This window comes from Euleptes europaea, chromosome 11, assembly GCF_029931775.1.
Source record: "Euleptes europaea isolate rEulEur1 chromosome 11, rEulEur1.hap1, whole genome shotgun sequence".
In the NCBI taxonomy this organism is placed as follows: domain Eukaryota; kingdom Metazoa; phylum Chordata; class Lepidosauria; order Squamata; family Sphaerodactylidae; genus Euleptes; species Euleptes europaea.
Genome location: NC_079322.1, coordinates 8,131,689 through 8,275,867, shown reverse-complemented (window position 1 = coordinate 8,275,867; position 144,179 = coordinate 8,131,689). Strand labels below are relative to the sequence as shown.

Sequence of the window (144,179 nt, the reverse complement as noted above, 5' to 3'; positions counted from 1 at the left end):
TTTACAAACAGCCCTTCCAGCCCTTGGAAATAATAGAGCTGAATAATATCAGAATCCCCCCCCCAAAAAAAAACCTGATCCAAATACCAAACTAGTATTTGGATCCTGGGAAACCAAGAATAACAATATTTTTTAGCTTTCTGATATCCAGATCAAAAAAATGATGATTATCCCGACAGCAGACCGCTTGTCTTGGGGGCCCCCAAACCTTCCACAAGTCATAACAGCACTACTTGGTCAGCTTAAGAGACACATTTTAAATAGCAGTAGAAGAAGTGGATAACCAGAGCACAGGCCAGAAATGATAAAATGCTAAATTTATGAAACTGAGATGAAAGCTCAGATTTGGCAGCCTTGAAAACAACTGTAGATTTTTTTCTCGCATGATTTACATCTGTTCTATCTAAACATCTGGTGAACTTATTTAAAACTTTGTTTCTCTCTATTTTCAATAGCTTCTTTTTGAAAGGAATGGGAAGCCTGAGGTAAAAACCTAAATAAGGGGGTATTTTAGATGTAAATGCTGTATAAAATAGAGGTCTCCAACCTTGGTCAGCCTGTGGACACTTTTTGGAATTTTGGAAAAATCGAGTAGGCACCATCACCATCCCCGCAATGGGGGCTGGGTCCAGTCGCCAAATACTGGGAGGTTCCAGGCCAAATGTCCTCCTGTTATTAAAACTGCTGTTTCTATATAGGTCCTTCCTGCAGACAGAACGGTTGATGCCTCCAGGTCTCTTCTGAAGCATCAGCTCCTCCAAAGAGATGGGAGAAATACAGGATTAACTCTGTTTTGGGGGAAATATGCTTTGGGCAAGGAAGTAGGCATTAGAAAAATACATCAGCAGGCACTAGAAATCATAGGAATTGGTGAAGGAAAGATAAGAGAATGGGAGTGTAGTGAGTGACACCCCTAGAGATGGTTTGTCTTAGACTCCACACAAGATAAGAATCATGATTATACTAGTGATTCCCTATGTGGTAGGCATGGGCACCAATCACTGGTATAATCATGATTCTTATCTTGTGTGGAGTCTAAGACAAACCATCTCTAGGGGTGTCTCTGTAATACTCACTCACTACACTCACATTCTTTTATTTTTCCTTCGCCAATTCCTGTGATTCATCTGGCTGCTGGTTATCCTCCAGGTCAGTGGTTGCCAACCTTTTTTAAAAAATCTTGTGTACCCCAAAAGTCTGATATAAGAACATTTAAAAGGCAATTTCTGCACGTGCACACTTAAAGCAGGAGAGAACTTCAGAATACTTGTAGGTGGCATATGGGAAATTAGTCTCCATCTGCTTATATAAGGAATTAATGGTTACACGAGATCTCCATATGAAAACATGGTGAAGAAGATTTACCCACAAAATTCAAATAATCCTTCTCCATTACAGCTTTTCTGTGATACAGGGGGCCAGTCACGGCACCAGCAGTCACTGACCCTGAGAGATTGAATAGATGTGACCATGAGAGATCATGACAAGGATTTCCTGTTGCTTTTAAAAGTGCAAATAGCATCTGCTTAGAACCTCCATTTAGATCAGAGTCCTGTAGGGATGCCAACTCTGGGTTGGGAAATACCTGGAGATTTTAAAGGTGGAGGAAGGGGTTTGGAGAGGGGCAGGACTTCAGTGGGATATGATGCCATAGAGTCTACCCTCCAAAGCAGCCATTTTCTCCAGGGGAAATGACCTCTGTCACCTGGCGATGGGTTCTAATGCTGGGAGATCTCCAGGCCCAATCTGGAGGCTGGCAACCCTAGAGTCCTGATATGGGTTCCCCCCCACCAGCGTGATTTTCAAAATGCTTCCCTGCAAGGCTAATATCTGCCCTGTGGGAAAATTTTTACAGACACCATATGGAAACTGCTCCCACCCATGGGGCAAAGAGCCCAGAGGAAGGGGGGCATTAAAATCATGAAAAGACACAAGGAAGGGAAGGGTTGACACATAAGGCCCTGATCTGGATTACACACCACCATTGCCCCCCCCCCACCCCCACTTGCCGTTTAAGAAACAGCAGGGGACCCATTCATGGATTTCTCCTCTAGTTGAGTGTCTCAATTATGGAATGCCTTCCAGTGACAGCTCATTGTTCTTTGTTTCCTAACTGTGCGATGCTGAATAATTTACAATTACTATTTTCAGTCTTTCTAGAATGTTACTTGTTTCTCTACCATCTCAACTACAGTGAGTTGCTGGAGATGTTGTGTTTGTACTTTTTGGCTGCTGTCTGTTTCTGGATTTCACTGTTCTTTTAGCGTTTTTTTCTTATGGTTTAACCAAGGTTCTCCTATCTACATGTTCATTTCCCCCATCTTGATACTTTTGTTATCTGTCTGTGAAAGGGACAGAGATGATCTGTTGGGAAAGTATGTTAACATCTCAGACAAAAAACCCCAAACGATACAAAATCAAGAGACACAGCCTGCTGCTCAAAGGTGTGTATAGAGGAAAGCTAGGATTCCCAGCCTCCAGGTAGTAGATCATTATAACTGATCTCCAGCCGATAGAGATCAAGTCACCTGGAGAAAACGGGCGCTTTGGCAATTGGACAATCCCCTTCCCAAACCCTGCCTTCCTCAGGGTCTGCCACAAAAACTTCCAGCCGGTGGTGAAGAGGGACCTGGCAACCCTAGGGAAAGCAAGAGATGCTGTTGAGGATAATGCAGAAGTGATCTGTGGAATACTCATTTATTAGATGTACAAATCAAATCAAGCTAATTGTTGGAAATGTTCAGAGACGGAAGGAACCTTTTTCCACCAATGGTGGACTTGTAAGAAAACTCAAAAGTGTTGGAAGTTAATTCATAAAAGGTACAAGAGATGAAACAAAGGAATTTTGAACGAGAAGCCATGTTTTTTTTGCTGGGAATAATTCCAACTCAAATCCAATCGAAACACAAGGAGTTATATCAGTATGCGATGATGGTGGCGAGAACTGTATTTGCAATGAAATGGAAGGACAGGAAGATACCTGAATTAACAATGTGGATTACAAAAATGCAGGAATACGCATCTATGTCAAGACTTTCCGCTTTGATCCAGTATAAGATGTCTGATGAACACAAACCAAGGTGGCAACCCTTCTATGATAGATATTTGTGATTTAATGTTTTTTCATTGCTCTAGGTAATAGTGTCAGCTATAGTGTCAGATATATAATGAAAGAAAAGTGCTGAAATGTATAAGATAAATCAAACAGTGTACAGTTTGTTTGGTACTAGTAGAAATAGAATTACAAGTTAAAAGGCTCAATTACAGCATTTATAACTTTTAACAGTAGCAAATGTAAAACGAAACACAACTAAATATAAGCAGTGGCATTAATGAAATAAGAGATGGTTGTCTCACTTAAGAAAAGAACTTGGGCTGCAATTAAGAAAGCGATGAGGGTTGCGGTTGTGCTAGAGGTAGACAAGAAGTGATATATATTTTTCTTTTCCCCTTTCCCTTATTTTCCCTTTCTGTATCCTGAAAAATCCAATAAAATATTCGGGGGGAAAGAATACTTGTTTATTTTTTTACCTCCAAAGGACTGCTTTGCTCATCGGATCAAGCTGTAAAGCACTAACCCTTTTCTTAAACAAGTAATGATAACATTAAAATAGTTCTAAATTGTTCCAGATTGTTGTAGTGGATTCCCTCACAAACAATTCTGTGATGAGGATCTTGTCCAGGGGTCCCCAACCTTTTTCATCATATGGGTACCTTTGGAAATTCTGACAGTTTAGTGGACGTAACTGTTGGGGGTGGGGGCAGAAAGGAAATTAATCCAATCCCTTCTTGTGGGGTAATATCCCAGCACTGACTGGATGCAGGATATTCCACCTCTTTAACAGCAGCGTCCTTAATCAGCCGATGCTATTAATGTGGAGGAATTTTGAATAGCACACATACCAAATGTTTAAGAAAAAATTGTTTTAATAAATGTTCATAAAGTCTTTCAAACAAACATTTTCTTTAAGAGGTTTCTGTAGCTTTCTGAGAGAGTGCGAGGCAGACAGAGACAGGCAGTTGTCAGTGGCAGTTAGCAGCATCAGTTAGTTACAGAGACTGTCAACAGAAGGGAGGGGCTGATTCCGGAGGAGGAAAGAGCCCTCTGTCACTCAAATTAGACTCCAGAGCTTTTTCCAATGGTAACCACAAAATGGCTGCCACGGGAGGCTCAGCTACTTACACAAACGCACACAGAGGAAGTCAGAGTGCAATGGAGATATAATTTTTAAAATATACTGGAAAAGAGGATAAGAGAGAAAATAAAACCAATATATTGGTGGTAGTTACTGTCAAAATGTTGTTTTAATCTGCCAATCAGAAGCCCTGCTGGAAAGAGCCCACCTGCCCCCACCCACTTCCTAAAAACACTTGGTGAGTGCCAGTAAAGGTTTTAGCGGGCACCATGTTGGGGACCCCTGATTTTGGCAATGGAAGGGTCTTCCCAATCCCATCTTTTTGGAGGATAAAACTGGCACATTCAGAATAATCTGTATCTTTGATCCAGGCACAATTCCTTGAGGGTCACTGATCTGCAGGATTAGGGTTGCCAAGTCCCTCTTCACCATCAGTGTGAGGTTTTTGGGGTGGAGCCTGAGGAGGGTGGGACTTGGAGAGGGAAGGGACTTCAATGCCATAGAGTCCAGTTGCCAAAGCAGCCATTTTCTCCAGGTGAACTGATCTGTATCGGCTGGAGATCTGTTGTACTAGCAGGAGATCTCCAGCCAGTACCCGGAGGCTGGCAACCCTATGCAGGAGGCCTGTTGGATCCATGTGCATTTATCAGTCAACTAGAATGGAACTGAAATTAAATGAATGGTCATTGCTCAGGCATATGCATAGCCAGATTATGAGACCACATGGTGCACCGGTTCATCAAAAGTGCCAGGGGTAGTTGGTAACTGGGCATTCCAAAGGTTCTGTATAATCAGGAGCCAATGGGGGTCCCATTTACATTAGATCTGGGTAAGAATGATCAAGGTCACAAGAGCCTTAACTGCAGCTTTGTTCGTTATGTTGTGATTAGTTAATGTACAGATTAGGTAGAGAGTCAGTGTGGTCTAGTGGTGTAGCAGTTTGGAGCGGTGGACTCTAATCTGGAGAACCGGGTTCAATTCCCCACTGCTCCACATGAAGCCAGCTTGGTGACCTTGGGCCAGTCACAGTTCTCTCTGAGCTCTCTCAGCTCCACCTACCTCACAAGGTGTCTGTTGTGGGGAGAGAAAGGGAAGGCGATTGTAAGCCGGTTTGAGACTCCTTAAAGGTAGATAAAATCATGGTATAAAAACCAACTCTTCTTCTTCTAGTGGTTAAAGTGTTGGACTAGGATCCAGAAGATCCAGGTTCAAATCCCCACTGTGCCATAGAAGCTTGCTGGGTGACCTTGGGCCAGTCACACACTCTCAGCCTAACCTACTTCATAGGGTTGTTGTGAGGACAGAGGAGAGGAGAATCATGTAAGCTGTATTGGGTCCCCATTGGGGAGAAAGGGCAGAATATTAAACAAACAAACAAATAAATTGCATTAATGGTCCTTTTTATTTGTGATCATTAACTTTGTAAAAGGGGCAGGTACTGGAGGTTGTGAACTTCCACTTTGCTATTTCCAAGCAGTTTTTAGTTCCTTTAGCTAGATTATTGAACGTTTGTGGATGTTAAAGAGTGTAGATAGACAAAGTTAGCTTATAAAGTATTTTCATATAAAGAAACATCCACAAGGAATTACTTCACACTACATTTGCTGAACAGTTTACTCTGGAAACGTGGTCACTGGATTCAGGAGACAAAAGGGATGTGTTTTTAAACAAGAGTTGACAAAGAGTTGAGGCATGAATAAGCAATTGGACATGAGAAAAGCAAAAGAAAATGTGCCCTCCGTTCCTAAGCTGTGGGAGGCTTCCCACTAAATTACTGAGATAAACAGGCCATCGAATGGGAATTTGAAATGCATTGGGGGCACTTGAAACAGAAGCATTCTTGAGCTTCTACAACACAATGGGTTTTTAAAATTTTATTTCTTTCCATGTGGCTTCTTTGGACAGGAGATTAGATTTGGTGTTTTTGCTCATGTGAGTTCAGAAAAGGGAAATTCTCAAAAAGCAGTATTTTGAGGCGTGCCAACATTGCTCTGTATATTGGCAGATCAGAATGGGTAATCTTCGTGCATCCTTATGCTGACCTTACTCTGTATTACTTTGTTCTTGGTCCAACAAGTATTGGCAGAAGGACCGGTAGAGAAGGAAGGAACATGCTGTACCAAATCCATCGCACTCCATGTACTCAAAATTCTGTTGGTGCCAAAATGAGTTCCGTATCTGCGACGCTGTAATAAACGTCTCTGTAAGGATGCTTCAGTGGTGGTCAGTGTTCCAGGATCAAATGAACTAATTCAATACATCTGGTCTCTGAAAGATACACACATTCAGGATTGAGTCTATACATCAGATGGTAGAAGTGGTACCACACAGAGAAAAGAAGTACAAACAGGACATTCCACTGCCAGACTATAGAGTCAACTACCCCCCCCCCCAGGTAGTTCTCGTTCGTTCTCTCTCTCTCTCTCTCTCTCTCTCTGTGTGTGTGTGTGTGTGTGTGTGTGTGTGTGAAGTGCCATCAAGTCACTTCTGACTCATGGCGACCCTATGAATCAATGTCTTCCAAAAGTCCTCTTGTTGACAGCCTTGCTCAGGTCTTGCAAACTGAGGGTTGTGGCTTCCTTGATTGAGTCAATCCTTCTCATGTTGGGTCTTCCTCTTTTCCTGCTGCCTTCAGCTTTTTCAGTGTCTTTTCCACTATCGTCTTCTCATATTGTGACCAAAGTACGATAGCTTCAGTGTAGTCATTTTAGCTTCTAGGGACAGTTCAGGTTTGATTTGATCTAGAACCTACTTATTTGTCTTTTTGGCAGTCCATGGTATCCATAAAACTCTCCTCCAACACCACGTTTCAAATGAATCAACTTTCTTCTTTATAGGCATCCTAGATTCCCAAGGATGCACATACAGTGAGACCAAAGTGTAGCAGAATCGCTTAAAGAAACAAACTACTGGTACATATTAAAGGATGAAGCTCTGTCAGTCCCTTTTTTGTTGCAAAATGCCTTGGGAGGGGGATTTACATCACAGAAGGGATGGAGATGCTTACTGATTCCTTTGCTGGTTGCTTTCCCCCTGTAAACCCCTCCCCTTTCCAGTGGAGATAAAAGGGGAGGGGTTTACAGAGGAAAAGCAACCAGCAAAGGAATCAGTAAGCATCTCCATCCCTTCTGTGATGTAAATCCCCCTTCCAATTCCAGTGGAATTACAGACCTATTTATCATGCACGCTTGGCTCTGAACTGTTGAACTTGTACTAATTAGCATTGTAAAAATCGGAGGCATCTTTTAATTTAAACCAAAGACATTTTAAATAACCTAACTGATACAATGACTAAATGGTGAATCCTTATTTTTGAGCGATCCCCTTTAAGACTGCACTCACTAATCCCAGTTTGCAATGGCAAAATCAGGGTGTGAGAGGCTGCATTGGGGGTAGACTTTCCCTGTTTGTCTTTTTAGCCATGAAAGGGAGTGGGTAGGGCAAATACATTGGGGGGAAAGCATTTAAAAATAAGTTTTTGGAAGCTACGGTGTTGTTGAGAAGGGAGGATTGTGACTGATAGTTTCCCCTCTCTTTCAAAAAGGCTCAGGATTCTATGAAAAAGAGTTGGTTTTTATACCCCAATTCTCTCTACCTTTAAGGAGTCTCAAACAGGCTTACAATTGCCCTCCCTTCCTCTTCCCACAAAGACACCTTATGGGGTAGGTAAGGCTGGGAGAGTTCTGAGAGAACTGTGACTAGCCCAAAGTCACCCAACAGGCTTCATGTGTAGGAGAGGGGAAACCAACCTGGTTCTCCAGATTAGTCCACCTTTTTGAGACTGGGGACACACTTTTGGAATTCTGACATGGCACAGTAGGTGCAGCAACAAAATGGCTGCTATAAAATGGTTGCGGCAGGAGGCGCAGCCAGCCATAAAATGATTGCCAGAGGTTACCTTCAGTCACACAGTGAAGATTCTTGTGTTGTGGTGGCAGCTGCGAAAGCAACATTTTTTAAAATCTGCACAGTCAATCAAATATCCAATAATCAGAAGCCTTGCTGGGCAAAAGCGCTACCTGGCCCCACCTACTTCCTAAAAGCACTTGGCAGGCTCCAGAAAGGTGTCAGTGGGTGCCGTGGCGCCCTCGGGGTCACCACGTTGGGAGCCACTGATGTACAAAGCATCTGGCTGTGTAGAGATGGGTCTCCCTTTAGTTGGGAACAATAATCAAACACTTGTCTCCTCCAGCCTGCTCCCTCCCCTCTGCGATGCAGGGACAACATCAGCCCACCTTATGGGGCTATTAGAACTCAGACAACACATGTAAAAAAATTGGATGGTAGAAAAATTCAAAATGTAATATGTTAAAAGATATTCCCACGACTGCCCACCTGTAACTTCCTGCCAAGCTCTCTTGCAATCTTTCCCCGTTGTTCCCCTTGAATTGCTCAGTTCTGACAGCCCCGCAAGCATCTCAAGAAATCATTTTAACTGGAGATGACTTGTTTACTCATGAATATTAAGATGTAAATTGGTTAACAGGACATCTCTTACCGGACAAACGTCTGTTGATTCAGGGCTATGCAGACTTTGGAACTATATAGAAATCTTCATTTTGACTCATGAAGTCTTAACTTTTTTTTTTTTTTGTACCGTACTAACAGATGCTATTTCCTATTCTAGGGAATCAATAACAATCTATTTTGCATTACAAAGAGAGCATCTGTCAGATAGCATCTGAAAATTGAAATCTAGCTTGCTAGGATGTGGCAACTATTTTCTTCCATGAGGTAACTCTTACATACGTATGTTCCCAAATTTTCAGGGTAGCTTCAAAGGACTCTCCTTGCATGAACCCTGAAGATTGGTGAAGATTGGGTCAGGGGGTCCAATTTTATGGGGTCCCAAAGGGGTTGCCCCCCTCCTCCATAGAGAAGCATTGTAAACTTTACAATGCTTCTCTATGGAGGAGGGTGTTGACCCCTTCGGGGGCCTTTTGGGCACCATGTTGGGGACTCCTAGTCTAGCCAGACATGATATTCCCCACTTGACCAGTCACAGGTAATGTCTATATCACAGGTGGCTGATATCATCAGGTGGTGGATGTTTCCATAATATAATAATATATAATAAGATATAATAAATTTCTATTAGTATTAAATAATATTAACTGAAACCATTTCACAAAACAAGCACAGAACTTTAACTGAAGTCATTTTCACAAAACAAGTATATATCTGGGAACTTTTCTGTCATGAACACTACTTGTGGAATGTACCTGTGGAATGTACAACCTGTACTTGTTGGAAAACTATATTTTGAATATTAATTTGTTTGCCTTATCTACAGTTGGAATTTGTTGAATTCTCTTTAAGTGCTTGTTTATTCTGGAACTTTACCTGGTGAATTGACAACCTGTATTTTGCAGCGCTCCATGCTGGGCTGGGCTGAGGGAGGATAACCGGAGGTGGAGGGCAATCCAACAACCAGCAGGACGGCTCCAGCTAAGGGAGAAGGCAGGGCAAACGCAAGTCCGCTTCTGCCCTAAGGCTGCCTCGAGGTATACAATGAGAAGTCAGTAAAGGGATGGAGACGAAGGAAGAAGAAGAGCTGGTTTTTATATGCCAACTTCCTCTACCACTTAAGTGAAAATCAACTTACAGTCACCTTCCCTTCCCCTCAACAGACACCTTGTAAGGTAGGTGGGGCTGAGAGAGTTCAGAGAGAGCTGTGACTAGCCCAAGGTCACCCAGGTGGCTTCATGTGGACGAGTGGGGAATCAAACCCAGTCCACCAGATTAGCGTCCGCCGCTCATGGGAAGGAGTGGGGAATCAAACCCGGTTCTCCAGATCAGACTCCACCGCTCCAAACCACCACTCTTAACCACTACTACACCACACTGGAAGGATGTTGGTTAGGGAGGTGCACAGAAAAGGTGGAAGTGCTTCACCCTCTGGGCTCCTTGGGGGCTAACTGGATTGTCTGTTAAGACAGGAGGGCCTGTTCAGAGACCAGTCTGGTTAATGGCCAGTCTGGTTAAGGCCTTCGGTTGGATTCCCGGTAAGTTCCCGGGCCTGCCTGCCCCGGCTGCCAACCGGTCAGCTTTACCAAGATTGGATCTGCAGGCAGAGCAAGGGTCCGGTTAAGCAGGGAAGAGCCCAAAGTGAGCTTGGACAGCTTGGGGCCTGGGCCTGGCAGGTAGACGGGGCAGTTCTGCCTGGCCCTGCCCTCTCTGTTAGAGGCATCAAGAGAAAACGGAACAACAGGAAGAATCCCTGCTCCCGAGGCCAGCAAGAGGACCTCAGGGCTAGCAGCTCCCTTGTTGAGCTGGCCGTTCCCCACGGAACGGCAAGGCCCACATGGGGAAGGCGCGCAAAGCGCACCCCGTCTGGAACTTGGGGGACTCCCTGCCCCAGGATGGGGTGACGGCTGCCAACTTGGAAGGCTTTAAGAGGGGAGTCAAAATGAAGACGAGTCCTAGCTACACAGGGTTACTAGTCGAAATGAATACAAGGCATGATGCATACCTATCCTCCACAGTACCAAGGAGCACCCGAATAGATGAGGTGCTGTGGAGCCCAGGCAGGATGCTGCTGCTGCTGCTGCTGCAGTCCCCTTGTTTGGGGCTTCCTAGAGGCCCCTGTGTGGACGGACTGCCTGCCTTGAGGGGCCCTGGCCGGAGCCAGCAGGGCCTCCCTGAGGGTCTGATGACCCTCCCTCCAGCCACGTCGAGGAAGGCACGCCGAACTGCGCGGCGCGCTCGCCCTTCTCCGGCGGGGCGGGGCGGGGAGGGGCGACCCGGGTCTTCGCCGGGCGGCTTTCTTGCCCCCACTGACCCACGCACCCACCCACTCACTCGCCCCTTTGGCTCCCGCCCGTCCCCTCCGCGCCGGCAGCGGCGCAAAGAGCCCGTCGGGGCTGCTGGCGCCTTTGCAGAGCGCGCACGCCGGAGCCGCCCGACGCCTCGCCTCGCCCGCCCGGCCCAGGTAATCTTTACTCAGCAGCCGACTCAGGCGGGGACGGGTCGCCTCCCCTCCCCTCCTCCCCCCTCCCCTCCCCTCCTTGGCGCGCGGGCTGCAGGTGGGTGGCCCCTCCCGCCCGGGGGGTCCGCAGAGCCCGCGCGGTCCGCGGGTGCGGTGGGCAGCAGAGCCGGGGCCGCCGCGCTCCGGCCGGGCGAAAGCGACCTTCGAGGCGCGCAGGAGGAGGAGGAGGAGGGGGGGGCTTTCCTGGGGGGGCAGCCCGGGCTCCCCGCAGCGCCCAGGGGCGGGCGGGCCGGCCAGGGGGTCCGGTGGCCCCCGGTACACGGGGGGGGGGCCCCCTGAAACATTAGACAAGACGCTAAAAATGTTCAGGACCTTTGAGCAGCTTGAAGAGGTCATCGGCTGGTTTAAAATTATTTTAAAATTTAAAAAGCCAATTATAGCAATCTGCATTTGCATTTCGTCTCTGCCGTACACTGCCAGTAATCTGTTCAGTATGCGTACACTGTCATGATTAAAAATATACATTTGTTTCTCAGACATTTTAATTGTCCTTTCCCCCCACGGATGTCTTTTTGGAGACTGTCCTTTCCTCCTTGTAAACTAAGCGTGGGACGGGGCCGGGGCCCCCTCGGTCTCCTGGCCCCCCGCGTGTTGAGCCCCAGCGCGCCACTGGCGAGGGGGCGAAACGCGCCGGCCTTTTGTCTCCTCGGGCGGCCCGAGGGCCCATCGGCCGGGCCTCGGGGACGGGTGTCCGAGCCCCTGGCCGCCCTCGCGTGGCGCTCGCCAGAAGCAAATGCACCTGTCGCTTGGGAGCTTAGCCTGGTCCCCCTGGGAACCCGAAGTGGCGGCTGGTGGGAGCGCCCAAGAGGGGGTGGGCAGGGGGCTTCCGCAGAGTGCTTCCGGCAGCCGCTCAAAATTATACCCCACCCCCACTTTATGTCCCACGGGACGGTTGCCAGATCCAGGTTGGGAAATTCCTGGAGATTTTGGAGTCAGGGTTTGGGGACGGGCTACAATGCCATACAGCCCACCCTCCAAAGCAGCCGCTTTTCTCCGGGGGGACAGATCTCTGTCGTCTGGAGACCAGTTGTAATTCCAGGAGGTCTCCAGGTCCCACCTGGAGGTTCGCCAACCCTCCCTGGAGGGTACGAGTCTCCCGCGTTTCCTTGTCATTGTGGCTGCTCGGGTGGCATGCTCCTTGCTCCCCTTCCCCCTCCTCTCATGCCTGGGCAAATGCTGATGTGCTACTTTCTCATTAGCGAATTGCGTCTGCAGGACTACATCAAAGATCCCCCCCTTCTCCCAGGGCACAAGGGGTTGGGTTTGTGTTCCTGCAAACAATTGCCCCATTCTTCCCCCTCCTTGATTAAGCCTCATGTTTCCTTGCCTTCAGTGGGTGGTGAGGAACAGCTGACGTGGGGGGGCTGGTTGGCTGGTTGGTACAGGCTGAAGAATCAGAGGTCTGCTTGGTGCAATGGAAGGGCCCCCCTTGCGCACCAGAGCGTTTTTCTCTTTACCGGCCCAAAGGTTCATTTAACAACTTTTGACACTGTGGCAGAGTTGCAGGGTGCATCTGGAGCAGCCTCAAGAGTGTCAGGCTGGTTGTCCTCTGTTTCACACCACTTGATGAAAGTCGTAGTTGAGTTTTAAACCACGTGAGCTCGTTTGGATGGATTTATGCTTGGATGATTGAATGGTTATGGCTGCATCCTGCTGCACCCTTGGTTTAGGGGACCTGAGATGGAAGAAATGGGTTGCCATATTTTGTGTGAAGCATCGAACAGCTCTTTTGCTTCGTTTTAGATATATTAAAATAGTTAAAGGCGCAAAATGGACATTCAGAGCAATACTTGCTAATGGTTTGGGAGATGACGAAATTAAGAAAGATGAAGAGTAAAGCTTTGGTTTCCCCCCCTTTTTTAGAATTGGTCTTTAGTCATTCAAACTAGAATGAAAAATATAGGGGAACCTGTACTGTATGGCCTAGTATGCTATTATCTTCAATATAATTAAATTATCCAAACTAAAGCTGTTATAATTTGCTCATATTCTGCATTGTAAAGTTGACTGCTTTTAATTTATATTGATCTTTAAAAAAACATTGTTGAAACAAAATTTCAGGATCACAATGTTTATCTCAATGGAGTAAGGGGGAAATTACTGCATGTATTAAAGTAAATTCAAGCTGGTGTAAATGCTTCCCCCCCCCTCAGCTTTTTGGCCTGGATTTTTGTTGGGGTGGTAAACTTGTACCTTGTCCACTGCAGCAGCAAGTGGGGGGGGGGTTACATGGCTGAGTCCCTCCCACACGGAGAAGAAGTCCCTCCGGCCCGATGTTCTGGTAGGTAAGCTGTAGTTCTGGAGACTAGACTTTAAGATAGTTAGGTGGATAGGGAACTGGGTGGAGAACTGCACCCAAAGAGTAGTTGTCAGTGGGATTTCAACTGAACGGAGGGAGGTGTCCGGTGGGGTGCCACAGGGCTCGGTTCTGGGCCCACTACTTTTCAATATTATTGTAAATGATCTGGATGAGGGGGTGGAGGGACTACTCATTACATCTACAGATGACACCAAATTGGGAGGAGTAACAAATACCTCGGAAGGTAAAGGTAGAATTCAACGAGATCTGTATGCACTGGGAAAGTGGGCAGATGTGAACAAGATGAAATTCAACAAGGACAAGTGCAGAGTTCTACATCTGGGTAACAAAAATGAGAAGCACGCATTCTGGATGGGGGGTGCACTTCTGGGTAACACTGGGGCCTTTTATGCATTCTCAGTTTCCTCACATCTAACTTCCTGTTCCTTCGGGTTCCAGTTATTTTGCTCCCTCTGATGGTCGATTCGACATCACACAGCTTTAAATGAAGTGTTTCTCCCTGTAGTTTAAATCAGCAACTTTTTGTGCTTTATAAAAACTGGTCCTATATCAAGTTGACCAGAGGGAGCCAAACACGTGCATAACTGACCCCCCCCCCAAGAAACAGGAAGTCATACACAAGGAAACGGAGAATACATAAAAAGCCTGTATGTAAATAAGGTCTAGGGGTATGGGTGGAGTGAAAGCTGAATATGAGCACTCAGTGTGATGCAGTGGCAAAAACGGCTAATGTGGTCTTAGGGTGTATCAACAGGGCATAACATCCAAATCACAAGATGCCATTGTCCCGCTGTACACTGCATTGGTCAGGTTGCACCTGGGGTACTGTGTGCCATTCTGGAGGCCTCACTTCATAAAGGGTGTGGACAGAATGGAGCGGGTGCAGAGGAGAGCGGCAAGGAGGATCAGGGGCCTGGAGACCGAGCCCTAAGAGGAAAGGATGAGGGACTTGGGAATATTAAGTCTGGAGAAGAGGAGATTGGTGGCGGGGGACGGGGACGGACATGATTGCTCTCTTTAAGTATTTGAAGGGCTGTCACTTAGAGGAGAGCAGGGAGATGTTCGTGTTGGCAGCAGAGGATAGGGCTTGCAATAATGGGTTTAAATTGCGGGTAGAAAGGTACTGGCTTGACATTAGGGGGGGAAATTCCTGCAGGGAAAGGAGTCTTGGGCCTAATTCTATGTGTTATCTGCTGGATAACTTTCTGAAAGGCATACATGCAATTCTAGAAACTAGTGACTTTCTGAAAGTGTCTGTAATTAGCTTACTATTAAAATGTGGGTAACAGGAATCATAGGAGGGAATGCGGTACTTGGATGGGAGACCCGCAAGGAAGACTCTGCAGAGGAAAGCAATGGAAAATCACCTTGCTATGGAAGGCAATGGAAAATCACTTAAAAAACACTATGTGGTCACCATAAGTCAGTTGCTTTTTCACGGCACATATGTACTTAACAGGAGTCTTATTGTTGGCATCCTTTCTTTATGTGTCTGATACTGGCTGTGCCATTGGACAGAAGGGTGCTTACTAAAAAAATTCCTAAGCATTGTACTAACATGACAAAAAAAATCAGAGGATTTAAGGTGCACCTGTATGTTTTCCGAACAGATACAGTGAGATAGCAAATAAAAGGTTTATTTTCTTTATTGTTTCTTAGTGAAAGGGAGGGACCATGTATTACTCAGGGCTTAGACTAGTGCTAGCAGTTTGTGTATGGTTAAGAATATGTAGTCTGTCAACTCTTTTGAACTCCAGAAGCGAAGGATCTACCTTCTTACAACACATGGATTACTGCTTTGATAAAATATATTAGAACAAATTTTAAGTAACTAGAAACCATTAACTGCTATGTTTCTGTCTTATATATATGACACAAGTGATCGTTATGGTGAGAACTAATTAGTGTGTGAATATCAATAGGATGCCAAAAGAGAGTGTTAGATTGTTTCTAAAAAGGCCTAACGTCACCTTTTGCACACAACGGTTGGTTAACAGGGTTAACCATTACTGCCTTTTAGTTAAAGTTTGAACTCGTATGTATTAGTGGTAGACACTGGAAAAAATCCCCAACCCTACGTTTCCAAAAAAGTGGAAACTTCAGAAGAATATGAAAAATGCTCTAAATGCATGACCTGATGTTTCTTAATTTCTTTTGCAAAACTGTGATACGTTTTCTGTTTAATGATCACTCATCTTACCCTTCTTCCAAAGAAATCAGGGCATGCCATGCGTGAGGCCGTTCCATTTTATCCTGACAGCTTTGTGAGGTAGGTTAGGCTGAGAGATGGTGAATGAGACCTAAGTGTCACATCTTCACAGACGAGGGGCCAAAACAGACGATACGCTGGGAGTTCCAGGATTCGAGAATCCAGCTTTTGAAAAAGGCAGAATTATCAGGCATTCAGGAGCCTCATTCTGACTGGAGTCAAAGCTTTCCTCCCCTCCCCTTCTCCCTGGCTGTTTGTCCCCAACCTGAAACAGACCCAGGGAGCCACTGTTAGGGAGACTTACGTGTACAGATATGTACACCCACATGTTTGCCCCAGTGAGGAAAATAGCAGCTATTCGGGATCCTTCAAGATCAGAAAAGTTGAGTGGGAGAGAGTGCTTACATCTTCCCTTCCGTGCACACCCTAGTATGGGTACGGGTGGACCATAAGTTAAATATGAGCAGCCAGTGTGATGCAGCAACAAAAAAAAAGTTAATGTGATCTTGGGGTGCATCAACAGAGGCATAACATCCAAATCGCAAGATGTCATAGTTCCACTGCACACGGCATTGGTCAGGCCATATCTGGAGTATTGTGTGCAGTTCTGGAGGCCTCACTTCATAAAGGATGTGGACAGAATCGAGAAGGTTCAGAGGAGAGTGATGAGGATGATCAGGGGCCTGGAGACCAAGCCCTACGAGGAAAGGCTGAGGGAATTGGGAATGTTCACCCTGGAGAAGAGGAGGTTGAGGGGGGACATGTTTGCTCTCTTGAAGGGCTGTCACTTAGAGGAGGGCAGGGAGCTGTTCCTGTTGGCAGCAGAGGATAGGACTCACAATAATGGGTTTAAATTGTGGGCAGAAAGGTACTGGCGGGATATTAAGAAAAAATTTTTACAGTAAGAGTTGTTCGGCAGTGGAATCAGCTACCCTGGGAAGTCGTGAGCTCTCCCTCACTGGCAGTCTTTAAGCAGAGGCTGGACAAGCACTTGTCAGGGATGCTCTAGTCTGATCTTGCATTAAGCAGGGGGTTGGACTAGAAGGCCCATATGGCCCCTTCCAACTCTATGATTCTATGACCTCCACAATCCCTGATAATTGCATTTGTTTAAAAAGCTGAGAGATCTGATTGCAGAATTCTCAGTGTTTGATTTGATCCTGAGAGGGGCTTTGAGCCCAGGTCTCCCTAGTACAAGCCCAGCTCTCTTTCTACTACCTCGTACTGACAGTTAGTCATAGGAGGGGGCTGGTGACTGAATGGTGCCATTTCACCTGAACATTTTGGTACCTTCCAACTCTGATGGCCAGTGTATATTACAGAAGCCTTTTGACATTCTGTTACGTTCCGTTAACAGGAACCCTGCATATCGGGAGCATGCAGGGACCCTGCAACGATGCACCTGATCTGCTCATTCATTGTCCTGTGTGAATTGGGCAACAGGTGGATTTTCCATGCACGAGCCGTTTCTCTTTCAGGTTTGGAGAGGGGCTGTGGCTTAGTGGTAGAGCATCTTCTTGGCATGCAGAAGGTCCCAGGTTTAATCTCTGGCATCTCCAGCTAAAAGGATCGGGAGGTAGGTCATGTAGAAGACCTCAGCCTGAGACCCTAGAGAGCTGCTACCAGTCTGAGTGGACAGTACTGCCCTTGATGGACAGTATTCCGTAGAAAGCAGCTCCATGTGTTCAAAACAGAACCCTGGTTGTTGTTTTTTCAGGGTACTGGTTCGTGTGAATGGAAAATCCCTACATTGTCCAATTCACACAAGATGGTGACCACACAGATCAGGTTCATTGCGCTCCCAATATGCATGGCTGGCAGGCTCCTGGTTCACAGGAATGGCAAGGAAACATCTGCCCTACTCTAAAGTTAAATCAGTTTTGTTTTATTTTCTCAAAGTATCATAGAACCATCCCTAACCTGGATGGCCCAGGCTAGCTTGATCTCATCATATCTTGGAAATTAAGCAGGGTTGGCCATGGTTAGTACTTGAATGGGAGACCACCAAGGAAGTCCAGGGCTGCTACATGGAGGAAGGCAAGGGCAAACCACCTCTGAATGTCTCTTGCTTTGAAAAACCTACAGGCTCACCATAATTTGGCTGCAACTTGATGGCATTTTACACACACACATATCCTGTAACTTGTAGTTTGGCAAGGGAACTGAGAATTTTCTCTTAGCAATTGTCTGATCCTCACAGAACTGCAGCTCCCTGGATTATCTGAATTTTTCCCTTTCAAGAAGATCAGGGCAAGTCCCAACACGTAGTACTTTCCCCATCATAGCGATGTCAGTTTGACAAAGAGCTTAATGAGGATCTGTCTGCCTAGTGAAGATCCACTCATTGCATTTGAACTACTTGGTTCCTGACCATGCAAGCATATATTGAGCTAACAAATTTTTAGCCTTTAAGGTGCTGCAAGATTCCGGTTTTTGCTGCAATAGCCTAACACAGCTACACCTCTGGAATTATTGACAAAGGGCAGAAACCAATGTATATGTCTACTGAAGGGTGTGGAGGAAAAAACACTGTTAATTGTCACAGCATAACACCAAATGTATCACTTATTACATGATTACCTCCCCCGCTGCCCATTCTCCAAAGTCTTGATAGCAGCATTTGAACTTTACAACTGCCCTGCGTGGTAGGCTAGCCACGACAGCCCCATTAGTTCACAGCTGAGCAATGATTTAAAGTTGGCTTTCCGTCACACAAGCAAAGTGCTGTTACCGCTGCGCCACACTGGCTCTCAGAAATCTGCTTTTACACTTTGTGGGATAACATTTTTTTCCATGTGAGTTCTTCCTTGGATATTGTGCATGAACTTCTAATTCGTAGACAGAAATTTCACAGGAAAATGCAAAAGACTTAAAATGTGGTTTATTGGGCTTTCCCACTAGTTTGTATAGTTCTGTTTCTTTTACTGTTCACAGCATGAATCTGAAGTTTTGCTTTTGGCTTCTAATGGATCTAGTTGGCCATCTGATGGCTGGCACAGGGAGTTTTTTTGAGTATCAGATCCTCACCCTATGTGGACCATAGTGGAGATACCCTGTCTCAGGGGTCCCCAACATGGTGCCCTTGGGCACCATGGCACTCGCCAACCCCTGGTGCCCCCCAAGTGTTTTGAGAAAGCAGATGGGGCTCTTTCCAGCAGGGCTTCTGATTGGCCACTGGAGATCTGATTGGCTGTGTAGATTAAAATAACATTTAGGCGGCAGCTGCCACCATCTGTTGGTTTTATTTCCCCTCTTCTTTCCTTGTGTATTTTTTTAAAAAATAAACCTCGTTTGCACTTTGGCTTCCTCTGTGTGTGTGGGGGGGATCCGCCTTCTCTGGGGGTCATTTTGTGGCTGGCTCTGCTTCTCGTGGCAGCCATGTTTAGGTTGCACCCACCACCCTTCACCAGAGTGCCAAAGGTGCAAAAAAATAAAAGGTGCAAAACATGCTGCAGGGGGGGGCCTCTCCTGTCTCATATGACTGCCTTCAGTGATCAGTGGGAGCTGCTGGAATTTATTCAAGGACAGAGCATGTTTCTCTTAAGTGAGGTGAGGGATGAGGTTGCTGTTGGATCTCTCTTGAGAGTCCCCATCTTGTATTCCTCCAAACGTCTTTGGTTTCTTATTCACATCAGTGTTCCAGGGGGGTATTTGAGACTGGTATTTCAATGTTTCTGTTTGTATCATGTGAAATGACCTTGGTTCCCATGGCTGTACAGATTATTCCTGCCACTTCAAGATGGTTTTCAAAAACACTTCGCTGCCTTTAGATTATTTTATTTGGGTAAATCCCATTTTGTCAATAAGACATTTTTGGCTCCAGCAAAACTTGTGAGAAGTTGATAATTTTTGCTCACTGTATTTCATTATTGGCTTGGTGAATTTTTTCCTACAATGTTGTCTTTCTGTGAGCAGTGAGCAACAATAATGTTCTTGAAAGTTTGGTTTCTTTTTAAAAAATAGGTTATTTAAATATTTACACATGCTCCGTTGAATTTAGATTCCGGTCTGAGCTGATAAGGCTGAGCTACAGGGTACAATAGTACTGAAGGGGTCTTTTGTGGTTCAGCAGCTGTGGATATGTTTGCCCAGGTGTTAAGGAATTCTTTAGAAGTTGGGTTTGCTCAGGGGAGCTGTGAGAGGGTATGTGTCTGTATGTGAAGTCAAGGATGAAAAGAACGCTCATACTTAATGGAGACAGTCAACTAAATACTGGCATGTTCTATCCGTTCCCCAGTCTTAATGGGCTGCCAACTTTATAGAGATGCAGGCACTGTGAAACTGTTAAGAGCATGTGGAATCTATTAATTCAAAAACTTTCCTTTCTATAGAAAAAGTAGTTTTACATTGAGACACTAGAAAACAAAGTATACTTGCTCATGAAAATCCATTTTAAAAAGTTGGGTCATCAAATTAGAAATTTGATAGAAATCAGGAAGCCAAAACAAACACATGTTAGCATTTCATTCAGCAAAAGGTTATTGTTCAGGTGCAAATCAGCCTGTTTTGGTGCATTGCCAAATGTATCATGTTTATCATAAAAGGACATATCATAAGTAAGCAATTTTTAAAGGAGTATTTTTATTGTTAAATAGCCAGACAGTTATACACAAGCATGTTGGAGACAGAATTGGAAGTGTGTGGTTTTTCTGTCCTACCTTTATCCTCTGACTCAGGGCTTCTTGCAAAGGAAAGGGGAGTGAAGAAAAAAAGGAAATGGAGCTTTCCTCTAATTCCATGAACAGTCTTCAGCATCACCCCAGTGAACACTTGATGTTCTGATGAATAGGATGCAAACTCTGGGCATGTGTCAGTCCTGTGGCTAATGATGTGCTCATGCCATCTGGTAAGTTTCATGCTGGGAGGGGTCAGAAACTCCTGGCAGCCATGGGTCCAAAAGCACCAGTAGGTGGGGCCAGGTAGCCTGCACCTTGAGATGTGAGTTGCCATTACTAATAAAGTAAAGATGACTACTTTGGAATTAGGAAGCAATTTTCCTCCAGGCCAGATTGGCCAGGGATCCTGGAGGATTTATTTTTTTGGCCATCTTCTTTTTGTCACTGGGGTGTGAGGGTGGGGAGGTAGTTGAGAATCTCCTGCATTGTGCAGGGACTAGATGACCCTGGTGGTCCCTTCCAACTATATTATTCTATGATTCTAAAGTGTCCCCTCCCTTTCTGCCTCTTTGTATTTTATCATTTCCATCATGTGTCCACTTCTGTGTCCTCAGTGTGGTGGCTGCTGCCACTCCCATCCAAATCATAAGTAATAATAAAGGGAAGTCTAAATATTACCAAGGAGTCTCTCTCTCTAAACATTTAAGTGAACAAATGTGTGTGATTATCCTGAAATTAGGTCATGTTTCACATTTCTCATCGCAACGCTCCAGTGTCAGCTGAGGACCCCAAGAGCATTGCGTGGCTCTGAAAGTAGGAGCTGTGGGAGGGGCTGTGGCTCAGTGGAAGAGTCTCTGCTTGGCATGCAGAAGGTCCCAGGTTCAATCCCCGGCATCTCCAGGTAAAAGGATCAGGTAGCAGGTGACATGAAAGACCTCTGCCTGAGACCCTGGAGAGCCGCTGCCAGTCTTAGGCAGTAGTGACTTTAATGGACCAAGGGTCTGATTCAGTGTAAGGCAGCTTTACATGTACATGTTTAATGCTGTTTGGGAGGGGTCATAAACCAGTGGTAGAGCATCTGCTTGGTATGCAGAAGGTCCCAGGTTCAATCTCTGACATCTCCAGTTAAAGGACCAGGTAGTAGGGTGTATGAAAGACCTGCCCGAGACTCTAGCCTAGAGAGCCGCTGCTAGTCTGAATAGACAGTACAGACCTTGATGGAACAATGGTTTGATTCAGTATAAGGTATCTTCATATGGCTGTTGATCAGTGTTGCAGAAGGTCAATATTGCAGTGTTATCGTCAACCAGAATGGCCACTTGGTACATAAACTACAAAGGAATAATTCAGAGAACATTCATGGTGCATGGCCAGCTCCACATTCTCTTTGTACCCAAGTTCCAAAGCCATATCATGGCAGAGCGCCACTTTTTCCTTTTGTTGCCATGGGGATTTGCTGTGCTGTTTTGTCATGGGATCACACACCTAAGAACCCACTTAAGGGAACAGAAGGACTTATGTGTTGCATAACAAGGCAGAGAAATGACATTAAAGGGGGAAGTTTAATCATGCTGCCACTGCGTGTTTGGGCGGGGGGGACTCATGTTTATTTCACATGCATGCCTAATGATATTTGAAACAGACCTGTTGACAATACGGATACATAATGCCCTGGCCAGCCTGTCCTTCTCCCTGCTTTGTATTTGTGACACTTTATGCATGCATTTTTAATGCTGCCTCGAGCAAATCTTGGAAAGTGTATGTTATAAATGAATATTATTCTCATAATTTTATATAAAATGTTTTATGTTTTATATAAAAGGACAATGCTTTGATTTGGGCTGGGGTGTTCTGAGGTTAATATAGTGTAACTCTGTTCTTACTCTTCTCCCATTTCAGTGCCCTGGGGCTAGCAGTGTTTTTAAAATTCATAAGAAATCAATGATAAAGCATGTCTTAGTTGGGTGAGATTTTTCAGTATATACATAATGGTTAAGCTTGTGATAACAGCAAAGAGAGGACCAGTACATATTGCCATAGCTGAAGGCTGACTAGCAGATATTTTTTCCTGCTGTGTTATAAACCAAACACACCTGCCCATGGGACTATATTGCTAGAACACCTACATCCCATTCCTGAGCTGAGGCGTACGGGGACGGCGGGGAAGAGGCGCAGCGACGCCTCTTCCTAAGCCGCTCCCAGGATGCCGTTAAACAAACAAAAAAAGAAGCCGTGTACGCCTTTCGCCCCATAAAAAGCAGGTGCAGCACCACCATTCCCTGCGCCAGCGCAAGTGGCCAAAAGGGGATAGGGAGCCGCCTAGCCAGTGGCTCCTCCCCCTGGAATGTCCCCAGAATGCCCCCCTGCGCCGGCACGGCCTCTCCATGCTGTTGCCGATGCCACGGAGAGGCCGCCCCAGCGGAGGGGGGAGGTGCGGTCCTGCGGTGCTTGGCCTTCGCCGGGACTGGCCTTGCCGCCGGCATGAATGCATGTAAATGCATGATTACAAGCATTTACGCCGGCGGCGAGGTCACGCCGCCTCCTAACAACTTTTGGCCCCATTCTCAGGAATGGGCTGCTAGTGTGTTTTTGGTGCTGGTGTTTATTAAGTTGTAAAAATAACAGCCCTTTGCAAAGTTCTAATTCGTGGTGGTGCTGAGTTATTGCAAGCAACTGTCGTTTGTTCTTGGCTCTTATTTTTGTTATCATACTTGTCAATTATATTGTTCAGTTAGACCATATGGAGTACATTAAATTACTATGGCAAGAACAGCAGTTGCAACACCACCACCCCCGGGTTTGGTAGTACATAAAGCTCAAAAGAGAAAGGGATGTAGTAGTTCATTTTAGTTTTGATTCACCTCTAAGGCAGAGTTGGCTATTCTTTTTTTTTTTCTCCCTACTTGTTCATTTTAGTTTTGATTCACCTCTAAGGCAGAGTTGGCTATTCTTTTTTTTCCTTTTCCTCCCTGCTTGTTCGGTATCATAATCACTTTGTGTGCAATCTATCATTCATTACAAAATGAGATCTGACAAGATCGGGCTATACCGTGCTTCCTTCCCTCCCAAGGCAGTCCTATGCCTAGTTTAAAATGTTGATGGTTTTTATGTTGGCTTTAGCAGAATTGGGGACTGGTCATTTGGAAAAATTGGAAATCCAAATACCTACTGATATTTATTTTAGGTATCTTTAAATGATGTGTTAGAGGAGTTTGGCTCATTAAACTAATCAAATCAAAGAGCCAGCATGGTGTAGTGGTTAGGAGCGGTGGCCTCTAATCTGGTGAACCAGGTTTGATTCCCGATTCCTCTACATGAAGCCTGCTAGGTGACCTTGGGCTAGTCACAGTTCTCTCAGAACTCTCTCAGCCCCACCTACCTCACAAGGTGTCTGTTGTGGGAAGAGGAAGGGAAGGAGATTATGAGCCAGTTTGAGACTCCTTTCAATAGAGAAAATTGGGGTATAAAAACCAATTCTTCTGTCAGGCCCTTAGCCTGACACTACTGCTCCCAGGCTCCTGACCCAAGCAGGCCAGAGTTTGGCTCAGAGTCAGGGCCCTGGTCATGTGCTCCTGGTTCCCATGCCTGTGTGCAGTATCTGCGTGTTATGCCTATCCTGTTTACCACATTCACCCCAGCTGCATAGATGTGTTATGTCTATACCTATCCTGAGAAAGCTTATCATGTGTTGTAGCTGCCTGTGTACTTTGCCCTATCCATCTCCAAAGTCTGAACTGTATTTTAACCCTGTATTTTTGCCTTGCTTCCTCATTAGTAGCCTTCTATGCCCGAAGGCAGCCAGCTTCTGACTTTGTCCAATTTTGCTCCTAATAAAGTCTAAACTGCTTCAGAGCCTTGCCTGATGAGTTTTGCTAGCGGGAGGCTAAAGACAAATACCTGAGACTGATATCTTCTTCTTCAAATATTTTATTGCTTGAAAAATCACTTATATGCATTCTCTGACTCACAAGTACATAGATTATTTGTAATAATGAGATCCACAATTAACTATTTTGATTAAAATTTGGGTTTAATCCACACCTGTAAATGATGATCAAATACTAATGCTAATTCTCTTAACTTTCAGAGTTTCTGCTGAGGTTTAAACTGAATCACAGAAAACCATAAGCTTGAATTATTACTTTGCACAGAAACTCAATGAGCAATATTTTGCAAATGGATTAATTTTCAGAAATGCCCTTGGACCGTGCTGGGTGCGGGAGGGATGTCGGAACAAGTAGTGACCTGCTGCTGTTATTGAATAACTGGGGGTGGTATTCATCTGCCATCCTTTTCTTCTGCCCAAACTGCTTTGTAGTTGGCAAAGTTGTGTAATTTGATGCGAGAGACCCTGTCGGTCTAATTGTTGGTGCTTTGTACCAGTGATGCTGATTGAACCACATAGGTAAATGTCCATTAATAAAATCATGCCTCACTGGAGGCTGAACATTTGACAAGCGCCTTTAAAATGGATGTGTTTGGTAAATAATGCTAAAACAGTAGCCTGCCAGCAGTTCAATTTAAAAGAACAAGGCTATGCCTTGCGGCAGGATCAAGCAGGAGATCAGAGGGATCCGAGAGAGAGCCAGAATTAGCTCTTTCCTGGCTGGTAACAGATATTGTGAGGTGAGATAAGAGGAAGTGGAGCAGGGCTGGTTCCAGGTTTCGGGGAGCCCTCGGTAGAGAGAGAGAGCGCAGGGCTTCCCAAATGCCCCCCACTAGCCCCCACCTGCTTTTGTGCAACCTTCCTCTGCACCCCTGCAAGCTCTCCCAATGCCAGCAGCCACAGCTGCCCGTACTGCCCGATCGGCCTTTTCCCAATGGTGCTGGGTGGTGGACGCAGCTAGAAGCTGAAGGAGAGAAAGATTTATTTCTCTGGTCTGGGATCTTTTTAGAAAAAATCAATATTTGTTTGAATATGTGATAGAAGTTGTGAAAGTTTTATTTTCTTTACAGAATCCCAGGCAGAGTTAAACAGCGAAATTTTAGTTTAGAGACAATGGTTACTGAATCTGTTAGGATCAGTAGACTTGTGGAGAAATAAACTCAGTTCCCCACAGAACTGTTGATTAAAACTCAGATTTACTTTCATACGGTTAAGTTGAACTGACATAAAACATAGTTACAGTCTTACGGCCATATGTAACAGTGTAACAACTGACTTAAATACACATCCATGGTATAGTAAGATAGAGAGCTGGCAGACAGTCTGAGAGATAGTTTAACAAGCAGACATAGCGGCAAAACAGCAGCATCCTAATGGTCAACGACACCCTCCCAGAGGCTGCAGCATCCCAGCAAGAAGAGCCGCTGCTGCAGCCACCAGGAACGCTGACCCTTTGTGCACCACCCACTTCACCCGCTCTCTTAAAAAAAGGGATATTGCAGAGCTTGAGAAGGTGCGGACAAGAGCAACCAAAATGATCAGGGGGTTAGAGCAACTATGAGGAGCGGTTGAAACGCATAGGGCTGTTTAGCTTAGAGAGAAGGCGGTTAAGGGGAGGTCTACGCATGGTATGGAGAGAGTGGACAGGGAGAAGCATTTCTCCTTCTCTCATAATACCAGAACGCAGGGTTATCGGCCGAAGTTGGAGGGTCAGAGATTCAAAACAGATGAAAGGAAGTATTTCTTCACACAACACATAGTTAAATTGTGGAACTCCCTGCCCCAGGGTGTAGTGATGGCTTCCAATTTGGAAGGTTTTAAGAGAGGAGTGGACATATTTATGGAGGAGTGGACATATTCATGGCTACTAGTAACAATGGATACTAGTCATGATGCATCCCTATTCTCTCCAGGATCAGAGGAGCATGCCTGTTATATTTTTCATTAAAGCCGCAGAAATGGGAAAGTTATTTGACCCTGGTTGGCCACCAGGCATATTGGTGGATGCTGGGGGCAGGCCTGTCTCTCAGATGTGTCCTCAAAGTAATTAGCAAGACAACACTTTGCAATCTTAACAAAAACCCTTCAGTCAAATGCAATAAAACTTAAAAACAAAATACATACCAGTAGTAGGCCTGCGGTCAGAAGCAAAACAAAGCAGAATCTGATGCAAACATTAATAGCCCAACAAAATCCAAATCTAACTACCCAGTAGCTAAGCCTCCAGTTACCCCAAATGTTTGGTGAAAAGGAAACTATTTACTGTTCCCATAAAGGCCCAAAGGGAAGATGCCAGCACCTTACATGTTTCAGCTTCCACGGAAAAGGGCTATGTTGTAGATGCTACCTGATGGCCTTTCTGTTTGGGTAGGCTCATGAGGAGAAGGTGGTCATCTGACAAACATTTGTTGCAGAGGTTAGATCCAGATGTGGGGCCGTCCTTATTTGTAGCTCAGTCTCTTAACCTCTGTATTATATCATTCCTCAGTGGTGTGTACAATCTAATAGTACTAGATGTAGGCTTTCTCTCCAGCCGGCATGGTTGTAGTGGTTAGCATGTCAGACTAGGATCTGGGAGACCCAGGTTCAAATCCCCATTCATGCCATGGAAGCTTGCTTGGGCCAGTCACGCACTCTCAGCCTCACCTTCCTCAAAGGGTGGCGGTGAGAATCAAATGGAGAGAACAGAATAAGACAATCTGGGTCCCCATTGAGGAGAAGGGTGGGAATGTAAAAGAAGTAAATAAGTAAATTTTACACGGTTGGAGGAAACTGCTAACCTACCCAAATAATTGCACGCCTTTTCCGCTCCTTCCAAAGAAGCTGATGTGGGCTGTGAGAAAAATGTTTACACTTTTGGTTCAACCCACTTAAGCAATCAATCCAAAACACTGTCCTTGAAGCTGCAAGAGTTAAAGGCACAGATTTTAATTCTTCTAATATTATGGCCCACTGTAGCCTCTGAGTTGCAGTTAGCTATGGAACAAAGAACGGTTGTGAGGGGGCTTTTGTTACTAATATTCAGCTGCTTGCTGGAGTTGTCAAAGTTTTCTTTTGGTAATGAATGACCCTGAATCACTTGCTGTAATTAAATCTGTATGTAGCCTAGTGGGGGAAGTGGACTGAAATGCTCATTTGTTCCACAGGCCTTTCACATAGGGTTTTTTTTTTTTTTATGTTCCCAGAAAGAGGTACTTAAGAGAAATTATTAAAAAAATACCTTTGATTTGTAAATAACTGGTGCGGTTTTTATGGATTTTTAAAAAAAGAACCAAGACTGGATATTAATTGTAAGAAACCAGCCCAGTCCGCTAACCAATAGCCTGACCAGATGCAAAAGAGCAAGTAGGACTTGGGCAGAATTTTTGCATGGCAAGCCTGACCTTATTTATCTGTACCTTGTTAGAATTTGCCCTGACCTGGATAGCCCAGGCCAGACTGATGTCATAGGATCTCAGAAGCTAAGCAGGCTCAGTCCTAGTTAGTACTTGGACGGGAGACCACCAAGGAGTCGCTACGTGGAGACAGGCAGTGGCAAACCACCTCTGTCCGTCTCTTGTCTTGAAAACTCCACGAGGGGTCACCATAAGGCGGCTTCAACTTGTCAGCACTTTTTACCACCAGCAGCCAGAATTTAAGCCCTGGGTTCATGGAACTTGCGCCCCCCACTCCCTGGGATTTGCAGCCTTGATGTCTTACGTCAACAGGGCCAGTTAATATTTTCCCACCCATCATTTCCTGAGCCTGTGCCAGCAGCTGCTGGGTCTAAGCCTGTCTCCTACAGCGACGGTGGAGGGGCTCGGCTTGGAACCGGCTGGTGTCGCTGTGGGCCCAGGAGGTGCTCACCATTATCTCCTGCACTGCTTGTGACTCTGGGCATGAGCTGAGTGCTGACAGGACATCGGTTGCCCCTCACCTTGGGCTGCCCCAAGCAGTGATTTGGGAGATTGGCTGGAAAGCCACCCAGTATACCTATACTAGCATTAAAAGCATGCTCCAATTATTTATTGCTAGTATTATTATTATTATTACTACTGTTACTATTACTGCTATTACTATTATGGGGAGAGGCTGTGGCTCCGTGGTCAAACCTCTGCTTGTCGTGCAGCAGGTCCCAGGATCAGTCCCCGGCATCTCCAGATAAAAGGGTCAGGTAGTAGGTGATGTGAAAGACCTCCACCTGAGAGGCTGGAGAGCCATTGCCAGTCTGAGTAGACAATACTAATCTTGATGGACCGATGGTCTGATTCATTATAAGGCAGCTTCTTGAATTTCATCCACACATGCAATGCTTTTCTGTGTCCAAGACAAAAAAAAGTCTACAGTTCAAAGTCTACCCCCCCCAAAGGGCCGTGATAGTGGCAGAACTTGGTCTGTTGCCAAATTGCTATAGAACGAGGTAAGGATAGGAAGGAGGGTGAGGCCCTTCCTCTGTTCCTTCAAACAGGCAAGCATAGTTGTTTTTCTCCCAGTGAGGGATGCTTCCAGTCTCAAAGACTCGTGGAAACCTACTTTTAAAAGAGGGTTTCAGGAAGACAGAGTGGGTGAGGGAAGTGTTGCGAAAAGAAGTTGATTTTTTTATATGCCGACTTTCTCTACCTTTTAAGGAGTCTCAAAGCTGCTTACAATCGCCTTCCCTTCCTTTCCCCACAACAGACACCTTGTGAGGTAGGTGGGGCTAAGAGAGTTCGGAGAGAACTGTGACTAGCCCAAGGCCACCCAGCAGTCTTCATGTGGAGGAGTGGGGAAACAAACCTGGTTCTCCAAATTAGAGCCCACTGCTCTTAACCACCACACCACGCTGAAAGATCCCTTCCAGAGAAATTGCAATCTGTTGGATATTCTCCTAGGAGTTTAAAAGCCTTGGGTTATTCCAAAACTAAATCTGAAATCAGGCAAAGGATTTTGGACATTGAACTTCAACACTGTTTAACTTCTGCTTTAAAGACTTTAAAGACATTGAGCGACAAGCAGATTTAGCAAGGGTGCCTCTGTTCATTGCACCCCTCCATACTAAATTCATCCTTGCACCAGCAACCTATCTCCGCTATTTAGAGATAAATAATTATAGAAGGCCCTTTACCCTGGCCAGGTGTGCAGCCTTACCCTCTGCTATGCTAGAGGGTAAATTTAAGAAGATACCCTGGGAGGAGAGATTCTGCCCCTGTAAATCAGGGGACTTAGAAACTATTGAGCATGCCCTCCTGAATTGTAATTTTTACTCATTACCCCGTTCTAAGTTTATTGAGCCCCTCTTATTGAGAATGGGACCTGACAGGGCAGGAGAAAAGATTGAGATGCTCCTACAAGGGGATAATACCACATCCTATGCAGAATTCACTTTGTTATCTGTGGAGCAGCCTTGAGTAGCTGTTAAGAATTTCCCTAAGAAAATGTTAGTAGTGTTAATCGACTGTTTATATTGGTGTCCAGTAGCTCCATAGAGACGAACAAGATTTTCAGGGTATCAGCTAAGGGAGCTTTGACTTGTCAAAGCTTATAACCTGAAAATCCTGTTGGTCTCTCATGTGCTACTGGACTCAAATCTCGTTGATCTACTGCAGACCGACACAGCTACCCTATGAAACTGAACTGAATATTGTTATAAATCTTAAAGAAGCATTCCTTCTATGCCCACATGTTAAGTGTTTTAAAGTCTGAATTGTGAAAATTTTCTAGAAGTAAAAAAATCTTCCCTAGTGATCATGGAAACAAGGAACCTGTACAGCTCTCATTCCAAACTCATAAAGGGTATTAAAGTCATGGGCGGGAATCTCTGCTTCTCCATATTTAACAACTATCACCTTCCCCAAGGATTGATGGGCCTTTTCTAGAGCCCGATTTAATGCTTTCCCTTTGGCCTTGCTCAGTGGAAGATTTCAACGCTGGCCCATGGAGGCACGGTTATGCCCCTGCAATGCTAATGAGATGAGTCAATTGCACATATATGATTGAACTGTGAGTTTTATAGGGATATTATGAATTGTCTAATTCTGCCTTTGCAGGACAGATTTCATTACTCTAGTTCTTTTAGATATGCCAGCACTTAAATGGCAAATTTTCTACTCGAAGATAAGAATATCACTGTCTCATACACAGTGGCGAAGTTATGTTACATTGCCATCAGAATATGGAGATCGCTGTTGGCACGATAGATAGCCCAATAAATGTTAGGTTAATTGTATTGTATTTTTGCAAGTTATGCTGGTCATTGCCTGTATTCAATAAATGATGATGATGACGATAGTGTGGTATCTGCTTCCCTAATGCTAAAAGCCAACGTATGCAGTAAGTTCAAAACAATGTGTAACTTTAACCCAATTTTTCTTCTCTTCTCCAAAGTATCCTTGGGCGGGGCAATTTGCATCACGGAAGCATCAGTGGAGAATGGGTGTTGGATAAAGTAAACATTTTGGGGACAAGGGGGAAGGGAGATAGGGTAGATTTCAGCACCCCCTTCGACTAGGGATGCCAGCCTCCAGGTGGGATCTGGGGATCCCCTGGAATTATGTCACTTCCGGGTTTACCCCAGAAGTGCCGCATCGTGACAGGACACTTTAGCACTCAAACCCAGGGGGTTGAGTGCTAAAGCGTCCTGTTACGATGCGGCACTTCGGGGTAAACCCGGAAGTGAAGTAATCATGTCGCACACGGGCTTGCGTGCGATCCCCACTCCAAGCTAGCCAGTGGATTGGCAGGTATCTGCAACCTGGCAACCCTAACCTTCAACCCACTGCAAATTGCTCCGTCTTGGGGCTGTTTTGGAACCATGGCTGGGAACTAATCACTGAACAAGTGCCTAACTTTTTCTGCAAAATCCCCTTTTTCAGATCTCTAAGCTTTGAAACAGATGGATGTTTTTGTTCAAGTCTGAATATATTGTAGTCCAGGCGGACTCGCCTTTCAATAGATTGAAGATGTGATTTAGTCAGGTGAAGGGGAAAAACAACACAGGTGGCTTTTTATGGGCAGGAAGTAACAGGAGGGATTAGTCTGTGGAAGTGTTTTCTGTGTTTACCAGGTGAGCAAAAACCATTTTGTTATAGAGGAAGGTCAAGGCTTAATTTCTGACATCACCTAGCACTCCCTGTTAACTTGTAAGAGAAGTCTGAGACCTGTGGTTGATAAAATTTAGGCCGTAAAGGAAATAAAAAGACGTGCTGGTACTTTAAACAAGAAAGCAGACCTCTGTTTCTTCTGCAGCCTTTGATAATTCCCTCCAGATTTGTAGACACGCAGCAGGCTTCTTCAAATGATCAGGATTCTTCTGCAATACATAGAAAACGTTGCTGGCTTATTTATTGGGCTCCTGTCCTGCATCTGCTTTTGCTGGCTGACGACCGAATTCTCTTCTTACTGCTCTGTGGTGTTAAAAAACAACAACCTCACAAATCCATCCCAGGACATATGAGCATTTGCTGGATGTGAGTTATGTGGGTTGTTGAAGTTTTGAACCTCAGTGGGATTTGACATACTGCAGACTGTTGGTCGGTGCTCCCGATTGCTTCCTCTGGTTGGCCACAAATCCCCCCCCCCAGCCAAATTCTTCCATGTGCTGCCCGCCTGTGGCAAAATGAGACTAATTCAGGATGTAGCTTTCTTTTTTCTAAGAATCATTTTAAGGTACGGAAGAGAGAATGATGTTATTGCAGGGACTAGGGTTTCTCAGTTGACCTTGTTGCATGAATGAAACACATTTACTAGCAGGGCCCTTGAGATGTGCACGATGTGTTGTGCATTGTTCATATTTATTTTGACTGATTCAAAGTTGCTGGGGGATATGTTCGGTTGTAGTAGCCAAGAAGTACTGAACATGTGCATGGATTTTCCTATGTCCTTCATGATTTCCCACCTTATTTGTAGCAGCCGGTGGAATCTTTCCTATGTTTTTGTGCTCAGTTTTTCCTTTGCTACTAATTCTATGACTGCCTTATGGAAGATGCTAAAGATGCTTTTGTATCATGTTGAATGCACTCAGTAGCCCAAGTGTGCCCGTGCTGATCACATTGAAATAGGATGTAGATGCGTGGTACCTTTCCAGGAATGCGCACCACTTGTACGGTAGCAGCTGGCACTGGCAAGGAATTGCTGCAAGGGCCACAGGGCCAAATTCAGCACTTCCAGAGGGCCCCTGCCACCTAAGACTTGTTTTTCAGTTTTATCAAGGGAGGGGCAGATGAAGGTTTCCTACTGCAAAGCAAAGGGGAAGCTGAGGAACGAAGCATATCCCTGCTTGTTAGGCTGGAAAGAACTTCTGTGTATACACACAGTTTGATGGTTCTGGTAGAATGATGTCCTAGAGGAAGAAAGATCTGAAAGTGATAACTCCCGTATGAACCGACCCGTTCACTCCTATCATTTTCTGAGGTCCTGCTTCAGTTGTCGCTGCCATCTGAGGCTAGATGGGTGGTGACCTGAGAATGGGCCTTCTTAGTTATGGCACCAGAACTTTGGAACTTCCTCCCTGGGGAGATTCATCAGTCTCCCTCTATTGGTGTCTTCTGGAAGCCAGGTGAAAACTTTTTTTTTACTTGGCATATCCCCCAAAACTGTTATTGGCCCTCCTCCCTGGTTTTGCTGTTGTGTGTTTATATGATTTTATTGCATTTTCATGTATTGTTTCAAATGCTGTTTTAATGTTCAAATGTTTTATTTTCATTGCCTTGGGGACTCTGATCAGGTGGAAAGGTGGCATAAAAATGTTTTAAATAAATAAAATGAGAGGGAATGTTTAATCTGATGACCTAAATATGCACAGCAGCTTTTATTCCCTTTCCTTGCATGAAGCTGCCTTATACTGAATCAGACCCTTGGGTCAGTCAAAGTCAGTATTGTCTGCTCAGACTGGTAGCAGCTCTCCAGACTCTGAAGGCAGAGGGTCTTTCACATCACCTACTGCCTGAGCCTTTTTAACTGGAGATGCCACTGGGGATTGAACCTGGGACCTTCTGCATGCCAAGCAGATGCTCTTCCACTGAGCCACGGCCCCTTCCCCTGTCACCATGTTCCTTGTTGGCGGCAGCAGTGAAGAAGAAGAGAGCAATGCATTGTTGCTGTTTCCTGAAGTTGTTGACCTAAGCATACAAACAGCCTCTCGAAAATACGTTCTCCTAATCCCAATTTTTTATCAGCTCTGGGAAGGCAATTTCTCATGTTTCGAAATGAATGCGCTGAGTCAGATCATTCCCGTGTGGTGGTGGTGGAGGTGGTGATCATGATGATGATGATGTGGTAGAGGAGGAGGAGGAGGAGGTCAAGGTCCAAAAGGTCACCCAGCAGGCTTCATGTGGAGGAGCTGGGAATTGAACCCGGTACTCCAGATTAGAGTCCATCGCTCCTAACCACTCCACCACGCTAGTTATTATTGATTTATAAATTAGACTTATATACATAAAAATGCTAAATTAATGAATGGAAAGGGTGTAGCTTCAGTGGTAGTTGATACATTGGTGAATATGTCTTAATTTGCAATGACATAACCTGTAGTGTGAGATGCTGACCTGGGGTAGCTGAGTCACTATATAGCAGTGGTGGCGAACCTATGGCACGCGTGCCAGAGGGGGCACTCAGAGCCCTCTCTGTGGGCCCACGAGCCATCGCCCCAGCACAGAGTTCGCCTGAGTTCGTTACTAAAAAGCCAGAGGGACGCGGGGCCGGGCTGCTCCCCTCCCCCTCTCTACGCACGCCTGAGAGCATTTCTCACATCACCCGCCCCTCTGCCCAGCAGCCCAATGGGAGCACTTCCTCCCTCCCCTGTGACATGGGGCAGGGCAGCTCACATGCAGCGTGAGGGTGCGGCATGAACGGCAGCCTGTTGAGTCAGTGGCGAAGGTGATTCCCGTGGTGGGGTTGGAGAGGAACTAGGTTGGAGGGGAGCATAGCTCACAGCGTGGCATAGCTGGAGGGGAGCAGAGCGCTCAGGCCACAGTGCGGGATTTGGGGCACCTCTCACCTTTCAGTGAAATCCCCTACTAAAAGAGGAACACCCACTTACCCAGCATGTAATTAACCTGTGGAACTCCTTGCCACAGGATGTGGTGATGGCATCTAGCCTAGATGCCTTTCAGAGGGGATTGGACAAATTTCTTTTAAGACAAAAGATGTTAACGTATGAGTTGTTTTTTCTAAACTAAAACCTCAGTATTCAGGTTAAATTGCCATGTTGGCACTTTAAGTGGGTTTTGGGTTGCACTTTGGGCACTCAGTCTCTAAAAGGTTCGCCATCACTGCTATATAGGGATTGGTGTAATGAGCTGACGGGCAAAGAAACAAGCCACTGTAATATCCGGAAGGGTATTGTGGGTCAAAGAGAGTCCATGCTTTATGGAGGCTTCTTTACTGTATCCAGCTCTTGCATATTCAGGGTTCAGGAGACCACCGGCAATCTTAAAAGACTATAGAAGTTACATCCTTGATCAGTACAGGCCCCCAGAGCTGTGTGCAAAAGAAGACCCAAGGGCTGGCAATGGAAAAGGGGGATGAACAAGGTTTGGGATTCAAACGTGGGCCTCGGAACAGGGAATTGGAGGGCAGGCATGGTTCCTGATGGCAGTATGTTTCATTTTCCCTCCCTTAGATCCAAGTAAAGCTTGAGCAAGCGTGCTTATCAAAGCCAGGGCTGGTACTCCAGCCAAGTAACTGCATGTAGAGGAGGGCACCACACTGATACGTTGCAGGGGCTCAGCTCACTCCTGTCCAATGGCGCCTCAGGAGGCAACACGGGCATCCCCTGCAGGTGGGGTTGCCAACCTCCAGGTACTAGCCGGAAATCTCCTGCTATTACAACTGATCTCCAGCTGATAGAGATCAGTTCACCTGGAGAAAATGGCTGCTTTGGCAACTGGAACTCTATGGCATTGAAGTCCCCCCCCCCAATTCCGCCTCCTCAGGCTCTGCCCAAAAAACCTCCCACCAGTGGCGAAGAGGGACCTGGCAACCCTACCTGCAGGGCACATCCAGTGGCAGTGCCAGCCGAGGAAGAGATGAATGGGACAAAATACCTTGAAACAGCCTGGGTCAAGGTACAGGGCCAACAACAGAGAAACCCGATCATGGTTATTTGAACTGTTGTTTGGAGCAGGTGGCTGACTGGGCCTAGTTTTTTTTTTTAAATCAGACTTCTTTTCTCTTATCTGGAAGAAGCAAGCTTGAGGGGCTGACTCACAGGACTATCTTTGTTGTTCCCTGCTGTGAGCTGTCATCTGAAGAGGCCTGGTTGATGTTTTGCACTGCCAGACCGATAATGTTGAGGACAGAGGCAAATAATAACTGAATCATCCTGCAGAAATAAAGCCTCCCTGAGCTATAGATCGGGCATGTCCTGCCATTATTTTTGAATACCGCAGTAGTGCTAACAACTTATTTATTTATTTAAAACATTTCTGTGCCGCCTTTCCACCCAAATAGGATCCCCCAGACAGTGAACATGAAAACATTTGAACATTAAAGCAGCATTTGAAACAATATACAAAAATGCAATAAAAACAAGAACACATGATGTCATGCTCTAATCCTATTCCAATCCCTGTTCTTAGTGCACTATTTCCCAAACTTGTGTTGCTACAATCATTATGGGAAGAGGTGAAGTTCCAGAAGCCCTGGATGGGCAAATGTGGGCTTTCAAAAAGTCCTGCCTACATTGGCTCTGTTTTGTTTCGGACAGCTGCTCACAGCCAGTATTTTCCTCACCAGGGCGTTGGAGGACTCTTAAAGAAATCCATAATGGTTATATGCTACTTAGTGGTAGTGGCAGTGGTGGAAAGTGCCGTCAAGTTGCTGCCAACTTTTGGCAACCCTGGAGGTCTTTCAAGGCAAGAGATGAACAGAGGTGGTTTGCTATTTCCTGCCTCTGAGTAGCAGCTAGGGCTGTCAATTCGGTTTGTCCCAAACCGAAAAACAGCTGAATTTCCCCCGATTCGGCGGTTTTTAGTTCAGATGGAACCGAACTCAAAAAAGGCAGGAAAACGGTGAGCCGAATTCGGCGATTTCGGGGTGTTCAGCGAATAAATTCAGCAAATTCAGGGTTCGGCGCAGCAGCATAACCGTCAGTTAGTAAGCAGCATTCTCCCGCGGCCAATCGGTGGCCAAGCAGGGTCTTCTTCTGGCCAATCAGTCGCGATTGAGCACATGAGCCCAGCTGCTTCGCGGCCCGGGGAGAGAAAGAGAGAGTATCTGTTTGTGTGAGAGAGAAATCCCAGGGGGGGGTGCGTGTGCACATTCGCTCCTTTCCGTGGCTGCAGGGGGCGCATTTTTGGGGTTAGAGGTCTCAAACATTCAGGGTAGCTTGAGGGGACGCTTCTTGCAAGAACCCTCACGTTTTGTAAAGATTGGGTCAGGGGGTCCAGAGATATGGGCTCTGAAAGGGGTCCCCCCTTAATGTGCATTTTTATTCCATTTACAGCACACATTCGAGCCATTCCGTGGCTGCGGGGGGTGCATTTTTTGGGGTACAGCCCCTAAACTTTCAGCGTAGCTTCAGAGGAGCTTTCTTGCAAGAACCCCCAAGTTTCGTAAAGATGGGATCGGGGGGCGAAATATGGGGTCCCCCCCTTTTCCCTATTGGGATGAATGGGATCAGCCGATCCTGTGTGCATCTCAAGAGTGGCAAATCCAAGGCAAAACCTCCCGTGCTTAAATGGAATCGTATTGGATTACCCACTCCTCCCAGTCCCTCCTGATGGAACAGAAGACATCCACAGTAAGACCCCTTTTGGGGCTTTAATCTATAATTTTTCCCGTATGTATGTGGGGGGGGGGGAAGCAGAGTCTGGGGGGGCAGTTTCTGTGGGGGGGAGCCAAAGGAGGCTTTTGCCCGTTCTGCCGAGGGGTGTGTGACCGCTCACCTCTGTGGGAGTGTGTGTACTGCTTTTAAAGTTTTAAAGTTTAAAGTTGAGTCTGTGCGGTGGCACTACTCTCCTCTCTCTCTCTGCTCGGCACCCAGGCCCCACCTCCTCCTTGGTGTTTTTCCCTGTTTTTGCCCCTAACCTGGGGTTGAGTGCAACGGGGCGGCTTGCGTGAGATCCCCTGTGTCTTGGATTTTTTCCCCGTTTGGGGGGTGGAACGCGGCGCCGTATTGGTTGGAGAGGTGGGGGTAGTGCTGGTGAGACTTGCTTGAGTTTGGTGGGGTCGTTTGCATAAGGGGGGAGAGTTCCTCCACCATGAGAAGACGGAGCAGGGCAGAAAATACAAACTCGGGTTTTTTTTTTGCACGGTCTGTTTTGCTGCTCGCTCAAAAACGTTTTTGCAAAATCTGACTCTCACAATTCATTTGCTCGCGTGTTGCTTTGCATTGCAATGGTTAGTATGGGAGGTTTTGCCTTGGATTTGCCGCTCTCTAGATGCATAGGATTGCCTGATCCCATTCATCCCAATAGGGAAAAGGGGGGGACCCCATATTTTGCCCCCCCGATCCCATCTTTACAAAATTTGGGGGTTCTTACAAGAAGACTCCTCTGAAGCTACGCTGAAAGTTTGGGGGCTGTACCCCCCAAAATGCGCCCCCTGCAGCCACGGAATGGCTCGAATGTGTGCTGTAAATGGAATAAAAATGCACATTAAGGGGGGACCCCTTTCGGGGCCCATATCTCTGGGCCCCCTGACCCAATCTTTACAAAACTTGAGGGTTCTTGCAAGAAGCGTCCCCTCAAGCTACCCTGAAAGTTTGAGACCTCTAACCCCAAAAATGCCCCCCCGGAGCCACAGAAAAGCACCAATGTGCTTTAAGTGGCTTAATTCCTGTGGGCGATTTTTTGGGGGGCGACCCCTTCTGGGCCCCATATCTCGGGACCCCCTGACCAAATCTTTACAAAACTTGGGGGCTCTTGCAAGAAGCGTCCCCTCAATATATACCACCTACTGATTTTTTTTAAAGCCCTCTGGTGGCATGGTGGTGAAACATTCAGGGGAATGGCAGCTGATGAGGGTGGGAAGTGTGCAGAAAACTCCCACGGGGAAGATCTATTTGTCAGTGCAAATGCCTCTGCATTCACAGCAGTGATAAATGCAAAATGGTTTCTTTGCCATGTGGGTGCAGCCACGGTGCCGTATGAACTGAGAGGGAAATTGAGAATATGCATGACTTTATCCTGTGGCTGCTTATTACAGTGGAAGATCAATAGGGGTAGTCAGACTTGCCTTGTAAGGAAACTTGATCATCCTCCAAAAAATCCCAGCTTCCCCGGAGCACAACTTGAAAACCACTGCAGGGTGGGTTTATGCTGAAATAAGTTTGCTGCCTGTGAACAATGCCTTGATCTGGATGGTGAGGATATCTTGATCTCATCTGATCTCAGAAGCTAAGCCTGGTTCACACTTGTATGGGAGACCACCAAGGAAGTCCAGGGCTGCTACACAGAGGCAGGCAATGGCAAACCACCTCCCAATGTCTCTTGCCTTGAAAACCCTACGGCCTTTTATGCATGGCTGTTTCCTTTGCTGTCACCCCTCCAACTACTTCTGATCTTTGTTTTGATTATGTATTCCGTTTCCAACTGTTAGAGGTGGCCTCGCTATCCCCGTGTGTTTTCCTACGTTTTGCCCGCGTTTTCAGGGACCTGTTTTATCTCGAATTTGAAAATATGGGCAAAATGCAGGGAAAGGCAGGGGGAGAGCGAGGCGACCTCTGAGGTCGGAAACGGCATGCACAATCAAAACAAAGACCCGAAGTCATCAGAGGGGTGACTCTGAGGGAAACAGCCATGCATAAAAGGCCTATGTGATTGCCATAAGTCAGCTGCGACCTGATTATACTTTCCATCCATCCATCTATGAATAATGCACATTTGCACATTTTCAAACATCACATGCGTTGAGTATTTATACCCCTTTCCTCTCTCCAAGCAGAGCAGCACATATTATTTTCTTGTAAGTACCTAGTAAAATTTCGGTGAGAGAGGGAATTGCCCAAGGATACTCAGTTGCTTCATGGCTTAGTAGTGACAAATTAAACCCAATACACTGCTGAATACACTACACTGTCTGAGGGAGGAGGGTATCATTGACGGGACCAACCTCTCAGTTGTACCATCATGTGCTCGTGATAGGTGTGGGTTTTGGTGTGGCTGCGTCTGGGTAAGGCATAGCTGGAATAAGTTGTTTTGTATATTTTGGGTGCGCACACAAAAGTTTGAGATTTGTCAGAGTTTACTCTTTGAGTTCAGCTTTACTCCACTAATTATTTTAAGGGGATTGCTGAAACCTAGAACAGACCCCCCCACCCCCAAAAGCAGATCTCAAAATATTTAGTCAAACAATTATAATGTTGAAGTTATAAAATCAACCAACACAGCTAGAGTGGCTATTAAGAATGTGTGTGTGTGTGTGGTACAAAACACATATACATGCATTCTATACCACACACACACACATTGTTAATAGCCACCAGAAAAATTGTTAACAGCTCTCAGTTTACATGGGTCTGAAATATATGTATATTTCTGGAAGTTGGTTCCCTTCCTGCTGTAGCTCTGTTGGTTGGTTTTAAAACTCCAACATTATAATTGTTTGGCTAAATATTTTAAATATCTGCTTTGGGGAGGTGTCTGTTCTAGGTTTCTGCAATCCCATTAAAATAATTAGTAGAGTAAAGCCGATCTCAAACTCTGACAAATCCCAAACTTTTTTTTGTGTGTGTGTGTCTGTCCCTTCAGTTTTTCTAAATGGTTTAGTGAAAGATCATAATAGGATAAAAGATCAAAGCAAGCTTAATCAAGCCCTTTATCACACTGCCAAATGGCCTTTAATGGGAGAACAATCCAGTGTGTCTCTTGGGACAGTGCAGCGGACATTTCTTTATACTGTGAACACATTGTTTGTAGATTCCGCTTCAGGTTTCTGTTGTCTTGGGATTCCCTGGAAACTGTAAGTTTTCTAGAACTGCTTTGCTGAGAATTCCCATTTTTATGCAGTTCAAATGCATCCTTCTTCATAGCAGTGTTAAAAGACTGAGGAAACATATTTTGGCTATTAAAACAGGTGTTGGATGCACTTTATTTTTAACGTGAATACAGGCAATGAAAGTGTCACGAGGATGCAGATGGCTGCTTTTTTAACACTCAGAGGAGGGACTTGTTCCTGGGGCCATGTCATAGTGAGGTCTCCAAGTCAACAAGGACCTCCCCAGCTGTAACTGAAAGAGACAGGTGAGCGTCTTGTACTGGCTTTGTTTGCTTGCGGCTAGGCTGATCAAAGGTAAACGAACTGTGCAGGATCTCTGCAAGCCTGTGGCAAGCTTTTAAGTCTCACAGGAGGACAACAAAAGGCCTAGGAAATGAGTGATTCTCCTATTGGTGCCTGCTGTCGAATTCCAAATCCAGGATTTGGGAGAGGCACAGAAACTCAAGGGGGCAGTGCAACAGATATCAAACAATTCTTGTTGAAGTGTACCAAGCATAAACTAAAAATAGAACACAAGGAATATTTAGATGCCCCAATCCATGAGGAGGAAATTAAAACCATAATAAAAACTAAAATGTAATAAAACTCCTGGAAGAGATGGGTTTACAGCTGAATTTTACTAAAAAATTCAAGATCAGTTAGCTAAACCTTTAGCAACTACATTCAATGAGATCATGCAAAACGGTATAATCCCACAGACATGGAAAGAAGCAAGAATAATTGTTCTGCCAAAAGAAGGCAGAGATGCAACTTTAGCATTTTCCTACCGTCCAATCTCCCTTCTAAATCAAGAGGCAAAAATATTCACTGCACTCTTAGCAGCCAGACTTAACAAATTTATTCACTGTTATATCAAGGAAGACCAAACTGGTTTCATTCCTAAACACCAAATAGCCAATAATGTACATAGAACTCTAAATATTATCAACCACTGCCAAATAGGTGACAGAGGCAATTCTTCTCTCTTTAGATGCAGAAAAAGTATTTGATCGGTTAGAGGGAGTCTTCTTACATTCTTATTTATCTCATATGGGTTTTGGGGAGGGCTTCCTCCGAGCAGTCTCTGCTATGTACAATTCACCAACAGCTCAAGTTAAAGTGAATAATTTTAGATCTAGAGAAATAGAAACACAGAGAGGAACTTGGCAAGGCTATCCTCTATCTCCTGCTATTTGCTTTATCAATAGAACCACTTGCAGAAGCCATACGTTCTAATGCAGACATTACTGGCATAAAAATCAATGGATTACACCACAAAATTAGCCTATTTGCAGATGATATAATCCTTTACATATCCCATTGTACATCTACTATCCCAATTATAATGAACATTTTACAAACATACGGGGAATTAACAGGCTTCCAAATAAATTATGCCAAATCAGAACTAATACCACTGAAGGTAGAACAGCAAATAGAAGATTATATTAAAGCAAAATACCGATTTAAATGGAATCCCAATCCTGGAAATATCTAGGGGTTAATATTTCCCCAAATTTACAATGTCTCAACCAGATAAACTATGATACTCTCATTAAAAAACTCAAACAAACAATGACTGAATGAACAAAACTTAATCTAACATGGATGATGCGAATTCATCTAATTAAAATGATAATATTTCCTAAACGCTTATTTCTATTTCAAACACTCCCTACGTTTATTTCTAGAAAACAGTTGAGCATGTGGCAACAGTTGTTATGTAGGTTTATTTGAAATAATAAGAAAGCTAGAATCCCTTCTCATACTCTCATGCTGCCAGCAAACAAAGGAGGGCTAAATGTACCTATTCTTAATCTTTATTACGAGGTAGCCCAAATACATAATATGCTGCATTATTTAGGACCTAGTGATAGTTCACCATGGCTTCAGATAGAACAGACCCCCTAGAAGATGGTATGGCAAAAAGACTCAGCAAGACCAAAAGGTCTAGCTACTAGCGGCGTCAAAAGAGGTGACATGTGCACTCTTGCCTGATGCGCCCACAGCTTGCATCTGAAAGGGGCGGGGGAAGGGGAGCTCCAGCAGCCCTGGCAGTGCCACTAGGGAAGAACTCAAGCCCTGAGAAGATATTTCAGGCAGGCCCTGCAGGCATCTCAGTTGGCCTGTTCAATCTAACTTAGAAGAGGCAGAGTTCACAGACTGAGCATCTTGGGTCACCTCTGACCTCCTTGGGTACTGTGTGCACAATGGCGGTGGTGGGCCCTAGGCAAATGGCCCGTTGTTCTCACCCAGTCAGATGAAAACATGAAGTTTCCTTATACTGAACAAGACCCCTGGTCCATCAGAGTCAGTATTGTCCCCTCAGACAGGCAGTGTTTCTGCAGGATCTCGGGCAGAGATCTTTCATGACACCTGCTGCCTGGTCCTTTAAACTGGAGTTGCTGGGAATTGAACCTGGGACCTTCTGCATGCCAAGTAGAGGCTCTACCACTGAGCCATGGCTGCTCCCCAACACTAACTGTCAAAGCACTTACTTAATGGGGCTCTATACTAAGCAGGTCTACTTGGAATCCTGCTTGGGTCTGTTCACTGAGACTTACTTCCAGGGAAGTGTTCCTAGGATTGCACTGAAGAATTGCATTGTATCTGAAGAAGTGAGCTGTGGCTCACAAAAGCTCATACCCTACCAGAAAATATTTAAGGTGCTACTGGACTCTTGCCCTTTTCTACTACTGCAGACTACTGCAGACAGACTAACATGGCTACCCACTGTGAATTAGGATTGCACTGTTAGTCTGGTGTCTGTTGACTGGAAGAGGCAATATGTTTGTTAAACTCCCGGCAATTAAAGTGGATTAGTTGTTTTACTGGAATTCCCATATTGTTACATTGGTACTCAATTTTATTGGGGGGGATTCCCCCCTGGGATTCCCTAGCACTTTGCTGTTCCTTAGCATGTCCACAGGTGCAGTTTTTGAGTGACCCTGATGGATTAATTTATATCTTTTTCTGATAGTGAGTTTTCCCCATAACATTAAAAGTGCTCGGTGTGATATTTTTAAATGCTGCATAGAACTTTCCAGCTTCACTTTCTCATTTTTTTGCCTGTTCTCTGTTGACAAAATTCATAGTTCTTTTAGGTACCATTAATTGTTAGATATTGTGAATACTCTGGATCTGGCAGAGAATAGCTTGACCAATATGCATGTTAATGGAAAGCTTCCTATATCAGTTTTTATTAATTAATTATGCCTGAATATTTAAAAAATAAAATTAAAAAAAAACTTATCCAGTTTGAATCAGCGTTTTTAAAAAATAACATTCCTTTGTAATGGCAGAGTAATAGTAGTAAAAAAGAGTAGAGAATACAAAATGTAAGCTTTTTCATTCAAACTGTGCTGTTCTTTGTAAAAGAAATGACCGGGAGGCCGAGTTTCCTGCAGCCAGGGCCCATTCTAAGCCCATGCATGCCAGGTGACCTGTGAACTGAAGGTTAGCTCAGGGTTGTCTGCAGTTAATACCAGACAAGGTTCATTCACAGCATAAAATCTTAGTGAGGGGGATTAGTGGGACCTCGGCCTTTTGATGTAGCCCCTTGCATTGTCAGTGAAAAATACATGGGAACAAAGTCAGTTGTGCTAATAAGTGTTCTTCCAACTATGAAGATACATGAAAACATTTCCCCAGTATCATTACAGTTATTTAGAAGCCTTTGGTAATGCTGCACAAAATTGGAAAGTTCACTACATATTTCCAAGACTTGTATTTGTGACTCTCTGTATACAGTTTATTTGCTTCATGCCCACCTTTCTTGCTGAAACTCAAGATGGATTACAGAATAGAGAACAGACAGCAGAGAACTCCAATTAACAGCACAGGTCTAGGATGACAGAATTGGCCAACAGAACCAAAACCAAAAAAAAAAAAACGTTTAAGGTATGATGTACCATAATACAGAAAGTGGATAACAAAGGTATAAGAAAAGGTGGTAAATTCACTAAAAACAAGGTGATACATATAAACAAAAATTGTGATACACGGCAAACTCATTCCTTAATTTTCTGGAATTTAATTTAACTTAAGCTATTTCTGTGATAACAGTAACAGTGATCTCTTTAAAGAAGTACGTTTTAAAACCCCACAAGGTATTTCTGTTTCTGTCTTTGCTAAATTAGTTTGTGATTTCTCCATAAAAAGTTCTTTTCAGCAGACTGTATGCTGAAGAATGCATTAAATTAATAGCAGCCAGTAGGTGATGCCTTGGCTTATTCGTAGAAGTGTTTTGTTCAGAAAAATATAAGATCATAACCCTAGTTCAGTGATGGCGAACCTTTTAGAGACCGAGTGCCCAAACTGCAACCAAAAATCCACTTATTTATCGCCAAGTGCCAATGCGGCAATTTAACCTGAATACCACCCCCAGAGGGGGCCCAGAGGGAGAGGCTAGGGTTGCCAAGTTCCTCTTCGCCATGAGTGGGAGGTTTTTGGGGTGGCGCCTGAGGAGGGCGGGGTTTGGGGAAGGACTTCAGTGCCATAGAGTCCAATTTCCAAAGTGGCAATTTTTTCCAGGGGAACTGATCTCTATTGGTTGGAGATCACCTGTAATAGCAGATCTCCAGCTAGTACCTGGAGATTGGCAACTAGTTCCTTAGTGTTTTCTCTCTACATATCAAGACAAATGGAAAGGTGTTTGGAGGATAGCTTGTGGGCACTTCAAAGGTGGAATAGGACTGCACGCCCCTCCACCCGCACAGACTCAGAGGGTGCCGGAGAAGCCGCTGGAGGGAAAGAAGGAGGGAAGGAAGGAAAGAAGGGAAGGGAGGGGGAAAGGGAAGGAAGGGAGGGAGAGAAAGAAAGAAAAAGAGAGAGAAAGGGAGAAAGAAATGGAGCAAGGGAGAGAAAGAAAAGGACAGAGGGAGACAGAAAAAGAAAGAGGCCATTTATGCATGGGAGGTTTTGCCTTGGATTTGCCACTCGGGGCGCGGCAGCAGGCTTGTGAGAGGCGAGCAGGGTGGGGCAGAGGGCGCCTCCTTCACACCCACCGACCAGCCATGCCCCTCCGCCCGCACAGGCCCAGAGGGCGCCGGAGAAGCCGCCGGCCATGCCGAGTGTGAGCGCTCGGCTTCTGTTCCCCGCTCTCCCACCCGCCTGGCTGGCCGTGCACGCTCCAGCGGCGGCAATGGCGGCAGCTTCTGTGGGAGAGTCCGGGGGCCACCGCCAATCATGTCGGAGGTTCCCCACCCCTGGGCTACAGCCTCCCCCATCCGGGGTGGGGCAGAGCCAAAAAGACCAGTGGCTTGGAGGAACCGTGCGTGCCGGCAGAAAGGGCTACGCGTGCCGGAAGTGGCACCCGTGCCATAGGTTCGCCAACATGGCCCTAGTTAAAAGATCAACAGTACAGACCACTTAGTTATTGCCTGTTTACATGTTTATTTATTTAAAACATTTATGACCTCCCTACCCTTTGTACAAGTACGAATCATCTGCATGAAACTGTTACCAGAGGTTATCCGAAGATTTCTAGTGAGTGAGGGGTCCCCAGCCTTACTGAGCCTGCAGGCACCTTTGGGATTCTGACACAGTGTGGTGGTCCCCATTGCTGTCTCCGAAAAGTTGGCATGCCTGCGGCCATGTTTTGCTGCTACCAAGCTCCCAATACTGTTCTTGTGCCACTTCACAACGGATTTGTTTCTTTCCTTGCAGTGTGTGTTGGTATAGCTACAAGTCATATTACTAGACAGATGTGGCTTTGTGGTTCACACAGATATGCGGCACGAAGAAATGGTTGCAATGGGAAGAGAGTAGGAGGCAAACAACGGGTGTTTCTTAGGTACCTTCCCAGTCCTTAAGCAGTGGCACTGGTGTGAACATCAGTAGCTAATGCATTGTAAGAACAGGATTGCAGCCGTTGGGGTAGCACAGCAAGATCGACTTGTCCCATGTCTTTATTTATTGTTCAGATGCCCTGACTTAGAGCGTAGTCCTGAAGGGGGGGCTGACTTGGCATAGGAGCTGGCATGACCCGTGCCAACGTAGGTGCCCATTCTCACTCTGGGAGAGGAGGCCATCTTAAGTGTGTGTGTTTCCTCTTCCTCTTGTTCCGGGAGGCAGGACATAAAATTTTAACTGCCTATCTCTGGAGGGAACGCCCCCGCCCTTTTCAGTCTTGTTCCTGCCTCGTCCGGGAAGAGCAGTGTAATCACAGCTCTCTTCCTCGAGCTATAGAACAACTTATTCTATTCTATTCTATTCTATTCTATTCTATTCTATTCTGTCAAAATCTATTTAAAAAAAACAACCTTTATCCCTTCTTTACTCCATCTCCTATCGGTCTTCTGAGGCAGGGCAGAGAAGTAAATTTCTCCCGCCAAAACAAAATGGCAACCGAGCGCTCCGATAATTATATCTCTGAGGGAGATTTGGATCCGGGTTTATTACAGGCTATGCCTACCACCCAGGATCAGCCTTCGGACAATAACTCCGGTGATTTGAAAGGCAAAGATTTGAAGGGCAAATCTAAGAAGGTGGAGCGCAAACGCAAGAGAGGCGCCTCATCCCGTCACGGCGCTAAGCGCATTCTCTCGGCCACTCGTGCTCGCGCTTCAGCTGCGGCTGCGGCAAAACTCCCTGGGGACAAGGATCAAGCCTCCGGAACCGGGAACGGCCGGGGAAAAACAACGGTTTCGGCTGTTAATCCCCCTACAAGCGGGCAAGCCGCTGATCAGGCTGTAGGCATCTCGCCTCCCAAAAACCCCAACCGGAGTGCGTCTGAAGCAGGTAATGTACCTTCCCCCCCCCCCATTCCCTTGCAACCGGCTGCTTCCAAAATTGCTCTTTTAAGAGCGGAGCTCGCGTCGCTTATCAAGGACTCGCTCTCAGAGGGGTTAAGAGCCGCACAGCTCTCTTCCCCAACTCCTTCTGTTAGCGGCATAGTCGCGGTCTTCGGGGACAAGGTCAAGCGGGTGGCAGGGAAAAGACCGGCCCTCATACATCACAGGAGGGCGGCGGTTGGCCCACAAAAGCGGCTCTAAAAGCAACTTCATCCTCCCAATCCCAACTAGCTGGGCAAGACCCCTCACCCTTCTCTTCTGATAATAACGATTCAGACAGAGATGAGGGTGAGTTCTCCAGTGAGGGAGAAGATCCTTTACCACAACCAACCAAGCAGACCAGGCTCTTTGAGGTTGAAGATTTTCAACCTTTTCTAGTAAAAGCCCTGGCGGCACTGGATCTTGCTGATGACTCAGTCCCTTCTCAAGAGAAAAAGAAAGGGGCAAAAGAGTTCTTTCATTCTTATAATGTAACTGATAAAGTGGTACCTGTACCTGATTATTTTTTGTCTCTGCTAAAAGGGGAATGGGATAAGCCCATGGGGGGGGGACAGTTCCCTCAGACTACTAGAAAACTGTATAACATAGCCAGTAGTGCTGCTGATTTGTTAAAGATCCCCCTAGTGGAAAGTCCCATTACTGCACTGCATACCTCTGACACAGTCACAGAGGAAGGTTTGGTTTCTATAAAAGATCCTGGTGACAGAAAGACTGAATTGGCCTGTAAGAAAGCCCATGAAGCCTCAGCATTAGCCATTAGCTCCTCAATTACATCTGCCTTAGTGTCCAGGGCAGCTATAGTCTGGACTAGGAAGTTAGCCAAGCTGATCCCAGAGGAGGATAGAAGCGCTATGGAAGGAGTATCTAGAATCCTTAAGGCAGTCTCTTTTCTAGCTGACTCTACACTGGATACCATGTGTTTCTCAGCACGGGCCCTAGCCACCGCAACAGCTGCTAGGCGAGCTTTATGGCTGCGTCCATGGCAAACCGAACACAGGTCTAAAGCAGTATTAATGGGCTATCCTTATGAAGGAAAAGTTGTTTGGAGAAAAATTAGAGGAGATATTAGTTGAATCAAAGAATAAAAAGAAATATCTACCCAGAAGCCTTCGTAAGGAATCAAAGGGATTCTCCAACCCTACTTCCTTTCGTCCCTACCACCCATATTCACGATACAGACCAGACCAGAGGAGAGGTCAATGGAGCTATGGCAGGGGTTCCTTTCATAGGGGAGGATGTTTCTCTAGAAATTCCCCCAGAACCCAGAATTTTCAAAGTGACAGAGGCGACAAGTCCTTTCGTCAACCAAGGCAGTGACGCCAGACAACAACCAGTGGGGGGGCAGACTCAGCCTCATTCACAACCAATGGTCCACTTCACATCCAGACCATTGGGTATTACAGATTGTCACTCACGGCTATCAAATACAGTTTTACAAAAGACCAAGAGATCGTATAGTGGTGTCCCCTGTGTCTCACCAACCAGATAAAAGACTCAGAACCTTAGTGGCCATCCAACATCTGTTGGAGATCAAGGCCATAGAATATGTGGTCCCCTCGGAACAATCGTCGGGCATATATTCCGTGTTCTTTACTGTGCCATAAAGAGACGGAGGATGGCGGGCCATCCTCGATCTGAAATACCTGAACAAGCATGTAACATACCGACACTTCAGGATGGAGACTCTACACTCCATAGCAGAGGCCATAAGACCAGGAGACTTCTTAACCTCCGTGGACCTGACCGAGGCCTATCTGCACATATCCATTCACCCAGAGCACCGACGCTTCCTCAGGTTTCTACACAACGGACACCACTTTCAGTTCAAGGCCCTCCCCTTCAGACTAGGGTCAGCCCCACGAGCCTTTACCAAGGTCCTGGTGACCTTGATAGCCCTAGCACGTCAGGAAGGTGTAAGGATCCACCCTTACCTCGACGACATTCTAATCTGCTCTTCGTCAAGAGCGCAAAGCATCCAACACACAAACATCATGCTCCAGTTATTGGACAGCCACGGCTTTCTAGTCAACCAAAAGAAAAGCCACCTCATCCCCACTCAACATCTGCGCCATCTAGGGGTGTACATCGACACCGTCGCCAACTCTCTTGTCTTTCCACGCGACAAAATCCAAAAGATCTGCACTCTCAAGAGGACAACTATGCAAGCAACCACAGTTCGCCTCATGACCCTGGCAAAATTACAGGGTCTAATGATTTCCTGTATTCTGGCGGTGCAGTGGGCTCGACTACACTCCAGGCCCCTTCAGTGGTTTTTGAAGACTTACCAGAAGGATATCCTGATAAAGAGAAACAAGTCTCTACTTCTTTCAGCCACGACAAGACACAGCCTCAAGTGGTAGACAGTTCCAGAAAATCTCCAGAAAGGGGTCCACTACATACGACAAACACCGGTGCAGTTATTCACTGATGCATCCCTTACAGGCTGGGGAGCCACCCTGCAAGGTCATCCGGCACAGGGCACATGGTCAACTCAAGAGAAACAAATGAACATCAACGCTCTGGAGATTCGTGCAATTTATTATGCCCTCCTGCATTTCAAACACCATTTGTCCGGGACAGACCTGCTGGTGAGAACGGACAATGTGGCAGCCAAAGCTCACCTGAACAAACAGGGGGGCTCCCGGTCCTCTGCTCTACACAAAGAGGCACTAAAGATCCTATCCTGGGCGGAGACAAACCTATACTCCATCACAGCAGAGCACATTCAGGGAGTTCTCAACGTCGACGCAGATTGGCTCAGCAGACAGAACCTCAGCGAGGCGAAGTGGGCTCTGAATCAGGACATTTTCCATCTCCTGACAACTCATTGCGGAATGCCCCTAGTAGATCTCTTCGCGTCCAACAAAAACCATCAACTCCCAAGGTATTACACCAGATACATCCAAGCGGGAGCAGAACAGACAGATGCACTCACGGCACCATGGCCATCTATATGCCTTCCCTCCGTTCCCGCTTCTTCCCAGGGTCCTCAGGCGAATCAATCTTCTTCAAGCCAGTCATTCTTGTGGCTCCTTACTGGCCGCGTCGCCTGTGGTTCCCCACTCTAATAGAGATGTCCATCACGAAACCGTGGGCACTTCCACTTCGACCAGATCTCCTGCTCCAGGGACCAATTTGTCACCCAGATCCAGGCTGGTACAGGCTGACCGCCTGGGTATTGAGAGGAGTCGCCTGCTGAAGCTAGGTTATGACACAGAGATAGCAGAAACCATTCTTGCTGTCCGAAGACCTTCTACAAAGCAGATATACAACACCACATGGAAGGCCTTTGTGAGATGGTGTCAAAGAAAACAACTTCATCCCATCAAACCTACTACCTCCAACATCCTGTCCTTTTTACAGGATGGACGGCGACAGAATTTATCTCCAGCAACCCTACGTCGACAGTTAGCGGCGATTGCTACTATTGTCCCAAAAGTGTCAGGCTATCCACTAACTAAACATCCCCATGAAGCGGGTCGTGCTGTTCGAATGACAGGCTCTTAGAATGTTCCACTTACTGAGAAGGTATCTTATTCAGCCAGTCACTGAATAAGCAGGACTCAACAACTTTACTTACTTTTAAAAAGCAAGTCTTTTTATTGATATACTTCTAGTAAAATATGTAAATTCAGATTATCAAGTCTTTAACACTTCTATAAAAACTCTTGAAAAATACAATGTATGCAGTTACAATGTATGCAGTAAAAGCAAGCAAGTCTTACATACTATTCAGTTTCAAAATCCAACTTCTAAAATATAACAGTCAAATTATTCTGATTCAGTTCAAAGTATCCAATTCACAAAGTCTAGAGTAAAGTATTTAATCCATACATACCATTCAGCTTTTTCTGAGAGCCTTTTAGAAGGTTCTAAATCTCTGGGCTAACTGTAGCTGTATTTATACTGTTTCTAGACTCATTAAGAGTGAAGAGAGATCTTTTATCCCCTCTTTCTTATCTATTAAGAGGGATACTTTTTATTCCCTCTTATCAGATATCAGGAGCAGTGCAGAAATGGCTGAATAGCAGCTGCTCATGTCTTATGTCCATATATGGATTTCCTTTCCTTTCAGCCCACTTAGCTTAAAGTATAAACACTCATTTCTGAGTTACATGATCACTTTATATATTTAATTTTTATACCATCCTCTTCAATAGCACAATACGCATTAAATGAGACTACTTAGAAATCTGTAGCACAATATTTAACTATAAAACTCATAAAACACAATTATAGCTTACATTGTCACTTGCAAAGTGTCTTTGTTTACAGTAGTCAGTAGCATAGCCTTTAGCGAGATTACAGAAGAGCAAGAAAGCATGTTACTCATATCTTTGAGAGAACTTTAATGCCTTTAAGCTATAATAAGCACAGTTTCAGCTATTAATGCATTCTTAGTACATTAAGATATCTGGAGACCTTGAGAAGGACAAAAGTGTTCTGCTTTTGAGATTCTGACATCTGGCAGCTGAGTCAGAAAGGTGAGTTTAGTAAAATCTTGATAGATAAGGAAAGGTGCTCTGCTCTGCCCCTTCAAGGACAAAGCCAGAGTAACTTTATTAGTTAGCTCTTGATAGAGCTGACCTTGAGAGAATTCTGTCAGCATTTTGTAAGCTGACAGGCTTTTCATTACACTTTACACAAACCTCTGCAGTGGCTCAGTTTGCATGATGTGTTTAAGCTCTACATGTGGAATTACATGGAATTAATTCTGCACATGTTCACAGAATACCATGATTATGTCAGAGACTGTGACACCATATTAAAGCTTTTCTAAGGGGACTTAACTTAATCTCACCTCTTTTCAAACACAGGTTCCCTACCTGGAGCCTGCATACGGTTCTAACAGCCCTTACTCAACGTCCATTCGAGCCTTTAAGGAACACCTCATTGAGTCTGTTGAGAATGAAGACTCTATTTTTAACAGCTATGACATCGGCTAGGAGAGTCTCTGAGCTAGGAGCCCTCTCCATTAGGCCAGGTCTTTGCACTTTTCACAAGGACAAGGTAGTCCTTGCTCCCGACCCTTCCTTTATCCCCAAAGTTAACTCCCATTTTCATAGGGATCAGGACATCATCCTACCCTCATTCTGTCCAAACCCTAAAACCCCAAAGGAGAAAATCTGGCATACCTTAGATCTCAGAAGGGCCCTTCATACGTACATTGACCTTACCAAACACTTAAGAGTCTCAGACGCCCTCTTTATCAATCTGACAGCTCCAAACAAGGGCAAACCCATGTCCTGTGCTTCCATCAGCTGCACAATTACCAATTGCATCACTCAGGCTTACAAAGCAGCCAAAATTGCGGTTCCTTTGGGATTGACAGCACACTCTGTCAGGAGTGCGGCCACGTCAGTAGCCTTTAACCGCAGAGCTCCCATAGAGGAGATTTGCAAGGCTGTGACGTGGTCCTCAATTTCCACAATTGTGAGGCATTATAAACTTAATCTTTTCGCCTCAGCTGACGCCTCCTTTGGCAGGAGGTTCTCCAGAGCATTCTCCACGACGTCTGATCTCACCTGGGCAGGGACAGCTCCTTTAAGTCCCACACTTAAGATGGCCTCCTCTCTCAGAGCAAGAAAGAGCCTTGGTTACTCACCGTGAAGGCTTCTTCTGCTCTGGGATACGGAGGCCATCTTGCCCGCCCAGACGTCCAAGTAATTCAGGAGGATGCAGTTCAATGGTTTCCTTACAATAAAGTTTCACAACACAAGGTTTCAGGTTGGGGTTAAATGTAGTTCTTTATTGATGTTGTTATAGTTAAATTACAGGTTAAAACTTACCTCAAGCATGTCTGCCAGATTTTTTCTGCTATGCTTTACTTTCTGTCTCTCTGTTTAATGGTAACACTCCTTGCTTGGAAAATCTTTGACTGAAAAGAGCGGGGGCGATCCCTCCAGAGATAGGCAGTTAAAATTTTAGGTCCTGTCTCCCGGAACAAGAGGAAGAGGAAACACCCACACTTAAAATTGCCTCCGTATCCCAGAGCAGAAGAAGCCTTCACGGTGAGTAACGAAGGCTCTTTTATCCTGGGATAAAGGGCACTTATGCTGGCACAGGGGACATTCATGCTGGTGCTGGTAGCCACGCCGGGAGAGAAATCCTGGAAGTGGGATCCTGCGCCAGCATGTGTGTGTGTGTGTGTGTGGGGTGTGTGTTCAGGGCTGCCTTTAGGCAGCATCCTAACCCCTTTCGCCCTGGGAATGCCCCTCAAGTTGCAGCGTTGCTATGCCACCTTTTTTGGAGGTGCCGTGGTTAGCTGCTCCCGACCACTGCGCGTCTACCACCACCACTTGGGTGGATGAGAGGGAGAGTGAAGAAAGGGGGAGGCAGAACAGTAAGGAGTCTAGGGCAGCTGAGGGCCATGCGGCAGGCTCAGTTGGAACTCTGTGGTCAGACATACTTTAACCTTTAATGCAGCCATATATGAGCTACTTGGTGCGCTTCCTGACTCATGTACACATGGCAAATCTCTCATAAATATTTAGAATCATAGAGTTGGAAGGGGCCATGCAGGCCATCTAGTCCAACCCCCTGCTTAATGCAGGATCAGCTTAGAGCATCCCTGACAAGTGCTTGTCCAGCCTCTGCTTAAAGACTGCCAGTGAGTGGGGAGCTCACCACCTCCCTTAGGTAGCTGATTCCACTGTCAAACAACTCTTACAGTAAAAAAAAAAATTCCTAATATCCAGCCGGTACCTTTTCACCCTCAATTTGAACCTGTTATTGTGAGTCCTCTCCTCTGCTACCAACAGGAACAGCTTCCTGCCCTCCTCTAACTGACAGTCCTTCAGATACTTAAAGGGAGCAATCGTGTTCCCCCTCAACCTCCTCTACTCCAGACTAAATATTCCCAAGTCCCTCAGCCTTTCCTCATAGGGTTTGGTCTCCAGGCCCCTGATCCTCCTCGTTGCTCTCCTCTGCACCCGCTTGATTCTCTCCACATCCTTTTTGAAGTGACATGTGAAGAGAGGCATATTTTACCCACCAAGAGATTATCTCCCGGTAGTGCCTGTGTATGTGTGGGGATCGCAGTAGAAACAGCCCTCAGGTGTGTGACTGAGATGTCTGTCTGTTTAGTTTAAACAAATTCAGCAGACTAGCATGGATACTCTCTTTGGAGCATTAAAAAAATTGCTTTTGCAATTTATCCCATTCCTTACTGAGAATCTGCAGAGTTCATTTTACAGTGGGGTTTGCTAAAGTCTTGTACTTTTGTCCATGAAACGGGAAGTGTGGTGATCCGTCGACTCCCTGCAGGGCACTCAGAAAAGCTTTGTTGTTTTGTGTGAGATGGGCTCCCTCTCTCTCTTTCTCTCTCGGGTGGAGGAAGTTACATCAGTATGCATAATGAAGCAATGGGAGAGCAGTCCGGGCTGTTTGGAGGTGGACTCTTTAGTCTGTTCTCACGGTCTGATAGTGCTCAACTGGCAGCTCAGAAAACGTCCTGAGAACATTTGAGTGTGTAAAATCCACATGCAAAAGAGGGTGAAGGGAATCTGGCAGAGACGTCAAGTGAAATTATTAGAAGGGCATGGAGTTGAGTTACAGTCTGCATTGTCTTGACAAGGCTGATTTTATGGGCTACTTTTCTTTGTATTGAATTCAGAGGACGTGTCATTATGCATCACCAAGCCGCAGCTCCAAAGGCAAGAGGTGATAATTATCTGAGCATAAAGGTATGTTGCATGCCGACACAATAATAATACAAGCTTGCAGAGTTACAGAAGTCCTTTTGAAGTTGCTTTTTTATGAATTAATTCCAATAACTTTTTAAAATTACTTGTTTGCAAAAGTAGCCAAGTTGTTTCATAGAACATTTATATTTTTCTTGTTATGGACAAATAGATCAGACCAGCCATCGTGTATCAATTTAGAGTGTTCATTTTGGCAGTGAGTTAATACCATCGCTGAACTGGGGGGACTTGTTGAAACTGCTGGGGTCAGCTCCCCCTTTCTTGTCTGCTAACTTGGTGTTGATTGATTGATAGGCGCATGTAGTTGGGCAAGATGAATTGCTGTAGTATATTACTCTTTGTGGGAGACATGGAATTCGTTGTCATCAGAACATAGGCAGTGGCTTTTATGAAAGAATGTCTGTTGGCTTGCATTAGGATTATTTGGAAAAAATAGTCCTTTGTGCAGCAAAAGAAAATTACAGAACTGCCTTTGTAATTTGGTTCTTGTACGTTATCTGTGCTGTGTGACCGTGGTCTTGGTATTTTCTTTCCTGATGTTTCGCCAGCAGCTGTGGCAGGCATCTTCAGAAGAGTAACACTGAAGGACAGTTGTAATCTTGTAATCTTTGTAATCTTGAGCAAATTGTTAAAATGGTTCTGGGCTTGTCTTGAAAGAACTGAAACTTCTACTTTTATTGAGAGAACTGAAACTTGAATTTTGTTCTTTGTTTTTTTAAAAAATTGTTATTTCCTGCAATGTTTCTACATCCCAACTGATGACAGCTTTTTGGATGCTTACGTTGGAATGAAAGTGCATTAAGAAATCTGGACGAAGAGATAAGAAAACTTTGCACGTGCATTTGCTGTTACTGAATCAGTAGCTTTTGAGGAGGCCAAGCTGTGGTCTTTTATGCACAGGTTGTTTCTGTGGCAACCCCCATCGACTACTTCGGGGCTTTGCTTTCATGATGCACCTCTAAAGAAGTCATAATGCACCTCTAAAGAAGTCACTTCACTCTCTCCCCGCCTTTTCTGGATGCCGCCAGAAATAGCATCCAGAAAATGTGGGGAAAACACAGGGAATTGACTTCTAAATTGACTTCTAAAGGTTGGAAAAGACGTGCATAATGAAAACGAAGCCCCGAAGTAGTCAGTGGGTGATCGCAGTGGAAACAGCCCATGCATAAAGAGGCCTGTAAGAAGGAAGAGTTTTTTGCTTCTGAAAAGCAAACCTTGTTGTGTGAATAAAAGTATGTAAAGGTACCAGAACAAGTTTGTGTGATAGTGATGCTGGGCTCCTCAAACTATTTAGTGCTGTAACATTGTCTCAGAGTCCAACTAATGTGTAATATTGTACATGTTACATGCCGTCAAGTTGCTTCTGACTTATGGCGACCCTATGAATTAATGCCCCCCCAAATGTCCTATCCTAAACAACTTTGCTCAGGCAGGTCTTTCAAACTGAAGGGCGTGTATATGATGTTAGGCTGTGTGTAATACTAGCTCAGTGCATATTTCTTGCATTGTACATTCCCTTCAGGTCCAGTTCAGCGTATTTTGTTGCCCCAGGGCTTGCTTGGACCTTGCTAGCAGTGAGGTGGTTCCAGAAAGGAATGCTGGCCAAATCCCTATACTGCGGCAGGCTATGAGACAGCCAAGCCCCCTGCGGAGGGTCATCTCCTGCCTCATTGTGGCTCCCAAAGCTCTGTTGTTGACTGGCGTAACGAATGCCAGCCAGCCAGTGGCTGGCTCCTGGCAGGAGGCTGGGGGGCAGAGACACGGGGGAAGGGAGCACCATCACAACATCATTTCCAGGGCAAGCCCGAAAGCGACGTCACACCACTCTAGGCTTCAGTGGAAGCTTTGGCAAAGTATCTGCTGAAGATGTTTTGCCTTCTGCACGGAGATTTCAGCTGGGCTGAGGGAAGAGTCGGGTTAACAGAGGAATGGGAAGACCTGAACATTGCGAGGTCTGGCAGCGAGGTCATTTCTAATTGTCAGAAAACTCATGAAGAACTCCAAGGAACAACCGAGTCAGACAGGGGGCGAACATGAGTCCAAGTACTAAGTGGCAGAAGGGGGGGTTGGAGGGGGCCGCTGGCGGGGGAGGCCTCCTGCGATAGCAGCCCCCAGCTGGTGGCCTCCTGTGAGTCTTCACAGTGTGTCTTTCTCCTTCATGCTGAGAAAAACCTGAAGATTTAAAACTTGAAGATTATGAGGGTTGTTTTTTTCAGGTTAAGCAGCCAGTTAAACCAGCACAAATATTTGGAATCAAACGGTTTGTAGGTATAGTTGTTTGTTTCCAAAACAAACCTCACTGCCGTTGTAGCATGTTTAAGGTCACCCAGCAGGCGTCATGTGTAGGAGTGGGGAAACCAATCCAGTTCCCCAGATTAGCATCCACCACTCATGTGGAGGAGTAGGGAATCAAACCTGGTTCTCCAGATTAGAGTCCACCGCTCCTAACCACTACACCACACTAGCTATCTGTCCACAAATACCATATGGTATTCATTTTTTTTGACCCATCCATGACCTAAAAAGTGTTTCCCCCTATTTACAACGACTTCCCATATCTTGGAAAGAACACATGAATTTTCTTTGTACAGAATTCATCCATCTAGGTCAATATTGTCTACTCAGTGGTAGCAGCTCTCCAGGATCTCAGGCAGAGGTATTTCACAACATCACCTATTGTTTAACTGGAGATGCCAGAGATTGAACCTGGGACCTTCTGCATGCCAAGCAGATGCTCTACCATTGAGCTGTAGCCCCTTCCGAAGGAATTATCTCATCAGAGCTGGCCAAAGGCTGGCCAACAACAGTCCTGGAATAAATGCACATGACATTCTTCTTCCATTCCGGCCATGTTATATATAATTCCAGCTGAGGGTATGTACACCTTCATCAACCCCAAACTGGGGGAAGGTGGTGGCGGCCATAATTCTCCATGAACTTCTCTCCTTTTCCAGCAACTAAAAAAACTGGCAAATTTACTGGTGTTTGCCTTGTCACGTACATCCTATATTAGTTGCAGGATCACTAGTAATTCAACAGGAGCAGTTTTCCCCATGTTGAACCCATTCTAGAGAAGCATAAACATATACGGTAATTGGTGTTCTTGACAAAAATGAACAAATTCTTTCAGGCCAGCACAGTTTGTGACCTGCCAAGCTGAAAGCACCTCACTAGCCATGTGTGGAAGTCCACGAGGGAAATCACTGAACCATGTGTCAGGGAGCTGTTGAGTGCATGGCAGGCCACAGGGCAGCGGGCTGTGTTTGGTGTGGCTGGAATTATGTTGCTAATGTGGCATTCAAACCTATTTGGTGCTTGCCTCTGACATATGGTATACCTCTAATTTGGCCATCATTGCTGAATAAGTTTCCCTTTGCATTTTAAGATGAGATTTGTGTCTCTCTTCTCCCTGGAAAGCTTTGGGAGCATGTGCACATTATGTTCAAACATTCCTGAATGCCATTTTTGTTTGAAAATTTCTCTTGTGGAGTAATTTAGGGCCTGGAAATAATAGACCAGGAGAGGATTGTGCGTCCCTTTCTCTTCTCTCAGTTAGTTCCCCAGACCTTCTTTTCTAAAACAAACCTAGCACTGGGCCTCTGATGTGTGTGGGTCATTTGTAATGTGTAGTAGTTAGCCCCATTGTTGCAGCTTCCATGGAAATCCCAATGGATACCTATCCAGGTGCTGAGGTCCACACCTACATAGCATCAATGTTGCTGCAGCATTGGGTCATCTGACAGCGTCCAGTGTACAGTGTGGTACAGAAGTGGCAAATATTATCCAGATGACTTCAGCATGTTCCAATAATACCAACCTTCCTTGTTACTGAAACGGTTAAGTTCTGCTTTGAGAATTTGACTGGAACACTCAACAGGGAAAGGGTTTTAGCATTCGCCTTGTGGAGATTCCTGGTATCCCTGCAGGAGTTTATCCTCTACAGCTGGCTGCTTAGTCTTTATTTTGTTTATGGAAGGATCTTCTTTTAAAGCAAAAGCCGTCAATCAGGAGTGGCAGCTTGGCAAGGGGAGGGGGAGTCTGGGGTGCAAAGAAATGAGTTAAAATCCACAAAGCCTCCAGCTTAGCCTTCAGGGCTAGAAATGAAGCTTTTTCGGGGGGGGGGAGGTGTTTTTGTGGCAGTGCAGAGATAAAGAGCGGGGAGAGGTGTACATTTTTGTCTTTCCGCAGCACCTGCCAGCTGGCCTCAAACCTACATGCTCTGACAGGTTGAACTGTAAAGCTGGTGTTAGTGTGCCCCTTTAATCCATTTTGCTCCCACCCCCAATTCTTTTACATGGTTGACCGTCATTCTACACCCACTTCCCCTGAAGCTACAGATGAATTTGAAGTGTTCGGTGTTCTATACGCTGCACCAGTTCCTTCTCAATTATTATTGCTGAGCTTCATTAATTCAAAGAACTGGAATTTCATTTTGGGCATCGTTCCTGTATTCATTTCTCTGTGAGATTTCCAGAGGATTTCAAGTGTGCTGTATAATGTTCCTCATAGAAAAAGTTTGTCATAGGAAGTTCAGTGAAGAGTAGCAGCCAGAATAGTCAAGAATGCCAAAAGTATTGTCTGGTGAAAAGGAACTGAAAAGATTAGAACAGCTGGATTCGAGTCCAGTAGCACCGTAGACACCAACAAGATTTTCAGGGCTTACGTGTTTGGTAGGAGCTCTGACTCTCAAAAGCTCCTACCCCCGAAAATCTTGTTGGTCTCTAAGGTGCTGCTGGGCTCGAATCCAGCTGTTCTACTGCAGACCAACACAGCGGACCCTCTGAAAAGATGAGGGATGTTCCTATGTGGAAAAAGGCTAAAAAAAGGAGTTATGATGAAGCGATGAGGAGATGGAGCCCCTCTATTCTCTGCCAGCTAAAGAAAGAATAGGAGAACATTAAGCTGATTTCACACCCGTTGGATAATGCACTTTTAATACACTTCAGCAATCATTTGCGACTGGATTTTCCTGCTTGCAAACAATTGCTGAAGTGGATTGAAAGTGCATTACCCAACCTAGTGTGGAAGTGGAGGGAGGGGCTCAAGTGCAAAAGTGATTTTCAGTAGGAGGGAGTTTTCTTCGCAGGACATTAGATCAGGCTGTGGTAATACAGCTAAACCACAGGCCCTGAGGCATGGCATCTCTGAGGACATAAATACACGATACACCCAATATGGGTTGGGTCACAGATGAGCAACTGGACTCACAGTCAGATGAACATCCAGGCAACTCATCTTAGCGCTCGTTCATTCACTACTGTGAGGGGGCGCGGTGAGGGAACAGAAGGAGCTTCTGGTTTCTCTCCCACCCAGTTTTTGGTGGTAGAAAAGATGGAGGGGGTTTCCGCCCCTTTTTGCTGACTTCACTTGTTCTTTCTTGGGCATGTGGAGCCAGAGAAAAGGGGAGAAGAGCCCCCTGCCACCCTTTCCACTGGCAAAAACTGGGCGAGACGGAAACGGGACGCTCCTTCTCCTCCTTGCAGCGCTGAACAAATTAGTGCTTTTTAAGGTGAGTTTTCCCAGTGTACGTCTGACTGCAAGTCCAATGGTGCACATGGCGTGTATTCGGTAGTTACTCCCTAAGAATGAAATAGCCACTGTTGCTGATACCAGCCAGAACTGGAATACCTAACCTGGAGGCCCACCAACACCTTTCCTGGTGCCCACAAAGTGTTTTTTTAGAAGGTGGGCGGGGCCGGGTGGGGCTCCTGCCCAGTAGGGCTTCTGATTGGCCAGTGAAGATCTGACTGGCTATGCAGATTGTGGTGGCAGCTGCCACCACGGTGTTGGTTGTATTCGCTCTCTCTCACACTCTTTCCTCGTGTATTTTTAAAGTTACTCCTTCTGTCTCTTGCATTTGGGCTTCCTGTGTGTGTGTGTGTGTGTGCGCGCGCGTGCGCGTGTGACTCCGCCTTCCATGGCAGCCATTTTGTGGCTGCGCCCACCCCCCTGTGCCAGAATTCCAGTGATGCCTGCGGGCTCAGAAAGGTTTGGGGACCCCTGACTTAACCAATAGAGATAGGGAAGGGTTTGTCATTGCTGATATTGCTTTTAATCCTGTTGTCAAGTTTAAAATGACTTCTTATGTTTTATGACATGGGGGGGTGAGCAAGCAATTCTGGTGGGAAGCCGTGGTTACATTGTTGGTAAATTGTCATGGATGGAAACTGGCAAAGGGAGAAGAGGATTTGTCTGAAGCCGCTCTCTCTTGAGTCTTTGGTAACCATGAACTGCAGTTGGCAGGATGGGACCACAATGCCAGGGCTGGTTCAGTGCCCAAGCAGCTGCTCAGGGTCCAGATGGGCAGGGGGGTCATGTGGGAGGAGGGGTACATGTTGTTTCCTAGAAGACTGTTGCCGGATGCCTCTGCAGGAGCCAACCAGGGCAGCAAGGAAGGAAGGAGGGCCCTTGGGGCAGCAAACTATGCTGAGCAGGCTCACTACAATTCAAAGAGATGTCTTCCACCCTGCCCTTTCTGAGGAGCCCTGAATATTTTAGTGCTTAAGAGGTTTTCTCCTCTCCACTACTCTACCAACTGTAATGACTCGGGAAGTCCCTGATAACGATGGTGAGATAAATATAGTGCTTTCCTCATTTTTTCTCCCCCCCCCCAATATTACTTCTAAGCTTGTGTTTGTTCATGACGCCAGCTAAAGCAAAGTCCAGCCTGTCCAGGTGTTTCCTTGAAACGCAGAGACCGGCTTTGGTGACTCGTCTTTTGGCACTGCTCTCGCCACTTATTTCAGAACAGGATGACACGTCCATAGTAATCTCTGTTTAGCGCGGCCTCTGTTTGGTTTGTTTGCTTGTCTGCGGGTTGTGTGTCAATGTCTCCCTTATGGCTGAGGCAGATCCCACAAAAACCAAAACCTGAAATGAAGAAGGTTTCTGCCAGAGCACCTCCTTATTTAGTTGGGCATCCTTGATGCAGCATCCTTTTCTTCACCTTATTTTTATCGCTCTTTATTTTGCCCCCAGCTTCCTTTGTGAGATTTGCTAAGCAAACTTGGACGACTTTATATTGGTCAGGATCTCCCCCTACCTCAAAGATGTTCCCGTTTCCTTAATCCTAAAGGATCTTTTAAAGTGGGAGAGGAATAGGGTTGCCATCTCTGAGTTGGGAAATACCTGGAGGTTTTGGTGGCAGAGCCTGAGGAGGGCGGGGTTTGGGGAGGGGAGAGACTTCAATGCCATAGAGTCCAATGGCCAAAGCAGCCATTTTATCTAGGGGAACTGATCTCTATTGGCTGGAGATCAGTTGTAATAGCAGGAGATCTCCAGCCACCACCTGGAGGTTGGCAAGCCTAGTGACGAAGCAGCCCCATTTCCTCAGGAATTCTGACATTGTTCCTCCTTATCTGCAGAACTTCCTCTCCCTCTGTGCTCCACCACAACAGCTTCGCTCATCTGAGCAGGGCCTTGCAGATGCCACCCTGCAGATGGGCACAATCTACCACTGTCCATAACACGTGCCCTCTCTGTTGTAACCCCCACCTTATGCCATGGTCAGCTTGGTGAGATCAGGATGGCTCCCGCTCTCCTGGCTTTCCACAAATTATGAAAAACTGAATTATTCAAGAGGGCTTTTCCCACATGAAATAATGCTGCACTGTAACAATGTGGGTCAGAAAGATGTGTGCGGTTAGGGACTGTAGCCTATACCATTGCATATCATTGGTATTATCGTTGTAAGTAAGTTCCTACTATGTAATTTTTGCTTTCATTTAACATGTCATGCTAATACTTATCCTTTGTTTCACCTCTGGTTGCATCCAGATTTCTACAAGTCAGATCCTATTGCATTGTCTATTGGATGTCTCACTCTGTTGATCGTATTGATTAATTTATCCACCTTGAGTCCCAGTGAGAAAGGTGGACTATAAATAATGTAAATAAATAACTTTTTCCATAGTAGAGTATCGGTCATAGTCAACTTGGCCTTCAGGTGGTTGGAGCCCTGCTAGAGTTTGTTGTTCTTCCTTACAATAGTGTAGAATCTTGCTGGGTATTTTTTTTTTAAACAAGTTTTATTAATTTTACATATAAACGGTGATATAAAGAAAAGAAAAAGACCAAAAAAAAGGAAAAGGGGAAGGGGTACCCCCACTTTTTCTAACATCCTAATTGAGTTACAGATATATTCCCTTTTTCTGGTCATAGTCAATCTAAATACATTTATGCATACATATTTGCTTGAGTTTAAGGTTAACCTCCATCAAACATTGGTTTAATTAACATTTATTCCCTATTAAACCAGTTCTGTGTTGTTCAAGAACTTTCTTTTTTCTTTCTTTCTGCCCTATAGTTAATTATGAGTTATTCTTACTTTTTTTTATTCCCTTGTTCTCCCTTATCCTCTCTGGTTTCTGTGTAATTTTATACATCAAGGGTTTATCGTTTCATCGTTCACAACCTTTCAGAAATATATAAAAGGGTTCCCAATGTTTTTGATGGTATTCGTATGTTCTGTCTTTTAGAAGATCGGTGAGCCTCGCCATGTTGGCATATTTGCTCGATTTTTCCAGCCAGGTTGTAGTGTCTGGGATACAATCAGATTTCCTCGTTGTAGCTATTACTATTCTTGCCGCTGTTACTAGATATTTAATCATAATGTGATGGTCTTATTTGATATTCCTTAGCATCATGTCAAGTAGAAACATTTTAGGATCAAAATCAATATGCTGTTTAAGTATTTTTTTTTGATATTTTTATGTATTTTTCCCAAAATATCTGTACTCTACAACATGTCCACCAACAATGATAAAACGTGCCCGTATTACTGTGACATTTCCAGCACATTCCTGATGTTGATTTGTCTATATTTTGAATATCATTAGGGGTGCTGTACCAGCGGTAAAACATTTTAAACCAGTTCTCTATGATGTTTTGACTAACAGTGAATTTCATCCCTTTCTTCCATAAATTTTCCCAATTTTCCAGTGGGATACTTTCTTTAAAATTTTCCATCCACTTGATTACACAAGTTTTTATCTGTTCTGCTTCCATGGCGTATTTTAGAAGTAGTTTGTATATTTTACCCAACAGGGGTTTTATTATTATTTTATTATTATTTATTTTTATTATTATTTTATTTATTATTCGGATTTTATTATTATTTTCTCAAATTCTGTTTCTTCTTTCCACTTCCCTGCTATCATGCAATCACTTTTAAATCTTGATATCAGTTGGTAATGAGCAAACCAGCTAAGTTTAGGATTCAGTATTGCTACCTCTTGCCATGTTTTTATCTTTCCGTTATTGTGCAATAAATCTTGGTACCTGATATGTCCAAATTCTTTTCTTTCATTGTTATTTCCATAAGCATTGTAAGGAGCCGTTAATAAAGAAGGAGTGGGACTGAGTCTGTGTTTGTTCTTATTCCATATCCGAATTAAGCTTTCACCAATAGGATGTGGAAGATATTGTTTCATTTCCTTTGTTACATTTTTAATCCATAATAACCGATGGAGCCCACAATTAAGCTCAGCTTGTTACACTTTCAGATTCCTAGTATCTGGGGTTACAATCCAATCCCTGATCCAGACTAACCCTGCTGCATAATAGTAAAGTTTTAAATTTGGGACTGCCAGTCCTCCTCTGTTTTTTTCATCCTGCATGCATTTAAATTTTATTCTTGGTTTTTTTCCTGCCCGTATGTATTTGTGGATTTTTTGCTGCCATGTTCCTATTGTCTTATCACTAATAGTAATAGGTATAGTTTGGAAAAGAAAGTTTATTCTGGGGAGCATGTTCATTTTAACTGTCGCTATCCTCCCCATCCAAGATATTTGTAGTTTGGACCATCTTTGTAAATCTTTAGAAATATTTAGCCAGACTTTCCCGTAATTTAAATTGAATAGGTTCTCATTTTTTCTAGGGATATATACTCCAAGGTATCTAATTGGGTCTTTGGTTATTTTACATCTTGATTTCTTTTCTACTTCTACCTCCTCCTCAGGAGTAGGAGATTCCAGAGATATCTTCGTTTTTGTTTTATTGATTCTATATCCTGACATTGATCCATAGTTCAATATCTCTTCCATTAGATATCCTAATCGTTTATGTGGCTCTAAGATTGTGAACAGTACATCATCCGCGTAACTTCGTATTTTGAACTCTTCTTCTCCTATGATCAAACCTTTAATTTTAGGGTTTTGCCATATTTTATTAGCTAAGATTTCAAGAGCTAGATTAAAAAGTAGAGGAGAAAGAGGACACCCCTGCCTTGTACCTTTCTCGATTTTTATGTTTTCTGTTATTCTTCCATTTATTAATAATTTTGCTGTCTGGCTACTATAGGTGCTAGACACCCATTTGGTAAAGTTCCCGTTTCCAATAAAACTTTGGAGGACCTGAGTCATGAATTCCCATGAGATATTGTCGAACACCTTTTTGGCATCAACAAAGATGAATGCAAATTTCTCAGCCCGGCGCCAGACCACCTCTCTTGCATTAAGTATGAATCTTATGTTCTCTCTCATGTGTCTTTTTGGCATGAAGCCGGTTTGGTCTTCATTAATCAAATTAGCTGCACAGTATTTTAGTCTATTGGTAAGGATTGAGGTGAATATTTTATGGTCTGTGTTGAGGAGTGAAATCGGCCTGTAGGAAGATGGCAAGGTCAGATCATTACCTTCCTTCAGGATAAGTGTAATAAATGCTTCTTGCCAGGAAGTGGTTAGTATTTCATTCATTATTGTTTGTAATGGTGATGTAACCTGTTCTATAAAACATTTGTAATATTTACCGGTAGCTGTGATACCGTCGGGACCTGGTGCCTTCCCCGGTTTTAAATTCTTTATCGCCTGGATCACTTCTTGCGTAATCTCTTGATTTAGAACATTTTCTTCACCTTCTGAGAGTTGCTGGGTATTGTTGATCGATTTAAATGGTCTCCAAGAAGAGGGAACAGTTAAATCACGGGGAGATTCCTTATAAGTTGCTGTGAGGGTGACCAGCACAACAAAAATATTAGAAGCGATATATGCTATTGTGTTTGGTGAGCCAGATGAGTATTTATGGAAACTTTAAAAACTCTCCTTGGAGAGGAAAAAAATGCTTTAACTTGTATGGGGATTTCCAGAGAGGATGTGGGCTTTATCTCTAGAGAACAAGATGGGTTTGTAGATGCCAAAAGCTTCTGTTTGTTTATACTGATCCAGACTATAAAGACCTTGTAGATAATAAAGGAAGTAGTCTTAATCAAAGCCAAAGCACTTCTTGGATACTTCGGAGGGATGTTTTCTGGAAATCAAAAACTAACCTGCGAAAAGTTAAATCTGCTGTCTTCTGTGAGCGGAGGGAGCATTTTTTCTTGGATTTTTAAAAATGTGAAACAATCAATAAAACTATTTTTGACTTATTGTTTTAAAGTTTCTTCTTTGCCATCTCTGAATCATGAATGCGATGCTTCCATGACCTGTGGTGTGGAATAGGTGGAATCTTTGTCAGCTGGTCTGACCAGTAGGCGCCTGAGCCTTCAAAAGACTTTGTTGCCTTGCGCAATAATAGCCAACAATGCTTAGAGCAGCGGTCCCCAATTTTTTTGAACACCTTTGGAATTCTGCCACAAGGTGGTGGGTGCAATCACAAAATGGCTGCCGTGGGAGGTGGAGCCACACACAAAGGAAGCCCAAGTTCAGGGGACGAGAGGTGTAATTTTAAGAAATACACTGGGAAAGAGCAATGAGAGAGGGAGAATAAAACCAACACTGTGGTGGTGGCTGCCACCGAAGCAACGTTATTTTAATTTGCACAGCCAATCAGAAGCCCTGCTGCGCAGGAGCCCCACCAGGCCCCACCCACTATCTAAAAGCACTTGGTGGGTTGTAGGAAAGGTGTTGGTAGGTGCCATTGTGCTCACATACACCACGTTGGGGACCCCTGCATTAATGCAACAGACTCTCTTTCTGCACACAAACACACACACTCTACATGCTAGCCATATGGAGCTCTGCCCCTTGGCAAGTGGCATGTGAAGGTGGCTGGTTGGTTCTATATTGGAGGGTGAAGTTGGCAAGACCATTGCCATTGCTGAGTGTGCCGCATGTAGAACCTGCAACCTGAACCTTCTTACCTCAGTTGAAGAGCAGGGAATTAGGACATGTCCAGATAGTCTCCAGATCCACGAGAGAATGTTCCTTGCACAAAGGAAAAGCCCTTTGTATATGAGTGGGGCACTTTACACATACTTTTTAATTTTTTGTTCTTTTGGAAGAAAAGTTATATGAAAAATGGTGCTGAGGTCTTTCACATAACCTACTACATGATCCTTTTAAATGAAGATGCTGGGAATTGAACCCCGGACCTTCTGCATGCGAATTATATGCTCTACCAGTTTGAATAATAGGAGTCAACAGCCAGTCCCACCTGGTCTCCCTCCCTGCTGTATGCACACTCAGTGCCTTAGATTTAGCCTAATTTCTCTGAGCACAGGTTGTGACGGTCATTTACAGGAATAAACTTGCCCCTTGCTTTGAAAACATTTCTCAATAGCCGTTGGTTTCTCCACTAATTTCAGTGTCATTGGGATGTGGGCAGATGAGTGGATTTTTCTGCAGGTAGGGGGGAGTGAGTGATCCTTATCTTTCTACCACCAGTATCCCTCCACTGATGGACTGTAGTTTATAGGGGACGTAAGTAATCTGAAGATCTTTAAACTTTCTTGAACTCCTAGGCAGGCTAAAATGAGGAGCTGTTGATGTCCCTCACTAACAGTTGTCAGAAATCAGAAGATGTAGAAAGTATGTCCCCTTCTTAGAAAGGGTATCCTGGTACCCGCACTGCAGTGACATAACTGTACCAGGAAGAGCTTTATGGAATTAGAAACCGGTGGAAGAAACACCCTTATGTGAAGCCCCGAGCATACAGAAGGTTTCAGCCAAGTCATTATTTATGAATCTGACTCATGCAGCGCTCCAGTTGTTTTCCTGTCTTATCTGCGACTGGATCAAAATTAGAGTGCAAGGTAACCTTTTCACCTCCTGGTTTTGAAATGTGGCTGGAAACCCAAGCGTACAACAGGACCTTTTTGTGTGAGATAGTTGAAAGCCGTTCGCAAGTCTGGACTGGACAGTGTAATTGTAGGTTTCGTGAGTCAACGGGAGAACCTTTTTCCTGTGGGGAGAGCCGGGTCTCAGCAAGAATCCTTGTGGTCTTTCATTCTGTAGATCTGAAAACCTTCAAAATTGTTCGCTGGGAAATTGCCGTGTGTTGCATGGACCAATTGGAATAAGTCCCGAGAAGAAAAGAAAAGACACGTTAAGAAAAGACACCTCATCTCCCTTGTGCAAACTCACAAGCTTTTTCTGTAGCAGACTCTTACTGTTCCTTTCCTTTGAGTGAATGTGAACGAATCTAACCTCATATTTGGTGTGGGGGGTTAAAGTGTGGTTTTAATTAGGTATGTTTACATTGGGTAGCTGCCTAGGTGACCCTTGTGAGGGCAGAAAGGCAGGATATAATTTTTGTAAAATAAAAATAAAATATATGTGTACTTGATCTGAGGATGGGGGTGTGAACGGAGGATACATGGAGAGCAATGAAAGTGTTTTGTTCGGCTGCTTACCGTAATCCTGCCCCATAGGACCCAACAGCTTTTGGCATTTGGGGGCTGGTTCTCTTAAATTGCATTTTCCTCTGTGGGAGGATCAGAAGAAATAGATGTCGACAGATATGGTTCTGCAAGGGGGAAAGTATTTATTATCAGCTATAGCAGGAGAGGATGTATAATGAAGAGCCAGCTTGGTGTAATGGTTAAAGTGTCAGACTAGGATCTGGGAAACTGAGATCGGAATCCCCCACTCTGCCATCCTCTCTGAGGATGAAATGGAGAAGAGGAGAACAGTGTAAGCCGCTTTGGGTCCCCGTTGGGGAGAAAGGCGGAACATAAATAAAGTAAATAAATAAATTCTATTTAGCAGAATTCTTCCTGGGAGGGGCTGTGGCTCAGTGGTATGCAGAAGGTCCCAGGTTCAATCCCCAGCATCTCCAGTTAAAGGCACTAGGCAAGAAGGTGATGTGAAAGACATCTACCTGAGACTCCGGAGAGCCGCTGCCAGTCTGAGTAGACAATACTGACTTTGATAGACCAAGGGTCTGATTCAGTATAAGGCAGCTTCATGTGTGTTCCCACTGATACAGCTGACATTCTGGCATTTCATTCTTCATTCTCTGTCCTCCCCCCACCCTGAGGTAACAAGAAACATAGGTGTGAGGTGGGGAAGGCATTTGCTATATCAGTTTTGCCCTCCAGATGCTTGGGATGCATTGAGGAATACCATGACATTGCTGCCCTTACATAAGTGGGAAGGATACATGATGCCCTCCCTTACAGCCTATTTGTACAGTAAACTCGTACATTCATATAAATAAAGGGAATGGGCATTCGGTACGCCTGCTTGGGGAGAACGACTCATGCAAGAAAAACCCAACCATCTAAACACTTTGCAGAGTATGCTCTGTCTTATGGGATCTCAGAATGCCAGCTTGGGGTATCCTTTCGCACCACACCTCAATGCATTTATTCTGTAGGGCAGTGTGTCAGTGAAATCAGATGCAGTGACAAGATGCAGAGAGGTAACATTTGGTGCTTTATCCAGATAAAATATTAGGTCATAACCCTGCAGGGTTTGCAAGGCGAGAGACATTCAGGGGTGGTTTGCCAGTGACTGCTTAGCTTCCACAATCTGACATGATTGGGTTAGCCTGGGCCATCCAGGTCAAGGCAATGTACCATATGCAGGACACTTACCATATTCCATATGCAATCACATCAATGCTGCCTCCCCACACAAAATCGGCAAGTGAAAGCCATTCTGTTGTTCTGTAATTCTTAAACCAAATATTTTTAGGTGATTTGGTCCCCCTCCCCACTTCTGCCTACTACAGCTTGAGAGCAATATGTAGTCAGATGAGTCAGTAGAAAGCAGGATAAAGAGGAGCAAAACACCCCTAAATCTGATTTGAAAATGATCTGAGGGAAAATAGATTAATTAGCTATTAGGAATCCTAATATGTATCTGGTTTCTCATGGAGCAGTTTCAAATTGCTCTGTCCCCTGTCCTTTGCTTGTCCATTCATATCTTCAGGAAGGGAAGCTCTTCCACCGAGCCACAGCCCCTCCCCACTTCTGCTTACTGTCAGCAATGCTACAACATTGGGGGCTCCAAAAGCATTTACTGAGCCCACCGATTGCCTTCCAGCAGGCCCTCCTAACGCTTACGCAGGGTCACATTAATACAACTGTCACTACTTCCATAGAGGCACAGAGGAAAATTCCATTTTCCCAGCAACAGAATGTTGCTGTTTTGAAGGGTTAGGAAAATGCATCTTTTCGTATCCCCTGCAAATAACTGAAACATTTCACACACTATACAATGAAATGGTAGTTTGGAAACGCCCTTTTAGCCATGTACCTGGCTGTTGTGAATCGTGGGCTTTTTGTTTTCCTGCTGCCTAAAGTTTCATTAAAAAAAAAAATCCTTTTTAAAAAGTGGAACATCCATTGTAGATCTTGCAAGCAATGGAATTCACAATCACATAACCCCAAAAACGTTTTACTTGTGCCAAGATTCTTTAAAATGAAGGTGGCTTTCTCCAGTGAAGTGTATCAGGGATCAAAGACGAAGTTGCCTTAGAGGAATCTAGGGGATTTCCAGGATTCCCAAGCTGGCATCCTTTGACATACACTCCCCAAAGCCTGTTGTCTACAGACTGCCTGAGGATGCAGTCTTGAAAGTGTTTCTTTTTAGAAAAGCCGCGATAGAAGATGAAGAGACTTACATCTAAGCCCACACACAGGGCTTTTGAATAATTCTGTATAATTAACGGGCAGAATTCACTCCCACGGGCGATGGTCATTAGCTTAAATTAGCTTGGAAAACGATTGGACAGATTCATAGGTGATAGCTGTAAACACTATGTTGAACTTCCATGTTCAGAGGCAGTGCATGTGAGCACCAGATTCTGGGGTCAAGGGAGGGTGGGGTGCACTATTCCCTTGGTTGTATCCAACTGCTCTGTTGTTTGTGAGCCTCCCCCAAGATATCTAGCTGGCTGCTGCTGAAAACTGAATGCTGGAGGAGAGAGATCGTCATCTTTCCATCTGAGAACCATAAGAAACTGGGTTGAATATCCCTTGGTCCAAAACATGTTGGAGAGTTGATGCTTTCCATATATCCTGCAACCACTTACTGGCACTCTCTTTTTGATGCAGTTTGATTAAAAAATGGGCTTTTTTTGTCTGATCTGGCAAGGCAGCCCTGTTCGAAAAACCTTGTAAGCTGTTTCCCACCCACCCCTTTGGGCAGGTTCACTTGACACTTCTACCTCTGCCTAGCACAGGCTGCTGTGGGGAGGCTGCTGGCAAGGGCTTAGCTAAGCAGAAATAAATCATTGGGAGTCTGGCCAGCAGTGAGCTCTCTGCTGCTGGAATGCTTTGGTACCATGAAGATTCTGTTGCAGAAGCTGCGGGGAGGGGGAGGAAGAGGCAAAAGGGCAGAAACCAATCTAGCCACAGTACGAAAACCTGGACTCCTCTTCTTTTATGTTTGAAGCAGAAAAATCAAACCTGGCCCAGGGCCCAGTTTTTGAATGTGCTGAGTTTCACTGATGATTTCGGGTGGGGGGGGGTATTGTGTGTGTGTGTGTGTGTGTGTGTGTGTTCCCAGGAATCTGGGAAGCTTCTGTTAGGAGAAACCAGAAGTCTTTGAGGGGACGTATTAATACAGTACATGAGTTGGATCATTTGATCACTCAGCCAGACCTACCTCACAGGGTCCTTGTTGTGAGAAAATGGAGGAGGGGGAGAACAGTGTTCTAACCCACTTTGGGTCCTACCTGGGGAGAAAAGCAGGATATCAATACATAAATGCGAATGCATTCACAATGAAGATGCCATGTGCCAGTTCACACATTCTTGTACTCCGCTTGGTTAAGAGCCAAACTACACCAATATAACTTCATATTAACCTGCAGTTATGGCACTTCAGTGATATAAAAGTAGCTTATAGTCAGTGTGTAAGACTATGCTTGTTTGAGATACACCTTGGTTCCTAAGGAGAATTCAGATCCAGTGATACAGGAAGAAGGTCTTTAGGGTTGTGTATGCTGGACATATTTGTTATTGCACTGTCTGTAGGCAAAACGAGTATGAGATTATTATTTGTTTAAATTATGTTGCATAAATTATATAAAAGCTGGAACATGTCCAGAGGAGGGCAACAAAGATGGTGAGGGGTCTGGAGACCAAATCCTATGAGGAAAGTTTAAAGGAGCTGGGTATGTTTAGCCTGAAGAGGAGAAGACTGAGAGGGGACATGATAACCATCTTCAAGTATTTGTAGGGCTGTCATATGGAGGATGGTGCCAAGTTGTTTTCTGTTGCCCCAGAAGGTCGGACCAGAACCAACGGGTTGAAATTAAATCCAAAGAATTTCCATCTTGACAGGAAGATTTTCTAACAGAGTGGTTACTCAGTGAAACAGGCTTCCTCGAGAGGTGGTAAGTGCTCCTTCCCTGGAGGTTTTTAAGCAGAGGCTAGATGGCCATCTGTCAGCAATGCTGATTCTGACCTTGGGCAGTTCATGAGAGGGAGGGCATCTTGGCCATCTTCTGGGCATGGAGTAGGGGTCACTGGGTGTGTGTGGGGGAGGTAGTTGTGAATTTCCTGTATTGTGCAGAGGGTTGAACAAGATGACCCTGGTAGTCCCTTCCAACTCTATGATTCTATTATTCTATTCTATATTTCTGTGTTTGGAAGTTTAATGCGCAGAGCCAGACTGTCTAATAGGCAGCATTCAAATGACTTAAGTAACTGACGTTAAGTAAAAATGGCCACAAATCTGGCTAGGGATGGGACTTGTAGCCCAATATTAGGTCTTGGAAGCTAAGCAGGGTCAGCCCTGGATGAGAGACCACCAAAGAAGTCCAGGGCTGCTACATAGAGGCAGGGAATGCCAAACCACCTCTGAACATCTCTTGCCTTGAAACCACCATGGGGTCACCATAAGTTGGCTGTGACATGACGGCACTTTCCACCACCAGAACTGAGATGCCCTGACCTGGGTGGTTCAAGCTAGCCCAATCTCATCAGACCTCAAAGAATCATAGAGTTGTAAGGGACCACCAGGGTCATCAAGTGCCTCTCCACTCTCTCTCAGAGAAACCCGATCTTAACCGATACAGCAACCTTAGTGTCAAAAACAAAACTTCCCTGCTTATTCCTCCTGGAAACCTGTGGAGTCAGAAAGACTATCACACAGGTTTGCCTTGCTGGTCAAAAGCCCCACCTGGCTCTGCACACTTTTTACAAACACCTGGTGGCCACCAGGAAAGGTGTTGGTGGGTGCCATGGCAACCATGGGCACCATGTTGGAGACCCCTGCATTAGGGAGTCCATTGCCTATTGCTGGCCAGAGTAGGCCCCTCTATACTGAAAGAGAAAGCAGAGGGCGGAGGGAAGAGAAACGATGGAGAAGAGTATAGAGCAGGTGCTATAAGAAGGACATAAGAATAAAACCTACTCTGCCAACTCTGGGTTGGAAATTCCTGGAGATTTGGGGGGAAGGGCATGGTTTGGGGAGGAGAGGGACCTCAGCAGGGTATGAGGCCATAGCGCCCACCCTCCAAAGGAGCCATTTTCTCCAGGGGAACTGATTTCTGCTGTCTGGAGATCAGCTGTCATTGGAGGAAGTATACTGACCCCACCTGGAGACTAGCAACCCTGATAAAACCTGATGTTCACAATCCTACCTTCTGTTGTTTCATCTGCATTAAGCTACAAAGAATCCTGTCCCATAAATCTAGTTGAGATATAATCCATGTATTCAGGTTTCCCAGGCTTTCAGATGTGGCTGTATGTGCAAAATATTTTGGTTTGCAGTTCTTGTGAAGACACCATTCTTCATTGCAACAACCCTCCCTGGGAGATGACATTTATTTAGTTTACATACAATTGGACAATGCATCATTTTTCCAGTTTTTTCAGCCCTGTAATTCTGTAGTTCAGCTTGCATGTTACATTCCCAACCTGGTAGGGAGTGCTCCTGCCCAAGCCCCTCTACAGTAAATGGGGGGGGGGGATACCAAAGCATCATGTCTCCCACTTGCTTCAGTTGTGCTTGCACAGGAGAACTTCCCTCCAGATTGGGCTCGTAACTCATTGTTGCTATTCTAAGTGGTAATCAGATGACCCCAGTCAGAATACCTTGTCTCAGGCATTGTGCACACACAGGGTGAGCAAAATCCTTGGCATGAAAACCTTCCCATTGAGAGGGAGCTTTGAACTTGTGTTTGCACAGTAGTGTGAGAAACTTTGCGAGGATTTTTGGTTCCCATCAGTTTTTTGAACATGAATTGAAGAAATAATTTGTGGACGTAAATCCAGAGAGAGAGAGAGGTTCTTTCTTTCTTTCTTTCTTTCTTTCTTTCTTTCTTTCTTTCTTTCTTTCTTTCTTTCTTTCTTTCTTTCTTTCTTTCTTTCTTCCTTCCTTCCTTCCTTCCTTCCTTCCTTCCTTCCTTCCTTCCTTCCTTCCTTCCTTCCTTCCTTCCTTCCTTCCTTCCTTCCTTCCTTCCTTCCTTCCTTGCAGTCTGTTCCACTGACGTGTGGTCCTTTCCACACTATCATTGGGACTTTGCTGTTGCGGGCAAGTCCATATTTACTCACATGCCCAAGTCTTTAGCCTCCGCACCCAAAGTTACTGCTATGGAGATGGTATCTGTTTTCCTCCTGTATCTTAATATGGGCAGGGAAGAGACAATTCTAGAAAATATTCCAAGGCAAAGACATGAAGGTTTCTTTTATTCATCATGGTTTTAGAGGGTAGCCGTGTTGGTCTGCAGTAGAACAGCTAGATTCGAGTCTGGTAGCAACTTAGAGACCAACAAGTTTTTTTGGAGTATAAATTTTCAAGAGTCAAGGCTCCCTTCATCAGATACAGTCAGAATGGAGATCTCTGAGTCCTTATATCCCAGTCAGAAGGTGGGAGCGGTGTTGCAAAGAAGGAACTCAGGGATGTTGCAAAGAAGGAGCTTACTTCGTGTACATGCACAGTAATGGTATCCAGAAGTAATAAAATCAAGGGATGCTTTCCCCTGACTTCCAAGTCATTCTGCTTTAAACTCTTAGGATTTCTGTGGAGCCCTCTTAGAGTCCCATTAATATTCCTATAATGCAAGGTTAAGGGTTTCTGTTTGTGATACAGAAAGGAAGGAACGTGCTTTAGTATGGGGGAGGGACATTCACAGCATCTAAGAGGGAACTATATATTATGAGGCAAAGGAGAGGGCGGATTCCTGGGCAGAGAGGAGAATCAGTCCGCATGAGAAGGGTCAAGCACTCCTGTAAAGGGCCAAACACCTGCCTTTATGTAATCCTAGCAAACATGGTTTTGGCTACACGTTCGCCAAGGAAACTTGTAGTTCTGCCCAAAGTGAGACTGATTCCAAAACACATCACGCTTTGTTATAATTTAGATTTTTAAATTTTATTATAACAATAAACAGGAGCTTCGTGGCACCTTGAAGATGATGTTTTTATCGTAAGATAACCTTTCATGAACTAGAGCTCACTTTGTCAGATGCCATGCAGTGGGGGTCCTCATTAGGTGGTCATACGTGCACAAGGTTATGGAGGCAAACAGTTTTAAGCAGCATGGTCACAAAGGGCCATGAAGTGGAGGAATATGAGAAGTGGTTATGTAAAATGCAAATGTAATCGGGTCATTCCTAACAACAGTTGTTATTGGTAACACATTCTCTGTAGTTTTGCTAAGGTAATTAACAACCTGTAATGGTTGAGGAATTGGAAGTGCTTGTTTAAATCCTAGGGAGATGATGTCAAATGTCTTGCAGAACTATGCTGGATCTAGGCTGGACTTTCCCTCTGAAGGTTTTCTTTCTTTCTGGAGAATGGTAGCTTTTAGATCACCTAGAGATTAGAAGGTTGAAATGTTCTTCCACTGGTTTCTGAGTATTATCATTTTGATGTCAGATTGATTTACTTCATTTATACCTCACCTTTCTCCCCGATGGGGATCAAGATTGACTTGCTTCGTTCTCCTCCGTTCTAGCTTCACCACAACCCTATGAAGTAGATTAGGTGGAGAGTGTGTGACTGGCCCAAAGTCACCCAGAAAACTTCCATAGCAGGGTGGGGCTTCAAACCTGGGTCTCTCAGATCCTCATCTTACCCTCCAACCGCTGCACCAAATTAGTGTGCTTCCATTTATTCTTTTGCACAGGGACTGACCAGTTTAACCTATGTAAAGATCAAATGGGAGGGTTCACACATGATGGCATATTTCACAATGGAGGATGAACAAGAGGCTGAGCCCAAGATAGTGTGGTTGGCTGTGTCTTGTAATTGTGTTACCAATAGTGTTGCTTGAGTAGATGCAAGGCCAGAGTTGGCATCAATGCTTGTTGATGGGCCTAGTCCCTGGAATTGAGACTTAATTAGGTGGCCTGATCTATTTTGGAAAGAAACTATTTTAGGTTGGCCAGCTAACTATAGCCAAAGAAAGATCGACCCCCAGGGACTATGAGAGAAGCATCATTGCCTAGGCAGGGTTTAAATAATCTGGGATGGCGAGGCATGGCCTGGCCCGACCAAGTGGCATTTATGTCACATCTGGCCCTCATAACAAATGAGTTCGACACCCGTGCTCTGTAAGGTCATCATGATTTGGCTGCGACTTGACAACATTTTCCACCACCATCATGGTATCCAAAAATTGACCTATTGTAAGGTCAGGTTCATGCTCAGGTTCACAGTAGAGTGAAAGATTGAAGTCCCAGTGGAACCCCTTGAGGGTTTTCTTACCATGGGTCAGGATGATGAAAAGGTGATAGATAAGGTCACACCACAGACAGCCAACAATTACATGAAATGTATGCTCCAAAGCAATGTTTTTTAAACTTTTTTTTTTTTGCCATCAAGTCCTAGCTGATTTATGGTGACCCCATGGAGTTTTCAAGGCAAGAGACATTCATAGGTGGTTTGCCATTGCCTGCCTCTATGTCACGACCCTGGACTTCTTTGGTGGTCTCCCTTCCAAATACTGACTAGGGTCGACCCTGTTTAGCTTCCAGGATCTACTGAGATCGGGCCAGCCTGGGCCATCCAGGTCAGGGCTCAAGCATTCTACCTCCAGGGAAACCATTTGCTTTGACTTACCTGATGAGGAACCAAAGAGTGTTACACCCTTGAACAAACTCAATCTCCCCTGCACTTTGGAGTGGTAAGGCAAGTTGTCTTTCAGGGATCTTTGTCCAGTGTGGCTGTTAAAGAACCCCTTGAAGGCTTCTGGAGAATCCCAGGGTACTCAAGAACTCTGTTTGAAAACTAATCCATTAAACATTTGTTGTTGTTTACCTTGAACCATTTCCTTCCCTATAAGTTAATGTTCTGTGGCTTTTTATTGCAGGATTCGGAATCCCTTGATAGCTATATCCAGAATACGCTTTCTTCTCTCTACCCTCCTTTTGAGGCTACTGCTGCTACTGTTCTCTGGCAGCTTTTCAGCATTGTTGAAAAGTTCTACCGTGGCGATGGTCTCAGATGTCTAATTGATTTCCTTGTCCCTGCCAAGAGACTCTTACAGTGCATCCAGCGGGAAACCTGTGTAAGTATATTTCTACCTTCTCTGCTGGAACAGAAACTTCCTTTGTTCATGGTTTTAAGATTTTTTTCAAAGAAAGATGTGGCATTTAATCTTTTAACTACTAAGCTTTCTGAATCTAGCTAATGAAACCACTAGATAACCATGGGAAACTGTGCTTTCTAGTATGAAAGAGAAGCATTGGTGAGAGAGGAAAAAATGTACAACTTCCTTTACATTCTGCTGGGAATATGATCTGAGCCGTCTTAACCCTAAACTAGAACACAACTACAAGTCATGGAATCCGGTCATGGTACATTTTGGAAATAATGCAGAAAAATTATTTTGGTTTTTCCCATTCTTAAAAAAAAAAATTCCTGCCAGGCAGAAAAGTGATAGAGAGTCAACAAGAGTGGTTCTTAATGACAGGATAAAATTTTCTTTGTACAACTGTTAGAATTGTATTTGGATTAGGTACTGAAAATTGTAATCCAATAATGCCATTACCAGCGAATCACCTTTTTGTGTGCTTCTTCAGATGTTAAAACTAAGACAGGAAGCCAGAAGTAATCAAAGTAACTTGTTTGAAATTGATCTTCCACTACTTTTATTTTTAAAGGGACTCATGGTATATAGCAGGGGTGTTGAACTCAATTTGTTATGAGGGCCAGATATGACATAAATGTCACTTGGTTGGGGTGGGCCATGCCTTGCCAGCCCAGATCGAGAGTGGCGGCGGGGGAGGGGGTGGCGGCTGCCTCAGCTGGTTCATGGGACAGATAAGAGCTCTCAAGGGGCTGGATCTGGCCCACGGCCTTGTAGGAAAGCAAGGGATCACACCAAATGCTGCTGATCTTTTTAGCTGAGGAAAAGCAGCTATCCCTTGTTGAGGCTATTTAAAGGAATATGAGAAGAATTAAATATTCACTCACAGGCTTCTTTTTCTATTTTTTTAATGTCAGCGTTACATCCATTCACTCTTTTCCTTAAACATAACCCCCAGCATAGATTACTGATGGATATTCTAGCGAGCCAGCATGGTATAGTGGTTGAAGTGTTGGACTAGGATCTGGGAAACCCAGGTTCGAATCCCCACTCTGCCATGGAAACGTGCTCGGTGACTTTGGGCCAGTCTCACACTCTCAGCCTTGACCCTTGCTAGTATTTGGATAGGAGATCTCTAAGGAATACCAGGGTCATGACGCGCAGGCAGGCCATGGCAAACCACCCCTGAAGATCTCTTGACTTGAAAACCCTTTGGAGTCGCCATGTCAGCTGTGACTTGACTGGGGGGAAAGGAACATTTATTGAAATGCAGGTGCTCGGAGCCTTGGTCGAAGTAAATGCTTTATTAGGTGTGATGGTTGTATAGCAAGTTGAAAGGGCACAACAGGAACAAATATATTGCACAGCCTTGCATCTCAGTTGTCATTCCCTGACTATTCAGGTTGCCCTATCTCCAACTATGGCTGCAGACTCCCCAGCATGGCCCCGTCACCTGAAATGCCAGTGGGGGGGAAATGGTGGGAAGCTGGCCATGCTGATGTCACTTCCTGCAAAACACAGAAGTGATGTTATGACATCACTGGGCGCTCTTGGGTTTACCAAAGAGTTTTTGCAAATCCTACAGCCCCTTCCTAACGGCACAATGTTATTTCCGTTTTTTGCTGGAACTGGAAGTGATGTCAATGCACTGGGATGAAGCCAGCTTGCCTGTCCCCTCCCCCCCACCAATGTTCCCACGGGTTGCAGACTGTGACCTAGCAACCCTACTGACTGTCCATAAAACAAGATGACTATAAAAATACACTTTTGGCTTACCCCTACAGCAGCTCTTTCGCAACAGTACACATGTGTGTCTTACACTGTCCTGCTCTTTATAGAGCTTATTGGCACATTGCGCTGTACTGGAGCATACCTTTTGTTTTGGAAATGATTGGGCTCACTGGTCTCTATTGGGGAGGGGCTGTGGCTCAGTTGTAGAGCATCTGCTTGGCATGCAGAAGGTCCCACGTTCAATCCCCAGCATCTCCAGTTAAAAGGACTAGGCAAGTAGGTGATGTGAAAGACCCCTGCCTGACACCCTGGAGAGCCGCTGCCAGTCTGAGTAGACAGTACTGACTTTGATGGACCAAGGGTCTGATTCAGTATGAGGCAGCCACATGTGTTCATGTGTTCAAGGTGTAAGTATAAACAAGATACATGGAGGGTACTGCAGTCCCCCCACAACACCTCCACTCTCCTTCCCACGCACACTGCTCTGCATACCGGAGGGTGTCATTCCTGACCTCCTTAGCAACATTCCCACATGTGGGAAGGTGGACTTGCCCAGAGAGTAGAGTGTAGACTCCACCACACACTTGCACACATACCTTCCCAAGTGCTAGAACATTTCTTTTTGAATAAACACTGAGATTCTCAGAAACCCAAATTCTGCCCTCAGTACTGGTTGCCCTGCTTGTTCTGCCCCCTCCCCAGGACTGTGAAGCGCCTGCAGCCCTGAGTAAGTGAGAACCACACTTGATAGTTAACACTGCAGTTCTCTTGGAATGGAGTCAGCTACAAAATACTTAGCTTCACTGGCAAATAAACAAATCTGGCTAAGCGTTTCAGTGTGCAGGTTCCACTTGCCTCCAGACTTCGAGAATTAATGTGAGCCTCTGAGTAACTTGGAGTGTGGGCCTTATCGAAGACAAGCTAATACATAATTCAGCAAGTGTAGTTCAGGAGCAGATTGGCAGCTTCTCCTATTGCAAAAATCAAGAGAGGCTAGAAGACAGGAGGTTATTCAAGCAATTATAGGTTTGTACACATTTTAGTGTCAAAATGTTACTGCATCACCTGAATTTCCTTCTCTGTGGATAGGAACACACTGCCTTATTATCAGGGCTTTGAGTGGGTTTCCTTTGCCTTGAGGACAGTCGATGCCTCAGCCGGCTCCAGTGTGAGCAGGAGCACTTTCTTCATGGGGGAGTGAAGCGGAAGGAAAGTGGGGTTGCCCACACATACCTTGTGAACGGCAAGTTTCTCAGGAATGCAGCTATTCAGGAAATCACTTGAAGATTTACAGCCCCCAGACCGCAGCTCACTAGGGAGGCAAAAGGATTTATAACCCAATGTTTGTGCAAAGCACAGAGCCTCAATAGGAGTCTGAATAAGGGATTTAGTGACTGTTTAATTGTAGTCACATAAAGGACAGTTCTGTTTCCACTGTGTGCCAGCGGCAGTTATTCATTGCCCTGATGACGGATGTTTGAGCCCTCAAGTACCATTCTTCTTTCCCTTGGCCTCAGCAAGTAGTTTTCTTCCCTCCCCTGCCCTTCCCTTTACTGTCAACTTTCAGTTTCTTTACTGAGAAACCAGAGCTAGTTTGGCCTTTGCTAGCAAACAGCATCTTCTAGCTGTTAATTGAAGGGAGAAGGGGCATGTTCTGGAAGCATAATGGAACTGCAAGAGTTGCATATGTGTTTCTTTTATCACCCCTATAAATGATGCTACCCTGAGATGTTATTTTTTATATCTATTGGCCAAAAACTGTCTTGAAAGGAGGCACAATTAGGTATTGTCAGAAGCAGGAGGCGTGGTTGACTGCTGCTTTGGAGGCTGTGTTGAGCCTTTTGGAGTCCAGCCTGTGCATCGGTTTGGGACGAAAAAACTGATGCATAAAGCAGACAAAACTGCTGATTGGGAGTAGGTCTGCTCCAGGGATACGTGTGGACAGGGTTGTATTCCCCATTAAAATGCAGCCTGAGTGTACTCCTGGCTCTGATGCTTCTTCTAGATGCCCAGCTGGCTGTGGGAGCCAAGAGCGCATTCTACCATCTTAGGGTGGTTCACCAGCTATGCATTTTCCTAGAAAGGAGCAATCTAGCTACAATCATTCATGCCTCGTGCACTCCCAGTCTAGACTACTGGAATGAATTGTTTGTGACTCTTTTTGAACACTGTTTAGAAATTGCAACTGGCACAGAATGTGGTAGCCCAACTGTTAATTGGGGAGACCCAGTCGGAACATGTCACACCAGTTGTATGACAACTTCAGAGATGACCTGAGTTTGCTCTGAGTCCAGTTTTAATGTGGTAGTCTTGACCTCTAAAACCCTACACCAGGGGTCCCCAATGTGGTGCCCATGGGCCCCATGGGTAGCTGCCAACACCTTTCCTAGCACCCACCAAGTGGTGTTAGAAAGTGGGTTGGGCCAGGTGGGGCTTTTGCCAGGAGAATCTTCTGATTGGCCACTGGAGATTAGATCGACTGTAGCAGTTAAGAGTGGGGGAGTGGGTTTGATTCCCCACTCCTCCACATGAAGCCGGCTGGGTGACCTTGGGCCAGTCACAGTTCTCCCTGGACTCTCTCAGCCCATGCAGAGGCAGGCAATGGCAAACCACCTCCGAATGTCTCTTGCCTTGAAAACCCTACTGGGTCAGCTGTGACTTGACAGCACACACACTCATAGATTTTTTAAAATGTTGCTTTGGCAGCAGCTGCCACACATCACAAGGATCTTCATTGTGTGACCGGAAGTAAGCTGCAACAGCCATTGTATAGCTGGCTCCTGCCTTCATTTTGTGGCTGCACCTACCACAATGTGTCAGAATTCCATAGGTGCCTACAGGCCCAAAATGCTTTAATCTGCCTGGACCAAGGGTACTTGAAAGACCACTTTACAACTGATCTCCAAACAATGGAGATTTGTTCACCTGGAGAAAATGGCTACTTTGGAGGGTGGACTCTATAGCATTATACCCTGCAGAGGTCCCTCCCCTAGCCAAACACCATCCTCCCCAGGCTCCACCCCCAAAATCTCCAGGTGTTTTCCCAACCAGGAGTTGGCCACCCTAAGTATACATCTGGCAACCTTAACTGATAGCACAGCCAGCAGTTTCATGTTGAGCCTTTGTTGCTTGAGCAAAATGGAGTAAGTGGAAAACACAAAGGCCCAGCTTTTTAAGCCTTTTTTTTGTGGACACTTCCAATGTGTGTGATCAACGTGGTACAAAAGGAATGTGCTTAGGAGAGATCATCTAGATGTACTTGTGTGATTATTGTCTGAATTTTGTATAGCTTGAGGCATTGCATTTCAACTTACAAATTTGCATCCTCCTCAGAGAGTATGTTGTCTAAACATCACCGCATTTCCTGCCTGTTTTCATTCCTGTTTGGTTCCTATTTTTCTGTGTTAAAACCAAAGTTGGGAACTTCCCCCCCCCAATTTCAGATTGATTTGTTTCTAAACAAAAGTTTACTTTTCTACCATTGTCCATTTAAAACTTATGCAAACTATAATCAAATAATTCTTTGTACAGAGTTCTCTGAAGAAGCTTTTCATTGTTGACATTGCAAAGGTGGAGTTTCTGTTAGTAAAAACACCTGGAAAACACCTGTAAAAGCCAGTCATGCTCCTGAGTAATTATATAGTTTAGTCGTTACATCAGTAAGCACCCTATAAATCAACACAACTAATATTTAGATGAAATCACATGGTGGCATTTTGGTTAACAAAGTTAAAAAAAAGTCCCAGTGTGAAAAATAATTAGTAGCTTATAGATGCAAAGCACTTGTCTAGACCTGAAAAGAGGAAGAGAGATCTCACCTGCTCTTTATTGCATTAAATGTATTGATTTAGGAATAAGCCAGTTGGTTCATCTAACTAGCTGTCAGAAAGCTACAAAGGCTGCTTGTTGCTCTAGGGAGCAATTCCGGCTGTGCACCAGAAATGTTCAGAGCTGAAACTTAGCATTACATCAGCACTTACAAAATATCTTAACGTTCTGCTGTAGAAGCAGTGTTTGAATTAAACCAAACACAGAAGCTTCCCTTTGCACAGGGACATAATTATAGGGCAATTCCTTATAGTATATATATTTTTCTGGAAATGAATCGGAGATGTAGGATGGTTTGCCTGCCACAAGGCTTGAGAAGTCTGGGGAAGCACACACATTTCCAGAACTACTGCTTGGCTGCCAAACACCTCTTAACAAATAAATCTTGAACTACCGGTACTTAGTATTTCCTTTATTTCTGTTATTTATGCTCGCGGACCAACCTACTTAGTACCAAGGTTCTGTGCAGATGTTGTGCCAGCTTCCAGCAAACCATGTTTTGCAAACCAAAAACCAGACTCAGGGAACAATCCCAAGCAGATCTACTGAGAAGTAAGCCCAATGTTATTCAGTGGGGCTTACCCACAGGAAAGTGTCCTTAGGATTGCACTGCAAGAATACACAATCCCTCCCCTCTGTCCTTTGGGATGAATTCATACCCCTCTTCTTAACCTTGGTTTAGCATTATATGTATTGGTGATAAACACAGGGTTGGATCCAACAAGTGGTTCTTGTGGAAAAGCCACTTAAGTTAGAGAAATACTTCAAACTTAGCAAAAATGAAAGGCAGGTATAAATATTTTAACAAACAAATGAATAAACTTTGTTCAGTGAAGGGGTAGGATCCACCCCATAGCTTTAAAAATATTTTCAATCAGCCTTCTGCTATTACAGTGAATATTCTTTTAGTTTCTTTAATGAATGTCTGAGGTTACTAGTCAGTTTTTCTCAGAATTTTATCCTTTAGAATATCCACAACTGGGTACCCACAGGACTTACGATGGGGGTTCCCATCTCCCTCCCCTTTCCTGCTGGCCAACCATTTCCTGGGCAGCCGATGCTCACTGGCAACACTTCAGCTGCTGCTCCCCCTTTCCCTTGGCACCTGCCCAGCTCACCCACATTACCAAGCATGTTGTTTGAAGGTGTTCAAGTGTAAAAGTTCTCTCTAAGTTCAGAATACCCTGACCTGGATAGCCCAGGATAGCCTGACCTTGTCAGATCTCAGAATCTAAGCAGGGTTGGCCCTGGTTAGTACTTGGATGGGAGACCACCCAGGAAGTCCAGGGTTGCTACGCAGAGGCAGGCAATGGCAAACCACCTCTGAACAACTCTTGCTTTTAAAAGGCTACAGGATCACCATAAGTCAGCTGCCACTTGATGGCACTTTCCACCACCATCAAGTTCAGAATACATACAGTAGCAGTTGTAAACTAAGCTAAAGAGAGCTAATTGCATATTCTCCCCTCCCCCCGTTCTCCAAGGATTGTTCAGAACCTGGAAGAAACTTCTGAATTAGTTTTAATGGAATCAAAGCTCTTACGGCCATCTCTTACATACAAGCTGCTATTTCTGAGTAATCACTAATTTTTCCAATCTGTATAAGGAAGCAAATTAGAATGTGTTTTGTTTTCCAGGGCCTCACACTGAGCATTTATCGAACATATTAAGGAGGAAGTGTACAGGATGAAGTCACTATGGCTAATAATCCTGCCCCAACTTTGAATACTGTCCTGTAACTTTCCACCGTTCTTAGGGTGATGTGTCAGTGGTTCGGTGCTTTTCCAGATTAACCATATCACACAGCCACAAGCTTCAAACAGGCTTTAAAAAAACTGCAGCAGTTTACAAATTGTTCTAAAGAAGTCTCACAGAAATTGTAGCAAAGTAACTCCACTTTCATTCTGGAATAAGGCAGGGTGGTAGTATAGAACTTCCTTACAAGTGCCCTGGATGATGTGACCTTTGACTCTCCAAAGACCATCCCCCCCCAAGTCTTGATGGTCTCTAAGGTGGTACTGGACTCAAACTTAACTATTTGAATCCAGGATACACTGATGGTTTTGAAACAATTGTTGGTTCTCAAATATATTGTTCCTTGCTTGGTTTCATTAAAAGTCAGTGCTGTAATTTACCACTCTTTACTGCTGTACTGCAGAGTCAATAGTGGACTATGTCTTCCTTTGAAAGTAATAACATGAGAGGAATTAATTCCAGTAAAGTATTTTGTTTTTTCTCTTACTTACAGGGCAATTATACTGGCCTTATTTTCTATCATGAAGGATGGCCATTGTGCATCCATGAGAAAGTCGTAGTACAGTTGGCCTCTCTCCACAAAGTCCGTTTAAAACCAGGGGATTTTTACTTCCAAATCGTGCCAGGGGGAAAGCAGTCAGCCAGCCTAGTATTAAAATGCCTCTCCAGACATGGGCAAGGAATGGAAGAAATCATTGTACCTGAAACCATGTATGGCTATATTTTCACAGCAGAATTTTTGGAAAATGTAAATTGTGAACGGGGCGGCTGTCCTTTGCAGAGCTGCCTGCTGACCACGGGTCCGGCCACCTATAGGACTCCTTGGAAGAATATCGTGAATCCTATCTTTATTCCAACAGCTGAACCACTCCTGCAAAACTATTCTGGTAATTCTCTGCTTGACAAGTTAATCCTCCACAATCCTGATGCGAAAGCCATGGCTCAGACCATGGAAAGCAGCAGCTCTCGCGAGAGCTCCGCATCTAATGACACAGGCTCTACCACAATAGAGGTGCCACTGGTAGACAATCACAGCAAGCAAAGCAACGGCAATTCTGTTGGCCCTGAAGGCCAGGCTGCAGTGGAAAGCTCAGAAACGTCAGCCGAGGATGGGAAAGGTGATGAACCAAGTCCAAGAACGCTTTCTGGAGGATACCCACCTACGGATCCCATTTCAGGCCAAGCCACCAGGGAACCTGAAAAGATGGTTGAGTTGACACAAGATTTTTTGAAAGACAATGCATCAAATCATCCGCTAGCGAAAAGGAATGGTGCTAGAAGCATAACGTTTGGTACCGATTTGAGCAGCCCGCGTCAAAGAGGTCGGGATTCTGTGTATTTTGAAACAAAACGTTTGTTTAGAAAGTCGTACATAGAAGCATTGCAAAACCCAATGAACCTGGGTTCTAGCTCTGAAGAATCGATTGCAGAAGAACTTTCAGGGCACGTAATGGATTCAGGAGAGACAGGGAATGATTCCAGGGTCACTGGGAGCAAAATATGTGGGAATTGTGTCGAGCAGGAGAGCTTCTCAAGCAAAGTACGGGCAGGAGGGGATGAACCAAAAGAGGGCGTTAGGTTTGGGGATCATTCCCAAACTTCAGAAAAACTGTTTGTACCTCAGGAAACTTCTTCCATGGCAGGCTGCAGGGCAGATTCAAGAAGATCTCGGTCTTTAGATAGGACACTTAAGAGTTCACAAAGTAAAGATTACAACCCCAGGGCTTCCTCAGATGGAATGTTTGGTGTAAATCCCAAAAAGCTCTTAAACGGACATCCTGTACGGCTGGAGGAACTGGATTCACACTTCCATGAACTTACCTCGTCGGAAAACCAAAAATCCAGCCAAGAGGATGCAGGTAAAATAATTTTACAATGGATATCTCTTTGCACATTGCCTAGTTAAGCTTGTTCCAACCATTCTGAACCATATAGTTAGCACAAGAATGCTGCAGAGATATTTGCTGGTTTTTGTGTTTCTATCCTTTTATTTTCCTTTATTATCATGCTGCATCTCAAGATGTCATAGAAGCAAATGGTAGTTCTGGATGAAGTAAATACGTTTATGGCACTCCTAAGCAGGAAGCAGTTGGATAAATGGGCCCTAAATTGTGCACCAATCTTGAGGCCAATTGGCACATGAGTTTATAGTTGTATGGGCATGGTGGGGGGCGGGGCGGAATTAATAGGATTCCATTTGAATTTAAAGGAGTCATTTTTACAAGAAAAAGGCTGATTAAGGATCAGCAAATGAAGGGGGAGTGATAGACTAGTGTTCTGTCTTCCTTGTGGTCCTTTGAGAAGGACCAGAAACAAGACCCACTGCATCATTAACCATCTTTGAGGAGGGTTAATAACTTTCCTTCTCAGGTCCGAGTGGCCCACGTTCAGCTGCTGTTCCTCTTTACTTTTCTGTTTAATTCTTCATCCCACCCTTCCTCCAAAGATCTCAGGGTGGTTTATATGGTTCTCCCTCCTCCATTTTATTCTCACAACAATCCTGTGAGGTAGGTTGGGCTGAAAGAGAGTGACTGGCTCAAGGATGAGTGTGGACTTGAACCCAGACATCTCCAGTCCTGGACAGTTGCCACATGGCTTATCTGGCTCAGGTTCAACGCCTCTAGGAATGGGGTGGTGTTCTGCTTCCCCACAGTGTCATGGTGTACTTGTGCAGCTTTTGAGGTTTCCTTGGTTTTTCTCTGATCTTTCTTAAACCTGGCATGCTCTGAAGATGGGGGAGGGATCGCAGGAAAGCTTGGATGGCTGCTAAGTGGGTGGGGTAATTCAGATTTCCTCACTCACATAGCCATTTCCCCCAACCTTGTCCCCATTTCCTCCTTCTGCGTCCAGGAACTTTTAATTTTTTTTAAAAAAAGGCACTAGAATATCATTATATCAATGTAACATTATACCAGTATGTGTACCATGTTCTCTGAATCCCCAACTTTTATTTTTTGTAAATTAACTCTCTATTGCCTTCCTTTGCAGGAATATAAGTGGAAAGGCATATCTCTGCAATGGAAGGATACTTTTTTTTTAAGGAAAGCTGGGAGTTCAGAGAACTTGGTACATGTATTTGTATAATGTTATATCTATACAATGATAGTCTAAAAAGGTAAAGCCCTGACCTGGATGGCCCAGGCTAGCCTGATCTGGTCAGATCTCAGAAGCTAAGCAGCGTCAGCCCTGGTTAGTATTTGGATGGGAGACCACCAAGGAATACCAGGGTTGCTGTTTAGAGGAAGGCACTGGCAAACCACCTCTTAGTCTCTTGCCATGAAAACCCCAAAAGGGGTCGCCATAAGTCGGCTGCGACTTGAAGGCACTTTACACACACAAAAAGGTAAAGGTCCCCTGTGCAAGCACCAGGTCATTCCGGAGAGGGAGGGCATCTTGGGCATCTTCTGGTCACTAGGGGTGTGGAGGGGGGAGGTAGTTGTGAATTTCCTGCATTGTGCATGGGGTTGGACTTGATGGCCCTGGTGGTCCCTTCCAACTCTATGATTCTATGATTCTATGACCCATGGGGTGACGTCACATCCCGACGTTTCCTAGGCAGACTTTGTTTGTGGGGTGGTTTGCCAGTGCCTTCCCCAGTCATCTTCCCTTTACCCCCAGCAAGCTGGGTACTCATTTTACCGACCTCGGAAGGATGGAAGGCTGAGTCAACCTTGAGCCGGCTACCTGAAACTGACTCCCGTCGGGATCGAACTCAGGTCATGAGCAGAGCTTGGACTGCAGTACTGCAGCTTACCACTCTGCGCCACGGGGCTCTTAAATGATAGTCTAGTGCCTCCTTTTTTGTTAATTGCAGAAGCCCTGGTGGCTCAGGGAAAGTGTAGCCATTGCTGGGGGACTGGGGCAAGGAAACCTGCCACGTGGAAGCCCTGTCACTGCTGTGCTTTATCAGCAGCCGTACCAGTAACAGGAAAACCAGCCAAGACCGTCCCCATGTGGAAACCACCCTAGCCCAGCTCTTTTGCTGCTCTGCTGTGCTGTTAGAGGTTCCCTCTGGCCTCCTGCAAACATCACTGGAATCCTGACACAGCATGGTGGGCACATCCACAAACTGGCTGCCACAGCTTTCGTTCATCCACACAGTGAAGATCCCTGTGATGTGGTAGCAACTCCTGCCAAAACAACATTTTAAAATATCTGCACAGCCAATCAAGTCTCCGGTGGCCAATCAGAAGTCTTGCTGGGCAAAAGCCCCACTTGGCAGACTCAAGGAAAGGTGGTGGGTGCCATGGTGCCCACAGACACCACATTGGGGACCCCTACTGTATTGGCTCTTTTCCATCTTCCCAGCGTGGTGTAGTGGTTAGAAGCAGTGGACTCTAATCTAGAGAACCGGGTTTGATTCCCTGCTCCTCCACATGAGCGGCGAACTCTAATCTGGTGAACCGGGTTGGTTTCCCCAGTCCTACACATGAATCCAGCTGGGTGACCTTGGGCTAGTCACAGTTCTCTCCGAACTCTCTCAGCCCCACCTATCTCTCAAGATGTCTGTTGTGGGAATAGGAAAGGAAGGAGATTGTAAACTGGTTTTATTCTCCTTAAAAGGTAGAGAAAATTGGGGTAAAAAATCAACTCTTCTTCTCCACTATTACTTCGTTGGTCACCCCACATGTTCATTATTTCGTATAGGTATTAAGTTACATTGTCTGCCCTGAGGAAGACCATACAGCTTAGAGGTGTCTCTTTGCTCCAGTGCCAGAGAGGGCAACAAAGCGTATTGCAGAGTTTGTGCTGGAAGGAGCAACCTTGCTTCAATGGAGAATTGTTGACCAGAAATGACATAAATATATTTACCTAAAAGATAAAAGTCTTCTCCTATGTGCTGCATTAAGCCACTTCTGTATTTGTGTTATTTCCCCACTGTATAACAGTCCTACATGTGCCAATTATTGTCTGTTCACATGCTGGGAAGCAGCCCTTTATACCATGTAGGATTGTTGAACCTTAACGGTATCCATTTGGAAATTATGGTCTTTCTTCTGTGGGGAGTAGGAAAGTAACTTGCATGTCAGAAGCTGGTAAAATGAAAAGCAGTCCTGAGAATCTCTTTCTTGGTTGTACGACCGGAAGAGACTAGAAACCCAGGCCTCACTTTCAGCCGTATCTGTTTCTTTGGCTCAGGGCACTGATGTTTATGGCATTCTTTTTAGAATATGATCTTTTCTTTGTAGATGGTTCAGCAATGCCAGAGATGCAGTCCCCTTAGCTTCTTAGTTGCTCAGAATTGTGATTAAGTGCAAAGCCATCTAATCCTGAGGCCCGGGCTCTTGCGAGTTGGTGGGGTTTTGCTCTCCTTTACGGGGATTTGGTGCTTCAGCTCCAGTTTAAGTTGGACTCCACTCCAAAAACCATCAGTTTGCTTCCAGAGCCAAGAACTTTATCTCAGAATTGATGCAATGATGCTCAATAAAAAATCATTACCATATACTACTGTTTTATCTGGGATAATTTTGTAATCTACACGTTTTTAAGTGACTGTCAAGTTTTGTGGGTTCTGTATAGCTTTCAAACTCCCGCTCTGCAACAGATGTGAAAAATAACAGAGCAATTAAAATAGCAATAATGTTAATAAAATTAGTATTTTAGTCTGTCCATTCACTTGGTCTTGTCCTGCCTACAAACTAGTTAAATGAAGGGACTGGGATTTTTAGAAGATTAAGGCTGCAATAGCACACTTATGTCAAACTCTGCATGACTGTGCTGTTAGTCCTAGTGACTTCAGTAGGACGAAACAGATTCAGACAACTACTTTTCTCTCTTAGCAAAGTTGTTGAATTTTCCTGAGTTTTTCCACGTGGGATTTTCCTGTTGGTTCTGGCCCCATACTGCTTTGCTTTGGTTTATCCCCCAATTTTCACATGCATTTTTGTGCCATTCGTTTTTGCTTCAGGTTTTTGTTGTTGTTGTTCCCTGGGGGGGTTTCTGGTTCTTACGAAACCATTTTTACCCCTATCTTTTTCTGGAAGCCAATTTTGAGTTGCCATTTTCCTCGTTCACAATGTTTCACAATGTTTTCTTTGTCCCACCCACTCCCACCCACTTCCAGCCCACTTTTCAGTGATGGGCAGTCATCATTGTCAAATCACTCCTCCCTCCCCACTCTAAAGGCGAGTGGTTTGTGTTTCTATTTTTTAAATGGCTCTAAAATATCAGTATATATCAATATAGTTTTGTAATGATAGTTTTAATGGGTTCTCTGAATTCCCAGCTTGCTTTCTTTTCTTTTTTTTTAAGTAAGTGGAGATATAAGGGAAAAGACATATCTCCACAAGGGCAGGGACTGAAGATTTACTTTTTAAATGAAAGCTAGGAATTCAGAAACCTGCTTAAACTATCATTACAACACTATCTCGCTATATTGATACTTTAGGGATGTTTTTAAAAAAATAAAGGGGGGGCTGAGACGCCATCGATGACAACACCGCTGACAACAGCCCCCTCCCTTGAAAATCCTCATTATTGAAGGCATGTGGAAGAAAATAAACTGACTCCACAATTGTGGAAATGCACATGGAGGGCAGATGTGCAGAAGAACTGTGCCCAAACCGACTCCCATGCTTATGCATCGACTGCCAAGAAAATCAAGAGTAAGTCGAGCGTGAAGAAAAGGTCTCTGTCACCCTGTGGGTGAAACGCAGATGAAACTGGATGGTCCAAAAGAATCTCTAGCAGAGAATCTTCAGCTCACTTTAATTCCCAGGCATTTGGGATCGAATGCAAAACAATTACATTTGTGACACAGTTATTCCCAGAGTTTTGTGTTAGAGGGTGCATATCTGAAAAGTTGACTATAAACTATTGAATATATCGTTTACCTCCCATCCTATGCTTCTCTTTGGGGTTTTTTTCCCTTCTGTTGTTCACTTAGTGGAGTAATTAGTTCATCTGTAGTCTGAGTTTTCACATCCTCTTGATATTTGCCATTCTTCTTCACTCCTAAAAAAAGTGAACATAATTATCTTCTCCCTGCCCATACAGAGTTTCAGACAAGATGAGACGGAGGAGGATTTCATCACCATGTGCTTAAAACAAAATCAACTGTAACTTGAATAAACAAGAGCTACTGAAGTGTACTTAATGTGTTACAGTCTTCCTAATATCAGAGGCTTCTGTTTTTTACCTAATCCAACCTCTAATACTTCTTCCCTATTTAATGCTTTCCCAGAACATTAGCAAATAATCCGAAGTAACTTCAAATAACCAGAAAGATACTTAAGCTGTCTGCTTTCATTTGACTAGCGTTCTCTCCAGACCCAGCAAGAGACTCCAGAATCGGTTTCCAGAGTTGTGAGTCTAATGTAAACGTGACACCTTTACTGCTTCGACGTGAGAATGAACTCTCAGCAAATAGTGGGGATCCTGACTGTATGTTTCCCAACCAGTTGCTTGAAGTGAATCAAGAATTATTGCAGTCCGGAATAATAACTTTATGTGGTATGTAATAAATAGATAACAGTGTGCATTTGACAAAATACTGTACAAGTATATGCATAGAGATTTCTTGCGGAGTGTCCGAAGAGGAGCTTCTGTCACTCCTAATCCAGTGCTAAAAAGTTAATTGGGAAGTATGAAAAAAAGCCCAAACCATCATCTTGGATTGGGGGTCCCCAACATGGTTGACACTTTTCCTGGCGCCTGCCAAGTGTTTTTCGAAAACAGGTGGGCCCAGGTGGGGCTTCTGCCAACAAGGCTTCTGAGGGGCCATTAGAGATTGTATTGGCCCTACAGATTTTTAAAAACATTGTCTTGGCAGCAGCTGCTGCCACAGCACAAGGATCTTCACAAGGCAAGCTGCGGCAGCATTTTGTGGCTGGCTCTGCCTCCTGTGGCAGCCATTTTGTAGTTGTGCCCACCATGGCGTCTAGAATTCCAGAGGTGCCCAGAGGTTCATAAATGTTGGGGACCCCACCCTATATTATGCTTTTGTATGCATGGGGGAGGAAAGGCCTATCCACCAGCCCTTCCCACCTGGGCTACCAGCCTAGGGTATCCAACCTCCAGGTAGTAGCTGGAGATCTCCTGCTATTACAACTGATCTCCAGCCGATAGAGATCAGTTCACCTGGAGAAAATGGCCGCTTTGGCAATTGGACTCTATAGCACTGAAGTCCCTCCCCAAACCCCACCCTCCTTAGGCTCTACCCCAAAAACCTCCTGCCGGTGGTGAAGAGGGACCTGGCAACCCTAAACCAGCCTCATCTTTGACCACCTGCGTGGCGACTTCACACTCTATTCGAACAGTGTGTGCATTCACCTAACAGTTTATTTTCTACTAAAAAACCCAGCCATTGACCAAGTGATGGTGTGCGCATCATTTCTGATTAGGCTGCCACATGGTTATTCGGAGGTGAGCTTGGTGCCTCATTATTCCCCGGTGTACCCAAGGAGAGCAACTAGCAAAAATATTATCCAGTCTGACCTGTGTGATGAATTGTGCCGACTTGCCAGGCCCACAGTCTTCTGAAGTGTCCAGAAGTGAGAAGTCAGCATGAACTGAAGATTAGGGTGGGCATTGCGTGTGTGCATTTGGGGATGTGAGCACATCTGTCCAAGGTCGTTGAATGCACATCTAAGACTCCTCCACTTGGGAGGGGGGAAACGACTGCAGATTCCCTTTTAATGTTCAGTTCTTTTAAAAAAATAAGTTGATTTGTGCAGAAAATATATTTTCTAATAAAATTTGGGCCTAATGTCTTCATTATAGCTTCACTGAATCAACCTTGGTTATTTCTTACCAATGAAAGGATCTGTCTTGGTTATCTAAGTGGACAGCAGTGTAGGAAACTTTGAGTATGACTGTCTTAGATAAACCTTGTACCACCAGATGTTGCTTTCACACACCTTTCTGCCAGTTGTTGACAGCATGTGTGCCACCTACCTGAACCCAAATACCACCACCCCCATGTTTGCAAGCTTCTGCTTTTCCCCACACTAGAACTGTGGACAGAATCACACACTGAGTGACTAGCATTAGTATGGAGGGTTTACCATATGCCCACTGGCGCTCCAGTGGCTAGTGGGAGAATTTAAAAAAACACACATCAGTGATGGCATGATGTCATTTGCGGGAAAACCCAGAAGCAGTGTTGGTCATCTCTAGGAATCGCTGAAATTCCCATTTTGGATGGGAAGGTGGGATAGAAATGTTTTAAAGGAATTACTATATATTTAACCCAAAGATCCAGAAATCCAGGGATCTTGGGGTGGTAGTGGATAGCTCAATGAAGATGTCAACCCAGTGTGCGGCTGCTGTAAAAAAGGCAAATTCCATGCTGGCTATAATTAGATGAGGAATAGAGAATAAAACTGTTGATATCATACTGTCCTTGTACAAATCTATGGTGAGACCACACTTGGAATACTGTGTACAGTTCTGGTCACCACACCTAAAAAAGGATATTACAGAGCTTGAGAAGGTGCAGAAAAGAGCAACCAAAATGATTAGGGGGCTAGAGCAACTGTCCTATGGGGAGCGGTTAAGACGCTTAGGGCTGTTTAGCTTGGAAAGAAGGCGGCTGAGGGGAGACATGATAGAGGTCTATAAAATTATGCATGGTTTGGAGAAAGTGGACAGGAAGAAGTTTTTCTCCCTCTCCCATAATACTAGAACACGGGTCATCTGCTAAAGCTGGAGGGTGAGAGATTCAAAACAGATAAAAGGAAGTATTTTTTCACACAACGCATAGTTAAATTGTGGAACTCCCTGCCCCAGGATGTGGTGATGGCTGCCAGCTTGGAGGGCTGTAAGGGGAGTGGACATGTTCATGGAGGAAAGGGGTATTCATGGCTATTAGTTGGAATGGATGCTGGTCATGCTGCATACCTATTCTCTCTAGTATCAGAGGAGCATGCCTATTATTTTGGGCGCGGTGGAACACAGGCAGGATGGTGCTGCTGCAGTCGTCTTGTTTGTGGCTTCCTGGGGGCACCTGGTTGGCCGCTGTGTGAACAGACTGCTGGACTTGATGGGCCTTGGTCTGATCCAGCAGGGCCTTTCTTATGTTCTTAGAAATGTCTGAAACATGGATAATTAAGACTGCATGTTAAATTATTAGTGGAACATGAAAACAAATGATAGAATCAGCTTTTTTATGTTTAGTCCTGTTTTTTGTGCCTGGGTTTCACTCTTGCAAGCAGTTGCCTAATTGCTGTCATGCAGCTAGATTCGAATCCAGTAGCACCTTATAGACCATCAAGATTTTTTGGGGAGGGTATGAGCTTTTGAGAGTCAAAGCTCTCTTCTGATGTGTCTGACGATGTGTGTCTGCGCCACGGGGAGACTGCGCCGGCGGAGGAGTGCCACACAGCTCCACGGCACTCAGCCGCCAACCGAACTGCCCTCGCCGCCAGCATAAGTGCATCTTGTGCCGTGATTAGACCTACTTACGCTGGCGGCGAGGTGACGCCGGCTCCTAAGAGGAATCGGCCCCCAACCTCAGGAATGCACGGAATGGTGCTACTGGACTCGAATTTAGCCACTAGCAAGATGCCTCCCCAGTGGTGGGAATGTGTGTCACATTAAGTTTTCATTTGCCCCTCTTTGTTTCCCTCTGCCCACAGCATCCTTTTTGGTCTCTTTTTCAGACCCCTACCACCTTCTACCCTTCCGCTGCCCATTCAGTTGGAGGACATTCCCATTGCCATGTTCAGAGAGGCTGGTCGTGGTTGCTGTGGTTGCTAAGCAAGCGAACAGCGGAGAGGTGGGGGGAGAGGGAGCATTGCTTTTGTGACATCAGCAGCCACTGCATCAATCCCATGCCCATCACACATTTCTTTATGTCTGAGCTGAACATAAGGGATTGGGGTAACAGCTCACCGGTGTCACAAAGCCACTTATGATGTCATCCTGTGCTTTTTCAAGATGTAACGACTCGTCTGTGGTGGCAAAGTGGTTTGTGGGCAGAATTAGGAGGCAAGCAAACTGAGAGGCATGGGAAACTGTTACACAGGGATTCTTTATTCATTTATAATTTCTGGTTAGGAAACAGGGACCGTGGTGGAAGAGCGGTGGTGCACGTCTGCATTAAGAATGGTGTGTGGTTAAGTGAGCATTCCAGAGTCCAGGAGCTCACTCGACTTCTGATATATCTCTACAGCATCCCCAGGTATGCAAACAGAGGAGCAGCTGGGTCAATTTCTAAATTGTATTTATCCATGTTATTTATAGTCCACCTTTCTCGCTGAGCCTGAAGGCGGATTACGCGGCAAGGTTAACCCTTGCACTGTGGAGGTGGAAAGACCTCCATCACAATCAGGGTCCCAACTACTGCAGTTTGTTATGTGCAGGTAGAATCCCATTACATAACCAAGGCTTCCATCGGACAGTACTGATGTTGAATCTTCAATCTTTTAAACTTGAAAAAATTGGAATTTATGTGGGGAGCAGGACATTCTGGCAGCGCCATCTTGTAGACTGGTGAGGATAGCTGCTGCCCATGATAGGTCATTTCCTGTTTCAGCCACTATTTTGCAGAGTGGCCTTCATAAACCACCCTGACTTGGATGGTCCTGGCTAGCCTGGTCTCATCAGATCTTGGAAGCTGAACAGGGTCGACACTGGTTAATACTTGGATGGGAGACGACCCAGTTCTTTTGTTTTTGGGAGACCTTGCAAGATCAAATTCTTTAGATGGGCTTTTTTTGTAAACAAACAGGGTTTTTTTTTTTTTGGCCATGCTGGCCCGAAATCCAGAAACAAAGCACCATCCACATAATACCTTTTACTAAGACCAATCAAAATTATGCAAATAGACCCCCCCAAAAAAAGAGAGAGATTGCTTTCTTTAATAGCAGGTATAGCAGGTAGTTTTGCTTGAACCTTGAAAGTTACGGTTGGTTTGGGTGACTGCATGTATTGGAGGAAGGAAATGTCTATCTTTTTAATAGTTGTTTAGGAGACAAAGGTCCAGTTTTTCATGCAGGGGTGAGGAAAGTAGCTGGAATTCCCTCTTCTACTGAAGTCTTAAAGGCATACATAGCTTGCCGTCCTTTGCATGTGTTCAACCTCCTGTGAAAAGTCATTCACCAGCACTGAGCTCCTTAGATCATTCCATCCAGATTCACATGCTAAAGAAACCCCTGTGACCTCAGTCTTTCATTTATTTGCTCAGTTCTGTGGGGGTTTGCAGCAGAAGCCAGCTGTGCACAGTGCTGCTTGGCTAGTGATTGTGCCATCACGATGATGCCTCCCCCAGTCCCACAGCAGTTTCACAAACTTTTAAATACTGTATTGTGTTTTTGGTGGTGATGGTAAGTGCCATCAAGTCACAGCTGCCTTGTAGCAATCCCATAGGGTTCTCAAGGCAAGAGGTGATCAGAGATGATTTGCAATTGCCTGCCTCTGTGGAACAGCCCTGGACTTCCATGGTGGTCGTCCCATCCAAGAACTAACCAGAGCAGACTTTGCTTAGCTTCCAAGATCTGACGAGATTGAGCTAGTCTGGGCCATCCATGTCAGGACATGAGACAAACAGAGGCGGTTTGCCATTGCCTGCCTCTTCATAGCAACCCCGGGTTTCCATGGTGGTCCCCCATCCAAGTACAAAGCATGGCTGACCCTGCTTAGCTTCCAAGACATGGCAAGATTTGGTTAGCCTGAACCATCTAGGTCAGGGGCAAACCAAATGAATAAATGTAGAATCATCTCTTTAAAAAATAAAATAACATGTGGACAGTTTGCCTGGAGTTGAGGGGAGGATTAAGAGCAAAAGTGAGCTGGATTGGATATAGATTTAGGTAAAAGACAGTGAAGTGTGTGGGAGCGGGGAGAGACCAGGCTCACCCCGCTTTGTGACTAGACACGGTGCCTGTTCTTTTGATGCATGTTTATACACAACCTGGGAGGTCCCGTTTTTATTTATTTATTTTATGTAAAACATTTATTAGCCGCCTTTCTACCTTATGGAACTTAGGGCAGCTCACAACAAGGGAAACAGCACAGGAAATGGTTTCCCCCTCTCCACTGTCAGTGAAGTGTAGCTTCACATCCAGGTTTCAGGAGGTTTCCATCCAGGTTTCCGCTTTTTAATGTTTCTCACTGCACAGTAGGATATAGCATGTCACTTTTATTCTGCCACTTCAGTGAGTATAGTCTCCAGAATGTCTGCTCTTTCTGTTTTAGAAAGGAGGTCCGTGCTTTGGGACTGCTCATTTTAGTGGATGCTCGCAAAAGTCAGAACGTACCTGTCTTTTTCAAAGCCTTGGCAGCATTACAGGTGAGTACAGGTAGTTACAATGAAGCACTTAGTATACAACTAGGGATTTTTTCTAATAATTAGGGATTGATATGTGCCTCTGTCTGTCCAGGCACAACTAATGGTATTTCTTTCCTTGAAACTGGTACATTTTTAGCTGCTCCTTTCCGCTGTTGATCCTGGCGCATACTTTTCTCACTGCAGTGTTGGGCAGCTTAATGCAAATTAGGTGCTGGTGTCAGTTAAGATGGTGGTATCCGTAGGCCCGGTTGATTTTAATTGGCTTTCTCCCAAGTAAATATTCTCCCAAGTAAATATTCTGAAGCCTGGAGTATGAATACATTGCCACTACAGGATGTGTCACTGGCAACCAAGGTGAGGTTAGTTCATGCCATCGTATTCCCTATTACTATGTTTGGGCGTGAAAGCTGGACATTGAAGAAAGCTGATAGGAAGAAAGTAGATTCCTTTGAAATGTGGTGTTGGAGGAGAGTGTCACGGATACCGTGGACTGCCAAAAAAACAAATCAGTGGGTTATAGATCAAATCAAGCCTGAACCTAGAAGCTAAAATGACTAAACTGAGGCTGTCATACTTTGGACACATTATGAGAAGACAAGAGTCACTGGAAAAGATAATCATGCTTGGAAAAGTTGAAGGCAGCAGGAAAAGAGGAAGACCCAACAAGAGATGGATTGACTCGATAAAGGAAGCCACGGCCCGCAATTTGCAAGATCTGAGCAAGGCTGTTAAGGATAGGACACTTTGGAGGACATTGATTCATAGGGTCGCCATGAGTTGGAAGCGACTTGATGGCACTTAACACACACAGAGACTCTATCAGCCTGCAAGCTTTGAGCATTCCACATTTCTTCAAAAGCCATAACCTGCTACCCAGTGAAGTCACAAGGTCTGGATAGCATTCTTCCCTGGATGTGCCTCTAACATATTGTGAGAAGAAAGAAAGCCTGAAGGAGGAATAGAGACACGCACTGACTAAAGAAAGCCCAGGTGCTTACCAGCCCGCCTGATCCTCCAGTAGAAAACCCTTTTGTTTGAATGAGGGCTGCCAATAACGAGCCCTGTCTTACAGTGGCCCCGTCCATTTTCTGAAAAGCTTGGTGGGCGTCAAGGGAAGTACTGGTGGGCCCACAGGCACCACGTTGGGGAACCCTGCTCTAGCATTTCAAAAGAGCTGGAAGAAGTAAGCACTGAAAAACAGATCAAATCAGACATCACGAACAAATTTTACTCCCTCCGTCCTTCCCTCCCTCCCTCCTTCCTCCAGCTTCTCTGCTCTTCTTGAGCTGTCTTCCACCTAACTCCACTTTAAGACTCACAGTCGCTGGGATTCTCAGTCAAGCTGGCTGGATCGGGACTAATTGAAGTTATATTGAAGATTTCAAGCTCTGCACACCAAGAGAGGGGTCAGGGCAAGCCCGGCATATCTAGCAAGTAGTCAAGTACTTTCTAGTTGTGGAGTCAACAAATGCAGGAGGGTACCGTAATTCTTATTGAATTGACGCCAATACAATTATTTTATTAAACCGACTTTAGCGTTTTCTGTACACCTGGATATGCGAGCATGCCTTGTGAGAAGACATGTCCTCATGAGTTGTAGAATTAAATTCTGGAAGTGTGACAGTTTGTGTTGGCAGTGGGTTTTAACAAGGTTTTGGCCTGTACTGAAAATAGTGGAAGTGAGGAATTAGGTTATAATTAGGAATTATAATGCCTTTCTTTGTCAGGATCTGGCACTTTTCCCTATATCAACTCCTCCTTTGAATTTTTTTTTAAAATTGTAATTCACATTTAACTAAGCCAGCATTTGAAAGAAGGGTACGAGGCATTTCCTGTAAATGATTGTACTGTGAATTTTCTTCTGAAGTGGTGGGTTTAATTGAAGCAATAGGCTTTTTAGTAATTCTTCTGCCTTCTTCTGCACACACACACAGTTGATCTTAGCCAAAAGGTTGAGAAGCCTGAACCCCCCACTTCAAGAAATATATATTTTGAAAACATTTAGATTTTATAAGTTGCATAACATCATTTACAGAAGACTCTCTACAAATCCCAATGATTGGGTGGGGATCAGGGAAGCTTTTGAATGTGATCTTTTGAATGTGATATTAGCAACATGGCCTTTAGCTTCAAATGACGCTCAGTGTTGTCTTTTGAACTTTGAAGATTATCCAGCCAAAATTAAGTACTTTTAAATCTTAATGATTTCAACCAACATGGAGATGGAGCCTGTGGCACAGGACAATTTCATCCTTTGTATTATTTAGTAATATAACTTTATTTTAATTTAAAATGACAGTACAAAAAAGGAGAAAATAATATAGATCTCATAATCCTAACCCAATCAAAAGAGCTCCATCTTGAAACTTAATAGTGCCTTTTTATAAAAGGTTCTGGTACTCTTATATAAGGCTGTACCAATTTCCATCAATTCCCCCCTCAGGATTTGGGAGAGCCCTCCAAAGGTACTGGTACTCAATACCATCACCAAAAATCCACCCTTGAAGCTTACTATTTCAGAACATGGCTAACAGAGGCCACAAACCAATTAGTTGCTGTACTAAATGTGGAAATGACACTTGAAAAGACAATAATGCTAGGAAAAGTTGAAGATAGCCGGAAAAGAGTAAGACCCAACATTAAATGGATTAATTCAATCAAGGAAGCCACTGATCTAAGTTTGCAAGTCCTGAGCAAGGCTGACAACTATAGGACATTCGGGTTGCCGTAAGTCAGAAGCGACTTGAAGGCACATAACACATACACATTAGAAATAGTTTTTGAAATTGCACAATAAGGGCTATCATCAAAAACCCAGATTCTCCAAAAACACTCTGTAAGCTTGCTTTAAAAACGTTCAGGTCTGAAAGTAGATATAAAAATCACTTTGGTGTGCCTAATCCTTCCAGATGACCTAACAATAGGTTAGAGTCTAAAATCCAGTGAATTCTTGTCATCTCATAAAATTGTTTCTATTGTCCTATTCTTCTGTTATTAGCCAGTATTCTTCCATTTTTGGACAATTCCCCAAATGTGAGGAAAAATCAGTTTTTCTAATTTGCCATTTCCAGCAAGTATCTCTAAGTAGTTAACATACATCTTTGATGCAACAAGTATTGTACTTTTATAAAGTTTTTTCTTAATTCCATATCTGTCATTTAAGCACAGCACTATGCAAAACACAATCAGTTTGTAACAATATGATACACACTACAGAAATCTATTTTTAAGAGTGTCGACTTCTATTATTCTTTCAAATTCAACTTTATTCTTTATGATATTCCATATGATACTAGTAAAATATTCATTGTGTGTCACAACTCAAAATATTGGTATTTTGGAGATCTTGTCCCATCTATTATCCCTGCAGTTTCTTCAAGGGATAATAAATGATGTGTTGTCAAGCACAGCCTGGCGACCCATGGGAAACCGGGGGGGGGGGGCACACGACACAATAAAGCATCATAGTAATTCAGTCAAAAGTGATCTCAAAGCTTTGCTTTGCACCTCTTTTGAAAAACCAGCAGACGTTTACAGCCATTTCTCCACTGTGAAGCCCATTCCATAAGGATAAAGCCACCATAGAAACAGAGCTAGGGTTGGATTTGGTCAACTCTTTCACTCTATCTCACTGAATTTTCCTTCCTGTTTCAGTCCCCGCCCCACTTGGCCTTTGTACATGCAGGTCCCATGATCCCCAACGTAGCCATGTTGGGTGGTCTAAGGAGACCCTTTCTTTTTCACCAGCAGAAAAACTGGTTGGATCCATCACCCTTTTCAAGCTGCCACAGATCTAACCTCCCTAACTGAGGGGATGGTAAGTAAGGCCTTCTGGGAGGCATGGTGTGCTTTTGTGGGTTCATAATGACCAAGGCAGTCCAGTACTTATGGGGTCCTAAGCCATAAAGGGCTTTGAAAGTCAAAACCAATACCTTGAACTGAACCTGGCAACAAACCGGCAGCCAACATAGATGTTCTAAACTTTCCATAAAGCAACTGGACCTGCTTGTTCTGGTCAACAGTTGGGCTGCTGCAATTCAGGGGACTTAGTTCTAGAGTAGTCGTGCACTGGGTTGATCTGTTGGCCATTTCCCCATTCTGTATCCTCCTTGCTGCTATTTTTGATTTTTACAGGTTCAGGTTTATTTTTTTAGAATGAAAATCTCTTCGTTAAATAACACAAGTACCAATTATTCTCACCAGTTGACCAGTGTCAAACATTATCTTAGCTTTGGACGTAAGAGCATATCAATACATTTCATCGGTTTGCTTTGTTTAGGGTGCGGTCCCTCACTCCGTTTACAGTGTTCTGATATTGACTGATAAGGAATCTACATTTAAGCCTGACAAAGAGATTACTTTTCAGGTAAGAAAATGAAAACTGGATTTATTAAAGACAGATAATAATTGAGATTGTGGCTTATGTTTTGCTAGAGGCACAAACTGTGTGGTACTCTGCAAGCCGAGGCATGGGGGAAATTGGCCAACCAGCCAGAAGTGGTGTGTATTCTGATAAAAGCTAATCAACATCCAAAAGGAATACATGTCCTACTGTAGTACAGTCATTATAACTATTTCAGACCAGAAAATTAGATGAAGGTGAAGAAACAATTGGTCCAAGGGAAATAATACTTTAATAAGTTCTGTAACCCCAACGCATTTCACATAAGCTTCTTTAGGGGGAATCTTTTTCTATTTCAACGTCCCGTTGCATGTTACAGAACTTATTAAAGTATTATTTCTGGCACTTAACTTTGCGTTACTCTTGCTTTGCAATTGGTAAGCTGTGTGTAAGAGAGTGCGCACATGAACACATGAAGCTGCCTTATAATGAATCAGACCACTGGTCTATCAAAGTCAGTACTGTCTACTGAGACTGGCAGCAGCTCCCCAGGGTCTCGGGAAGAGGGTCTCTCACGTGATCTACTGCTTGGTCCCTTTAGTTAGAGATGCCAGGGATTGAACCTGGGACCTTCAACATGCCAAGCGGAGGCTCTTCCCCTGAGCCACAGCCCCTCCCCAGAGTGTGATGCAGTGTCTGTATTTTTAGGGCACTGAGTAACCCCCCTACATACACACACAAGTAGGAATTTTAATTGCATGTAAAATGGGAACCTTTTTCTCCTGTTCGCTTGAATTTTGACAGGCATGAGTGGTACAATCCTTGGGAATTTCAAACCAGTTTGGAAAACAAAAACCATTACAGTCAGAAATATGTTTCACTGTAAACACTAGTGGAGATGAATAAAGAATTTGAACACATATAACAACAAAAATAAAGAACATGGATAACATAATGGCATTCAAGAATAGAATAAATCACATCTTGGTGCACTTTGTAAGGGCAAGTGTCCATTCAGAGAGAAGCCTTTTATGACCGGCTTGTTTCCACGGCGATCACCCCCCCACACACTACTTTGGGGCTTCGTTTTCATTATGCACGTCTTTTCCGACCTTTAGAAGTCATTTTGCTCTCTCCCTGTATTTTCCCCGCGTTTTCTGGATGCTACCAGAAACACCATCCAGAAAAAGCAGGGAAAATACAGGGAGAGAGCAAAATGACTTCTAAAGGTTGGGAAAGACGTGCATAATGAAAACGAAGCCCCGAAGTAGTTGGGGGGGCAGGGTGATCATGATGGAAACAACTTGTGCCTAAAAGGCCAGTCAGAGAATTAACACTGCCTTGCCGGTCTCTTTTCAGGGTACCTCCACTCCCACTCCCTTTGGGCGCAACAGTTACTTACAGGGCTGATTCATACCACTGTAGCTGCAACCCCATTAAATTCAATGGGGCTGGTTTCCAAATTTGCATGTATAGGATGGGCAGTGTGTCAAGTGCAGCAGTTTGTTTTTCGATCACTATGTTTTTCGAGTATCTTTGGACTTCTGCCTTTTCCATGTTTGAATATTGTGACACTCGCAACATAAGCATTGTATTCAGTAAATTCCCCTCTTAATAGCAGCCAATAACAGTGCTTTGAAGATCAGATCCTCCGGTGGAAGTTCAGTTAAGAAATCCTTTTGCCCCCAACCCCTCGCCATTCCTGTGTCACTGTGTGGGTGGGCGAGTGGATGGATAGATATTGATCTCTGTGATAGTCGTTATTTTTCACAAGCGAGCTTTCTTGCCTTGGCCAGTTGTTTAATAGTACAGATTCTCAGTGTTCTTGGGAATTTTGTGAATGAAAGTACTCCATAAGAAGAAAAGTTCAGTGTCATTATAATTTTTAGTCTTGAAGACCCTTTTGGTAGATGGTTTTAGACACCCTGTGACTATTTTAGGTTGTATTGTGTGACATAATATGAAATGATCCTACCAACTGGGCACTTAGCTCCTAACTCCATTTAACTTTTCTTATGTTCTTATTAAGAGGGGAGTGGACATGTTCTTGGAGGATAGGGCTATCCATGGCTACTACTAGTCAAAATAGATAGTAGTCATGCTGCATACCTATTCTCTCTAGCATCAGAGGAGCATGCCTATTCTATTAGGTGCTGTGGAGCACAGGCAGGATGGTGCTGCTGCCGTCTTCTTCATTGTGGGCTTCCTAGAGGCACCTGGTTGACCACCGTGTGAACAGACTGGTGGACTAGATGGGCCTGGGTCTGATCCAGCAGGGCCTTTCTTATGTTCTTAACAGTGTGAAGTTCTCACATCACTGAAGGCCTTGCTTAGGTACCTTGACTGCACCCAGTTGACAGCCGAGTTTGATGGAATTTTCCCCTACAATCACAATGACTGGATACGTTTCCGAGGGGTAAGTCAAGATTTTAAGTCTTTCTGACTGTGCTTTATAACATTATTTTAAATTCCCTTTAGTTCATGGTCATGGTCACTGTGCAGTTCCACATGAGGACTGCGCTTGTGCCAGGCCTGCTGTGGAGAGTACAAAAACTCAAAAAACCGGGTGAGGCAGTCTCCTCCCCGACACCAGCTTTCTGCCTTTTTTTCGGTGTGAAAAGAAGGGGAGGGAATACCCCTCCCCATTTCTCTCTCTGCCACTGTGGAGAGAGGTCGTCTTTTCTCTCATCTCAATTTTTTTGCCTCAAGGCAAACCTAATTTGAGCTCAAAACGGTAGGGCATCCTTGGGTTACAGCATCAGACTAGGATATGAAGAAAAAGAAGAAGAGTTGGTTTTTATATGCCGACTTTCTCTACCACTTAAGGAGGAATCAAGCCAGCTTACAGTCACCTTCCCTTCCCCAAAACAGACACCCTGGGAAGGCAGGGGGGGCTGAGAGAGTGTGACTAGCTCAAGGTCACCCAGCTGGCTTCATGTGTAGAAGTGAGAGATCCAGGTTTGAATCCCTACTCTGCCATGGAAGCTGGCAGGCTGAGCTTAGGCCAGTCGCACAAACGCTGCCAAACCTACCTCACGGGGTTGTTGTGAGAGTTAAATGGAGAAGAGGAGAATGTTGTAAGCTGCCTTGGGTCCCCATTGGGGAGAAAGGTGTGGTATAAATAAGGTAAATAAACAAGAGTAGTCCTTTGAGCTCTTTGTCGAAGCACAGCCCTCAGTTACTTCTTAGGAATGGGAAAAACAATTTGGGGGGGATAATCCTACATTTTATAAACAGTTTTATCCAGTGATTGTGCTTATACTTGCAGAAACTTGAGCCATTTGTTACCAACTGCCAAGAAGCCGTTGTTTTCTTACAGTATTCTGTACGTTCACTCAACAATACCCGAACACCAGTCACTGCACAGGTAAACGTTGGTCTTATTTGCTGTTCTTACATTTAATGCTGTGAGGCTTGAAGCACTGCTTGCTGGGAGTTGTAGTCTGAGAGCCAGTTTAGCACAGTAGCTGAGTGAGTGCGATATGAGGTAACCAAAAAGGTTGACAAAAAGTCTAATAGCAGAATGAATACTAATGGTTTAAAATAAAAGTAAAGGTCCCCTGTGCAAGCACTGGGTCATTCCTGACCCATGGGGTGACATCATATCCTGACGTTTACTAGGAAGACTTTGTTTTACGGGGTGGTTTACCAGTGCCTTCCCCAGTCGTCTTCCCTTTACCCCCAGCAAGCTGGGTACTCATTTTACCGGTCTTGGAAGGATCGAAGGCTGAGTCAACCTTGAGCCGGCTACCTGAAACCAACTTCTGTCGGGATCGAACTCAGGTCGTGAGCAGAGCTTGGACTACAGTACTGCAGCTTACAATTCTGCACCCTGGGGCTCCTATGAGTTCTGACATGGGGCTGACAGATGGCCATCTAGCCTCTGCTTGAAAACCTCCAGGGAAGGAGAGCCCACCACCTCCTGAGGAAGCCTGTTCCACTGAGTAACCGCTCTGACTGTTAGAAAATTCTTCCTAATGTCTATATGGAAACTCTTTTGATATAATTTCAACCCGTTGGCTCTGGTTCAACCTTCTGGGGAATAGAAAACAACTCAGCACCATCCTCTATATGACATCCCTTCAGGTACTTGAAGACGGTTATCATATCACCTCTCAGTCTTCTCCTCTTCAGGCTAAACATAACCAGCTCCTTCAACCTTTCTCCAGACCCCTCACCATCTTTGTTGCCCTCTTCTGGACACGTTCCAGCTTGTCTACATCCTTCTTAAATTGCGGTGCCCAAAACTGAACACAATACTCTAGGTGAGGTCTAACCAGAGCAGAGTATAGCAATACCATCACTTCGCGTGATCTGGACACTACCCTTCTGATGATACAGCCCAAGATCGCCTTTGCCTTTTTAGCTACAGCATCACACTGCTGAGTCATATTCAATGTTTGATCTGCTAAGACCCCAAGATCCTTTTCGCACACACTACTGCTAAGACATGTGTCCCCCATCCTATAATTATGCATTTGATTTTTCCTACCTAAATGCAGAAGTTTACATTGATCTCTGTTGAAAAGCCTTTTATTAGTTTTAGCCCAATTCTCCAGCCTGTCAAGATCATCCTGTATCCTGGCTATGTCTTCTACCATATTTGCTACCCCTTCCAATTTAGTATCATCTGCAAATTTAATAAGCATCCCCTCTATTCCTTCATCCAAATCATTTATAAAGATATTGAACAACACAGGGTCCAGTACAGATCCCTGAGGCACTCCACTAGTGACTTCTCTTCAAGTGGTTGAGGAACCATTAACAATCACTCTTTGGGTGCGATCTGTCAACCAGTTACAGATCCACCTAACAGTAATAGGATCTAAACCACATTTTTCCAATTTGTCAATAAGAATATTATGTGGAACCTTATCAGAAGCCTTACTGAAATCAAGATAAACAATGTCTACAGCATTCCCCTGATCCAGCAAGGTAGTAACTTTCTCAGAAAAGGAGATAAGATTAGTCTGATATGACTTGTTCTTGAGAAATCCCTGCTGGCTCTTAGTAATCAGATCCATCCTTTCTAAATGCTCAAGGACTGACTGATGATCTGTTTGAAAACTTTTCCCGGTACAGATGTCAAGCTGATGGGTCGGTAGTTACCCAGATCTACTTTCTTTCCCTAGATTTAACAGCCACTGACTATCCATCAACAACAGAAGTTACTTATCCCTCCCATTTCCCTCATAACTTCTGTAAAGTCCTAGGAAGGGCATGGCATTTTTAAAATATAACCCAGACAGTACACAAGGGAACAAGAACTCAGATGCCATCATAATTTTAACAGGCAGCCACACCACTAAATAAGCTGTGGTAAATTCCCTCACATGCACTGGAATAACTGCATTTAGAAGGCACTTGGGATCCGTCTTTCAGGTGGAGGTTAAGGTAGAGGCTGCACTTGTCAAACTTCACATCTCACTACTTCTATTCAAAAGTCATTTAAAACTCCAACCTTCACACAAGCTACCTCTGGCAGGACTCTAAAGAGGTGATATAAAATGTGCTTAAAGGAATAAATAATAACCAAGGTCCGCAATAATTGGGGAAAGCCAATGCTGAGTGTTCAAGCAGTTTTTCTGTTGAGTTACTAGCAAGGTCAAATAAATATCGGTTTATTTTTTTATAGGAGGCAAATGACTTGATACACAAACACAAGTCAATGATGAAACTGGTTCTGGAAGAGGAACTGTTGGTGACCTTAAGACTTGAGGGTGGGACAATCTTGGCAAGACTTAGAAAAGAGGAGTTCTGCAATACAGATGATTATCGGTAGGTACATGCTTTGCAGATAGGCTTGTATTATGGATTACAGTTTCATAAAAGGTGTGTATTTTTCCCTCTCCAGTTGTTGATTGTGTCTGTCCTTTTATTATGCTCCTGCACTGTTTTTACTATTAGTTACAAATTTTAACTGGCAATGGTTAGAATTTTAGTAAGACCATTTTGTAATATATGGGGATTGCTAGGTGTTTTTCTGACACTTTGATATCAAGGACTACTGATGCTTTTTATTGCTGCTATGAGAGTTATTGCTGGCAATGATATTTTTAGCATTGGGATTGTTGATTTGCCTGTTCTGTTGTTTTATGGTTCATAGGTTCTTCTGCCATTTAATGTAAGCCTTCTTGTGAACCTCTAAAGTGGAAAAGCAAGGTGGAAATGTTATAAACGATCTTTTAAAATGATGAGGCTAATTGGAAAATAGTAAAATCTCTGACTGTCAGAGAAAGGAGATGTGGCAAAGTCAGTTCCAACCTGGTGATCCTGTTGATTAGGGAATTGCATATAGGAAACCTCCTCCTGGATGGAAGATTAGGAAGAAGTCCAAGTTTTAGTCTGGGGAGGGCACAGCCTGTTGGCAGGTGCAAATGTTTGCTTATGCACAGGGGAGCATTTGGCCTTTAAGATCAGATTCCCCCACCCCCTACAATGAATTGCAAACCACTTTTAAAGCTCTCCCAAGGGGCTTGTCATATGATGTGCGAATGGGTTCTTCTTGGGGAAGAAAGCCACCCAAATCCATTGTGTGCAGGGAGCCAGTGACCCAGCTGTCTTGCTTCCAGACTTCCATTTTAACAATATCCAGATGATACAGATTCTTCCTTAGTGATCGGAAGACCTGAGATCATTTTGTTAACGTTGGCTCAGAAACCTTAGCTTTCCCTTTTGGTAAGCAGACCTTGATGCTATTTGAAAAATCAGGGAAGTTCTTACCTTTTGGCATCATCTAGAATTTAAAAAACAAAAAAGAATTGATGGGTGTTTATGTTTTCCCTCAACAGAGATGCCATGGAAACTGCTACAAGGCTATATAATCAGGTAGACGAGGAAGTTCATAGGCTGGTTCTGTTGTCTAATAAGCGCTTGCAACAACTGGAGAATTTCTTGGCAATGAGAAAATTTGAAGAAGGCTGTGATCAGGTCAGTGCTACTAACTCTTAGAACCGAGTCTGCTGGGGCTTGAAATAGTAATTTAAGAAAATTAAGAGGATCTTGTGGAACACTGAAAGCCAAGCTTAATGTTTAGCTGGTTCTTGTAGGTTATCCGGGCTGTATAACCGTGGTCTTGGAATTTTCTTTCCTGACGTTTTGCCAGCAGCTGTGGCAGGCATCTTCAGAGTAGTAACACTGAAGGACAGTGTCTCTCAGTGTCAAGTGTGTAGGAAGAGTCAGAGATGGGTTGAGTTCGGCAGGACAGTACTCAGCTCAAACTCAACCCATCTCTGACTCTTCCTACACACTTGACACTGAGAGACACTGTCCTTCAGTGTTACTACTCTGAAGATGCCTGCCACAGCTGCTGGCAAAATGTCAAGAAAGAAAATTCCAAGATCACGGTTATACAGCCCGGATAACCTACAAGAACCAATGAACTCTGACCGTGAAAGCCTTCGACAATATTTTAATGTTTAGCATTTCAGGACCTGCCCATGTGGCAGGCCGGCTTTAGAAGATTCTGGAGCTTCTGAGAGTGCAGCCCTCCCTCGTCCCACCTAGGCATCCAATGAAGAAGGCAATAGGATTTGGATGGTAGAAGTCTGGAACCAACCAAGAAGATAGTTTCAGAGGGTAGGTGTGTTGGTTTGTAATAGAAGAGCTAGCGTCGATTTTCAAGATATGAGATTTTGAGAGTCAAAGCTCCCTTCGTCAGGTAAAAGTGACGAAGCTTTGACTCTCTAAAGCTTATACCCTGAAAATCTTGTTAGTTTCTAAGGTGCTAGTAGACTCTAGCTCTGGAATTAACCAGAAATATGAAACAGAGCTGTAGCAAAACATAACTATTAACATGACACATTAAATGACACTAAAAATTACAAAGTAGGATCCTACTTACAGCAACAGACAGTGCGAACGATACAGAGTAGCATAGTCTTGCCACTGTGACAGCAAATATAGTGTAGTTTTCTTTGTATAGTTACCATACTTGCTCAAAAGGAAGACATAAGAACATAAGAAAAGCCCTGCTGGATCAGACCCAGGCCCATCAAGTCCAGCAGTTTGTTCACACAGTGGCCAACCAGGTGCCCCTTAAAAATGTTACATATACACACACAAATATTATTGTACATAATTGTAACTTGTATGCAAACATACGACAACCCTCTTTTTTGATGTCATACCTGTAAAAAACTCAAACCTTGCATTTGAGTAAATACTGTATGGTGTTGACCTTGGGTAAGAGTAACATAACTTTCCTGGAGAGCCAAAATAGTTCAAAAGCCTTTTTAAAGTTGGGGGCTCACTATGGGTGCAAAACAACCACAATGTAGTGATAATTCCTCCTGCCATACCTGTCTGGAACCGGGCATGATGTCTCAAAATGTCAGGTATGCAGGCAGTTCATACTTGAAGAACGTAACAATGAGGGCCTAACAACATTGTTGTTGTTTTCTATTGCCCCAGAAGGTCGGACCAGGACCAACAGGTTGAAATTAAACCAAAAGAGTTTTCAGCTAAACATTAGGATGAGCTTTCTGACAGTTAGAACGGTTCCTCAGTGGAACAGGCTTCCTTGGAAGGTGGTGGTCTCTCCTTCTTTGGAGGGTTTTAAGTGTTCAGCTCTCGTTGCCCTTTCTTACATGCCCAGGGTAATGCCGATTGCCACTTTGGGGTCCGGAAGCAATTTTCCTCCAGGCCAGATTGGCCAGGGATCCTGAATATTTTTTGCCTTCCTCTGGGCATAGAGCAGGGGACACTGGGGGAGTAGGGGAGGAGATAGTTGTGAATTTCCTACATTGTGCAGGGGATTGGACTAGATGACCCTTGAGGTGCCTTCCAGCTTTAGGTTTCTAACATGTTTATGCTTGTCTGCCATGGGGGCTTTTAGTCAGATACCCACTGGGAGTTCCCTGCTGGAATGCAATTCTGCTCTAACTAAATGTTACTGGGAAACCTGGAGGGGAGGTGTGTCCGGGGGTGGTGTTGGGGATAGCCTCATATTGAAGCTAAGGAGCAGCTTAGGTTCCCAGTAGACTCCTTGTACACACATTCTCTTGCCTATACATATATGAATATTTTGAGAAAAGGGTGTGTATGTTGGGTGGATTCATGTACCTTCCTGTGTGAGGTTGAAAGGTTTGCAGTTATCATCATCATCAATTAGCATCATACCTGTTCCAGTTAGGAAAGAGAGGGCTTGTCTTTTCTTTTTAGAAAACTATTTTTTTTAAATAGTGATTCTGTATAGATGCCTCCTTTTGTTGTTGTTAAAGGGTAGCGGATGAATTCATTTTAGTTATAATGCCTTGCATTCTTTTTTTAAAATTTTTTTATTGCTTTTTATAATTAAACACACAAAAAAGAAAGAAAAGAAAAAAAGAAAATATAAAACAAAATTAAAATCATAATTCAGTACAAAAACATAGATTATACAGACCACTATTACATCCGTTGCTAATACATTGTTTACTATCCTTTGTAAAATACATAGTGCCCTAGCCTCCACCACCCATCTTTGTGCCCTCCACACTTGGACTTCCGGAGCGGTGTTATGTCAGTATATAATAATCTATTATTATAATCATTTATTAAAAAACACATTAATCTATAATTCGCCTTGCATTCTTTATAGATAAAAGCTTGGTTTGAAAATGAGAGCAAGAAATATTTCAGCCCTTTGGATCAAGAACAGCTCTCCCTCGAAAATGTGAAAAAGAAGCAGGAAGAATTCCAAGGTTTCCATGAGAGAGCAATGGTAGGATTGTTTTTGCTTACTGAAATTGTTATTTGTGTAGCTGAAGCAGCCATGCAAATAAAGTTATATTTCCAAACTTTAATAGGATAGGACTGTTAGTTAATATCACTGCTTCTTGTTTGAGCAGCCAGAACACATCAACCTTTACAAGTATTTGAATAAACAACTTTCTTGCAAATTATCTTTGGACAGTTGAGCTACACATGGGGGCTTCTTTCGTTATGGTGCCAGGCATCTGTTTGTGTGAGGTTCAAAGATGCTTGCTGAAGTTCAGGGCATGAGAGAAATGAAGCATTCACCTTAATTGTCCAGATAAATGGGAATGTGTTAGTTTTGACTAGTAATGAGCACTCCGTTCTAAGCACGTATTGCGGCAGACACAGGTACATTCTTCGGTTCATTGTGCAAGTTGCCTTTCCGTTTGGCCAATGAATTTTCAATGGCTGTGTGGTCTTGGTCTGTAAGTTCAAGGGAACATATGAACATATGAAGCTGCCTTCTACTGAATCAGACCCTTGGTCCATCAAAGTCAGTATTGTCTACTCAGACCGGCAGCAGCTCCAGGGTCTCAGGGTCTTTCACATCACCTACTTGCCTAGTCTCTTTAACTGGAGATGCCAGGGATTGAACCTGGGACCTTCTGCATGCCAAGCAGATGCTCTACCACTGAGCCACGGCCCCTCCCTAACTCTTGACTTTCAAGTGGGGTGATGGCAGCTGGAGCGTGCAGAGCTAAGGGCTAGAAGAACTAGCAGCACAGAGAGAACAAGTGCATAGTTGTGCCAAGGAGGGTGCATTAATGGCCGGGCACATCTCATGTTGTTCACCTTGATATAACTGAACTGCATGGGACCACTTTGTAGCAAAATACCATCGTTGAAGGTTTTACATGTGCCGTTCTACAAAACAGATTCCAACCACTTTGAAAAATTGGAAACTGTTTTCTCCACTCCCCAAACCTCTCTCCCTTTCCTTATGCAATAGAAAATAAAACTGGCTCAAGAAGAAAGGCAATGGTGTGTTTCTTGTTTTGTACGGCAGCAATACTCCCAGAGGGGACTACAGCTCATCAAGGAGAATTCCGCATTAAACTCTGAAGAAGAATTTCAAGCCTTCAGCAGGTATCTGAACAACATCACCATTCAAACAGAGAAGAGGAGAAGGGAGCTAGAGAAGCTGGTCAAGTTATATGAATTTTATGAAACGGTAAGAAAAGTTTTGGGGTTGGTCTCTTGCATCAGGGAAAGGATTGTTGCACTGAAAAAAAGCATCTCTGCTGGCAGAAGGGATCTGCAGGATCCCTGTTATAATTGCACTTCAGGACTCTTAAGTATGGTATTTCACCAAGGTGCCTCTGTACCAATATCTTTTAATGTTTCATTTTTAATTATTTTTTATTTTGTAAGCTGCCTCAGGTAGGTTCCTGGGGAGACTGCATAAATGTTTTTACTAAATAAATAAATAAAATCTTGCTCATCTGCAATGGATTTGCCAACTTTATATATGCCTTGCCACAAAAAGCTGTCCTGTTGACATACTGTCTTCCATATCTCAGGGCTGACAGTTCCCCACGTGATGTATTAGTTGCAAAACAGTTTGATGTTCTGAAGTTGATGCTGACAACAGGCATGGCCAATTTCTTCAGCTATGTGGGGGCAGGTTCTTCCCAGAAAACGAGGAGCTTAATTTCTACGAAACAGAGTTGACAGGGTGGGGGCACAGACACACCCTGTGGACAGTTTCATATGTGACTTGCATGTTGTCCTAAATTCCTGTCTGCATGGTTCTTGCTCCAGGTAGAGATTGCAATGCACATGAAGAAACAGCTTTGGCTTTCTTCTCTGTGCTGTTACCCTGAACTGAAGTGGTCCGGGCAGGAATTAGTTGTCCCCATTTAAGAAGATTATATGGCACCATGTAGTCTTCTGCAAGTGTGTGTGCCACGGTCCCAGTACAGAGCAGGGACCATTAACACAGGAGCTGAGGAAAACACACAAGTCACATATGACAAGCCCCCACCCTGTGAAGCCAACTCATGGAAATCGACCATCAGGGGCAAGGATGTCCCCAGCAATGACATCATCGCCTTCCATCTGCATCTTGACTGGGGAGAATCTGCTCCCCCTGAAAAACTGCGTGTTGACTGGGATCAAAGGTGATGTGTTGCACTCCTTCCCAAGCTAGTGGGAGCCCTACCCATTGGGCCTGACAAACTAGGATTCTGTGACATAATTTTTTTTACACTACAATCACCGTAATTCTTTGGGAGGAGCAATAACAGTTAACCGTTACTGGCTGGCTGTCCTTTTCTTGGCATAATTCAAAGTGCTGATTCTTATCTAGGGTACTTGAAGCCCTGAGCCCAGGTTCACTGGGGGGAGGGTGGGGTATTAATAAATTATTATTACTATTATTATTATTGTTGTTGTTGTTGTTGTTGTTATCCATGCTGCCCTGCTCTCTGTGCTCCTGCCTTCAGAGTTGACCTCTTACACCCTCTAGTGTAAGGAAAATATGAATATATTGGATTTTTGGTTTTATGTACACATCAATGTTTCTCTCCCACTAATAGTGAAAGTCTTGTGATTTCAAAGTATTCTTTCTTTTGGGCAAGTTTTCCTGATGATATTTCACTTTTCCTAATGGCGGCTGCGGTGATGGTGGTGGTGAAAAGTGCCGTCAAGTCACAGCTGACTTATAACAACCCCCCTCAAGGGGTTTTCAAGGCAAGAGATGTTCAGATGTGGTTTGCCATTGCCTGCCAGCATGAGCCAGCATGGTGTAGTGGTTAAGCGGTGGTTTGGAGCGGGGGAGTCTGATCTGGAGAACCAGGTTTGATTCCCCACTCCTCCACATGAGCGGTGGAGGCTAATCTGGTGAACTGGATTTATTTCCCCACTCCTCCACATGAAGCCAGCTTGGTGACCTTGGGCTAGTCACATTCTCTCATCCCCACCTACCTCACAGGGTGTCTGTTGTGGGGAGGGGAAAGGAAGGTGATGGTAAGCTGGTTTCATTCTTTCTTGTGGTAGAGAAAGTTGTCATATAAAAACCAACTCTTCTTCTGCCTCTGCATAGCAACTCTGGACTTCCTCGATGGTCTCCCATCCAAGGACTAATCAGAGCTGATTCTGTTTAGCCTCCAAGATCTGATGAGATCAGGCTGGCCTGGGCCATCCAGGTTAGGTCATGGCTGCTGCACAAATCCACAAAGAGATATTTAATGACTACATGCGTCATGGTATCCTTCATTAAATTGTTTAACTTTCTTTTTCCTTTATTCTTTTGCCTCTTTCCCAGGCTCACAAGTGGATGGTTCATTGCAATGAGTATCTTGAGCATCTTTCAGTGGAAGCCAAATTTTCCCAATCGGCAATTCAGTGTTTGCAAAGTTACCACCAAGAAGCTACAAAGGTTTCTGCAGAGAACTTTCAAAGAGTCAATGAAGTTATCATTGCCCTGGGTAGCAAAGAGGAACTAAAACTGTGGAATATCTTATGGCTGAAATGTCAACAGGCCAAGCACCACTTAGAAGAAGTCCTTTCTGAAGCACTTAAAGGTTCCAGCAAAGAAGAAACCAGCAGTGCGCTCAAGGAGACTGGCCAAAGGGTTAGCCATAGACTGGGATGCGAATCTGCAACTCCGCACTGTTGTGGTGCTAGCACTGACGATAGCCTCTGGGATACTAAGTCTCTCTGCACATTTCAGCAGGGCAGCCTACCAGTGGGCGTCCCTTTTGTAAACCAGAGGGATGCCACTCAAATCTCAGAGGCGTTTTCTCCTGTTAACCCTTCCCAGTGGCAAACACACACGCCACTGTTGGGTAGGTTTCAAAGGACTAGCTGTGATTCAGAGGATTTGGACAACATCTCCACCTGCTATTCGGAGCCTGTCCAAACACCCACCACCCGTCACAGGAAGCACCCGCTAAAGAAGATCATGAAGAAGACGCAGAGTTTCGAACTGACCCGAAATGAAAGCAACCACTGTGAACAGCTTCACCCAGGATATACAGGTGTTTACATCAGAGGACTGGAGGTAGCCAGTAATGTTGTTGCAGAGAAGAGACACACGCAGCGGTCAAATGTTAAAAGCCCTTTGATTGGTAGAAATCGAAGCTTATCCTCTCCATCCAGAATTCCCCATGTGGCAGAAGAAGAAGAGAAAAAAAGAGCAGGAAGGTGAGAGATGGCAGCAGCAGGGTTCCTTTTGGTGAACGTACCGCAACTCCAAAAGTGGTATATAGCTTTAAGCATGTTCTCATAAGGGTGCTAGCAAATTAAAGATTTGTAGTCTCCTAACTGTCTTGCTTTTAATCATTCATTAACAAATATTGTAGCATCTCAGTAGAGGTCGTAGTTTGAGGGTCTTTAATGGAGATATTTGTTCTTGATTGACAATCCAACTATTTTTGTCTGCTATTTTTTAGCATTGTGCTGTGCATTAAGCAACATATTAGAGGAATCGCTGGTTATTTTAATGTATTTATATTGTAACCTTTATATCCAGCCATTGTGGCTCCATAGAACTCTTAGAACAGCTGATAATTTGGGTCTGAGCTTGAAAGATTAGGCAAACAATATTTTTGTTCACAGAGCCACTGAAGGAACAGATTTCATGCCATTGTTAAGTTCAAGAGGACTCAGCTGAGTTTCTCGGCTCATAATTCTGCCAAGGGCGGGGAGGGCAAAGAGCCTCCTGGTCCCTCTTGAAGGTCAGGGTGTTTGTGCATCTGAGTGCAACGACATTAGGAGCAATCTGAAACACAGGTACTCGGAATTAGGTCCCATTTTATTCAGTGGGGCTTACTGCTGGGGGACGGTTTTCAGGATGGCACACTCACTCTAGAGGAAGGGTGATTCTTTCCCCCTCCATTGAAGTGAATGGGGATTGTCTGCATAAACAGGAGCTCTGTGCCCGTATTGGAAAGCATGTGGGGTGGTACATGAATTTAATAAACATGTTATTTTTGTGCATTTTATCCTTCACTTTTAAATTGGAGAGTTGTTAAAATTCTTAGTAGTCTCTGGTGTCTTGTGAGTTGCAAATACTTGATGATATAAGAATGGATATGAGAACCTTCCCCAACACACTTTGTGTGTGTGTGTGTTAAGTGCCATCAAGTCGCTTCCGACTCATGGCAACCCTATGAATGAAAGTCCTCCACCACTTAGGTGGTGCCATATATCCAGCATCTGTTTGTCAGTTGTTGATCAATCCTGATACTTTCACCCACATTGAGTCCACTTTCAATGCACTTAAGCGATCATTTGCAAGTGGATTTTGCTGTATCACACAGTAAAATCCAGCTGCAAAGTGCATTGAGAGTGGATTATTCTGCGTACGAGAAAGCACCTAGTCTTGAACATAAGTACTATAGTATCACTAAAGTGGAAGGGGGGTGATATTCAAATGTTTGGATTTAAAACACACTTTTGAGAGAACTGACTGCTTGATGCTCTAACTCCACACAAAAAAGATGGACAATTTTATTATCTCCTAAAAAATCTCGAAGCCCAGAGAGCAGATGTCCTTGCATGCAACATAATGGCCCACGGTAGACTTTTACCTTAGCCTCCATTGTTTCATTTTTCAACCTACATTTCTTCACATGGGGTCCATGCAAGCCACATAACACAGGGGTCACCAGCCTTCTGCCTGTCTTTACCAAAAGCCCTTGTACAGCAGTGTCTGTACTCTGAAGATGTCTCTTGCTCCACCTGTTAACAGGAGAGACAGAGGAGGGAAGACTGTACATGTTAAAAGGGGGTGATCTTGCTCTTCTCATCTTTGCTCAGATTTTGCCTTCCCTTCCTGTCCCCTTCTGGGGGTGAAACAAGAACAAAAGTGAAAGAGCTTGCAACAGGTGAGCCAGTCACTGAATCCAGTACTGGCCCAAGTCAATACTTGGGAGGGGCTGTGGCTCAGTGGTAGAGCATCTGCTTGGCATGCAGAAGGTCCCAGGTTCAATCCCCTGCTTCTCCAGTAAAGATCAGGTTGTGGGTGATGTGAAGGACCCCATCCTGAGACCCTGGAGAGATGCTGCCAGTCTGAATAGAGAATTCTGACCTCGATGGACCAAGGGACTTATTTAGTACAAGGCAGCTTCATGTAGGGGAGGGGGTGTGGCTCAGTCGTAGAGCATCTACTTGGCACACAGAAGGTCCCAGGTTCTATCCCTGGCATCTCCAGTTAAGTCAGGACACAGGTGACTTAATCAATAAATTTGTTGGCTGCCTTTTGACCATGGCAGTTCACAACACAATTGAAAACAACATCCCCCTCATAAATTAAGAGACCATAAAACAATTTATAATAATGCAGAATCAAAGCTGTACCATGACTCAGCCATGAAAGGAAAGAAGCCAGCTTAAAGGGCTAAAGAATTGGAGGACTAAATGCAAAAATTAAGTTCGCTGTTGAAGCTTAGCTCTGCCCCCTCCCCGGACTGGTAATCCCATGGTTCCTCGTTTGAGCTGGATCAAGGGAGGCTTTCCTTTGATTCAGTTCAAAGGGGAAATCCCCAGGAAGCCCACAAGTCATGCTGGGAAGAAACATGATGCCATACGGACGGTCCCTTTCAAAGTGGGGGCACGCTGCTGTCCATTCAGGGGGAAATCCCCGTGTACAGGCATCCCGAGACAACTAGAAGCATACTTTTTAAAAAGTTGAAGCTAATTTCAATTGTCATCACCCATCCTGGTTATCTATGGAAGATGTGGTTTTGCTTTATGGAGGGGAGGTGTTTTCTGGCTGCCACAACTTGTTCAAGGGATGTGGGACGCCAAGCACTTCTGCTGATGTTAAATGCTGTTGACAGGGAAACTGTGATTTTTGCTCCTGGCAAGCACAACTATTGATGTGTGTGTTGTGGCGAGGATGACTGTTATTCTGGTACGATATGTCATATGGGTGTTTGCGACATCATCGTGAGGCACGCCAGGAGTTCTTCCTGTGGCTACTTAAGCCCTACCATCTCAAAGTAGTTTCAGAGGGTAGCTGTGTTGGTCTGCAGCGGAATGGCTAGATTCGAGTCCAGTAGCACCTTAGCAACCAACATGATTTTCAAGATATAAAATTTTGAGAGTCAAAGCTCCCTTTGTCAGATACAAGCAGGAATGGAGTTCCCTGAGTCCTTATATCCAAGTCTGAAGGTGGGAAGGCTGTTACATCTGTGGTATAGATCACGATGGGTAGCAGTAGAAGAAGTGAGCTGTGACTCCCAAAAGTTCATACCCTGCCAGAAATGTTCGTCTTTAAGGTGCTACTGGACTCCTGCTCTTTTCTCCATTTGCAACACCCCTCCCACCTTCAGACTGGAATATAAAGACTCAGGGATCTCCATTCCTACTTGTATCTAACAAAGGCAGCTTTGACACTTGAAAGCTCACACCCTGAGAATCCTGACGGCCTCTAAGGTGCCACTGGATTCAAACCTATCTCAACTCAAAATAATTTCCCTATTGCTTTTCTTAGAGCAGCGGTTCCCAAACTGTGCTCCACGGAGTACTTGGTGCTCTGTAAAACATCTCATAGTGCTCCGTGAAGAGATTGGAAAGAAAAATACTACTGTCATACAGTTTAGTATATAGGTGCTAGGTGAAAATTAGTGGTCCGTGATGAATTTCTCTCTATGTGCTCTATGACTCAAAAAGTTTGGGAACTGCTGCCTTCTTTTATACTTGATCGTCACCCTGCCTGATCTTTTATACATCTCCAGATATATGGGGAGCAATGACCTTCCTCCCCTAGCAGCAGTCTTCCAATAGAAGGGGATGGGGTATTACATAATGTGGTTAGCACAAGGTAAGTAAGAAGTGTTCTGTGCTGGGGGGAAGGAGACATTCGCTAGGAGGCCCCCGCTGGACCAGCACATACAAGCAAAGGTTTGGAAACTGAGCAGTGATGCTTTTACTTAGCAACCAAAAAAAAAAAAAAGAGTTTGAAATCATATGGGATGAGGTTGCTTCGCCACCCTTGCTAAAAACCTGCCGTTATCTTGATCCTGCATGAGGAAAAATAGGCACCGTAGTATTTGAGTTAGTTTATATCACTAAATGACAGCCAGCGTGGTATAGTGGTTAGCATGTTGGGCAAGGATCTGGGAGACCCAGGTTCAAACCCCACTCTGCCATGGAAGCTCGCTGGGTGACCTTGGGCTAGTCACACTCAGCCTAAAACTACCTCACAGGGTTGTTGTGAGGATAAAATGGGGGATAGAAGAATTATGTACGCCACATTGGGTCTCCATTGGGGAGAAAGGTGGGGGGTATAAATGAAGTAAATAAATAATAAATAAATGAAAGGCTGCAGTCCTGACCTCAGATTCGTTGTTTAAATTAAGGAATTACATTGAATTTCAAAAGCTGCCTGCCTTGGTTGTAACGGCCCCCATTTCAGTTTTAATTTCTCCTGTGAGAAATGAATCCATGAGCATTTGTGCTTGTACTAGTTTCTCTTTCCTCACGCTGAATTTCCCCCCAAAATTAACTCATTGGCAGTGAATTGGATCCCCTTCTGAGGATTCCACGCCAGGGAAAGTCTTCCGCTGGAGTAAAGCAACCCTGCTGGCACATTGGATCCACAGGATCCAGTCTTACGTTATTTTAGTGTCCGCTGAGTATAAGTGGCCTTTAAAAGGTGTGCAATGTGTAAATGGCATAAAGGAAACAAAATAATAATGACAGCCACAAAAATATTAGCTGCACCAATATTGGCAACGCCCTAATTCAAGAAGAAATGAAAATATCTTTATTGGTACATTCCAACTCCGATCCCATAGATGTCAACTGAAGCAACCCAACTGTGCGTAGGATTGCAGTCCAACAGGATTTTCCATTCTCTTTATTACTCTTACTCCACTAAACTTAAAAGAAACGAGATCTCAATTAGAGATACCCTCCTCCCACCCGGGGATAATAATATTTGGAATGTATAACATTTTCCCACAGCAGCTGGGGAGAAAGGCTTGACCGGGCGACATGAGAAAAGCACACATTGTTGGCCACTGCCGATGTAATGCTTCTGACGGGCCATGGGTGGGTCCCCTCGGTTTCTCCCTTGACCATCAATTACCCCCACCCACCTTGTCCCAGGCAGCCTGATCACCACACCCCGATTAAAAAGAAGCCATGTGCATGTCTTCTCCTCCTTGGCTTCCAGAGAGAGACAGCGTGGTGTAGTGGTTAAGAGCAGAAGACTCTAATCTGGAGAACAGGGTTTTATTCCCCACTCTTCCGCATAAGCGGCAGACTCTAATCTGGAGAGCCGGGTTGGTTTCCCCACTCCTCCACATGAAGCCAGCTGGGTGACCTTGGGCTAGCACAGTTCTCTTCAAACTCTCTCAGCCCCACCTATCTCACAAGGTGTCTGTTGTGGGGAGAGGAAAGGAAGGAGATTGTAAACCGGTTTTATTCTCCTTAAAAAGGTAGAGAAAATCAGCATATAAAAACTAACTTCTTCCAAAGCAGAGTGCTTTTTTTTTAAGCTTCCACATGATGTCATACTGTAAGAATCTTGTTTCCGGGTTTTCCCTGCCTTTAACATGCTTCTTTCCTTTCCAAACCTGCTTTAATGTGCTGTTTTTGAAAAGAACACAGTCTAAGCCCATTAGCATGGTCTCTGGAAGGATTGGTTAAAGCCAGCAAGGACCATTCTTGCTGGAGAGTGGAGTGCAGGCTGCTCCTTATTCCATCCACACTGGCTTTTAGGCTCAATTCAGGGTGCTGGTATTGACCTTTAAAGCCCTGTATGGCCTGGGGCTGACATACCTTAAGGACCGCCTTCTCCTGTATGAAGCTACCCGCCCACTCTGGTCATCTTTGGAGGCCCTGCTCGGGTTGCCCGCATCATCTGAGGCTAGTCACTGGTGACCCAATAAGGGGCCTTCTCGGTTGTAGCACCAAAATTTTGGAACTCCCTGCCCAGGGAGATTCATCTGTCTCCCTTTATCGATGTCTTCCACCAACAGGTGAAGACCTTTTTGTTTTGTCTGGCATACTCCCCCCCCCCAGTAACTATTATTGGCCCTCCTCCCTGGTTCTAGTGTTGCTTGTGTGTTTGTGTTTAATTATTTGAAAAATTTGAATGCTGTTCTTAGTTGTTTTAACGTTTTCATGTGTGCCATCTTGGGGGCCCTGATTGGGTGGAAAGGCAGCATAAAAATGTTTTAAGTAAATAAAAAAGAGTCCCACACTACATCTGCATAAGCCAGTTTCAGAATTGGCCTCCCCGGAGATTTTTCTAACACACTACATTTGGGGAATGGTGACATTTGGGTGAGGGATGCATTTAAATTACTCTGAAACCGACGGATGCTTCTGTCCCTGGCTATTCCCTTGGTCCCACAGAAGCCAATTTTGTGAATTCTATGTAGGCAGCTCCATGGAATGCAGTGCTCCTTCCGATGAATGAGGTTTTGTTTGGTTTTGTTTAGAAGATGATCAGAAAGGAAAGCATGGCTGCTACTGTTGGCAGCGTAAATAACACAGCAAAGGTGCACAACCTGATTAAAGCTTAGATAAAGCTTTATTCAGGAACTAACATACTTGATAGTGAAGAGGCCAGACAGAGATCGTGTCCTAACTGCATCACTAGCTGAGAGAGAGACCAAATGTGGAACTTCCGAGAAGGAGGAGATTGCCCTAAGAGTAGCAATCTGGAGACAGACAAGGAAAGACACTCAACAGGAGAGAAGGTGCTGACCCCACTATCCTCTCTCACTGCCCTCTTGCTTCCCCCTACTGGGTGGTCTTCTCTTCTTCTTTGTACACCAGACATTGCCTGTTCCAACAGTTGTGTCACTGGTCCACTGTGTTGTTACTGGTGAACATCATTTATAGAATTTTTAAAATTCCCATCTAATCTAAGCCCCCAGGCAACTAGCAGGTAGGCTGGGGGAGGTTGCCATTTTCATAGCTTGACCAATACATTGATGGTTTGCCTCATCATAACCACACATGAGATCCACAAACATTAGTTGCTTCCTAGGTTATAATCACAAGGAGAATCGCCGGCCATGCCATCAGATACCAAACAGACTAGTGAAGTGGTCTTCAGCCTTGCCAGACCCGGGACCTACCTTGAACCTAAAGCAGCAGCCTAGGGCCCACTGAACTGCAAGCACATGACAGGAAGTCACATTCCATCACAGTTATCTGACAGGAAGTGAAGGAGCCAGAGTCTCTTAACCTACTTGGGTTAAAAATGAATCCTCTTCACCACTGAGTGACATGGCCTCGCCATCCTGCTGTTCCTCTCCGTGCAGCGACACCAGGGGCTTCCAACCTTTTTGAGCCGGAAGGCCCATTTGGAATTCTGACACAGCATGGTGGGCGCAGCAACAACATGGCTGCTGCATAGGGTTGCCCGGTCACTTGGACTGGTAGGCAATTGTCCACGAATTAGTTTTGCAGACTGCAACCTACTGCCATGATATGTTGAATAAATTGTTACTTGTGAGTTCTTCCTCTGAGAACAAGAAGCATAAGTAAAACATGTTTTTATTACACCTTACTGGCGTCGACACAGAAACGTTCAAGCTTTTGATCGTCATAGAACATTTTCGGCAAGCCGAACAGTTTTCACCTAAGAAGAAAGCAAAGCTGCTTACGGCTATGTTTATTTTTTAAGCCACTGCTGGTGTCTTGAAGAATTCATATAAACCAAATGTAGAAGAAGGATCATGGTCGGATCTGCTTGGTGAACAATTCTTCCACTGTGATGGCTATCCTTCATTCTCTCACTGATTATGATTTCTCCTGGGCTTCTGGGATCGTTGCAACTGTCTGTAAGTTGGCATTCGCAGAACTAACTGAAAAGGGTGTAGCTTTTCAAGGAAGCTCCTTGTGTATCCAGCCATCCCTTGATAAAAGCTTCCCAAGGGTCAGACGTTTCCTGAAGTCAACACCCACCGCTTCCATTCACCTGAAGCCACTTAAAGAGGAATGATCTCTTCTGGCTTCTGTATTATAGGAAACCACAAATTGAATCTTCACCCCCAGCCCAAAAAAGAAAGTACCTGCTCTTCTGTCTGGCCAAGATGCTTTCTGTTGCCCATAAAGTTCTAATTTGTCCTTTCCCTGAAGGTAAGGACATCCTATGAATAGTCTATTCATATTTTCCCCTCCTGCTTTGCCAAGAAGAACTTAACTTTCTAACTTAGTGTTATCGCTTAGTTATCGCTAAGACATCATCTTGGAATTACCTGTAAACAGAGTTCTTGGCTGTCACATTTGCATTTTAAGAATGGTTAGAGAACAGAATTTCCTTCAGATCGAGTTGTATAGTTTAAAGCCCCCTCTATAAACGTCATAGTCATGGTCTGAGTTGGCACAGGCCATTCATTGACTTGTTCTTCCAGGTGTCTAAATCTCTAGGTGCTGGTATATTTTGATCTTGCTTTGTAGCACATTTGTGTTGTTCTAAATAGTGTCATTCAGGTCTGACCTCAGCAGTGCAGATTCAGACGTGACACAACTGCTCCCGGCCTCTGTTTATCAAGTCGTAGCAAATACACTTCTGGAAACCACAGGCAGGGCAGTGCAGAAAAGAAGAAGACAGGAATGTTTTCTCCTCTGCTACTTTCCCCTCTGGTACGGCTCCTCTCCAAATTGTACCCCCCCACACACACACCCTGCTCCACTTTTGAGAGGTTCATCAGAGACCTGAGCCTGCGGCCAGACTTCTACTTTGGCCCTGCGCTATTATCTTCCCTTGGGCACAGATGTTCCAGCTGTGGTTGTCCAAGTTGGGACACTCTTAAAAGCAATCCCGTTTCCTAAAAGAAAACAAAGATGTCCTTGCTGCCCAATGTTAAGGAGACTAAAAATATAACATCCAAGATGTAGTTAAGGCTCTCTTGAATCTGAAAAGACTTCTGTATTAATTTTTGTTGCAACCCGTTCATCTAGCATTCCATAAATTAGCTCTGTTTAGCAGTTATTTCCTCACAGTGACAAATTTATTGGAAAGGAATGGTTTGTGATTTGATGCTCTAGATGTATGAGATTAAACTCCTTCCTGTTTTTGTTTCCGACATAAATATTTCGACTATTTTTAAAGTTGCTTATTGTGTCTATTGTAGACAGAGAAGAAAGGCTGAGAGGAAACCTTAGAGATAAGATTAAAAGAGCTGATGCCGTGGATGGCTGTGTCTTCGAAAGCACTTTGAAGTTTGGGAGTCAGTTGGCTTTCCTGCTCCCGTCATCCTCAGCTGATCTATGGTGTTTTGTCAACATAGCACCCTGGCTAGGTGCCTGCTTGTGGAGATGCTACACATGATTGGGTGAAGAAGAAATAGATTTGTGGTTCACTAATGAAAAGTTCTGGGCAGCCTATGCTGACATAGCCTGGTGGAAGTGGAATATGCCATCAAGTAACAGCCAACTTATGCTGACCCTGTAGGGTTTTCAAGGCAAGAATTGTCCAGAGGTGGTTTGCCATTGCCTGCCTTTGCATAGCAACCCTGGACTTCTTTGGTGGTCTCCCATCCAAGTCCTAACCAGGGCTGATTCTGCTTAGCTTCTGAGAGCTGATGAGATCAGGCTAGCCTGGGCCATCCAGATCTGATATGAGCAGAGGTGGTTTGCCATTGCCTGCCTCTGCGTAATGACCCTTGACTTCCTTGGTGGTCTCCCATCCAAGTACTAACCAGGGCTGACCCTGTTTAGCTTCCAAGATCAGATGAGATTGGGCTAGCAAGGACCATCCAGGTCAGAGCAACGTAGCCTAGCCATGCTGTTATATGTGTTGCATGTTCGTTGCCATCTAGTGGCCAAGAAGCAGATGTATTTTGTCTAGAAAAGCAAGACTGAGCATGCTTTTTTGGGAGGCTAGGCTCCCCCACCCATTCCCAAGATGGATGCCAGGCTGAGGCCTCTGAAATGTAACTGGAATGAAATCTGGAATGGCTTCCATATGTTACGCAGACACACCCAAACCGTGTGAGAGGGTGCTCTCTTGTTACCTGAGAGATTAATCAATGTGCTTGTGAGAATTAATTTAACTAGGGACAGTAGGGTTGCCAGGTCCCTCTTTGCCACTGGCAGGAGATTTTTGGGGCGGAGCTTGAGGAGGGTGGGGTGTGGGGAGGGGAGGGACTTTATTGCCATAGAATCCAATTGGCAAAGCAGCCATTGTCTCCAGGTGAACTGATCTCTCCAGGTAAACTGATCAGTTGTAAAAGCAGGAGATCTCAAGCTACGACCTGGAGGTTGGCAACCTTAAGGGACAGGTCCTTGAAGAATCTGGGTGTGTCCCCTTCCAGGACCTAACTAAACAATGCACTGGTTCCCTAGCCCCATCAAGTTCACTAGGAGTTCCCAGTTGAAAGGTGACATTTCCATGCACGGTACCAATTTGGATCAAGCGTTCGGGAGGGGGGGTGGTTAAGCCTTCCCAGCACACCATTTTCTTGACTGAAAACAACCCTGATGATTTACTATTTGCCCCTTTGGGAAAATGTGTGCTGATGTGCTACATGTGTACCAGTGGGCCACCCAGAAGTTTCCCAAATGGGGCAAAAGTATCTCCATTCACAGAACTCCCAACATCTAGTGGGTGTGGTCCTAAAAAATATCAGTTGCGGCCAAAGGCATAAATCAGGAGTCTCTCATTTCTGCAAAAGTGGTTGAAATCGTGTAATCCCCCCCCTCCAAATCTAAGGCTTTTAATCCAAAAATTGAATCCAAAGAAGTGTGCAACTACCTCTCTGTATGTAAGGAGACTTTGGACTTCCTTGAATGAGAAGACCTTCCATTTTTAAACCCCACCCCCATGTATGTGCGTATACACAAAAGCTCTTCAAGGTGTAGTCAAGGGATCCGGTATTCAACGGGGGGGGGGGGGGGAACAAACATCCCTCTGGGTATGCAGTCCTTGGATGTGTCTTAAAGTAGGTCTTTAGATCCGACCATGACACTTCCAATAACTCTGTTTGCCTTTTAATCTTTCAGTGCCCTTTCCAGTAGGAACCCCCTGTTTGTCGAGGGCTGTATTGTTTAGGCAAAGCTCATGAGAAAGCAGCTGTACATCATCTCAGGAATGTTCTTCTGTTTTCCACCAGAATGTCAACACAGAAAAGGTCATGACAGTTTTGCAGATGTAATAGGAAACTTTTTCTATACTGTGGGGGACTTTTCAAAACACACAATTATTTTGTCTCCCTGGCTGCTTAGTGTTCTTGTTCAGCTTCTGTGGCTGCTGGGAGTCAACCCTGCCCTGTTCGACCTGTGAATACTTTGCTGTCATCTTGGGGGGCGGGGGGGAGATAAGAGAATGGAAACTTGTTTGGCAGACAAAAATGTGAAAGTTGTGAGGTTTGCTACAATGATGGCAAACTGCAGTAGAGGCACACCTGTAAGTTTAACTCAGCAGTAACCATTTTTTAAGCAATTACACAAACCTCTCTCCATGGTGCCAACTGTAGGATTTGGGGGGGGGGGTCTTGGGCAAGGCACCCTTAGTGGGTCCCTTGAATCTGGAAGAGGTGAGACATACACCTCTTGGGAGACCTGCTAAGTGAGAACGGGGGCACTACAGGCTGGAAGCGGTTTGCTGGAAAAGGCTCTGTCCTTCTACAAAGGTCATCCACAGACAGCGTCTCAAGCAAGAATGCAAGGGATGCAAGGGAATGCAAGGGATTCAAAGGAATCATTCCATATCCAGAAATGGACAAATGTCTCTCTCTCTCACACGTGCACTCATGGGCCATTTGTGCAGGGGACGTTTGCCACGCGTACTGACCCAGACTACCGTGGGGCTTCCTTGGAGTTATTCATGATTTTTCGGAGCTTCAAGAGAGAATTCACACCCGCCACGCACATGTTCCGCATTTTATTTTATTTTATTTTATTTTATTTATTGGATTTATATCCCACCCTCATTCCCGGCAAGCTGGGCTTAGAGCGGGTCACGACGCAATAATAAAACATCAATTAAAATAGGCATTAAAACATATATTAAACCATACTTTAAAATTCCCAATATCATATAATACAGTAAACAAGATGGCATTTAGTCCTGGATCACAAACTAATAGACAGACCCGGTCGGCAGTGGACCCCCAAACCAAGCTGGGGGAGGATGGGGAGGCCAGCAAGCTATGGGAATGATTAAACTTGCGGCTGCCCTCAGTTATAGGCCCGGTGGAATAGCTCCGTTTTGCAGGCCCTGCAGAACTCATTTAGGTCCCTCAGGGCCATGATGTTATTTGAAGACCATCCTACCAGGCCAGGACCAAAAAAGCCCTTGCCGAGGACAGCCGCACACTCCGCAGGCCGGGGACCACCAGCAAGTTGTTACTCACTGAGTGTAAAGTTCTCTGGGGGGTGTACCAGGAGAGATGGTGCTTGCGCCCCCCCCCCAGAGAGCTTTACGCTCAATGACCTGTTTTATCACTGATAAAAACAGGGACCTGTTTATCGCCGGTACCTGTATTATCACTGATTTAATTTTAGCCCTGATTCCAAAGCAGGCATAAGCAAGGCAATTTCCGTTAATAGTCTTTGCTTCACATTCATAGAATCATAGAGTTGGAAGGGACCGCCAGGGTCATCAACCCCCGATTCGAACACACACCCTGACGCCCCCAATTCTCGCTTCCCCTCTCATGTCACCGCCAGCCCACCTTGCTCCACCCACCCCTCTCTAATCTCCCATTGTGGTTTCCACCCTGCTTTGTTTGTACAGTCACTTCTGAGATCGCCACATTGCCCACCCTTCTTTTAATTTTTTTTGGTTTTCATAGTAGATATATCATTACAGTGATATTATATAATATTCCTATCTTCAGCCATATTTATTAATTTTCCATTATATTGACAAAATTGCATCATAAAAAAAAGTTGCGGGGGGGGGGGAAATCGCATGTGTGTACTGGTGTGACTCTCTTCTGGTGATGCTGGAAGGAAGTGAATGCTCCAGTGTGCGTTCTTTTCTGTATTGGTTTAGTGGTGGGTCATTTGGTCTGTTTTCTAGCTGGGGCAGCCAAGGAATGTGCTCTTGCTCTTATGAAAGAGAGCCGGGGTTGGGTGGGGTTGTCCGCAAAATAGCCACTGGGATCACAAGAATTGTGAATAAATGGAATAATCCTGAGGCAGGGCAGGGCAGGGGTGGTAGGGGTGGTAATATATATATATATATATATATATATATATATATATATATATATATATATATATATATATATATATATATATATAACACCCAATCACAACGTGCATTTTTTGGGGGGGAGCGGACTCAGACAGTCCACATGGCTGCTGGTGGTTTATTCATGACATAATTTTACTCCACTAATCGTGGCATTACTTTGGGGCAAAAAGCCACCATGAATAGCGTTTTGAGAATTCAAAGCAGAAAACTGTGCAGCAAGAGAGCAGCAAACCAAAGGCATTCTTCCACTGCATCAATGGCCATGAACACACATGCAGCTGCCTTATACTGCATCAGACCCTTAGTCCGTCAAGGTCAGTACTCTCCAGGTCAGTACTCTCCAGTGGCTCTCCAGGGTTTCAGGCAGAGGTCTTTCACATCATCTCCTACCTGATCCTTTTGACTGGGATTGAATTTAGGACCTTCTCCATGCTAAGCAGATGCTCTTCCACTGAGCCACAGCTGGATTGCCAGAATGAGTAAGGAGATCCATTCATTGTTGTTTTTAAAAGGGTCTTTGGCAATTCATAGTTGTGTCTTGGAAGCATCGCAGGTACGCTTTAATCTGTCATGATGCTTGCTTGTCTTTAGAAGCTAGGATTGGTTCACAGAAGTCATCGTAAGTTAAGAACTGTGCTTCTCAAGTGACTGTTAATTAGGACTCCTCACCTCTGCCTGTGTCCCATCCGTTTTTTCTTTCTCTTTCAGTAGCAAAGTGCACCATATAATGGATGAAATGATCACAACAGAGAGGGAATATGTCAGATCCTTGGGCTACATCATTGACAGTTATTTTCCAGAAATGGAAAGGATTGACTTACCTCAGGACTTGCGAGGGAAACGAAACATAATCTTTGGGAATTTGGAAAAACTCTATGATTTCCATTGTCAGTATTTCCTGAAAGAGTTGGAACGTTGTACTGACAACCCTCTGCGGGTCAGCCACTCTTTTCTCAGACACGTAAGTCTCATTTTCCAAGGTAGAATGGAGTATTGCTGTCGGATTCTGGGTACTGATCGCAGCATATAACTTTTCATTTCTTCTTATTCAAGTGCCATGTTCTGTTATGTCTCTACGTCTCTGCTGTGCTGCTCACAGGCACCATGTTGGGGACCCTGTCGTAGATGCTATAAATACACAGCACAAGGCCAGATATACAAAGCCAGCCATACAAAGCTACCTGACGTTTTATAGAATGTAGCTACCTGTGGGGGTCAACTTCAGTAATAGTTTATTGATTAATTCATGTCATTTTAGCACTTAAAAACAAAAATGGGTACTGCTGTGTACAACTTAACACTCCCAACTGAACACTGAAACCGCATTAACAGGTAGTCCCCTGTGCGAGCACCAGGTCATTACTGGCCCATGGGGTGACGTCACATCCTGACGTTTACTAGGCAGACTATGTTTACGGGGTAGTTTGCCATTGCCTTTACCCCCAGCAAACTGGGCCCTCGTTTTACCGACCTCACAAGGATGGCAGGCTGAGTCAACTTTGAGCTGGATACCTGAAACCGACTTCCGTCGGGATCGAACTCAGGTCGTGAGCAGAGCTTGGACTGCAGTACTGCAGCTTACCATTCTGCGCCACCGGGCTCTCTTCAAAACCATATTAGCTGGAATAAAATAGCCAATAGAAAAATTTGCCACATTTTTGCCACAAATGTGACTATTATGTTGGCAAAAGGAGATAAATTATAATGTTATTGGCTCTCCTGGAATTTTTAAAAAATTGAACTACATAGTTTCTATCCCAAAGAAATTTAGAATATTTTCTTTTTATGCTGCAATTGTCCCAAGGTTGGTGTTCGCTAAACTTTGGAAACAGAAAAGAATACCAACACATAAAGCTTTTAAAAATACAGTTAAGGAATTTTATTCATTTATAACATAATCATAAAAAAATGAAGATTTCACAAATATTGAACTTATTTGGACACAAGCATTAAGCAGGATGGAGCAGACTGTGATTATATGTACTTTCTGGACTATATCAAAATATAATATTTGTATTTTTATTTTTTCTCTTTTTTCTCACTGCTTTAGAATCTTGTTTGTTGTTGAACTGTCCGGATTTGTATGTTGTCATTCTTTTCTGATCTTCTGAAAATTGGTGGGCTTTCTGTTATAATACATATACATTCTAATAAAAAAGAAAGAAAGAAGACATCCCTGACAATATACCTGTACCAACAAAGGACTTTCAATTTGCATCACTGTAAATTGATGTTGGGGCTCTGATATGTTGGGGGGCTGTAGCTGTTCGCAGGCCCTGCAGTGGCCTTATGCTACAGTAGGGTTGCCAAGTGCCCGGTGGTGGCGGGCAAAATCCCGCCAATCTACCCGGCTGCCGGCTGACCAGCTGAGGATCGGCAGGCAACGCATGCATGCGTGCCCACGTGACGCGGATGCTCTAGCATCCTCCGCCGAAACTCTGTGAAAACCATAGCGTTTCAGCGGAGATTGCTAGAGCGTCTGCATCGCTTCCAGGTAAACCCGGAATTGACGTAGGTGCGGCGTGCGGACCCAGGTGTACACACGCATCATGTGCCCCAGCCATGCTTCCAAAAAGCTCCCGCTGGTGGAGCTAAGGAACCTGGCAACCCTATGCTACAAATGAGTGCCACTTGTTATACTATTATCATGTTAAGTTTGGGGATTGGAGTCTTACTGATTGTAGATTTTTTTTTTGTGATTTTATAATGATTTTAGTGTATTATTGCATTTATCGTATGGATCGTTAGTTGTGAGCCGTCCTGCGTCTGGCCTTGGCCAGGGACTGAGGGCGGGGTATAAAACCAAGTACATAAATAAATAATAAATGTATGTCAATACTATTTTTCACTATTTCAGGAAGAACACTTTGGGATGTACGCATTGTACAGCAAGAACAAGCCACAGTCGGATGCTTTACTCACCAGCCACGGGAATGCCTTCTTCAAAGTAATTGCCACTGAATGTTGTCTGCTGTGGTGCCTGTAGCATTGGCTGGCCCTTGGCTGTGCTCCACCCCCCTAATGCTCTGTGATCTTCCCACAGAATAAGCAGCAGGAACTGGGTGATAAAATGGACCTGGCTTCTTATCTGCTGAAACCTATCCAGAGAATGAGCAAGTACGCTCTGCTTTTGAAGGACCTGATCAAGGAGTGCTCAGCGGCGCAAGAACAGGAGCTCAGCGCCCTCCGTGCTGCTGAAGAAATGGTCAAGTTTCAGCTTCGCCATGGGAATGATTTGCTTGCAATGGATGCCATCAGAGGATGTGATGTAAGCACAACCAGATTCTACTTCCTGTTGGCATTTCAAGCACCTTGTTGTTGTTTGTTGTTTCATGCATCATAGTAGCTGTAAGAAAGACCTTAGTATGAATCAAACCTTGGCCTCAAATGTATTAGGTGATCTTAAACAAAACCACAGTGTAAGCCTAAGGGTAAGCCCTATTGTGTTGAATGGGGCTTATTCCCAAGTAAATGTGCATAGGATTGCAATAGGGTTGCCCAGCCTGGCAACCAGTGAGAGACCAGGGGAGCAGGGACATGAAGGGGACAGCTATCAGTGATAGTGTACTGTCCCTTCTGGAAAAAGCTCAGAAGAGATGCCATGCCCTTCTATGAATACTAGACCTTTATGGTAAAACCATAACATCCAAATCGCCGTCTGATTCAACCAGTTGTCAACTAAGAGGCAAAAATTGGAGTAGATAAAGTGGCTACAGAACTTGAGACCAGGTTACTTTAGGGGCGGAGGCCTGACTGATCACCCCCTCACACTCTTCTTAGGAACACTAGTTGCTGGCTACGAGCGTATGGCCGATTGCGGTAATGGCCCTTTGTCTTCACTTGAAACACACTACAAAAATTGTAAAGATGACTGAGTGTTGTTAAGTTCGCAAGACTCCAGTAACGCCTCAGGCATGGTGAAATGGGCCTGACCCCTTTTTGTCTGAAACCACAAGCAACAACAACAACAACAGTTGCCCTTTTCTTCCCTCAGGTCAATCTGAAAGAACAAGGGCAACTGATGTGTCAAGATGAGTTTATCGTTTGCTGTGGCAGAAAGAAGTATTTGAGACACGTCTTTCTTTTTGAAGACCTCATCCTGTTCAGCAAAACAAAAAAGATCGATGGAGGATACGACATTTACATGTACAAACAGTCATTCAAGGTAAATTCCTCTCTGGTGTGTGTTTGAAAGCCCAGGTGTCCAGCATTGCAGGGCCTTCGGCCTTGTGGTTTCTACTGACGAGGAATGTTGAGGGCAGGATCCAGTCAGACGTCAATACATTTAAGTCCCACTGATTTCAACTTGGAAGGCATTAAGAGAGGAGTGGACATGTTCATGGAAGAGAGGGCTAACCATGGCTACTAGTCCAAATGGCTACTAGTCATGATGCATCCCTATTCTCTCCAGCACCAGAGGAGCATGCCTATTATATTAGGTGCTGTGGAGCACAGGCAGGATGGTGCTTCAATCGTCTTGTTTGGGGGCTTCCGAGAGGCACCTGGTTGGCCACTGTGTGAACAGACTGCTGGACCTGATGGGCCTTGGTCTGATCCAGCAGGGCTTTCCTTATGATCTTATGTTCCCTCCTCGCTCTGCACTACAGATCACTACCTGTCCAACCGGTCCTCGAAACTACCTTGAGTTTTAAAAGCATTATGACAATGATGCGAAGCAGATCAAATGCTGGATTTGGACTGCGGAGACATGGGTTCAAATCCTTACCTCCATCATAAAGATTGCAGACTCAATGCAAAAAATAAACGTCTGTGCTAGTTGCCAGCAATTTTAACCTATATTGTTGTGGCGTTCAATTTTGTGGTGAAAATGCATGTTTATCATTTTTCAGCCGCCATACGTGATTTGTATACAATCCTTTGTTTAGCAAGTCTGATACATTTTCTTACTGCTAAACTGCATTCTGAGGGTTTCTTTTTTTTCCTGTTGACCTATAGACAGCTGAGATTGGAATGACTGAGAACGTTGGAGACAGTGGCCTAAGATTTGAAATCTGGTTCCGAAGGAGGAGGAAATCCCAGGACACCTACATCCTTCAGGCAAATTCAGCCGACACAAAGATTGCATGGACTAATATCATCGGCAAGATTCTTTGGAGGCAAGCATTGAGAAACCGAGGTATGCTGGTGGCATAATTGACAAAAACCAATATATGCTTCAGACAATTCTTATTGAGCTCTGCAAATTAACTTTTATAGGTCTGCCGTCAACCCAGATTTCAGTTGCAAAGCCACAGAGAAATAACATTTAAAAGCTGAACTCTATCAGCAGATTTATTTGTTTATTAGAAAAATGTCTAGGGCTACTCAGCTTGCAAAACAGCACAGAGGCAGGCTAGAACATTAAAATCCATTTAATCTGAATTCCAAAACAGATTCAAACATAAACTGCCCTGAAAATGTATCACAGAATATTAAGTACTTTCAAAATCCCTTGCAAGCAACACAGTCTTAAAATGCTTGAGGACCCAGGCAAGTGCTTCTCAGAGGGGTTGCCACAGATGAAGAGAAGGGCCACCCTGGCACCCATTAACCACTCCTCACCACCCCTTCAGGCTCCAGGATGGTAAACCAAACTGCCACTACTTACAGGAGGGGGAGCTCCTTGGCTTTTCTCCCTTCCCGGGTTTGTACAAGGAGGATTCCTGCTTCCCCAGGTTTCCATCTCTGCACCCCAAAGTGGACCTGAACAGCCAGAAGTGAGACAAACCCCACACTCCCTAGCTTCTTTGGGCTTCCAGCTGCCATTAGTGCTTGGTAGAGCAGTGAGAGCACAACTGGGGGAGGGGATCAGTGTTGCACCAGTGCCGCAACATCTCTTCTGGCATGAACCTGGAAGAAACCGCATTGGTGTGATGCTCTAAGATTCACTTGAAATTCTATGGTTTTACCAAAGAGTTTCGGGTGAATCCTAGAGCATCAGGCTGACATGGTGGTGTCGCTTCTGGGTTCATGTCGGAAGAGATGTCACAGCATTGTTGAAACTCCATTTGTTAGGACTCTGTTCCCAGTCTCCCAGGGCTTGCCAGAACATAACTAGTAGCCCTAGCATTTCCTGAGTCCTTCTCAAGCTATTCATCACACAGAAGTGAGGAGAAAAACAGAAATTTATTGGGAGATAAAAAATAAATAGGAAGCCCCAGGTTTGTAGAAAAATCTGAAATCTTAAAAAAAAAAAATCACTGTGGGTTAACCCCCATCCAAATAATAGAAACAGTTCCTGTACCTTTAAGTAATGAATGCCCTTGGAGATCTCCGTGACCATTATAGGGGTTGCTTAGTATCCACAACAATGTTGCCAGCCTTCAAACCTTGATTTCTGACAGTAAAATGTGTGTGTGTGGAGGGGGGGTTTTCCAGGGCTATTTTGGCCTCCTAGTCCAGCCCTGCTCCCCCGCTTGAGGAAGAACTCATTGGGGCCAGGGCCAGGAGCAACCACTAGCAACTTGCTACCATGCAGTTTGTGCAACTCACCTATGTGGTTACTGAATGACTTGATGACACACAATTCTTCTGGGCCCCGTTGCAGCCTACCCACAACCTGTGTGACTTGGTCCAGGCCTGGCAGTGGCCACTACACAACACACCTGAGCAACATGTTATTGCACGACTTTTGCAACTGGGCCAGAGACTTCTCCCAGGGAGAGGCTGTGGGGTTGGGGGTGTGGGAGGGGAGGGAGGTGAAGGCCAGTGTGCTTATAGTAGTTATAGAATGTCAGACTAAGATCTGGGAGATCCAGGTTCAAATTCCACTCTGCACAGAAACTTCAAGGTGACCTTGGACCAGTCACTCTCCTTCTCAGCCTAACCTACTTCACAGGGTTGTTGTGAGGATAAAATGGAGGAGAGGAGAATGATGTAAGCTGCTTTGGGGAGAAAGGCAGGGTGTAAGTTAAATAAATAAGTAATAAACCTAAAGACAGAGATGGGGGACAAATAAAAGAAAGGTTGGTTGTTGAGTGGGAAGGACAAAAGGAAGCAGGGGAAGGGGGAGAGGATATGGTGGCTGCCAGGATGAGAAAATGGGGAAGGGGATACAGGGGAAAGTGAAGCAAATCCCACAAGTCCTTGTGAGTTCCCCTCTTGTTTATGATTTCTGTCACCTTCTACCCTTTCCTTGAAGAGGAACAGGCAACCTAATCCAACCCTTCTAAGCAAGCCTCCAGCCACCAAACAAAGCCAACATGTCTTTCCCCAATTGTCACCAGTGTTTTGTGGCCACAGAATTTTCACTGGTTGCACTCCTTGGTCATGACAGATGTTGGGAGAAAAAAGGAATCTTCCATATGCCATCATTTTCCTTGGCATGCTGTTTGAATTTCCTTAACGCAGAAGCCTTTCCTGCCCCTGTACAAGGAGGTCTTTAATATGATGTCTTTTATATGCTTGGTTGTCTTAGAACTCCGAAGGCAGGAAATGGTGTCCATGGGCATAGGGAACAAACCGTTTATGGATATCAAACCCAGTGATGCAGCTATAAGCGACAGAGCAATCGACTACATCATGAAAGGAGCAGGTAGGGCTTGACACTACTTAGGGTGTCCTAAGCATTTGTCTGTGGAAACCTAATTTTAAACAATCCTGCATGCCAAGACCACACAATCCCCCCAACCCCGGTATGCTTTATGGCAAGCTGCTTTGGAAGGTGAAGGGAATTTCCAAAGCAATGTGTTAGATAGGGTCGAGGGTTCAAGGGGAAGGGGAAAGTCTGAGGCATTACCAAGACCCCCACCCCCCTTTCAGTTGGATCCCAGTCAGAGGAACAGACAGTTTCCTTCCCCTTCTTTCTGCCTCCTTCCTTGCAGTCACTTCCTCACACCAAAGATAAACTTAAAGGGAATGAATGAATGAATGAATGAATGAATGAATGAAAGAAAGAAAGAAAGAAAGAAAGAAAGAAAGAAAGAAAGAAAGAAAGAAAGAAAGAAGCCCGTTTGCCCCTCCCCCATATAGGATACTCATCCGGCTAGTGTAGGAATGCTCTTTGAATCTTCATTCAGGGTGCACAAAAAGCTACCTTTTACATTTTCACAAAGAAGTGGTATTGGGTTTCTGTAAGCCCTTAATAAAGTTTGAAAAAGTTGTAAATGTTTTGCAGCAAGGAAATAATAAATTATCTCATGGCTTCCAGAGAGCAGAACAGAAACACAAAAGTTAAGCCGATGAATTGGGAGGGGCTGTGGCTTAGTGGAAGAGCCTTAGTGGAAGAGTTCCATGGAGCAGCACAGCTGGGATAGAAGCTCAATTAACAGCAGCATTAATGGCCAATTCGATATTACACCAGTTTATGTCTGGCATAAAAACCGGCAGTTTAAATATGCAGGGAGCTATGCTGGACATAAATTGGTGTAATATCAGATTGACCACTAGAGGGAGCAAACCATGTGTGGAACAGAAACCACACACACATCCCTGAAGAAACAGGAACTTACAAGTGAGGAAGATGAGGGTGCGGGAAAGCCCTAGGCTGACGGTTGATGTGCTCTTACGTATGAAGCTGCTTTCCTGAGTCAGACCAGAGTCCTGTCTAGATCAGTATTGCCTACTCTGACTGGCAGAGCCTCTCCAAGGGTCTTGGGCAAAAATCTTTCCCAAGTCTATTTTCAGCTGAATTGATCGAAGACTTAACCTTCTGTACGCAAAGTATGTGTTTTCCCACTGCAGTCCCTTCTCGAACCCTTTCTCTAAGCAGCTTTTTATTTTAGAAGCCATGGTGTTTATGACTGTGATCGGAGAATCAGCAGAAGGTTTTTTGTTATTGTTGTTGTTCTTGTTCCCTTTGCCAGAGTCAAGGACTCGTGCCTCGATAGCTGTTTCTTCATTTGACCACTCCACGCCGTTTAAGAGGCCTCATTCCACCATTTCCAACAGCAGCACGTCTTCCTCGAGCAGCCAGTCCTCCTCTTCTATCCTGGGCTCACTAAACCTGCACGTGTATTCAACGCCATCTCATCCCGGCTTAGCTGGCCCGCCCTTCTATCACTGGTCATATGACGTCAGGACCTGCATTGAGGAAGATGAGCTGGAGCAGGAAACTGGGAGCCAGCCCTCCATGAGTGAGTGCATTGCAGCCCCCAAATAATGAGGGAAGAGCGGGAGCGATGGCCAGTGATAACTCGCCGTTTGGTAGAGAGAGTTGTGCAGTTATGGAGTCCTGTGATAACGCTTTGTGGTAAATTCCTTCAAAAAGCCCTACTGACTGATCAGACTGACAGCCTTCTCTCACTCACGTCATTGACTGCTAGGGTTGCCAGGTGCCCCCTCTCCATCAGTAGGACTTTTTTGGGAGCGGGGCTGGGGTGATCGCACATGTGCATGGCCGTGTGCAACACGATCATGTCACTTCTGGGTTTACCTCCGTAAATGTTGCATCGCTGCTGTTGCTTTAGCACTCAAACCCCCAAAACGCCAGGGTTTGAGTGCTAAAGTGGCCACGGCGATGCTGCTCTTCCAGGGGAAAACCTGGAAGTGATGTGATTGTGTTGTGAGCATCCGCTCCCCAGCCGCCTGGTGGATTGTCAGGCAGTTGCCCACCAAAACCACCCACCTGGCAAAACCACCCACCTATCAACTGCATTAGGCGTGGTGCCGTCATGATGGTTTTTGAATGTTCCACATCAGTGCGTCTGCTGAAGAACGCCTACTGCCTGCTTTGGAACCCCATTACATTGCCGAGGATACTGGGATGTTTTTAGGACACAGGCTGGGATCACACAGACTGGGTGACCTGTGGAGCTGTGCTGTTGCTACCTAGGATTGGGAAACGTGTCTTGGAGCATATTTCCCTGCAGCTGTACCTGTTAGGGTGGTGTGGATAAAGGCAGCTTTTAGGGATGCTTGCCTGCCGTTGCTGATTTCCTGATTGAGGAACAACCGAGACGCTTCCCCAGAATTGCAGGGTGCCCACAGACTAATTTTAGAAAGTGGATGAATCCTGGTGGGGCTTTTCCCCAGCAAAACTTCTGGTTGGCCATTGGAGATTTGATTGGCTGTGCACAAGGATCTTCACCGTATGTAAGCTTCAGCAGCCATTCTGCAGTTGGCTCCGCCTTCTGTGGCAGTCATTTTTTGGGCCCACCACGCTGTATCAAAAGTCCAAAGGGGCCCACAGGCTCAAATAGTTTGGAGACATCTGGTGTCAGTCATTGGCCTGCTGATCTTTCATAGGCTGAGAGTGCCCATGATTTTGGTGGAATGTTAGCAGCTGGTGTTTTGCAGTTCACACAGAGCTGTCATCTTAATCACAGATTTTGGGGGGCTACGTCCCTAGAATTCCTGTTGAACAATAGGCTGATAGCAGCCTCTAATGCCTCTGGCCTCTTCCTTCCTGCTTCCTGCAGTTACCGAGAGTTCTGAATCATCCCAGTGCACATCAGGTGAAAGTCTATGCGGGTTCAGCGGCTCTGCCCAGGCTGGGTTCTCTTCGCTCCCCACAGAGGCATTTCTGGATGAAGAAGGGGCCTCCAGCTCTGGTTCCAAGCCTCCGTCGCAATGCACGTCGCCTGCCCTCTCGGAGAAGAACCTCAGATCGAAAGCCAGCCCTCAGTATATCACAGCTGTAAGTATCTCCTTAGCTAAAACAGATAATGATGATCCCAGTGAAGATGGCGAACAGTTTAAACCAGGGGTGTCAAACATAAGGCCCGCGGGCCGGATACGGCCACTTGAGAGCTCTTATCTGGCCCGCGAGCCAGCTGAAGCAGCCATTTCCTCCAGGCCCGATCTGGGCTGGTGAAACATGTCCCGGCCTGACCAAGTGGCATTTATGTCATGTCCGGCCCTCCTAACAATTGAGTTTGACACCCCTGGTTTAAACATTTTGCCATTTGATCAGTCTGTTGCTACTTGGGGACTTCAAGGCTAGGAGAGATTCCTTACCTTTTCCACTTCATCTATTGTGGAGGGCTCACCACATTTAAATGGATTCGAGTCCAGTAGCACCTTAGAGACCAACAAGATTTTCAAGATATAAGCTTTCGAGAGTCAAACCTCCCTTTGGTCTTTTATGCATGGGTTGGATCTCCCTGCTTGGACCTGGGTTCATCGCACATTAAAGTAACCTGGGTTGAGGAAAACTGTATGCACTGGCTTGAAAGATCAGGGATGAAACTGTGTGCTAATCAAACCATGAATACAGAAAAACAGTCTCCCAAGCTCAAATCAAGCCCCACCCCTTTAAATGCTGCTCTGTAATTGGCTTACTTCGCAGTGCTCCCCGTGAGAGAAGATTTCCTTCCCCCCAAACCCAACTGCCGCATAAAAAAGCATTTTAAGAACAAAAAACAAAAAACAGAGCTACCTGAAAGAAGGGGGGGGGGAGAAATCCAAGCCTTGTTTTTAAAAAGCCTTTCTTTTGCTCAGAAGGAGCTTCGATGTAGCAGGAAGCACTTGAATCGCCACCTCTTTTCACACTGCTTTGTGATTGGCTGTGAGAGAAGCCAATCTTCTGTTTTCCCCTGTTTAACCATCATCATGCTGCTTTGAGGAGGGGGTTGGAAAAGGGTTGGGCATGATGGCACGGAGAAGCTCAACCCAAGAACAGAGTATGCATGCTCTGTGACTCCGGAATGAACTAGGATGAATGGCTTAATTTGGGCCAGAAGAGAAATGGGAAAAGCCGGGTTGGTTTTGGGCCGAAACAGCGTTGAGCTTCCAAGGAATGAGATATCGGCCAAAAACGCATGGTCCCTTAACCCACTTTATTTCCCGTTTCAGCCAGGATCAAATTTACCCAGGCTGAGTGGGGGGGGGACTGTACACGTTACCTTGAAAAGCAGGGATAAAACTGTGCCAATCGATCTATGTAAATAGAAAATGCGGGAGACATGAAGTTCCTGTTTAGTTTGGCACACACCCCACGCCCCCGGTGATTGGTCATTTCAAATTGGTCATTTCCAATGAGGGCCTTCCCTGCCCCAGGAAACGACCAATCACCGGGGGCAGGGTGTTGCAAGCTGAACAGGAACTGTGCACGTCTTCCGCATTTTCTGTTTACATGGATGGATTTGCACACAGTTTTGTCCCTGCTTTTCAAGGTAATGCGTAGTTTTTCCCCAGCCAAGGTAAATTTGATCCTGGCTGAAACAGGTGATAAAGTGGGTTAAGGGACCATGCGTTTTTGGCCATCATGCATACTGAAAAATTTAATCCTGGCTGAAACGGGGAATAAAGGAGGTTAAAGCGACCATGCATAAAACACCTTAGTTGTATCTGACAAAGGGAGTGACTCTCAAAAGCTCATTACCCAAAACTCTTGTTTGGTCTCTAAGGTGCTGCCCTAGCTGTTCTACTGCGGACCAACATGGCTACCCTCTGAAACCATATTCAAATGCTATCCCCAGCTATGGAGAGAGAACACAGATCCAACACTATTATAAGCTCAGTTAAGACATCACACCAAGCCATGATTTGCATTTCACAGCAGATAACAAGCCAAACCATTTCTCACCACCTTTCTGTGAGAGCCAGAGTGGTGTAGTGGCTAAGAGTGGCGGACTCTAATCTGGAGAACCGGGTTGGTTCCCCCTCTCCTACATATGAAGCCAGCTGGGTGACCTTGGGCAAGTCACAGTTCGCTCCGAACTCTCTCAGCCCCACCTACCTCACAAGGTATACGTTGTGGGGAGGGGAAGGGAAGGCGAGTACAAATTCAAACATCACACCAAAGCATGGTTCAGCTTCCTTGCTGTGGGGAAAGCAACAGAGGAACTTTGGAAGTTCCCGTGTGTCTTTCTCCCTTGTGGCTCTTCAAAAAATCTCCTGCTCTGCCCCCTTGGTGGTGGAAAGTGCCACCAAGTCGCAACTGACCTATGGCGACCCTGTGGGGCTTTCAAGGCAAGAGTTTGCCATTGCCTTCCTCTGCATAGCGACTTTGGTCTCCCATCCAAATACTAGCCAAGGCTGACCCTGCTTAGCGGCTGAGATCTCACAAGATCAAGCTAGCCTGGGCCATCCAGGTCAGGGCTCCAAGGAACTTAAGCAACACTATTCGAAAGACACTGATCCACACACACACACACACACACACAGCCATTTCTACACATTTTAAAACCCTGACAAAATGATAAATGATGGATTTCTTCATGTTGCTGCATTTCCTGGCGTGCTCTGGCATCAAACAGCCTCCTCTCCTTGGCAGTTTTTTTTCTCCCTTTGGCCCGTTTCCCTCAGCAGCAAATCCAGAGAACAAAACTAATTACTGGCACTCTGCCAGGACAAATGTGGTGGCTCATCTGTCCTCAATAACTCAGAGAGGTCACCACAGTGTCCCACGGAGGAATGGTGGCTTCCCAGCATGCTCCAGGCCTAAGTGGTCTTTCTGTCTTGTTCAGTCTGGAGAGTATCTGTAGGAACTGGGAATGCCCGAACCTGTCATGAAGATCCTGCCTGGCCGGACTTCCATAGTGGGCTTAGCTTAGCCTAGGGCTGCCAGATTTCAAGGTCTGGCCCGAATTTTCAGTTGCCTTTTCAAGACCGCCAGTGGAGGGAGTAAATTCTCAGGGGAAGGAGCCAGATTCAAGGGGGCAGGCAATTTTTTGCTTTTACTGCCTTGAGGTTTTGCACTTCATTCTTCTCACGTGTCCATCAGACCATCTTGAGGCACCAGGCACAGGTAGGCTCTTCTACCTGACTGGCCAGGTATCCCCTTTGGCTCTGTCCAGGTACCGGTAGGCTCTTTGCACTCCCCCCCTCCGGCATGCTCTCCAGTCTGCCAGGCATCAGCTGGTCTGCACCTCAGGCCTCAGGGTCTGAACCTCAGAACAACCAGCAATCCAATTCCCTACAAAGTGGAACACAAAATCCCATGAAATGAATGACACATAGAAATGCTTCTTTTGGGGTACTATTTTTGTATGACCTTTAGTGGCACAGAGTGGTTAGCTGCAGTATTGCAGTCCAAGCTCTGGTCACAACCTGAGTTCAGTCCTGACGGAAGTCCGTTTCAGGTATCAGGCTCAAGGATGTCTCAGCCTTCCATCCTTCCGAGGTCGGTAAAATGAGTACCCAGCTTGCTGGGGGTGAAGTGTAGGCAACTGAGGTAGGCAATAGTAAACCACCCCGTAAACACAGTCTGCCTAGTAAATGCTGTGATGTGACATCACCTCATGGGTCAGGAATGACCCGGTTCTTGCACAGGGACTACCTTTACCTTGTCATTTAGAGCAGAGTGTACCTATTTAACCAACGGCCCAAATGGTATTTGCTTTTCGTCTTGTGGAGAGGCAAATGCTGGACCTGATCCTCAACTTCTGGCCGACAGAAGATGGCAATCTGTAGCAGTGGAAGTACCAGGAGAGGATGAATTCCAGGTCCTTCCTCATTAAGACAGCAAAGTATAGATTTGGGTGGCAGCTGTCTTCTGTTGTTTCTTTCAAAATATTGGTCAAGCTTTGACTGAGGTTACCTTAAATTGTAGCTTTTTTATTGCTGCAGGACAAAATATACAATACAGGCTTACATCATCATCACCTTTTATAAACTACAAAGTTATGTTATTTGCAATGCAATCCTAAACAGAGTTACACCCTTCTAAATCCATTGGAGTCAATAGGCTTAGAAGGGTGTAACTTTGCTTAGGTTTGTACTCTCAGTGTGTGGGAGTCCCTGTCAACAGGGGAGTATTATGAAGGTGAAGAACATGGATTAGAAGTAGGGGGAAGACTATTTTTAATAAGAAGTCATGCTGATTTTAATTAACTTTCCCTCCCTTCTCTATCAGAACAAAACCTCTCATATTTTAGGCCTTTCAACCATGGTTTGACACAGACAATACATTCAGTAAGTAAGTTTTATGCTAAACAGATCTATAAAATTAAAAATACTAGGCTGATTCTAAATTGCTTAAAAAAGTAATAACCAATCATACTGGGGCATGAGAACTTTTTTTGAATACTTGGCTTGCATGCTCTAACAGTATTAGAGATAATACTGAATATTAACTTCTATGATAGCGGAATCCCCCTCCCTATTATCAACTTTACTTCTATAAATGGTTTTTCTCTCCATCCTCAGAAACTAGCTTGTGGGGTTTTCCAGACATGCTATTGCTGCAATGAGGCCTGCAGTTGCATTGGATAGACATAATCCTAAATGGCACATAGGTTTTTGGATTACAATAAGTATACACAGATGTGTCTAAAAGTAGAGTAATAGTCAAGACAAGTGAGATCTCTTCCTGGGCCCTGCATCTATCACTCCACTCCTTCCAGCTCCCTTCAAGTCCTGAGGATGAGGCCTTGTGAGGTC

General features: G+C 44.8%; 1 protein-coding gene across 1 annotated transcript; it reads left to right on the top strand.

Moving 5' to 3' along the window:
- The first annotated feature begins 54,293 nt into the window (after nucleotides 1-54,293).
- On the top strand, nucleotides 54,294-143,704 carry PLEKHG4B (pleckstrin homology and RhoGEF domain containing G4B). Its single transcript, XM_056857794.1, has 23 exons — nucleotides 54,294-54,507; nucleotides 76,953-77,150; nucleotides 84,979-86,344; nucleotides 91,755-91,937; nucleotides 95,484-95,607; nucleotides 97,623-97,716; nucleotides 101,996-102,082; nucleotides 104,358-104,474; nucleotides 105,327-105,425; nucleotides 107,694-107,836; nucleotides 108,850-108,988; nucleotides 111,639-111,761; nucleotides 112,803-112,967; nucleotides 115,062-115,942; nucleotides 129,624-129,876; nucleotides 131,773-131,862; nucleotides 131,959-132,183; nucleotides 132,910-133,080; nucleotides 133,872-134,052; nucleotides 136,333-136,449; nucleotides 137,720-137,989; nucleotides 139,274-139,491; nucleotides 143,653-143,704. The coding sequence occupies exons 1-23, from the start codon at nucleotides 54,451-54,453 to the stop codon at nucleotides 143,692-143,694; spliced, it is 5,343 nt and encodes a 1,780-aa protein (XP_056713772.1). The 5' UTR covers nucleotides 54,294-54,450; the 3' UTR covers nucleotides 143,695-143,704.
- The last annotated feature ends 475 nt before the right edge of the window (nucleotides 143,705-144,179 follow it).

Bases quoted from the DNA above. Each gene is read 5' to 3' on its own strand.
- PLEKHG4B (XM_056857794.1), top strand. From the start codon at position 54,451: ATGCATCACCAAGCCGCAGCTCCAAAGGCAAGAGGTGATAATTATCTG. The intron at 91,938-95,483 runs GTATGTAATAAA...ATTTCTGGTTAG, and splicing joins CGGAATAATAACTTTATGTG to GAAACAGGGACCGTGGTGGA. The intron at 134,053-136,332 runs GTATGCTGGTGG...TGGTTGTCTTAG, and splicing joins GCAAGCATTGAGAAACCGAG to AACTCCGAAGGCAGGAAATG.